At 46.0% G+C, this 129,406-nt stretch overlaps 2 protein-coding genes and 1 pseudogene across 14 annotated transcripts; all 3 read left to right on the top strand.

Moving 5' to 3' along the window:
- The first annotated feature begins 31,312 nt into the window (after nt 1-31,312).
- On the top strand, nt 31,313-32,424 carry LOC136159457 (neuroendocrine secretory protein 55). Its single transcript, XM_065921703.1, has one exon. It carries the CDS (start codon nt 31,699-31,701, stop codon nt 32,422-32,424), a length of 726 nt encoding a protein of 241 aa, XP_065777775.1. The 5' UTR covers nt 31,313-31,698.
- On the top strand, nt 32,336-98,476 carry GNAS (GNAS complex locus). Of its 13 annotated transcripts, none has more exons than XM_065921699.1 (13): nt 32,336-32,466; nt 83,991-84,063; nt 87,024-87,068; nt 91,317-91,371; nt 91,458-91,577; nt 93,340-93,437; nt 96,516-96,570; nt 96,702-96,775; nt 96,903-96,961; nt 97,070-97,190; nt 97,346-97,476; nt 97,692-97,759; nt 97,982-98,476. In XM_065921699.1, the coding sequence occupies exons 1-13, from the start codon at nt 32,424-32,426 to the stop codon at nt 98,126-98,128; spliced, it is 1,089 nt and encodes a 362-aa protein (XP_065777771.1). In that variant the 5' UTR covers nt 32,336-32,423; the 3' UTR covers nt 98,129-98,476. The 13 variants fall into 13 exon arrangements, with proteins under 13 accessions (XP_065777771.1, XP_065777770.1, XP_065777773.1 ...); XM_065921698.1 differs by having other exon boundaries at nt 91,314-91,371; XM_065921690.1 differs by lacking the exon at nt 32,336-32,466 and adding an exon at nt 44,685-46,653.
- Nucleotides 46,727-77,536, top strand: LOC136159000 (uncharacterized; annotated as a pseudogene).
- Nucleotides 98,477-129,406: the final 30,930 nt, after the last annotated feature.

Below are 129,406 nucleotides of genomic sequence, written 5' to 3'. Positions count from 1 at the left end.
CAGTCTGTGGGGTCACGAAGAGTCGGACACAACTGAAGTGAGTGAGCACACAGACACACACACACCATGAGCCAGTACTGATGCATTATTATTAACTGAACTCCACCCATTATTCTGATCTCACTGGTTTTTCACTCATTCCCCTTTGCTGCTCCAGAATCTCCTGGGGGACCCTACATGACACTCAGCTGTCACGTCTCCTTAGGTTCCTCGTGACTGAGACAATGTCTCGCATTTTCCTAGTTCTTTTTTTTTTTATTTTTTATTTTATTAGTTGGAGGCCAATTACTTCACAACATTTCAGTGGGTTTTGTCATACATTGACACGAATCAGCCATATTTTTCCTAGTTCTTGATGACCTTTTTCAGGGGTGCTGGTAGGTGTTTTGTAGGGTACCCCTGACATTTGGGACACGGGTTTGGGGGAGGACTTCTCATCATATCCCTTCAGTTCCACGCTCTCAATGTGACCCTGCTACTGATGAGCGGACTCGGCTTGGATAGTGACGGTCCTCCCCATCCTTTCTACAACGGACTCTGGGAGCAAGTCCCCTCATCCTGCCCAGACTCCAGGGCTGGGGAGTTGAAGGGGCACCTGCATGAATTCTCTGGAGTTACTAACATCCGTGTGGCCTTATAGATGTTGGTTTTATACACTGGGTTATGGCTCAATACTACTTGGCTAGTCATATGGTCCTAGTCTGGGTTTCATACTTGTCCTGCAGTCCTGGTCCCAGCCCAGGAATAAGCTCTTTTTTGGAAGGAGCCTGGTTTCTTTTACTGGAAAATGGTATTAGAAACGAAAATCTGAGCGTAGGGTATGGTTGTTGCTACTTGGTGTCATTACTTCTCAGAGTCCTGGATAGAGCTAGGAAACCTGTGTTTGTACACTAGCTTGTGTTGACACACCAGCCTCTGCAGACACACTGCTCTGGGACCATCTCTTCATCCATCAGTCTCTACATTCAGCTGCTGCTGCTGCTGCTAAGTCACTTCCGTCGTATCCGACTCTGTGCGACCCCTTAGATGGCAGTCCACCAGGCTCCCCAGTCCTTGGGATTCTCCAGGCAAGAACACTGGAGTGGGTTGCCATTTCCTTCCCCAATGCATGAAAGTGAAAAGTGAAAGTGAAGTCGCTCAGTCGTATCTGACTCTTAGCAACCCCATGGACTGCAGCCCACCAGGGTCCTCCGTCCATGAGATTTTCCAGGCAAGAGGACTGGAGTGGGGTGCCATTGCCTTCTCTAAAGGCATTACATTCAGCTAAACATCCTCAAACCATCAGGACCCTTGGGGGCATTTTTTCCAACTTTTTATTTTGTATTAGGGTTAATTAGCCAATTAAGACTGTTGTGATAGTTTCAGGTGGACAGCGAAGGGATTCAGCCACACATATACATGTACCCATGCTCACCCAAATTCCCCTCTCATCCAGGCTGCCAAAGAACATTGAGCAGAGTTCTCTGTGCTGTACCATAGGTCCTTGTTCATTATCCATTTTAAACATAGCAGAGTATACATGTCCATCTCAGACTCCATAACTATTCCTTTCCCCAGGCAACCATAAGTTCGTTCTCTATGTCTGTGAGTCTCTTCTTGTTTTTTAAGTACATTCATTTGTATCATTCTTTTTAGATTCTACATATAAGGGATGTCATACAATATTTCTCCTCCTCTGTCCGACTTACTTCACTCGGTATGACAGTCTCTGGGTCCATCTATGTTGCTGCAAATGGCATTATTTCATTCTTTTTAATGCCTGAGTAATATTTCACTGTATATATGCAGCACATCTTTTTTATCCATTCCTGTCAATAGACATTTAGGTTGCTTCAGTGTCTTGGCTATTGTAAACAGTGCTGCAATGAACAATGAGGTGCATGTGTCCTTTCAGATCATGTTTTTATCTGGACATATGACAAGAAATGGGATTGGAGGATCATTCGGTGGCTCTATTTTTAGTCTTTTAAGGAACTTCCATACGATTCTCCATAGTGGCTGCACCAATTTACATTTCCACCAACAATGGTTTGAAGGGCATTTTCTTTACAGCTTAGCTGCCCTGAGGCATTAGAGGCTAGGTCAGGTTAGAAGCAACCTAAATGTCTATTGACAGGAATGGATAAAGAACATGTGGTGCATATATACAGTGAAATATTACTCAGGCATTAAAAAGAATGAAATAATGCCATTTACAGCAACATAGATGAACCCAGAGAGTGTCATACCGAGTGAAGTAAGTCAGACAGAGAAGGAGAAATATTGTATGACATCCCTTATATGTAGAATCTAAAAAGAATGATACAAATGAATGTACCTACAAAACAAGAAGAGACTCACAGACATAGAGAACGAACTTACAGTTGCCAGATCAGGTTTAAACAGCTGATGTACTAAAAAAATTTTTTCTCTGCCAAGCAGGACACGGTAAAATTTGTTCAAGCTGCTTGTGCACCAGAAGTTCTCAGCCAGGCATGAATATCCCCCAGGAGGACATGGGGCAGTATCTGGAGACATTTTTGTGATAGCTGGTGAGAGTGGCATCCCAGGAATGCAGGTTGGGAATGCTGCTTAACATCCCACCGTGCTCAGCCCCCACCATAGAGGATGATCCAGCCCCAAGTCTCCATACTGTGGAAGGTGGAGAAGCCTCAGGGCGCGAAGAGTCAAGTGGGGAGGAACACTTGGGGGGCCCCCATTTAAAGTCATAATCTGTTTTCTGTCTTCTCATGAAATAATACTTAAATTTGTAGAAGTGATGCATTATATTTTCTCATCTAGTATACTTCTTTTATTTTTATATTTTAATTTTTTAAAATTCAACTACAGTTAATTTATTACATTAGTTTCAAGTTTACAACTTCACATTATATTTCATTATAGGTTATTACAGGACATTGAATATACTACCCTGTGCTACACAGTAAATCCTTATTGTTTAGTTATATATGGTGGTGTGTATATGTTTATTCCAAACTCCTAATTTATCCCTCTCCCATTCCCCCTCCCATAAGTCCATTTTCTATGTCTATAGGTATGTTTCTGATTTGTGAATAAGTTGATTGTATTGTTTTTTTAAGATTCCACATATACATAATACATAATATTTGTCTTTAACTTACTTCACTAGGTCCATCTGTGTTGCTGCAACTAGCAAGAACTCATTCTTTTTTACAGCTGAGTAATAGCCAACATCCTCTTTATCTGTTCATCTGTTGATGGACACTTGGGTTGTTTCCATGTCTTGGTTATTGTAAACAGTGTGAAGAGCTGAGTCATTGGAAAAGACCCTGATGCTGGGGAAGATTGAAGGCGGGAGGGGAAGGGGACAATAGAGGACGAGATGGTTGGATGCTATCACCGACTCAATGGACATGAGTTTGAGTAAACTCCAGGAGTTGGTGATGGATAGGCAAGCCTGGCATGCTGCAGTCCATGGGGTCACAAAGAATTGGACATGACTGAGCGACTGAACTGATGAACATTGGAGTGCCTATATCTTTTCAAACTCATGTTTTCTTCTTTGGGGTATATACCCAGGAGTGGGACGGAGAAGGCAATGGCAACCCACTCCAGTACTCTTGCCTGGAAAATCCCATGGATGGAGGAGCCTGGTAGGCTGCAGTCCATGGGGTCTCTAAGAGTCAGACACGACTGAGCGACTTCACTTTCACTTTTCATTTTCATGCATTGGAGAAGGAAATGGCAACCCACTCCAATGTTCTTGCCTGGAGAATCCCAGGGACGGGGGAGCCTGGTGGGCTGCCATCTGTGGGGTCGCACAGAGTCAGACATGACTGAAGCGACTTAGCAGCAGCAGCAGCAGCAGGAGTGGGAATGCTGGATCATATGGTAGCTCTATTTTTAGTTTCTTAAGGAAATTCCATACTATTTTCTGTAGTGGCTGTACCAATTTACATACCCACCAACACTGTAGGAGAGTTCCCTTTTCTCCACACTGTCCAGCATTTATTGTTCATAGACTTTTTGATGATGGCCCTTCTGACCGGTGTGAGGTGATAACCTCATTGTAATTGTGATTTGCATTCTCCAGTAATTAGCAATGTGGAGCATCTTTTCATGTGCCTATTGACCATCTGTATGAACTATGTGGTCCATACAAACCACATTTGGAAGAAATGTCAAGTTCGGTCTTATGCCCATCTTTCGATTGGGTTGTTTGTTTTTTATGATTTTTTTAAACTTAAAAAAATTTTTAATATGTATATGTATGAATCACTTTGCTGTACACTTGAAACTAGCCCAACATTGTAAATAACTTATACACATACATTTCTCAGATTCTTTTCCCTTGTATGTTATTACAAGATACCAAGTGTAGTAGGCCCTTGCTCTTTACCTACTTTTATATAGTAGCATGTCTGTGTTAATTCCAAAGTCCTATCTATCTCCCACCCCATCCCATCCCCTTTGGTAATCATAAGTTTGTTTTCTATGTCTCTGAGTCTATTTCTGTTCTGTTAATAATTTCATTTCAATCATTTTTTTATATTCCACATATGATATGATAGTAATAGTTGTCTTTCTGACTTTCTTCACTTAATATAATAATCTCTAGGTCCATCCACGTTACTGAAAATGGCATTATTTCAATTTTTATGGCTCGAAAATATTCCATTGTATATATATGTACCACATCTTCTTTCTTCTTTCATCTGTCAATGGACATTTAGGTTGCTTCCATGTCTTAACTATTGTAAATTATGCTGCTATTGGTAAAGAATTTGCTTGTAATGCAGAAGACCTGGGTTCGATCCCTGAATCCAGAAGATCCCCTGGAGAAGGGAATGGCTACCCACTCCAGTATTCTTGCCTGGAGAATTCCATATTCAGAAGAGCCTGGCAGATTACAGTCCATGGGGGTGACAAAGAGTCACACATGACTGAGTGAATGGCACTTTCACTTCCATGAACATTGAAGTGCATCTTTGGTTTTGCTTTTTTTAAACAATTATTTTATATTATAGTATAATTGGTTCACAAAGTTGTTTTAGTTTCAGGAGTACAGGCTTCCCAGGTGGCACTCGTGATAAAGAACCTGATTGTCAATGCAGCAGACTCAAGAGCCATGGGTTCGATCCCTGGGTTGGGAAGATCCCCTGGAGAAGGAAATGGCAACCCACTCCAGTATTCTTGCCTGGAGAATCCCATGGATTACAGGAGCCTGGCGGGCTACAGTCCATGAGGTTGCAAGAGTTGCGTGACTGAGCACATACAAACTGTACAGCAAAGTGATTCAGTTATACATATACATATATCCATTTTTTTCAGAGTCTTTTCCCATATAGGTTATTTCAGAGTATTGAGTAGAGTCCCCTGGGCTATACAATAGGTCCTTATTGATTATCTATTTACATGTCATAGTGCATATATGTTAATCCCAGGGGTTCCCTGGTGGTTCCGTGGTAAAGAATCTGCCTGCGAATACAGTGCATGGGGTTACAAAGGAGTCTGACGTGACTTGGCAACTAAACAACAAATATGCTAATCCCAACCTCCTCATTTGTCCCCCCAAAAAAATATCTATCCCCTTTGGTAGCCATAAATTTCTTTTCTAAGTCTGTGAGTCTTTTTCTGGTTTGTAAATAAATCCATTTGTATCATTTCTTTTTAGATTCCGATGTAAGTGATATCATTTGTCTTCCTCTGACTTCACTTAGAATGGTCATCTCTAGGTCCATCCACGTTGCTGTAAATGGTATTATTTCATTCCTTTTTATGACTAATACCCCATTGTGTACATGTACCCCATCTTCCTTATCTATTCATCTGTTAGTGGACATTTAGGTTACTCCCATGTCTTGGCTATTGTAAATAATACTGCTAGTTGTTCTCCAGGGATATGCCCAAGAGTGGGATTGTAGGATCATAGGGTGGTTCTATTTTTAGTTTCTTAAGGAACTTCCATACTGTTCTCCACAGTGGCTGCACCAGTTTACATTCCCACCAACAGTATAGAAGGGTTCTTTTTTCTCCAAACCCTCTCCAGCACTTTTTATTTGTACTTTTTAATAATGGGCATTCTGACCAGTGTGCAGGGATACCTCACTGTAGTTTTGTTTTGTTCATTTATTTATTTGCGCCGGGTCTTAGTTGCAGCACGCAGGACCTACTTCCCTGACCCAGGTCAAATCTGGGCCCTCTGCACTGGAGCACTGAGTCTTAACTGTTAGACCACTAAGGAAGTACCTTCACTGTAGTTTTGATTTCCATGCCTCTAATAATTAGTGATGCTGAGCATCTTTTCATGTGCCTATTGGCCATCTGCATGTCTTCTTTGGAGAAATGTCTATTTAGGTCTTCTGCCCATTTTTTGATTGGTCTGTCTTTATGAACTTCTTTCGTTTTTTAAAACATTAAAAAAAATTTTATTCACATAGATACATGAATCACTTTGCTGTATACTTGAAAATTATACCACATTGTAAATTAATTATACATATATATTCTTTTTCAGATTCTTTTCCATTATAGGTTAATACAAGATATTGAATATAGTTCCCTGTGCTATACAGTAAATCCTTATTGTTTATCTATTTTTTTCTTTAACTAAGATAGCAAAGAGAGATGATTTATTATATACATGTAATATATATACATTCAACCACAACTGAGAAGAGAACTAGTCAAGAACGAGACTGTCACAGGTCCAGGGCAAAGCCAGGTGGATCTCTCAGAGGTGGTTGAGGTGATCAGAATGGCCATAAATGTTCCAGACCCATTGAGACAAGTTCTAGATAGTAGGCATGCAGTCCAACAGTTTGTACCGTGTCTCTTGCCTCTGACTTCCCTTGTTTCCGCTTCTGAGACTTCCATGGGTGTATCAGTTTACTTGGACCTCTGCCTCATCTTTCTTCTTTTGCACTCAGCCTGCACATCCTCTTCTTCCTCCACTTCGCTCTCTTGGTGTGGAGGTTTCTCAGAAGATGATGCTAAGGCCGAGAGCTCTCTGTTTTATATATAGTGCTGTGTAGCTGTTCATCCTAAACTCATAATTTATCTCTCTCCCCCTTTTCACCCATAAAGTCATTTTCTATGTCTGTAGGTGAGTTTCTGATTTGTAAATAAGTTGATTATATTACTTTTTTAGATTCCATATATATGTGATACCTAATATTTTTCTTTCTCTAACTTCTTTCAGTCCACCCATGTTGCAGCTAGTGGCAAGAATTCATTCAGTTTTATGACTAATATTCCATTACCTACATATACACATATATATGTATATATACCATGTCTTCTTTATCCATTCATCTGGTGATGGCCACTTAGGTTGCTTCCTTTTCTTGGCTATTGTAAACAATGCTGCTGCGAACAGTGGGGTGCATGTATCTCTTCAAACTAGTGTTTTCTCCTTTTGGATATATACCCATGAGGGGGAATGCTGGATTATACAGTAGCTCCATTTTTAGTTTCTTAAGCAAACTCCATACAGTTTTCCAGAGCGGCTACACCAATTTACATTCCTACCAACAGTGTAGAGGCTTCTCTTTTCTCCACACTCTCCAGCATTTATTGTTCGTAGACTTTTTGATGATGGCCTTTCTGACCAGTGTGAGGTGATACCTCATTGTAGTTTTGATTTGCATTTCTCTAATAATTAACAATGTGAAGCATCTTTTCATGTTTTAGGCCTTCTGCCCATTTTTTTCATTGGCTTGTTTTTTATATTTTAAAAAACAAAAAAAATTTTTAATTCATATATATATAAATCACTTTGCTATATACTTGAACCTAGCACTATATTGTAAATCAATTATACATATACATTTTTTCAGACTCTTTTCCCTTATAGGTTATTATAAGATATTGAATATAGTTCCCTATGGTCCACAGTGGGTTCTTGCTGTTTACCTATTTTTATATAGTAGTGTGTGTAGTCAAAGCTATGGTTTTCCAGTATTCATGTATGGATGTGAGAGTTGGACTATAAAGAAGGCTGACCACCAAAGAATCGATGCTTTTGAATTGTGGTCCTGGAGAAGACTCCTGAGAGTTCCTTGGCCAGAAACAAGATCAAACCAGTCAATCCTAAAGGAAATCAACCCTGAATATTCATTGAAAGGATTGACGCTGAAACTGAAGCTCCAATACTTTTGCTACCTGATGCAAAGAGTCAAGTCACTGGAAAAGACCCTAATGCTGGGAAAGATTGAAGGCAGGAGGAGAAGGGGATGACAGAGGATGAGATGGTTGGATGGCATCACTGATTTCGATGGACATGAGTTTGAGCAAGCTCCGGGTGATGTTGAAGGACAGAGAAGCCTGGCATGCTGCTGTCCATGGGTTTGAAAAGAGTGGGACATGACTGAGCAACTGAACAACAAAAGTGTGCATATGTTAATTCTAAACTCCTGTTTACCAGCCACCCCCAGCCCCGCTGTCCCCTTTGGTAACTGTCAGTTTGTTTTCTATGTCTGTGAGTCTATTTCTGCTCTGTAAATAATTTCATTTCAATCATTTTTTTAGATTCCATGTATGATATCATATGATAGTCGTCTTTCTGACTTTTTTCATTTAATATGATAATCTTTAGGTCCATCCATGTTACTGCAAGTAACATTATTTCATTTTTTATGGTTTAAAAGTGTTTCATTATATATATATATATATATATATATATATATATAACATTTCTTCTATATCCATTCATCTGTCAGTGGACATTTAGGTTGCTTCCATGTCTTAGCTATTGTAAATTATGCTGTTATGAACATTGGAGTGCATGGGTTTTTTGTTTTCTGGTTTTTTTTTTACTTAAAAAAATTTATATTGTAGTATAGTTTATTTTGGAATTCCCTGGTGGCTTAGATGCTAAAGAATCAGCCTGCCATGCAGGAGACCCAGATTCGATCCCTGGACCAGAAAGATCCTCTGGAGGAGGGCATGGCAACCCACTCAGTATGCGTGCCTGGAGAATCCCATGGACAGAGGAGCCTGGCAGGCTACAGTCCATGGGGTTGCAAAGAGTCAGACATGACTGAGCGACTAACACTTTCACTTTCATAGTTTATTTTGGAGCAGGAAATGGTAACCCACTCCACGATTCTTGCCTGGGAAATCCCATGGAGAGAGGAGCCTGAAAGGCTACAGTTCCTGGGGTTACAGAAGAGTTGGACATGACTGAGCAACTGAACCACAACAACATAGTTGATTTACAGTGTTGTTTTAGTTTCAGGTGTACAACAGAGTGATTCAGTTATACATATACCCATTCTCTTTCAGATTCTTTTCTTACATAGGTTATTTCAGAGTAGAGCTCCCTGTGCTATACCATAGGTCCTGGTTGATTATCTGTTTTATATACACCTGCATGCTAAGTTACTTCGGTCATGTCTGACATTTGTGACCCCATGGACTGTATAGCCCGCCAAGCTCCTCTGTCCATGGGATTCTCCAGGCAAGAATACTGGAGTGGGTCGCCATGCCTTCCTTTAGGAGATCTTCTCGACCTAGTGATCAAACCTAGGTCCATCCATGTTGCTGTAAATGGTATTATTTAATTCCTTTCTATGGCTAATGCTCCATCGTACACATGTACATCTTCCTTATCTGTTCATCCTGTTAGTGGTCATTTAGGATACTCCCGTGTCTTGGCTATTGTAAGTAGTGCTGCTACAAACATTGGGGTGCATGTATCCTTTTGGATCATGTTTTTCTCTGGATATACACTCAGGTGTGGGACTGCAGGGTCATATGCGCATATGTGTTAGTTGCTCAGTTGTGTCTGACTCTTTGGACTGTATCCCACCAGTCTCCTTTCCATGGAATTCTCCAGGCAAGAATACTGGAGTGGGTAGCCTTTCCCTTGGTAACTCTTCTTTTAGTTTTTTAAAGGAACCTCCATACTGTTCTCCATAGTGGCTGCATCAGTTTATATTCCCCCCAACAGTGTAGGAGGGTTCCCTTTTCTCTACACTCTCCAGCATTTATTCTTTTTAGACTTTTTGATGATGGCCATTCTAATCAGTGTGAGGTGATAACTTCATTGTAGTTTTGATTTGCATTTCTCCAATAATTAGCAATGTGGAGCATCTTTTCAGGTGCCTCTTGGCTATGTGTATGGACTATGTGGTCTATATAGACCATATTTGGAAGAATTAAGTCTTTTGCCCATTTTTTGATTGGGTTGTTTTTTGGTGATATTTTTTAAAATTTTTTAAATGTGTTAATTTGTGTATGTATGAATCACTTTGCTGTACACTTGAAACTAGCACTACATTGTAAATTAATTATACATTTTTCAGATTCTTTTCCCTTATAGGTTATTACAAGATATTGAATATAGTTCCCTGTGCTCCAGAGTGCTTGCTGTTTACCTATTTTTATATACTAGTGTGTATATTCCATGTATATTTATTCCAATTTATTTGGAATATAAATATTCCAAACTATTTATCCCCTGCCCCCTGTCCCACTATCCCCTTTGGTAACCCTAAGTTTGTTTTCTATGGTTTTCTATGTCTGGGAATTTGTTTCTGTTCTGTAAATAATTTTATTTCAGTCTTTCTTTTTTTACATCTCACATATGATATCATGTGATAGTTGTCTTTCTCTTTCTTCAGTTAATATGACAATCTCTAAGTCCATCTACGCTGCTGCAGATGGCATTTCATCTTTATGGTTCAAAAATATTCCATTATATACGTGTACCACATCTTCTTTATCCATTCATCTGTCAGTGGACATTTAGGTTGCTTCCATGTCTTAGTCATTGTAAATTGTGCTGCTGTGAACATTAGAGTGCATTATTTTGCTTTTCTAAAAACATTTTATATTATATTGCAGTATAGTTGATTTAAAATGTTGTTTTAGTTTCATGGGTACAGCAAAGTGATTCAGTTATACATATATCCTTTTTTCAGATTCTTTTCTCATATAGGTTATTTCATAGTGTTGAGTAGAGTTCCCTGTGCTATACAGTAGGTCCTCATTGATTATGTTTTATATATGCATGCGTGCTAAGTCACTTCAGTCATGTCCAACTCTTTGCGACCCCGTGAACTATAGCCCACCAGGCTCCTGTCCCTGGGATTCTCCAGGCAATACTGGAGTGGGTAGCCATGCCTTCCTCCTGGAGATCTTCTCAACCCAGTGATCGAACCTACAGCTCCTGCATTGCAGGTGGATTCTTTACCAATAGTGTATATATTAATCCCAACCTCCTTTTGTCCCTTCCCCCACCCATCCCCTTTGGTAACCATAAATTTTTTTTCTACATCTTTGAGTCTGTTTCTGGTTTGTAAATAACTCGATTTGTATCATTTTTTTTTAGATTCCACATATAAGTGATAACATTTGTCTTTTTCTGACTTCACTTAATATGATCATCGCTAGGTCCATCCATGTTGCTGTAAATGGTATGATTTCATTCCTTTTTATGGCTAATACTCCATTATACACATGTACCACATCTTCCTCATCTGTTCATCTGTTAGTGGACATTTAGGGTACTCCCATGTCTTGGCTATTGTAAGTGGTGCTGCTACGAACATTGGGGTGTGTGTATCCTCTTGGATCATGTTTTCCTCTGGATTCACGCTCACGTGTGGGACCGCAGGGTCACATGGTAGCTCTATTTCTGGTTTTCTAAGGAACTTCCATTCTATTCTCCATAGTGGCTGCACCAATTTACATTCCCACCAACAGAACATTCCCCTTTCCTCGACACTCTCCAGCATTCATTGTTTGTAGACTTCGATGGTGGCCATTTTGACCCGTGCGAGGTGATAACCTCATTGTAGTTGTGATTTGCATTTCTCCAATAATTAGCGATGTGGAGCATTTTTTCATGTGCCTATTGACCATCTGCATGGAATAAGTGCTCCGTACAGACATTTGGAAGAAATGTTGACTTAGGGCTTTTGCCCGTTTTTTGATTGGGTTGTTTGTTTTTATGATATTGAGTTGCCTGAGCTGTATATTTGGAATTTAAGCTCTTGTCAGTTGCCTCATTGGCAAATATTTGGTCTTGGACTGTAGGTTGTCCTTTCATTTTGTTTCTGCATACCTTGTCTTCTTGTTTCTCTTAGGCTGCTTCACTTTTCTGCAGAATTTATCAGTTTCTACTGAGGCTTACCTTCAGTCTTACTCTTGGCCTTCCCCAGAACCCCTGGCCTCCCTGTCCTGTCCACCCAAGGCCCTTTCTGCCTTGCACCCTGCTGTGGGGGCACCTGAGCCTGGTTGGTGTTAACTCCTGGAGCAGAAGAGGGACAGCCATCTCCCAGGCAAACCCCCAACATGAGGTGACTGGAGGCCTGGCACTGTTCTGCAGTTCCCCCTCAGCTCCCCTTCCCAGCCTGTGGAGCCAGGCCACACCCAGCAAGGTTTGTGAATGGGTACCAGGGCCCCAGGAATTGTACATCAACTCCAATTGCTGCTATGATTGGGTGAGGGGGGAGCGGTCAGTTTCTCAGAGGAATTAATCTGCTATACTGGAAACAGGGTGTCCTCCTCTTGCCTCTGTTCAGATCGCTACATCCTGGGCCACCTGTCGCCCCCACCCCTCCTGCCCCTGCCTAGAGCATCCCATCAACTGTCGGGAGGCCACTCTGCACTTGACATGGTCTTCAACTTCACTGCCTTTTGCACATCCTCGAGGGTCTGAGTCTGTGCATCCATTTGTCTGCCCACCCATCCCCTCATCCAACCATCGCCTCAATGCCTGCTCTGGGCTAAGTGTGCTCTTGGGTGTAGTTAGGCTTCACGAGTTAGGAGCACCTGCGGGAGGGCAGACAAGGATGTGTGTGCACACGGGCTCGGAGGGCTGCCATGTGTGGAGCTACGCTCCATGCAGAACAAACAAAGAGAAAGAGACCCATCTACTTGTTCTAAACAGGTTTATTAGGCACCTACTGAGTGCCACGTGTGGAGAAAGAAGCTGGAGGACCATGCAGTCGGCACAGCGGCTCTGGCCATCCCCTGGGTGCTCATCCAGAAGAACTAGAAGCCATGGGCAGCAAACAGGCTTCATCAGAGAGACCAGACAAAAGGGCTGTGATGTCCAAGGAGGGCTGGACGGTCAGAGAGGCTTCCCTAGGGTGGGGAGGGCTGGCCAGGCCAGGTGTGCAGCTGGGGTGAGGAAGAAAGACCCCAAAAGGGGGCACACAGGCAGGTGCAGATTGGCAGACAACTGTGGGCTAAAGAGTGTGAGGGCTGACAGGGAGCCCCGGGTGCTCAAGGCCGAGGCTGGGGTCGGGGGCCTGTGCTCCTGGGTTTTCATCTCGATGCTCACTGGCCGCCACAGGGCGGCTGACCCGATCGGGCCTCCATCAGGGAGGCAGGCAGACACGCGGCCAGGCCAGGCTGGCCTTCCCCTCATCCAACCCCCTCGTTCTAGCTCCTGAGTACACAGCCTGTGGGTGCTGCTCTCCCAGACCCTTCAGGAAAGCCTCCGCCCAACCCTCTGAACCAAACACAACAGGATTGGGGGGGGCCCTCCGGAAGGGCCCTTCATGGTCACTGTCCACAAGGCGGTGCCTGGCGCCCCCTCCCAGCCCCGCCCACCTGGGGCCCAGGGAGCACCCAGTGGACATGGAGCCCTCTCCCCACCCCAAGTTCTCACACGATCATAAACCAAAGAACCCCTGCCTCCCCTTCAAACATGCACATTGAAACGGGCCTCCCAACTGCCCGCTTCCCCTCCCAGCTCAAAGGCGGCACCATTAACTTTGAAGAAACAGCCTTTGAACGTGGGCTTGGCAGCAGGCTCAGGGCACCATGGGAAACAGAAGAACTTGACCACTGCTCTGCCGTGGCCTCAACATTTCACTTCCAAAGGCTTCTCTGGGAAGGTTCTGTCATTGCCTTGATCTGAAAGACGGTGGTGCTAACGATGTCGTCCTGCACAGGGGCCCCAGAGAGAGGGCCGTGACCATGCCCAACCCCCACCCAACCACCCAGGGCCATGGTGACGGACGGAGACCCTGCCCCGGACCCAACAAAAGCTGCAAACCAAAATGGGGCTGGCAGCTCACCCAGGCGCCAAGCAAAAGGCTTGTCCTTAGCGGCCACAGGAAGGCCTCTTCAGCCCGTGCTCCCGTGTCCTGTCCTGCGGGCTGGCCTCCACGACAGGTCCATGAGGCTGACCACGAGGACTCTCAGCTGATGGGATGGACACCCTGCTGGCAACAGTCTCTGGGGTCTAGAGAAGAGTTAGAAACCCTCGAATGCAGCCAGATGTGGACAAGGGGCCTGGGAGCAGCTAGGAGGAGAGTGATGCTGGCTGTTGGGGTGGGGGAGTGGTGGTGCTCTGCCTTCCACAAATCTGGCGCACCGGATGAGAGGGATGGAGGACAAGCCCGTGGCCACCTCAGCCGAGGTCACTGCATCCAGTGGGCTCGTTTACTATGCAGCAGTACAAAATGTTAGCTCTAGGGCTGTGCCGCTGTTCATTTTTTATTTTTAAACAGATGGTCTGGAGTTTCCTGCTTATCAACCGATACAGCTTGGCAATAAACTGGTACAGTAAATCCTCTTGTCTCTGGTGGCTATGGGTGGCAGGGAGGGGGGCACCATGAATTAATCAGGCCTCTTGAGAAGCCCAGTCGTGAGCCTAAGGTCAGCTGTGATGAGGTATTTCTAAAAGGCCCATCGCTGGGCCAGATAAGACCCCAGTCTAACTGATATCTGCAGACCCTGCAACACGGAGATCCTTAAGGATAGGTGTGTTCTATTGGAAGGTGAAGACCACACCTTACCTCCCAGCAAAGCTCTCCTTCAAGGGCAAGGTGAGATGCCCACCAAGAAGAGGCTGAAGCACTAAGATTTTGCAGCAAGGAGGGACATTAAGGAGGCTCAGTGGTACCACATAGAACAGTGTCAGGGCTTTGGGGGGGACACAACTGCTGATGGCTTCAAGGACACTGAAAGAAGAAAGGCTTAGGGGAGAGAGAGAAAAGGGGGCAAAGGGTTAACAGGATAAACCTTCCTCACACACCTAAACATGCCCACAACCCCCAAGGTCACACCCAGATGGATCTTCAACTTGGTGTCCTTCCATTAGCCAAAACAGCCCTCAGTGCAGGGGACATTTACGGGTGATCTTCAGGCTGTTGTCTGCTGATTTAGAGAAGTAGCCATGATTTTGATAACAGGCCCCTTCTCAGGTGAACGCGAGCAGGCTGTAATGAAATGGGCCGAATGGAGCTCTCCCAGGCCTCCAACATGATCTCAGACAGATCACCTGTGTGAAGTTAACTCCTGCGGGCCTTAGCCCTTCTACTTGGCCAGAGGAAGGAGTCGGAGTCGCGAGGCCCTGCTGATGCTGGAGAAGGCAAGGCCTCCTTCACGATGGGAGGAAAAAAGTTGGTGGAACCCGTGATGCCTCACCCAACCACCATGCAAGACAAGGAAACCCACATGGGTCACACCACCTACCTGAGACCACAGGGCCACAGGTCCAGAGCAGGTCCAAGAAGTGTCCAGGGTGGGGGGTGGGCAGGCATAGGAACCTACCCTGGAGAGTCTCCTAAGAAAGGGGCACCACCTGTTGGTGGGGGCCTGGGGCACTTTGTGCCAAGGCTCCAGTCCCGGCAAGGTCAATCACCCAGAGAGCAGTACTATGGGTGAGGCTCCAGCGAGATCATGGAGGTGTCCAGGAGCCCCCATCATAGCAGACACATTGCAACAGGCACCCACCTGCCCCAGCTGACCCCCAGGTACCTGCTGTTCCCATCGGGACTAGAGATGTGGCTCTCGTACTGATCTCTCTCTACGATCACTTTCCTCCCTGGTCAGAAAACCCGGGAAAACCTGTATCACCCTGTCTGGAAGGTGAGGATGAGCGGCCTCCTCAAAGGGGGCCAGAGGAGGGGAGGCACTGCTGGGGTCTGTAAGGTCAGCGGGGACCCCCTCCCCACCCCGTGGGCTCCCGGCCCCAAGGAACCAGCTCTGAGGACAGACTGAGCCCCAAGAGCAGAGGAAGGGCCCAGAAGCAGCAGAGACCCTGTACTACACAGTTCATAGAAGGTCTCAGAGGGAAAGCCTCCCAGATACTGGCCTCTGGAAGCCACCCTCGCTCCAGCCTGACCCACCACCTGAGTTCGAATCTGGGCTCCCCCACTTTCCAGCTGTGTGGCCTCAGGCAAGTCATTTGACCTCTGTGCCTCAGCTTCCCTGTGAGATTACTGTCAAGATTGAGTGAGTGAATGGATTCTGGAAGACAGCAGGCACCACTTCTTGTGTGTGCTCACTTGTGTCCAACTCTGTGACCCCCATGGACTGGAGCCTGCCAGGCTCCTCTGTCCATGGGATTTTTCAGGTAAGAATACTGGAGTGGGTAGCCATTTGCTCCTCCAGGCAATCTTCCCAACTCAGGGGTTGAACTTGCGTCTCCTGCATTGCAGGTAGATTCTTATACCCACTGAGCCATCAGGGAAAAGACTCATCAAATAAAGAGGAACAAACAAGGCAGGAGGAGAGCTTCTCTAGGCCAAGCTCCTCAAGGAAAGAGGACCTCCCAAGCCCCCAGGAAGGTGGCCCTGATGGCCTAGCAGTAGTCACAGCCTCCGCGGCTCCTCCCAGGAGCCTGGACAAACAACAGTGAAGTCGGAACCACAGTGCACCAGGAGGAAATTCTGTACAGGAATTGGAATTACTTGAGGGCTGTCCACAGCCAAGGCCCCGAAAGTCCCAAGAGACCCCCCCCAGCGCAGCCCCCTCCTCCTCTCCCTCCCCTGAGTCTTGAGCCACACCCAGGCTTCAGCCTTGCCCCAGCCTCCTTGGTGCCTTCCTAACCACGGCTGAGAGGCCCAGAGTTGCACAGATGTTGGGCTAGCTGTGGTCACTACCCTGACCTTGTGGAGTCTGTTCAGACTGCTAAGCGGCCACCGGAGAAAACCAGGCCAGCTCGCTGGCCCCATGGGCTCGGCGAAGGCCCAGGGAGGGCTCACAGCCCCCTTCCTCCACTGCCTCCTCGCCAGACCAGGCCACCCCAGGCAGGTCCATAAGCCCAGGTCTCCCGGCCCAATGTCAAGGCAAAGTCAAGAAGGCCCTGGGCAGCTGCTCAGAGGCTAATTCTGATGGCCCTCATTCCTCCTGAGATAATAATAGCTCCACTTTACTGCAGGAGGCAAGTGCAGATGCCTACAGAGGCCAGGCCTGCTCAGCCTTGACTGACGGGGCCAGGTGGTGGCGGGTCTGTGGCTCGCCGACAGGGGGCAGCCGCCCCTCAACTTCGGGGCCTGTGGACAGCAGGCCCTAGACACCCAAAGGCTCCCTTAAGCACAGAAAAGTCAAATCTCCAAAGCTTTTGGGAAAATCTATGATCGAAATGTTCGCGGCTAACAGAACTCAGACTTCAAAAAAATCTGTGGGGATGAAACACATCCTGCGTGGGTTCAGGCCTGTGGGCAGCGTCTAGCTCCCCTCTGGGGTGGCGGGCGTGCACAGATGAATTTCTGCTGTTAACAGTGGTGGCACTTAGGGGCCTGTGCGGGAAGGGAGAAAGGTCCTAGGCAGAGGAACAGTTGCCTAGGGGTGCTGAGTGGGCACGAAGGTGGGTGCTCAGTCTGTTCTACAACCAAAACCAGGGCCTGAACCAAAGGTGTACCCCCTCCCCTCTGAGCTGGGGGTTGGGTCCTGCTGACCTCCCACCTCCAGACCGGTCCCTCGCCAGCGGGTCCCCTGTCCCCAGCACCCGCTCAGAGTCCTCACCTGCCCCCCCCCTCTGCTTGCCAAGGCCTTTAGCTCACTCACATGACCTTCCCGCTACCTCTTCACATGCTGGGCTGCTTCCCAGACCTAATCCCGCCTCGCTCTCCTGACCATATCTGGCCATGGCGAGGCAGCGGCCTCCAAACCCCCCTGCCCCTCTACCCTGCCACGACTGGGCTTCCATGTGTCCTGGGACATTAAAAATATCTGTGCAGCCTTGGCACATAAAAGCCCAGTGCCCCCAGCTGTTGGAATACAGGGCCTCACTGGCCGGCACATGCCACCGCTTCCAATAAACGTGTCAGCTGACCTGGAACGCGGCGGCCAAGCCCTCCACCTCATCTCAGAGCTCTTAACTTGGCTCCTGTGTCAAGGGTATTGTCAGCCCAGCCCATTCCCGACCCTACAAGGAGAAGACAGGCGCGGGCTGGGGCCTCTGCGCCATCTGTGTGTCCAGGACACAGAGCACATGCCCGGAGCGTGGTGCGGTATCCACCACAGCTGTCCCTCTGCCTGGCTGCCGACCCCGACGGGCCCCACAGCCCTGGGATTAATAGAGCACAAGGGGGCCCGGCAGCTGGCGGGGGCAAAATCTTTCCACACGGACGGTGACAACTGACATCACGCTGACTTGGGCCCCATAGGCTCCATGTGTGCATTCTTTTGGAAAGACCACAGCTGCAACCTGCCTGCTCACTGGAAATGTGTCCACTTCACTGGGAAACTGAAGACATTTCTAATGAGCAACTAGGGGCCTTTAAGAGGGAACCCAGATGTCGGGTGGTGGCTTTGGGAGACTCGGACTCGCGGGAGTGAGGTCTGCTTCCCAGGCCAGGTCCCCTCGGTCTGTGCTGTGATTACACATCTTGTGGGGAAGAAGGGAAAGCAGGTTCATGACCTGACATGCTCGCCCCTGGGAAATGGAGGAAGAGGGTGGCCTCAACAGCCTCCAAGAGAACTCAGAAAGAGTAGGGGTGAAATGAGATGATTTCTGGAATTGAGATCCTTTAAAGTCCGCCCAGAGAAAAGGTAGAGGCAACCGAGGGAAGCAGGGCACCCGGGTTGATGGCCATGCAGACGTGCTGGGGCCCTGGCCCCCTCTCTGCCTCGGGGTGCTTGGCAACTTCCATAACAAGCTTAAAAATATACATCTCAAAAAAGCATTCAGCAGAAGTTTGCTGAGGGCCTAGTGTGCGCTGGTACTCTCTGGCAGAGAAGGGAGTGGGGCCTGGCAGGTGACGGAACATCGGGTCCCCTCCTCGCGTGCCCCAGATTGGTGTCAGATGTCCCATTCCACTGATGCATACCTTTTAAATTCAGTGTTTAAAAATACCACAATGAGCCTTGTAACCCTCCAGCCGACCCAAGAAAGCACAGGCGGTAACCTGATCGACTGGACCCCCTGCTCCCCTGCCCACCTTCTCATGGAGTCAGCGAAGACGTCACACGAGTTGATCTGGGCTGACCGTGTGCTGCTCATGAACAGCACTTGGCCTTCATCGTGCATAGACCGCTTGCTTTTGAACTTCACTATGTCTGAATACGGCCTTTCAGGCACAGGCTCTCTTTCCTGGTATTTTCTGGCAGTCAGTCAAAAACAGAGTGCGATGGAAGACCCCCTCCCCCACCAAACTCCTGAGTGAGGAGGGCAGCCGCAGCCCTCCTGGGCCAGGGGGCGCTGCCTATGAGGCAGCTCTGCTGAGGCCAAAGGCATGGGGTGAAGCCCCTCATTAAGCCTCGTTCTTGGCTGTGTCTGCAAACAGAACTGAAGTATGTGAACTGATGGCAAATGTCATGGTAAAAGCAGAGCAAGACAACTGCGTCTGTCGATGTATTATTAGAAGGCAAGTGTCGTTGAAAGCAGACCTGTCCCAGCCACTGGGTCCTGGTGAGACTCCACAGGGTGCTGCAGCATGGGAAGAGAACTCTTCTCCCCGCATGTCCACCAGGAGAGGCCTTCTCTGGTCTTGGGGTCAAATCTAAGCTGTCCTCTTTGATGGGGAGGGATACAGGGAGACCACCCGTCTTCACAACCCCTCTGGGTTCCACACGAGTATCTATCAGGGACAAGAGGGTGCTGGACTGGATGTGGGCAGTGTCTGGGCGGATTTCCAGGGACGAGGACCACCGCTATCTGTTTTAAGAGCTATGCATTGATCTTGGCATGTATTTAAGAAACACTCAGCCAGGAGCTAAGTGATGGTGGTATAACTGTGCTTTAAAACCAAACTCATTTATGTAAAAAAAGCAAGTGAACCTAAAGAAAACCATTCCGTGGCTAGAGTATGGCAATAGGGCAAAATCGTGCAGCTACAAGAGCAAAGAGTTTGAGCACAAATGATCTCGACACTTCTAAGAGACTGCAAAATCTTCTCTAATTTCTAAGCTGCTATTGAGCTCAGAAAGTTCTGACTACGTTCTCTGTCTAGAAGTGGCCACTGCACACAGTAGGCAGTCACCCTGGCTGGACTGAGCCTCCCTGGTCCAGGTCCTGTGCTTTGGAGCATCTCCACGGCTCTGCCAGCCCAGAGCTGCCCGCCCCCCAAAGCTGCTGCTGAAGGAAGCCCCCAATAAGGGCTCAGCTCTTGGTCAGGAACCCCAGGGAACCTCTCGGAAAGTTCCCATTTTTCTCTCCTGAGTTTGATCTTTGCCCTAAGTTTCCATAGTGACTTCAGAAAAAAACAGACAAACACATTACTCCATGCAGGCAGTTCACCCAACTCCACAAGTGCTCTCAACTGCAGACCCTCTCTCATCACACACAAGCCTATTTGAAAAATACTTTGAGATGGGAATGACTTCTTTTAAACATCATTAAAAATAATTATATTATTAATTGTATTACCTCCCTCACTTATGTATTTTAGTGCCACATTATTAATACTATTATTAAGGGAAAGCCAGGGTTTACCTATCATCTTAGCACCCTCCTCATTAGCACTGCCTTCCACACTCAAGTATGTCCTACTTGGATGACAGATGACACAGTCACCCTAGTTGTGCACCATGACGAACTTGTCTATGCCTGCAATGAGTGGCCGGGTAGGAGCAGGGGGAGGACAGAGATTCAAAAGGCCGAAGAGCATTCTTTAAATTGTGGCCATTCCAAATTTAAACTGTCCAGATCCAGGATTAGGAAAAGAGGTATACTTCTTGGGTTCAAAATGATCAGCTGCCCCATGGTAGCAGTATGAACAGTGCTATTTCTACAGGAGTTCAGTCACTTTCAAGAACTAAAAGTGGCCCTGACCCCAGCATACACGGCCTCTCTCTTTTTCAGATCTTTTATAGAGGTTTTCCCACCCTTTGTCTTCATGGCAGACTCTGAAATAAACTTCACTGAAGTTCAGTGTTTTTTCTTGACCCATTAGAGACAAGAATAATGAAGGCCAGGTCACGACCCCACAGACCCAGCCCCAAGCCCTCACTCCCACCCCGGGGCGGTCTGGGCTCTCCAAGACAGAAGAACAGGGTGGTGTGGAGAATGGAGTCATGTGTGCTGCTGGGGATCAAACTGGTGGCCTTGTATTGAAGGGCAGCTGAGCCAAGGCCCCGTGTCTACCTGTGACCCAGGTAGACAGCTAGATCTGCCTCAGCAGTCGCATTGCCTGAGATCAACCCTAGAGAAGCCCCTGTGAACACGTAGACAGAAGCAGGTGAAAGGACAGGGGTCTTCTAACAGGGACCAAGTGCATGGGGTGGGGGGGGAGAACTATCAGCATCTTCGATTCAGACAGAGATGGTGACTGACAATCTAAGAGCCAGGCAGCTTCTGTGAACCAGCCAAGGGTCTCCAAGATACCGGGCCAAGTGAAAAGCCACAAAGTGGCACAGACATTACTTCTATTGTTTTTTTTAAAGCAATTTTGCTGTGGAAACTGGCCAGTATGTGAAGTTGGTAACCTCAGGGGCATTTGAGAGGTAGGAGATGTCACAAGTTGAGGGTTATTAAGACAGACTTTGGCCTTTAGCTCTGGTTAGTATTTGAAACTTATGTAATGTACTAGTTCATATATTCCACATGTAATTAAACATCAAATTTTTTAAAGTAATGCCAGGGAGAAGCTGCTGCTATGTCACAGGTTTCATGGAGCAGACTTCTTGAGAAAACTGACTTGTCTTTCTTGTACCTAACTTCCATGTTTGGGGGACAAGCTTTTAGTAGTAACAGGTGCTTTTGGAGTTGGGTGAATTTTTGAACAACCGGCAGAAATAAGTGTCACCAAATCATCTTCGCTTTAACCTTGCCCAAGCCTTTCCTGGCTGCTGGGTGGACTCTGCCAGGTTTGATTACTAAGGGCAGGTATAGTTCTATTTCTAGCTTCCAAACCACTTCTGGTCAGTTCCAGCTCTGCTCTTTCTTTAACAAGGAGCCGGCAGAATGTCAGCTCTAAAGTGATCAAGAAAAGAATGTGAAGCTGGGAACTGACCATTTGGATGCTCACAAAAAGTAGATCTGATAACAAGATCTGACATCCGAGCCCTCAGCTCACGGTCCACGCCTCAGTGAAGATGCCTCAACTTGTCGGAATGAACAAGGCACTGAACCTGAATCACAAAAGTTCTCATCTAAGAGATGGCTTTGCCATTCCTAGCAGGTCCCACCTCTGAGCCTCAAGTTTCTCCACCTGTATAGCCAAGGAGCTAAGACTTCATCTCTTGAGGCACATGAAAAGATACCCAACATCACTAATTATTAGGAAAGTGCACAACAAAACTACAGTGAAGTATCACCTCACACCAGAGAGTCTACAAATAACCAATGCTGGAGAGGATGTGGAGGAAAGGGAACCCTCCCACTACACTGCTGGTGGGAATGTACCTTGGTGCAGCCACCATGGATAACAGTATGGAGTGTCCTCAAAACACTGAAAACAGAGTTACCATATGACCCAGCATCCCACTCCTGGCCACATATCAGGAAAAGACAAAAACTCTAATTCGGAAAGATACATATTCCACTATTTCCAATAGCCAAGACATGGAAGCAATCTAAGTTTCCTTCAAGAGATGAATGGATAAAGATATGGTACGTAAGAGGCCACCAAGACACAGACCCAACTTGACTGGCTGCCCCACCTTTCCATCAGGTTCTTCCTGCCTCCCTGGGAGGAGCCCCACTGCCGTCCTGCTTCTCGGCCTTTACCACCACCACCACCACCAACTGAGCTACTGTCAATTAAGCTATCAATTCAGCAGCTCAATACTCAATACCAGTTTGCTTGCTAATTCCTTTCCTCATTTGATCACCTTCACAACCCTGGAAGGTACTTTGGACCCTAGAAGGACCTTATTGTGCCACTGTGGAGGCAGAAGACGGGACAGGTAGTGCCACTGGTTAGCTATGAAGCAGGAGGCAAGATGTATCTGCAGCCCCAGCTGTTCCCAATCTGGCTCCTTGTCTCTCATCGTAGCCTTTCTGTTGAGTTCCTCTCACAGAATACCATCTTATTTCCTTTTATTTTTATTTTATTATTATTTTTGTACACTTTTGGTCATGCCACATGGCATGTGGGCTCTTAATCCCCTGAACAGGGATGCACTGGAAGCTCAGTCTTAACCGCTAGACCACCAGGGATATCCCACCTAAGTAGTTTCAGAGAAGAGACACTGAGAAAATCCCTTTAAACAAAGAAGCACAGTGAGGATGCCCCACTGCACCCATCTCCTCTAGAAGAGGAGCAATGACTCCTGTCTTTCACATAGTCTCAGGAACATGGCAACACAAAAAGGAAGGGTGAAGAAGCCAGGAAAAGAAGAAGGAAGAAATAAAAACACAAATCTAACGACATGACAAGACTTAACTAGAAGATAAAAGGATAAACCAAAACTTACTTTTAAATTAATAATTTTTAAAAAAGCCCAGAATTACCAAACAACACAGAACTGTGAAGTCCAAAAGAACATGAGTTGGAAGTTCCTGATTTTGACATTTCAGAAAATGCTAAAATGTTCAAATTAATATGGAATGCCAACCTAAGTTGTCAATGTGTTTTTTTTAATATGCTATCATTTAAAAAACTAAATAAAAACCAAATTTTAAATAAGCTTCTAAAAAGTCCTCTAATATCTTCCAATAAAAAGCCCTATCAATTGTCATCCAAAAAGAAATGACACTGAAATACCAAAAAGTAGGAAGCTTCTGTAGCCTCCATCTCAAAGACAGTCCCTTCTCGGAATACATTTAACCTGACGGAAACCCCACGACATCATCTTTATTTCTCTCCCTCCACTGCGCATTGGCATCTGGCAACCAGTGACTTAGTGGGACTCTCTCCTACCTATGGGATTCTCCTCTACAAACCTTCCCACAGCCACCTCTCAGCGTCCTGGAAGCCTCATAAACCAACCAATTCTAAAGGGAGCAAAACAAGAGAAAGATGCACAAAAATCAATACCATTTCTATAAACAATAATCAACAGCCTGAATATAACGATAAAGCAGATTCTGCTCACAATAGCAACAAACATCAAACACTTGGGAAATACTTGATACATATTCATGTATCAAACTCCACAAAGGATATATTAGAATTATATAAAGAAAACACAAATCCTTAACGTGAGAAATAGAAACTCAGACGAAGAAGAGACCAAACTTCTGGCTGCAGGCTTAACAACGCTATTTCCCAACTTAATTTATAGATTGACTCAAATTCCAGTCAAGGCATCACCAAGGTCATTACAGAATTTGGTAAGAATGATTCCTAAATTCTATAGAATAAATGGGCAAAACCATCAGAGGATTCTGAGAACACACAGAAGATTCTTGCCCCAGCAGATCTTAAACTATAGTATGAAATGATGATCCTTAAGGCTATAAACCAACTAAAACACTAGGAAAAGAGACCACAACTTAATACAGCAGAAAAAAATTCGCTACCAATAGAAAAATACACAGGCCCCACTACTGTCCCCATAGTCTGAAGACAGAGTGATAGTTTTCAAAACCTTCTTGTCTCAATTTGGAACAGGACATTTTAGAGTTTCTATGTATTCTTGCCTGGAGAATCCCATGGACAGATGAGCCTGGCAGGCTACAGTCCATGGGGTCGCAAGAGTCGGACACGACTTAGCGACTAAACCAAACCAAGCAATACCAGAAAATTTCAAAGTGACAAAGATGAAGATTTCTTGGCAATCTAAAAAAAAAACCTCTTGAATTCCTGTGTGTTTCCCTAGGGTCATCTCAAGCCCTACCTCCTCATTCCTAGGCTGTCCAAATCACAATTTGAAATTCATTAGATTCATCTTGTTCTCTAATTCTGAGTGTGAGGATGGGGTGGCTGAGGTGCTGGCAGCGGGCACCAGAGAATTTTCTGAGTTCTTTAGTCAGGGGCCCTGGCCCACCTGCCGAGCATCCAGCAGGGCCCACGCAGCCCTCGACTTCCCAACTACACAGATAGTTCCAGAAAGCAATCAGGAATTCTCCAAGTCCTCACTTGCCACAAACCAATCAGACTCAGCCATTTGGAAAACAAGTCTTGTTTTTCCTTCTCTCACCAGTGAAGAGCTGGGAGGGAAGTGTCGGCTCTTTCAGGAAGAAATTTCTAGACCAGCAAAGGGAAAACTTCCCAATTTACAATGACTTTTAGGCTTCCCCCTCAAAAAAAAAAAAAAGAAAAAAACTCAAACAAAAAACAGATGGAAGTGAGAGGGTCCAGAAGTCATCACCAGCCAAGAGTGAGTTTTCACTTCCGATCTAAGACGAGTGTTCTCTCATTCTTCTAGTTCTGTGACATTTTCATTCTCTCCAGCAGTTTGTGTCTAACTGTGGGCCTGCTGAGACCTGTATAATCCTGGCCCCGGAAGTGACCTTGTCCATCCTCTGGCCCAACATCTCAGGATGAGCATGCACGAGAGAAGAACGGGAGGTAGGCCTCTGCCAGAAGCAGGAAGCAGAGGTCGGACCCCAGCAGGCCGTGGACCTGCTCACAGGGAGCTGATCTGGAGCACCTCCCGCTCCTGCCTGGCTGACAGGTCCCACAGCCTACAGCCCCTCGCATCTGTGTGGGTAGGATGGCCCTCCCCTGACTGCCTTGGGGAAAAACAAAGCCAAGTGCAAATAACAAACAAATACCTTAGAATCCTTCTCAACTCAAGCACCACCACCATGAATGAGGCTGATTCCCTAGTTATCAGAACGGACTGATTACAGAGCCCAGCGTCATTTGCCTGAAGATAATTGCCTCAATTCTCCACTTCACTTTGCCCATATAGAAACAGTCCCAATCTACCCGAGCCTCAGTGACTAGGCGTGTAAAATTGGTCTAATCACATCTTGAACAACTCGGGCTCAAAGGACAGCTCCGAGCGCCAGCCTGAACCATGACACCAGCAGACTCTTTCCCTCCAGCCCGCCACTGCCTCACCCCACCCCCCAGCCAGGACCAAGTCTGGAGGGGTGAGTCAGATCCTCATCAGAGGAGAGAAAAACAACTTGGAGGCTCTCTTTAATGCCAGTGGCCGGGGGAAAAGGTGGGAGTCAGGGTGAGCTGAACAAAAAAGCAAAACAGCGTGCCGAGGACGCTCCTGACGGCTGAGTGTTCTCTGCCATCAGCAGCGCTTTCACCCACCGCCCACCATCTCCATGAGGGGCTGGCACGCAGGGCAGAGGGTGCAGCTCACACTGCATCACCTGGTCTGCGGGCAGCGCTGGCCATGGAAAAGCACCAGGCAGGCTGGGGCAGGGCAGATGACCGAGCCCAGCCCTCATTTCTCTAGGACAGAGCAGGCAGAGAGCCAGAGTCCAATGTGAACCTGGGACCACATCACATGAAAGCTGAGAGCCAGAGTCAAGGCAGACAAAGGGAGGCATCACGCCCCAGGAGGCCCTGGCCACCCAAGCTTACACCTTGTCTCAGGGAGGGGCCTTCCAGGCACTTCCTGTTGGATCAGGAGCCTGGAAATTGCTCTGCCCATGACAGGAGCAGGTGGGCAGGCAGGTGGATGTAGGGTTGTTGGAAGAACCTCGAGAGAGCACAAAGCCAAGGCGAAAGAAGGCCACTCGTGAGAGGACAACGCCAGCAGCGCTGCATGGGGACACAGAATAGAGAATCGTAATCCCAACAACAGAAGCCAGCCAGGTCAAAAAAATGATGATTTCCTCCTGTTCTCTGCTTCTGCTCTGGACGGGAGTGCTCCCAAAATCACAAAACCAGGGGCCCGGACCTGTGGCCCTTTCTACTGATGACAGCCAATCGATGCCAGCACCACTTGAGTAAGTGACATGGTGCCCAGAGAAGCGAGACAAACCCAGACCTCTGTAGGGGGCAGGCAAGAGGGCGGAAGCCAAATTTCCAGGGCTGGAGGGGTTGAGTCGTCTGGCTGATTGCCACAGTCAGGGGTGGGGAGCACTTCAAACTCCCTGAATTCATTTCTACCCAAAGGAAAGTTTGAAAAGCTCTCCATCTTCAAAAATAACCTTTTCGAATGATTGTCCAAAAAATATGTTCAAGAGTGATTGTACCCACTCGCCTGGAGGAGCAGAACCAATCTTTTATCTTCTGTCTCATCTTGGAAAATGAGCTGGTGTCGAGGGGACCTGTGACAATGGCCCGGCAAGCCTTCTGAGAATTCCTGTGAGTCATCTGTCTCCCCAGAGGGACCAGAGCAGGGCTTTGCACACAGTAGGCACGTGGCTTGAAAGCCTTCTAATGGGCTTCAAAACAAGAGAAAAGAAAAGAAAGCCTCAAAGTCGGACAAGGAAAGAGCCCACCTCCTGCAGAAACCCACCAGGTGGACACTCCCTGACATAACCACCTTCCGCCGGCTTCCCTCCCTGGTTTGCCCATCTGGGAAGGATTGAGGACTTGCCACCTGTTGGCAATCCACTCTCTAATGGGGGCATTTCCCACTGACGTGCATGTTGTCAAATGGCAGGGATGGTCCCCTCTCAATCACCTCCATCTCCCCACAAAGCCTGGAAGACTGTCCTGGTCACAGAAGTGACTCAATGTGCAATTGCTATACAGCTAGTTTCATTTTTAATTTCTGAGACAGCTCAGGGCAGGGAGGCAAAGAGGCCCAATATAATGAATGGACAGACGGCTGATTTCTCTGCCAGTGAGTTGTGGAGCAGAGAGCCACAGAGCCCCACCTTGGTTCCCAAAGGTACCCCCCACCACTGGCCGAGTCTCCCCGGTTAACACCTGTTTGCTTGTGTCCTGAAACTGCCACCCAGACATTCCTTCCTGCCATTAAGTCACTTGCACTTTCAAATGCCTCTGAAATAGAAGCCGAGCTGGAGGAACACGTCCATTGATAGAGCCCCCAGCTCCTCTCCCAGGGCCTCCAGGCCCCTTTCATGAAATCAGATTCTGACTTGAAAAGAACTCAGTGAGCATGGGGTTCTAACTCCACCCCGCTCAGGAGTCCTGGGGAAAACATCTCCAATATGTGGTCCTGTCCTTTGATTTAATGCTGCTCCTGACAAAGAGCCAACCACCTCCTGACAGCCATTCCATTTCACAGTCCTAACTGTTCGAATACTCTTCCTTGGGCTGAGCTGACATCTCAGCCTGTTGGAACTGTGTCCCATAGGTTCTAATTCTACCCTCCCAAGCCACATAAAAGACATCTTAGTGCCTCTTCCCCAGGATGATTCTGTAAAGGGCTGGAGACAATATTCTTCACGGTGAACTGGGAACTGTACTTCCCTAACCTATGGGTTCAGGGGCCACCCTCCGGCCGAGCCCTGCAGGTGATATACATCTGCACTTTATTTACCGCAAACAGACAGCCCCATGCTCCTCAGCCTGGTAACAACCCGAGGTCGTTCATCACCACTTGCTCCTTTTTGAAATTCACTCTGCAGCAAGCACTTTTAAAGTCATACACGTAATGCATTTTAAAGAGCGTTTTCTGCACGGAGCCATTTGCTTGGCCTCGGCACTAAGCGTGAGATGGAACAGTATTTTAGTGTGGTCCCCCTGCTCTTGGAGCCCGTGTCAAATGAATGCCAGAAATGTACCTGTAGCTATACATGACTGGGGCTCTAAAGGCGGTGCTTTGTTAAATGTTCGTTTGTTGATTAAAATGCATCTTGCAAAGAAAGTGCATTTCTAATGCAGACTGTAGTCCAAAACTACCTATTATGTAATGCACATTTTTTAATAATGCAGGCAATCTCGTGTATCTGTATTAGTGGATCAGCTCTGAGCTGCCATCTCCATTACAGGCAGAAAGCACTCCTTCTGCAAAATGAAGTACTTTCTTATGTCCACTAAAGAATCATAATCCCCCTCATTGCTGACAGCTGGCATTTGTCTCCATTGAAAGGGCATTCAGCAGCACCCACATCTGCCTGATTTTTTTCCAGTGTGCCCTGAGAACCACTCGAATGATGTCTTTATGTCCCACTCACTGTCAGGGGGTGCTGCACTGGTTGAAAGCAAGCAAGCAGACGGGTCAGTGTGAGCAGAACCTCTGGAAATGTCTCCGGGTGGGGCCGAGAGACCAGGATTTGAGATCTAGAGCTCCAAAGGACCCTGTCCCCTGTCCTGTAATAACATCCTTATGTGATTGGTGCCATCCAGACATCTGTGACAGTAAAACCCTTTCGGTCGCTCTGGACCAAGGAGGAGGAGAGCCCAACAAGAATGCAGACATGTGCCCTTTGACGAGGTTTGCAAATCGATTCCACTTTATTAGACCAATCAGTATTTTAATGCTACAAACGAACTCAATGAACTCAAGACACAAGACAGGCACTGCCGAGAAGCCAGGTCAGGAACATTCAAGACCATTCACAGCCAAGACGCAGATATAAAACCTCCACATGTCCAAAACAGTGGCTAGGATCTCACTAAAACAGTGGCTAGGATCTCACTAAGGTCTTAACTCTGGGCTTGACAGCTCTAAGGCGAACGTGGAAGGACAGGGGTGAGGGTGTGCCCCACCACGCTGAGGAACCGCTGTGGATGCAGGGCACTCTACTGTGGACTACCGCAGAAGGTAAAGCAGAATCACCTCACAGAGGAGGGACTACCCTGAGGGTCCCGTGGTTAAGAATCTGCCTGCCAATGTAGGGGATGCGGGTTCAGTCCCCGGTTCGGGAAGATCCCACGTGGCATGGAGGAACTAAGCCCATGTGCCACAACTACTGAACAATAGAAGCTACCCTGACAAGAAGCCCCTGCTTCCCACAACCAGAGAAAGTCCAAGTGCAGGAATAAAGACCCAGCAGAGCCATAAAGAAAGAAAGGAAAGAAAAAGAATCACCTCATGGACACTTCAAGTCTCCGCCACATTGACTCAAAGACAAGAAAAGCCACCTGTGCCACCTGGAAGCTTGTTGGTACTTGCACTGACTTGAGGAAGATGGTTTTGCTGAGTCGTACCGCTGGTGGACCTGTCACTAGGGCAAAAGGGATGCTCCGTATTTGAACAAGGTGGGCAGAAGCAGCAGTCAGGTTGCAACTGGAACCCCCGAGCTTCCAAAGTACCACCCTTTCCTGAGCAAGGACCACTCCAGGAGAACATGGAGCTCTTTTGATTTTCCAGGGCCAAGAGACGGTCTCATCTCCTTTGGGGTTCAACGATATGACCTAGGGGGTCTAGCTGTCCTCTAGCCTTAATACTCTGGTTGACCTAATAAATTTTCTCACATAGAATGCACACTGGATTAAACAATGCTGATGGGTAAGGAGTGGGTCCTGAGTGGTTTAATGCTCTAATTAACCTAAGGTTAGTCCTAAAGATTCTCTCCTTAATATAAGATTGCCTTTCCTTTCCTCTTCTTCCTACTCTACCACCCTCAGCACCTAGAACAGAGGTTGGCAAGAGCTAGGCATTCAATATTTGTTGAATGACCGCACTTTTTTGTTGAAAACGTGTGAAAAGAGCTGTGAACGGTACGCGGCGGTTTCCTTGATAGCCAGACGCCCTGCAGCGCCCTCCAGGGACGGCGAACTGGTTTGCACGTACTGAACAACAGCACAGATCTTCCCTGAGGGATGTTCTGGGCAAAGAGACACTTTAAGCTCGCGACCTCATCTAGAGTTCAGGGTGGCCCACCAATGGGTTTGGGGAAGTGTAAAGCATCACCTCGTCTGTCTGTGAGCGTCCCTCTTAGAAAAGAGGCTTATCTAACCATTCCGTAATTAATTAGTCGCTTCAGATCGCATTGGGGAGGGGACTGGAAACGTCTAATTACAGTCTCTAGACCAGATCTGTCAAAGTTGTCTCACGATTAATGATTGCCTGAGATTACCCTTTCCAACTATAATATTAAGCCCTTGGAAAATGCCCTGGATTGGATAGTTAATAGTGTCGTACAAACGCTCACTCCTCCAGAATACCTGCAAATTTTTTAGCTGCTTCAGGCTTTGTTGAATTTATCAATAACCCGAGAGAAGTTGGGGAGGGGTCCGGACCCCATGGAGAACCCATGCCCGGCTGCGCAAACACTCTAACCTGTGGCTCGCTGGCTGGCTGGCTCGCTCGCTCCTGGCACCCGCCTGGTCCCCCAGCCGCTCGCGACGTCCAAAACCTTTCAAACAAGGTTCCCTCCTGCCACCTGCCGGTCCACTAGGGTCTGAGCCTCGGCTCCGCGCCACCGCGCAGCGCGAGAGGAGCCGCCCCCGCCTCCCTACTGCACATGCCCGGCAGAAGTCCGGGCGCGCAACTTTGCAGAACCTCTCAGTCCCGTCTGTCTTCGCCTCAGTCTCCTCTTTCCTCTCCCAGGCGAGAGGACCAGCGGAGGCACCTCTCCGGAGTCTTAGGCTGCAGAGTCTAAGACTTAGAGAGAGGGGCCCCAGAGGAGACGGACTTTGCCACTCTTTTTTCCCATCCCTTCTTTCTGCCCAGAGAGGCAAGCAGAGGCGCGGAGCTTTAGAAAGTTGAGTGGTCAGGAAGGTAGGTGCTTCCCTTTTTCCCCTCGAGTCGAGGTGGGGCTGGGACCACTGGACCCAGCTTCTTCCCTCTCGAGGAGCACCTTTTTCGGCTCTAGCGGCCGATGCGCTTCGGAGCTGCTCTCTGCAGAGCCAGAGGGTGGGTCGGATTCGCCGAGTGTGCGTGAGGATGGATCGTAGATCCCGACTTCAGCCAGGGCGCCGAGTTCGCCACAATTACAACGATCTGTGCCCACCCATAGGCCGCCGGGCAGCCACCGCGCTCCTCTGGCTCTCCTGCTCCATCGCGCTCCTCCGCGCCCTTGCCACCTCCAGCACCCGCGCCCAGCAGCGCGCGGCTGCCCAGCGCCGGAGCTTCCTAAACGCCCACCACCGCACTCCCGCCCAGGTATTTCCCGAGCCCCCTGAATCTGACCACGAGGACATAGACCTCGAGCCCTCCCTCCCCGAGTGCCCAGAGTACCAGGAAGAAGAGTTCGACTACGAATCCGAGACCGAGTCCGAGTCTGTAATCGAGTCCGAGACCGAATTCGAGACCGAGTCTGACACCGCCCCCACCACTGAGCCGGAGACCGAGCCCGAGGACGAGCCGGGCCCCGTGGTGCCCAGGCGCCCCACCTTCCACCAATCTCTCACCGAGCGCCTCAGCGCCCTGAGGCTGCGGAGCCCCGACGCCTCCCCGGCTCGTGCGCCGCCCAGCACTCAGGAGTCTGAGAGCCCCCGACAGGGGGAGGAGCCCGAGGACAACGATCCGAGGGACCCCGAAGAGTCTGAGGAGCCAAAGGAGGAGGAGAAGCAGCAGCAGCGCCGCTGCAAGCCGAAGAAGCCCACCCGCCGCGACCCATCCCCGGAGTCCCCTTCCAAAAGGGGGCCCATCCCCATCCGGCGTCACTAATGGAAGACGCGCCCCAGATTCTCCTTGTGTTCTTTGACCCAGGTTAGTTGCCCACCGCTAAACTGGGGAGTCTGGGGTCGGTGCAGGACCGGCGGGAGGAACGCAGGGAGGAGAGGCAGGTTAGAGGGAAAACGGGAAGAGAGCGGGTTCGGTGAGCCAGCCCGGGAGGGCCAGGGGCACAGGGTCCAACTGGGAAGGGCTCCCCAGATCTCCCCCAGGGTGCTGGTGGGCGCCCAGGTGGCCAAACGCTTGTTGGACAGTGGGGCGTCTTTGCGCCCCTCTGGAAACAGCCAAAGGTCTCCAAGCTGGTGTCCAGGATGCGCGACTGAATCCCGGGCGCACCACAGGTTCCAAGCTGCACACCCAGAAGGCACGGGTAAGTCACTTATTTTACGTGCTTTTTTCCCTCCTAGAGAAACTAGTCTCAAACCAGTTGGCCTTGGCGGGTGCCAAAAACGTGGTTCGGAAGTGCTCGCGCCAACTTTCGGAAAGCAGAGCCGCCGCGCTGTAGCGACACTGTTGCAATGTGCGAAAAGTAACCAGGCTGGGATTGGGTGAGAACTCCGGAGACTTGCCCGCTCCCAGAAAGTCTCGCGCGCGCGCGGCCCTTAAGGCACTTGGAGCCTGGAGCCCAGGACCCGTCGCTGCCAACTTGGAGCCGCGGGACCTCGGCGCCAGTGCCCCTCGCGGCTGTGCGCCAGTCCTGGCCGCCACTGCCCGTCCCCGGGCGCTCGCGGGGCCAGAGACCGCTGCAAGGAGCGTGCGCACCTGCCTGCGCGCCTCGTAGCCGACCTCCCCGAGCCAGCCGGCGGTTCCCCACGAATCACCTGTGCTTGGAGGGCAGGCAGAAGAGGTACGGGAGTTTCGGGAGGTGCCCGACGGACTACTAGGGTTGGGGGCGCAGACGTGGTCGTGTCGCGGCATCGCCAACCTTTTGGCGCAGCTGGTCTGATGGTGACGCTGGGTACATCTTGGCTGGAGAGGTCCCGGGCTTTTTGCGCAGCTGCCTGGGGATGTTAGATAGTAGCTAAAAGGTCAGCGAGGTGGTCGCGAGCGAAAAGGTAAAGAGGAACAAGAAACAGGCTGGAGACGGAGTCGCGCCTATCATCAGGGAACCCCACAACGCACCCCCAAAGAGCGCATAGCCAAAGAGCGCATTCCGACAGAGCGCAGCACCCGCCGAGCTGGGGAAAGGTGTAGGAGCCGCCGCAAGTCCCCGGGCGATTAGGTGAGAGAAGGAAGGGGCCTGAGGCTCCGGCAGCCTCGGGGAGGGGAGGGCAGGCGGCGCGCACCGGCCATTTTTGGCTCGGGTGGGGCTAAGTTTGGAATCTGTAACCTGAAGGCAAAGCTGGAGCACAGAAACAGCCGCAATCCGGTAACGCATCTTCGGTGCGTAAAGTGTGCCTCTCTCGCCAATCCTGGGGGGAAAGACTGGTTAGTGAAAATGTATTTACAAAACCTCCCCCGATTTGGAAATTGATCTTTTCTTGTTGCGCGGGCGTCTCGTTTGGTGCCGGTTTGAGCTATTCTGATGAGAAGGATTTGGGGGGAAAGTGAGGCATTTGGAGACTTGAAAAGGCGGGTCGGGTTCTTAGACTCCTAAAATAAGGTTTCGGTCTATATTCAGAACATATCTTAAGGGGTCTTCCTTCCAGGTCTCCGCCCGGGGGAAGGCATTGCGCCGCACCAAAACAGCTCTGGTGGGCTGCGGCGCTGACTAATGGCTCTCTGATGCTGTTCTGGTCTTAACTAGTAAATAGCGGCGAGGGGGCTACCCTGGGCAGCGGGGGAAGTGTCCAGAAGTCTGGAGGCTGCCAAGAACTTGGAGGCAGGTCCCGCGTGCCCTGTCTTTGGCTTGAACGCGTTAAACTGCATAAGTGAAATGGGGCTCCCCAAAGCTGACATTTCTACTTAGTGTGAAAACGGCGGCGCAGTGTTCCTCTCCGAAGCATTGAAAGTGCTGGCTTTTTCTCTGGTGATGTCTTGGCAGCCTGAGCTCCCCCAGTAAAAGGTCTCTGGTGAATAGGCGACTGCGGTCAGGATGCCGTGGCTTTTCAGTGTGGGGGCTGCCCTCCCAGGTTGGAGAGTCTAGGGGGACTGTTTTCCTGCAGAGCTGGGTTTTGCATTAGAGAAACTAGCATGTTGCTTTAGCATATACAAGTTGAAAAAGTCCTCAGTGCAACGCCCACACCTGTCACCCCAGTCTCGGGCTGTTTTTTAAACAGAAGCCTGCGCAGGAGAGGGTGGCTTTCTTAATTGTAGGCATTATACCAGGTTAGCTGGGGGTGGGGGGAGCAGGGTCCCCCCTTCCTGGAACACACCTCTTTCAGACACTCCTCCATGAGCTACCTGATTGAGAAAACCTGTTACCTCCCCCACTCAGTTCCCCTCCCCCACCCCCTCCCTCCTTCCATCCTGATTCCAGGGTGGAAGAGTCATTAGGAACAATCGGAACACCTGAGAAACTTACCAAAGCCCTGTGAGGAGGACCCCCACCCCACGGAGAGGGGCTTTTGCTATACACAGGATTCAAAAAGCCCTCTTTCTACCTAAGGCACTGGTGTTTAGCTGCCCTTCTCTCCCAGAAGCGTTTCTGGCAAGTTCTCCAAGCATTCCCCACTCTCTAGTCTCCCAACTAGTCCTTTGTCTTGCCCTGCTGCACCGAGGCATTAGCATTTGAATGGCCTTATTTGCCCTTGCAATTTAGGAAATTGGCTCCCAAAAAGCAGCCCTTAGAGTTGACCACAGGGGTGAATTACCAGCCAGTTGCACGGTTTCGACTGGAGAGGAAAAGAGGAAGAGGAGGGGAAAACTAGTCAAATAAAGCTGGTTAAATGGTCTGCTCCAATATTCAGGATTTTTTGTTTTGCTACATTAATCATTTGCTTAATAAAAATGTGCTTTTTCTTGGACAAAAGCGTTCTTTTAGCTGAACTGGAGTTGGGAAATTATGCATCAGTGGTGTCAACAATCTGATGTAGGTTTACTTCTAAGGTTTGGCAAACAAAACATTTCAGAATTCGGGAAATGGGAACTTTAAAGTTTGGAATTGTTTTAAGATAATGTCTATTTAACGCACTAGAAACTTTTCCCCTGGAACTGCTATCACCCCTTTACTCTTTAGCCTCAGTTTTAGCAGCTGTGATAGAAGGTTTAATGAGGAAGAAAGCTGAAACTTCAGTGTTGGTAAGAAATAAGTTTTTTAAAAAATGCATAGATTTTACTCAGTTTTTCTATATTATCACTGCGCTTCATGTAAAGGAGGCTACAGAGAGGAAACTGAGCAAAAATCTTGGTGGCTAGGAAAGTATGCCTCTTAACAGAAAGGTGACCAATTACAAACAAATCATTAGAATCAAATCAAGTTTCCAGAGTGATGTCATATGCCAACTCAAGGACTGCCCTTCCCTTAAAAATTGTCCAGCAAAGAGGCAATGAGATTCTCAAATTACATCTATAATCCTGTTTCAGAATGAGGGCTGGAATCCCTCATCCTGTTCTTTGGGTTTGCCATTAATGACGCTGTTTTCTAAATTCTGATGCCCCAGAGCTGGACAGCTGGGTCAAAGACCTCAGGCTCATCACCCAGCCCTGCCTGAGGTCAGGCCCAGCAGTGTCTGCCTCAGTTTCTTCATGTGGAACATGAAGGAGGTGAAGAGCAGGTCCTAGCATCCCTTTCTGCTCCCAGTACCTACAGGGTGACTAAGTAAAGCCCAGAGTTGCCCAATTTGACTCAGATCAATGATTTTAATGTTAAAGGCGCCTCCCCCACCAAAAAAAAAAAAAAAAAAAAGAAAGGTTGATAAAATAAAAACACCAGTTGTGAAGAAATCTTTCTGTTTTGTGTTTGTCTAATTTGATTTTCTCAAATCTGGTTTTGCGTTGGGGGCAAAAATGGTGTAGAAGCAAGTCAGAAAAAAAAAATTCATACATAGGATTTAGAGAACTGAGGCAGACAGGTTAGGGAATTCCTAATCCCACTACAACCTCTTACTAACAAGGATAGGGGGATGAACGGCCTTCTGAAGAGCAGCTGTCACACTTAAGAGTTACTGTTTGTTTTAGGTGTGCTGTTTTCTCATCTGCCCTCCTTCATCACAGGGTCAGAAGATAGGCTCTTCAGGGTGGGGGCAGGCAGCCTGGAGATGCCCGCCGTTTGGGGAGAGAGCAGACAAATGCTCCCACCGTCAAACTGACCACAAGTGCTGAGTATATGTTCTAGTAACACTTACAAGTGCCCTGATGAGGACTGACCCGAAAAATTGGCTCAGAGGCTGCAGCTAGTTAGGATAAACCAGTTTTCTTTCAACCTTTTTCCCCCTTCATTATCGCTTCCTCCCAGGAGCTTTTTCAGACATTTTTTTCTGAATTAGTCCTGACTCATGAAATGTGAATACCACAGATTCAGAGACACACCGTGTATCTGCCTCTCTACTGTGGGCTCTCGGAATAGCTAAGGTTTTTTTGCACTCCCCCCCCAAACCAATCTTACCTCTATTGCAAATGCATGAGATTTTTTAAGTGTTTAAGAAAAACTAATGTATGTCAAATTAAGTGATTTAACATCCCATTTTTGTTCTGTATTTTAACCTTTTGGGGGGGCTACATATTACAAGGCTATATATAAGATGAATTTTACAGGTTTGTTTTCTTTAAATCTTGTGTTTTTTCCCCCAAGATCCCCGATACTGGTGCTAGTGAATTCACATGGCAGAGAAGCCCGAGTAAGCAGCCTAGTGACTTAGTTCTCCCAAGGCCAAGAGTGTGCAGTGTGGGGCCACTGTCACCTGTTGACAGCGCTCAGCCAGTAAAGGCAGGACATGAGAGGAGCTGGCACTGTGGCACCCCCACCTCCCCATTCCAGAGCATGCAGTGCTGTAATTCAGTGGGAGATTTGAGGACTACAAAGGGAAAGTGTGGGGGAAATCACAGGAAAAAGGAAAGATGGAGGGAGATGAGACACCTGAGAAGAAAGGAGGCTGAGGTTTGGAGATGGGGGGCGGTCACAAAACCTGTGTTAGGGCTAGAAAGAACAGGCTGAAGCAAGAGATTTGGGGAGGAAAAGGTTTAGAGGAGCCTCCATGGCAGTCTTCAACATAAGTTTAGTATTAGGAAGAGCATTTTTCACAGCTGAGGGTGACAGTGGATTAGTCATCCTACAGTCACTGTCCCCCTGAGAGTCTCTTACAGGCCTGGCCCAGAAATTTCAATTTCATAGGTGCAGTCGAGCTGTCATATATGTATACCTCAATTGCTTCAATCAAATAGGAAGATTTACAACCTAGGAAACCTTGCTTTATATGGTTTAAATCCTAAGTCCTGGATTCTGGTTCAGGGAGAGTCCCCAAATCTCAAACTTGAGGGGTATGAGGATCACAGAGTCCAAGACTGCCCCCACCCACCCCCAAGCTGAAGACGACAAATTTTTCCTCCCCCAGGCGAGAGCCGGCTTCTGAGTGCCCTGGCTTATGTTGCTGTCTCAATTAGATTTCATTAGGAGACTTTGCTCTGGGTAATTGAGATTGTGCACAAAGGTGAAATATACCATTCCCCTTACAAAGTCAAGGGGAATAAGTCATGTAGCCAAGAAGCCCCTGGGGGCCTGGAATTTCCACCGAGAATTACCGAAATTTCAAATAGAGCTTCCACTAAAGCCAAATTTCTCTTCTGGGATTTCCTCCCACCATCTCTGCCCCCAACTTTTGCCCCCTCTTAGTCCTCTTCCCAGGGTGGTGGTGTTCCTCTAATCTGGAATAGCCACTTCCTCCCCTGGAATTCTCGGCTGCACCATCAGCCAGCCTAGAGGAGGAATCCACAGCTCCGTCCAGGTGGCTGTAGAGAATGTCTGGACCCACCCTACAAGTGCAAGGGGGTCAGGTGCCAGCCTCGTGTCTGGCTGCAGAATGGGGTGGCCATTCCAAGATGAGGGCCACCAAGGACAGCTAGTGAGCTGAAAGAAGGGACTAGCCGAACGAAGAGGTCTGGATTCTTGGTGGGAACCCTTGGCCCCTGGGGCTTTTTAATCTGAGATCAAGTCTTTTCACACCTATGGCTGCCACTGTCTGTAATGTCAGCTCTGTGCCTGCTACTAAGCCTCATCCATTGGAGGCATTTTCCCTGCACTTGGCATTTGCTGAAATAGCCTGGTCACGCAGACCCTTTTACAGACAGCAGTAGGCTGCTGCTGCCTCCACTGGCTGAGGCTGGCAGAGGAGATGCTGGAGGTAAAAGGATGGGCGCAGTGAGTCCTAATTGAACAGTAATTAATTGAACAGCATCAAAGTCTTATTGCTACTCAGTCAGCACTCAGAAAACATTTGTCACTGGGAGGCTGAGAAACGTAATCGTTGCCTGAATTCTCTTCCCTTTTTCCTCTCATTTCTGCTTTTGCCTTTTCCTCACAACTGGTGAAAAGATTCTCCTTTTCCTCACCTGACAGTAACCCACTGCCAGCTAATGACACATGGGGGCTGCAGAGAAGGCTCTGCAAACTGCCCCCCTGCCAACCATCCCCCCACCTTCCGGGAGGAAATGCAACCACCAGGGGAAAAGCGATCATTTTTGGTCCTAGTTTGTGCTCTCTTCTCTTTTGCCTACCTTCCCTCCCTCTCAAGGGACCCTCTTCCACTTTGCTTTCTCTTTATTGGATACAGGGATGAACTAAAACAGAAAGCTGATAGGCAGCTACTTACAGTCTGGATAGGCCATGTGCCTTTAGCAATGAGTAAGACCCTCCAGAGTACACTTGACAATCGTTCACTGATTATGACGTGTGCTGCCATGGAGGCATCAATAGAGCAGAAGACGGAGTTGGGGCGGGGGGGGGGGGGGGGTGGGGGGTGGGGGTGGGGTTGGCAGGGAGTCATGTGGGGCCGCCAAGGAAGGGGGCCACGTCCCTGCAGGTAACACTGGTGCTGTTTAGAGTCAACAGTGAAAAAATACTGTCTTTCCATTTGGGGTTATTTCTTTACAAAAAGCCAGCTGATCACTCCCTGTGGCACCTGGCCTGTCAGGTCTGAACAAACTGACTTCCTCAGAAGTGCAATGTTTAACTGAAACCTGCGTAGTATTTCCCATCTTTTCTCAATGCATGAAGTGTAGAAACCCTGTTCTTTTTAAGTAGTTGAGGATACACAATTTTCAAGAAACCTCCACCTGGCTTCTGACAGCCCAGCCTTTTCTCCTCGCAGGGTACCGTTTCACTGCAGACCCTCGCACAAGCCCTGCTGGGTGGGTGCCTCTGCAGCTTCACCCCAGCTCAGCCTTTCTCCAGGCACCCTGCCTACTCTCTGCCTTCCTCTTCTGGGCCACATGAACCCATTAACTAATGCTCCTTCCCACTTCGTGCTCATTTCTAGAAAATATTTACCTCTTCCCTGATAGAAATCCACCCAGAATTAGAAATCGATGTCTAAGGTAATACTTTGCGATGATAAATCATAATGGCAGATCTTAAAAACTGGACCCCCTTGGAGAAGGAAATGGCAACCCACTCCAGTATTCTTGCCTGGAAAAATCCATGGACAGAGGAGTCTGGCGGACTGAAGTCCATGGGATTACATGACTGAGCATGTGTGCACGAGGGTGGAGGGAGATGGGTTGGTAGCAATAAACTGGTAGAACTAAAAAATATAAAAAAATATAAAAACTGAGCCCTCTTGGCCACCTCCATCCAGGTCAAGGCCACGTTTCTGTCTTGGCCAACAAGATCACCAGCCCTGAATGGGCTCACCCGACAGTCCCACCAATCAGAGTGGCCCCCAGTTAGCCCCCCCAGCTGATCACCCCCAGCTCTTACCATACTGGTTTCTTGGGCCCCTGTGGCAAGGCTGCCTTTCAGGTTAGCCACGTCTTCCAACATCTGGCTACCCTTCTGCCAGTCTCTCAAGTTCCACTTCTGATTTGTGGTGAAGCTTCAGCTCTGATCCCCACTCATCCAAGAGATTTGGGGCTTTCAGATCCTGGTAGCCAGTCACTACAGTGAAATAAACAAAGAGAGGACAAAAGGGGGGACACTGGAGTTAAATGCTGCAATCTCTTTTTCCTGATCCTCATTTACCTTTAAATTAAGACAATTGCTACTTGAGTCTGAGGGTCCTTTCTCAGCCCATGGCAGGGGGGCGGTTTTGCCTCCCAGAGGAGGCTTGGCAACATTTAGAGACATTTTTAGTTGCTACAACAAAGGGGATGCTGCTGGTATCTAGTGGGTAGAGGCCAGGGATGCTCCTAGATGTCCTCCAGCGCCCAGGCCAGTCCCCACAGCACAGAGCTCCCTGGCCCCAGAAGGTAACCAGCGCAGAGGCAGAGAAACAACCATCTAGATGAGCGATGCAGACCAATTCTTAAATTCTTCCCTCTGCCGTGCTCCCACTCGGGAGCCCTTCCTAGGCCCACCACTCTTTCCTGTAATGTCCCCCCCTTTTTCTCTCCAGTGCTCCAAGTGTTTGAGAGCCTATCACCAAATTTATTTCTCCCCTTGAAGATTTTATCCGATCAAGTGATTTCATATCCTAATAAGGATTACTGTCACTTTGAACTTGGGGTCTTGTCTTGACTTTGGTCCCGTCCTCCTAAATAACAGGCTGAAAGAAATCTCTACCCAGACTGTACCTCCTTCCCCCCTCTGTCAGGTCCAAAACCAGACTGGCTAGGCACCATGCCAGCTTTTCTCCAGGTCCTCCCTGACTTCTCCATCCTAGGTGCCAGACTTGGGCTCCCCTGCCCCTTGCATGTTGCACCAGGGAGTTTCTGGAGGGTCCTCTGGGATCCCTCTGAGTCCCTCCCTCCAGCCTTCTTGCTTCCTTCACTGTGCCTGTTTTTCTGTTCCTAAAAGATCAGGACCAGCCAGGTCCTCCTGTGTTCTCTTCATCAGGGCCATCCTCCACACTGCCTCAATCCTGGCCTAAAACCAGGCTCAAATCCTCACTTGCAGGATTTTTTTTTTAAAAAGTTTAATATCTGTTCCATTTCCTATCAAAGAAGCCACCAAACTGCTTAACCTATTCCATGGCATCCTCAGAGAAACACTATCCAGTATTCCCTGCCTTTCTCTCCCACTCCTCCCCCCAGGCCCAGCCGTGTGCCATGTTTCTTACTATTCGATCTTTGTTCGTGGTAGGCCGACGTCTCCCATCCCCCCACTTTTGCTCACAGCCTAGACATCCATCCCTCCGTGGAGGCCCATCTGTAACTCCATTTTCTCCAACAAGGTCCCCCACCCTGCCCCAGTTGAGGGGTCTTTTCTTTAATTTTTATGTTGCTTAGCCTCTAGGAGGGAGGATGCTGTCGGTCCAATCTTCATCCCATCGGTGCGTGTGCTCTCCTGGCAAATAATCCAGGTGCTATACGCTCCTGGGGATGTAGAACAGACTCTCTGCACCCATTCCTTGTGAATGGTGCTGTGGAAAAGAGCCTCGGTGACGTGGGCTGCGCGCGAGGCCTGGCGAGTGTAAACCGTCCCTTTAGGGCCCCCATCGCGGCCTCCTTGAGGCTCCAAACCGCGACGCCTACTGACCTTCCACTTCGGCAGGGCTCAGCATCCCCGCGACCTCAACTCCTTATCCATCTGGGGCTGATCCTCTGCATCGGGGCAGTGAGCCCCCTCTCTCCTCAGGGTCTTGGCCCTCTACCTGCAGGCCCTTTCGCCTCCTCCTCGCCTCGCCCTGGCAGCGGATCCCTCTTAGGGGCTTACCCACCGCCATCGGCGAGAACGAGGACTGCTCCCTGAGAGACCCCACCTCCCCTTTCAGCCTCGGTGACCTGGGGCGTCAGAAAGTGACCCCACAGTGCCAGCCGGCCTCGTGGCGGCCCAGGCCTGACCGCCATACGCCCGCCCACCAACCGCTCCAAACCACCCCAGCGGCACAACCTCTTAGGGCGTTCCAACGCGGCGCCCCCTATTGGACCTCCCACTCATATCCGGTTTCCGGTCTGGCGCCCCCCGTTCATTCGCTAGGCAGCCTTGATTGGCGTGACCCCAGCCCAATGGCTGACCCAGCGCTGGGGTCGGAGGGGAGTGAGTTGACTGTAGCGACCCAGTTGGCACATTCCGTGGATGCCCAAAAGGTTGAGCCGTTACGCGTGGGGGTAGTTGTCCAAAGTTTGAACCAAAGTTCAGTGTTGGTACTTGGAAGTGTGTTGACCCGAAGAGCTGAGATGATACGCCCTTGGGGGGGTTCCAGACGATACCCTGGGTCCGACTTTGTCCGTTTTCCTCGGCGCAGCTCATCCGCATGAGTGGTGGTTTACGGGGGCAGTGATGCGCAATGGCTCTGACCCCCTCGTTCAAAGAGGGATGTGTTGGGTTTAACGAGGTGGGAGTGTGTATGCGTACGTGGTTCGCCTGGCTGCGGCTCGTAGATACAGCGATCCAGGAGATGCGATCTAAGTGATGCGCCCCACTTGCCGCAGCCCACCTTGCACGTACCCAGCCATCCCTCCCCACGCCCTAAGGCCAAGTGATCACCTTCTTCTTGCCCAGCTACCTTCCACCTGAAAGTGGCTCATGGGTCCATGTCACCCACTGGCGAGACAGATACGATGCCTGAGTCCCGGGTCTTACGTGAACCACACGCAGCAAATTTTTCCTGGGGCTCAAATCTCTCCGCAACCCCCGAAACCTTGATCTGTGTGCAATCACATGTCAAGCCCACCCAGGTGGTGTTGGCATTTATCCCTGCGAGCTCTGAGCCCACCACGCGCTACAGCGACTGCGATGCGAGCTCAAGCCGGGCGACTGCCGGTTTTGTGGCCGGACTCAGTGCCGCCTCAGCGGGCTCAGGCATTGGAAAAGTAAAGCAGCTGCTCTGGGGGACCCGTAGCGAGACGAGAAGAACTTGAAGGGGTCTGGAGAGGGGCTAGAGGAGCTGAATGACCAACCCCGCGGCCGGTGCCCAAAGCGGGCAATAGCGCACCGTGGTCGCAGCTGCCCGCACGGCACGGTGTGTATCTTTGGGATTCGGTGCGCACGGGGTTTTTCCGTCTCCGAGACCACCTGAAACCGGCCATAAATCTCAACTGAAATTCCATTTAGCCCTTTCCTAGAACAGCAGGAACTCTGGGGCCTTCAGTCTGTGGGGTCTCTGTGTGCGTCCCGCAACCCCCAGTTCCGTGTCGCGGCAGCTACCGCTTGGAGGGTCTTGGTAGTAGATACCCAAGACCCTCTTACCTCCCTTGTATTTGTCGTCGTCCCCATGAACGAGGAAGAACCCTGCCTGCGTCACCCTAGGCCACTGCAGAGACCCCAGAATGTGGTGGGGATGGGGGACACTGATGTGCTTTATAGGAGCCAGCCTCGGCAACCCGCAAACAAAAGCCGCAGAAGCGATGTAAAGTACCCCCAACACATTTTAAAAACAAATTGCGTGCTCACACTCCTCAGCCCCTTTCCCCTCACCACCTGTCTGCTCCGCCGGGGTGGGCTCACGACCACCTGTCGCATCCCTGCGCGCTCCTGCACCCCCTTCGCACGCGCCCGAAGCCTTGCGCTCCAGACTCGGGACTTAGGATCTGAGGCTGCTCAGGGCTGGGGGCTGCGGCTCAGGGGTTCAGGGGTAATTTGGGGTTACGAAACACTCCTGCAGTCCCCCCTCCCCCCGAGGAGAGTCTGTTGGGTCTGGGAGGGAGGGGTTCAGCTCCTGCGCTCCCGCAGCCCGGGGCCCACGTCTTGCGTCACGTGTCCTGCAACGCAGAAGAGCGCTCTCTCTGACCAGGGGAGAAGAGAGGAGAAACACTTCAAATCAGTCAGGGAGAGGACTGGAAGGAGCCAAAACATCCCTGCGAGGCCTGCGCGCATCAGCCCCCTTACCCAAAGTCTGGGGCTCCCGGAGCCTGGCGCCGGCTCCCGGAGCCATCTCTACACTGGACCTGCGTCCTCTGGTGGCAGAAAAAGAGCACTACGAGCGATTTTCGGACCGAATCGGCGCGCTCCTCTGATCCAAGCAGGCGGGGCTGGCCTGGGACTGAGCAAAAGAGAGAGGAGGGGACAAGTAAGGCCAAAGTGAGGGGGGGCCAGGGGCAGCCTGAGGGCATAAAAAGTGACCAGAAAGGAGCCAAGACTCAACAAGCAAAAGTAGACTTGTTTTTGCCATGGTCTGGGGTTCGAGGCCTTGAACCCCTGAACCCCTAGACCTCACTAGGGTTGGAAAGTGAGGTAGGAGAACTTTCCAGCTGGTACTTTGATTTATTTTTTTGAAAATAATTTTTTTCACCCTAGTTCGGTTGGGTGCTCCGTCTCACGGGGCCCCAAGTTTATTTTAAGAAGCCGCCACCGTGTTATGGGCGTGCGCAACTGCCTCGACGGCAATAATATGTCAGGACAACGCAATAACCCCCTTGAACTCGGGGAACAGCCCGAGCAACCACCTTTGGAGGCCCCAGGGGCAGCTGCCCCCAGTGCTGGGCCTGGCCCAGCCGAAGAGATGGAGACCCCACCGCCTCACAGCGAGCCCATCCCCATCGAGACTGAAGGCGAAGTCTGTGGACCCCCAGAGGTCTCCAGACCCAACTTCCAGGACCTCAGCCAGGCCATCAAGGAAGCCGGGGCCCATGGAGGCTACAGCCCACCTCCCGAGGAAGCCATGCCCTTCGAGGTCGAGCAGGCCAGCTTGGGAGGCTTCTGGCCTACCCTGGAGCATCCTGGAGACACCACTGGGACCAGTGCAGGCCTTGAGGCCTTCAGCCCACCGGTCATGGAGCCCGGAGCCTCCCATGAGGCCATTCCAAGCCTGGGAAGCTACAGCCCTCCACCAGAAGAAGCTATGCCTTTTGAGTTTGAGCAGCCTGACCAGGGAGACAACCAACCTCCCTTGCAGGTCTCAGACCTTGCTCCAGGAGGCCCAGGTTCGGTGGTCTTCAGGGCTCCTCCCGAGGAGCCCCGAGCCATCAGACCTGCAAACGCAGGCATCAGAGGAGGATGCAGCCCTCCCCACGAGGAGGATCTGCCATTCGAGTTTGATGGAGCAGCCTTGGGGGACGACAGCCCACCCCCTGGGCTCCCCCGAGCTATCCCACAGATCGACGGCGGTGGGGGCAGCCAGATCACGACAGTCGCGGTCTCGAGTGCGATCCTCCTCGCTCCCGCCGCGAACGAGCCCCCCCTCTGGGTCCCCGGCATCATCGGCAGCCCATCTCGAGAGGCTGTCAGACCTCCTCCACACTTCGCGGGAGACAGCCCCCCGATGGAGGTCTCCAGACCCCCGCGCGAGGTTGGCAGCGCCCCCGTTGGGGTCGATGACGCTCCCGGCGACATGGACAGCCCCCCAGTCGCGCTTGACGATCTGCGCATCGAGGTCTCCAGAGCTCCCGTTGAGAGAGAGCAAGCAGAGGGAGAGAGACCCCCAGCTGAGGGAGAAGCAGCCGAGATGGAGGGAGGCTCAGCCACCACTGCCGCGGAGGGAGGCAAGGTCCCCGATCCCGGGGACGGAGCCCCTGCCGCTGCCACCGAGGCAGCACTGGCCGCTCCAGCCGCCGAGGCAGCCTCGGCTGCTCCAGACCCCCCAGCCGCTGGAGCAGCCCCTGCCGCTCCTGCCGCCCCAGCCGCCCCAGCCGCTCCTGCCGCCCCAGCCGCTTCTGTCGCTGGGGCAGCCCCGGCCGCTCTTGTCACCAGGGGAGCCCCTGTTGGCCGAGCGGCTCCTGTCCCCCGGGCAGCCACTGTCCCCCGGGCAGCCACTGTCCCCCGGGCAGCCTCCGTCCCCCGGGCCACTCCTATCACCTGGGCAAACCCCGCCTCGGGAGCCCGACCCGAGATCAGTTTCCTTAGACCCCCAAGCCCAGAGATCCAGGCTGCCGATCCGCCTGTTCCGCAGCCTCCGCGCGCATCTGCCTGGCGGGGCAGGTCAGAGCCCAGCTGCTGTTACCTCTACGACGACCAGATATCGGTCAGCAGCGACAGCGGAGACGAATCCGACGATGGGACCTTCGGATGCCGCCGCTGGTTTTCGTCCAAGCGAAACCGCCGCCGCCGAAAGCCCCGGCGCAACTTGCTCCACAACTTCCTCGTCCGGGTCTTCCGAGGCTGCGTCTTTGGATCCGAGAGCCCCCAGTTCAGAGGCTCCTTCAGCCCCAAGGTCAAGAAGGTTGCCTTGGCAGAGAAGCGCAGACAAGACCGCAAGGAAAACGCGGGGAAGCGTGGCCAGAAGTGGTCCGAGAAGAGACACAGCCAGTTCACCAACAAGCAACTCCAGAACAAGAAGATGGACAACTCGCATACGCACCGCATGCTGTTTCTAGGTAATGCGGCGGACTTTGCCCGTGGGGAGCAGGGCCACCCAGGAACCCCGGGAGCGGGTGGCAGGGCTGCCCGATGGGCCTCCGGGCCTGGCGGCGGGAGAGGGGTATCTGGGCCGAGGCGGGAAGAACCTGCCAGAAAGTTCCAGCATGGGGCCCTAACTTTGCCCTGGGAGCGGGAGGGATCTTGGGTGGGCTTGGGTGGGGAAGTATGTGCCCTTTGGGGGATAAACATGGCGCGATACAACACTTGAGGGTCGTTTCCAGCTGGACAAACCAGCGCCAGCGATCGTAAGACCACGTCGCCGAGTCGTGGGGTGGGGGACGGCAAGAAAGGCGGGGGCTTCAGGTGAGCCAGGAACTGCGGGGCGGGGGGGTGGGGGTGGGGTGGGAGGGCGCTCGGGGGTCGCTCATGCTAGCTGGCTGGGGCCGTTGGTGGGTTGGGGGTTGATGGAGAACGTGCGTCCCTGCCTCGCCCGGCACGGCTTTCCCTTTTCGGACAGCTTGTTGTGGGTGTGCATCGGTGTCCACATTGTGTCCGCCTGTGCATGGTATCCTCAAGTGTTCTCCAGCCCCCATCCCTGGCACCCCCCCATATTACCCGCCGACTGTGTACTTGTACTGGGGAATGGGCTGTCTTGTGTTTTGCGCCATTGCGCGGGCAAAAACTTTCCGTGTACACATACTCCGGCGGTACCTGTGTGCTGGCGCTGGCGCTCTGCAGCGGGCGGCGAGAAACTGGCGGCGCGAGAAGCCTGAGAAAGTAGCGAGAGATGCCCTGGGGGATATGGGGCCGCTAGCTGAGCTGGGGGCGGGGGCCGCCTCCGGGCGGCCTCCATAACCTATTTTCTGTCTGTCTTTCTCTCTTTTTTCCCCTTTGCGCTAAGCGTTTCCTCACTTCTTATTCGTTCGCCAAACCCTCCCGCCTTTACGGTTGAAAAACCAGACACGCAGGTATCTGGGGCGTCCGGGACTGCGCGCAAAAATTTGGTATTCTGCACACATTCGGCTTACCTGGTGGGGGATGAAGGGAGGAGGGGCCAAAAAGTCCTAATTAACCTTCTGCAGTTCGGATCCCGAACCACACCGGGGCTGGTTCCAGGGGCTGGGCGTGGCTATGTTTAAAAACTATGAAATCATTATTTTTTTTAAATCTAGGGAAGAGCCTGAGGTAAGCCAATCCTTTACCCTTTTTCCGGATACAGTAGGAGGGGCTTGGTTCTAAGAGAGGGGTTAAGCGTTGGGAGTGGAATGCCCATCTTGTGTTTGAAATGCAATTCAAATAAAACTTTTTTAAAAATGCTTCCAGTGTATTTTAACTGTATGGATAAAATGTGAAAAAACTGTGAGAAATGTAAATGTTTACATGTGAATTTTTTTCAAGCAGCTTTAACTGGGGGCAGAGAGGCTCAAAGGTAAGACCCTCTGCATATGGGCTTGGGATACAAAAACATTGAAAGATCTGTTAATAATCCCATTGGGAGGATACCGATGATGGCCCTGGCCTCCCCCCCTCCTCCTCCCCTCACCTATGCCACCTTCTGGGGTCCCTCCCCTTTCCAACAGCCTACTCCTCCCCCCACAACAAGACCCTCTGCTGCATCTCCCCAGTCCTTCCCTGGCCCCGCCCAGGCCCCCTCCCTCCTGCACCCTCCCCTAGATTCTCCTTACCTCAAATCTGGGTCTTGATTCCTGTGCCACAGTTAACCAGAGCAGCAAATTAGCAAAGTGTGTGGCTTAAATGAAGATTTCAAAAGTGAAACTCCACAATCCTAATTTCTTTTTTTTTTTTTTGCTTATTCTTTAAACCCTCTCAGGGGATTTCAAGATTACAATTTTTCAGGCTGTGCTACATTTGCGAAATATTTTGTAATGTGCCATATAACTGTGTGCTATTGTGATGTGTGCTTTTCACGAGTCACAGTTTTAAATGTGATGGTCATTTTATTCATGCCCACCTAGGGAAATAAGGACAGCACCTCAAAAACATCCAGGAGGGGAGGTAGTGTTACACTTAAGATGCCCCAACTGCTCTAAAGGCCCGCAGCCTCAAATGACAATGTGTTCTTCTCCTGCGGACACCTGATTTTGCCACAACAGCTCCATTTCAACCTTCCAAACATAGCACTGGGTGGTACACCTGTGATGGGGCAGACAGGAGAGCCAAGGTACAGTGTGCATCTGACACCTAATTGGCAGTGTCCTTCACATGCTGCAGCCTCAGTTGCCTTATTTGTAAAAATCTTTCAAGCAAATCTTTACTAAATTCTCCTTTGCTCCATGCCCAGAATCCCCTATTCTAGGGCTTTAGGGTGGGGAGCACCATCCACTTAAATGAAGACTGGAGGCTTTTGCCATAGGTTATACAAACATCTACCCTGCAGCAAACAGTCCATGTCTGGGGCTGAGCCTTAAGAACATTAAAAGTTTCCCTTACTTACCCTTGTTTTGATGCAGTGGGGGAAATTCACCTTATAAAGAAGATTAGCTGGGGTCACCCTGCATCACCCTGGTCCTGCGCCCAGGTCAAGCATCTTTGCATGCAGTGTAGTCCAGTGAGCCTTGGACCCTGTCTATCAGGAAAACCTGAATTCAAAAAACCAGGTTGCCTGCTGTGTCAATGTGGCTCGTTGAGCCAGGCTGCAATCTGATAAGATTTCCTTTTTGTTTTGTTTTGTTTTTTACCAAAGTGACAAGAAAGGTACCCCACTGGATCTGAATGACTGATTGGGGAGGGGGAGAGTAGGCAGGGTGAAGACCCATGTACATCTAGGACAAACATTTTCACTTTTAAATCCTAACACATAAAACAAGACAGCCATACATGCCCACCCCTGAAAATGCAGACCAAATGACCATCTTTTGATAATTTGTGACATACAGATTCAACTGTTGCTTTAACAACACGTGTGCATTTCTGTGTATGTACCTTCTCCATTTTTATTGCCCAAACAGCTTAACCACATCACAGAGAATCTTAAAAAGATAGATAAATAGTTAGATCATCGATAACATGACTGAAGTTCTAGAATAGCTAAAAAAAAGTGAAGCCCATTTCTTACTCAAAACTATCCAATGATAGATTTATTTCCATGTTTCTGTTGCCTTTCTGAGTAATTTCAGTGGCTTAAACATGTTTTTTGGAAACCTAATTTGGGTGATTCCCTCATTTTCCTTTAAGAATTGAAGGGACTGCTAGGTTAGAATTTCTTAGTAGCTGCTACATTTATTAAAATTGTGCAGGAAAATGCTATATATAATAATGACTATTCTGCCATGACACTTTATTTATACAGTGAATCTCAATTAATTGTAAGATCATTTATGTCACCAAGTACAACAGTGAGGGCTTCATCTCATCCTGCTACAGTACCCCTTTCCTTTTTTCTTTTTCAGTTCAGCCCTTTTTTCCTTTTTTCAAAATGCTTCCACTGAGTCATTTGCTGCAGTGGGAAAGTCATGGCTTTATCAGGCCAAAAATCTCTTCCTTGCCTTTTAAAATCCAATTTCCTACAGATTTTCCTTCAAATAAAACTGTTTTTCTATATAGCTATGTTAATTTTTATCATTTGCCTACATTACAAATACCATGGAAAACTGGTATTAAGCAAAAAAAATTAATAAATAAGGTTTGTCATTTTTTTGTTTATTCCTCCCACCTCCTTACCTTCCCCACCCCCAGCTTGAAAGGAACAGCCTCACTGCCTTCAGAGTTATTAGTAACCTGTAATAGTAATAATTACAGGTGATGATAGCACATTCTTAGTGTATTTTTAAAAGCCTTTAATCCAGTCACATTTGTCCTTTGCAACAGCCTTGGGCAATAAAAATGTGATGGGACCCCATTACACAGGCAAATAAACCAAAAGCCTAGTGATTAAATGTCAGGTACTTTTGCTCAACTCTGCAAGGTAAGTGAGGGAGTCAGAAATTTCTAATTTCCTGCTTGTCCCCAAAATTCGGTGATAGGCTATAAGGCATCATTTTGTAAGTGTGCTGTGTGTTCCCTAATCCCTTGTCAGATGACAGGTGTCCGGCAGTCTTCTGCTTCCTGAATTATAGCCAGAACCAGACAGATCCCTGCTTATAAATGTCCACTGTGTGTCCATGAAACGTGAGCCTCCCCATTTCTGGAATACCTGTCACTGTTCTGGTGGTATTTTGTTTCCACATTTGTTGTAACCCATCTGCCAACACCACAGCCTTAGTTTGTTTGTTGGACTTCTTTTTTTAAAAGCAGGTTTTCCTTAAAGTCTTTTAAAAATCCCCCAGAAGTATTCATTAGTGAGGTCTAAAGTTTTTCTCTTTACTCTGGTTTCTACTAAAAAAAAAACACACACACACCAAAAAATACACCATCATCATCATTTAAAAATAGTTGCTTTTATACCTAGACCCCTCCATTTTTAGTGTTCCAGTGTAATAGACTTGTTTAGAATCTCCTGGCCTGGATCTAATGACCCTATTAAAATAACTCTTGCTCAATATTCTTCATAGTGATTATTTTTTAAAAAGTATTCCTTCCTTTTAGTCAGGGTTAATTCCTTCTTAGTGAGAGTCAGTGCATAATCTTAGAAATCAGCTTTGAATTTTATGGAGGAAGGTTGATATAAAGCAAAAAAGAAAAAAAAGAAATCTTTTTTTTTTTTTTTTAGAAATCTTTTTTAGAGAAGGTAACCTAATTGACTAGATTTGAAATTCTTCATATCAACCATGCATCTTTTTAGAGTCAATTTCCCTACCATATGAAATGTACTTCTCACCCCCAGCAGAACTGTGACCCTCCAAATCCCTCCCCATGAAGTGATTTTGGGGAGACGAATAGATTGCAAAGGCAAACTGTTCTCTACACTTCTTGGGTTCTTTAACCTGTGTCAGAGGTGGGGTTCATCCCAGCTCACCTTGTGCCTCTTGGAGTTCCTAATGGAATGTGAAATTAACATGCCCATTGTCCATTTCAAAATCTGATTCCACTGAAAGTGTAGGGATTTTCAAAATAGAAAGGGCAGGGCCAATTGATGTGACAGGGTCCCCACTAACAATGAAAAAAGTTAGTTAAGGAGGAAACTGCAGGCACGGGTCAGCCTAATTAACACTCTCCAGCCCTCGTGGCCCCCCAGGAAGAGGGACTCGGACTCTGGCCCTGTTAACACCAACCTCAACAGGTTTCATTGAATTACACTGAAAGGGTGTTTGTTCCATCAGATTCCTGTTCTGGCCCTTGGTCATGCGGGGCATAAGGTGGTGAAAGTCGGGCTGGGGTCTCTCTCTTTGGGATTCCTCTAAAGGGTCAACTAGTCCAAGTGGTCTTTATAAAACGGAGGAAGGCTAATGGGAAGCCCCAGATACAAACTGACCGTTGGCATAGGCCAAGGAGCCTCTAAAAAGGGAGGGGGGGGGGGTGTTTCCAGAAGAATCAGAGAAGGATGTGTCCTTTTCCTTCATTGTCTAAAATGGGCATCAGATACTAAAAACTGAGAGGAGCCTTTAACTAAGGCACGTATTAAGTGTCCGATAAATGGCAGCCGTTATTTTTAGGAGTCTACTTGTCTTCCTGGATTTTTCTCTCCTTGGTCCAAGTGAGGATTTTTATTTGCTTGTTTGTTTCCTATTTTCTTGGCATGTGGGATCTTAGTTCCCCTACCAGGGATTGAATCCACACCCCTTGCATTGGCAACGCAGAATCTTAACCACTGAACTACCAGGGAGGTCACCGGTTGTTTTCTTTGTTTACAGTATTCCCTGTGAGACTTACAAATTCTAAAAATCCTAGGCACCCATCCGTCTTTCCATCTCAACATTTCCGAATACACTCTTTATACAGGTTTTATAAACAAGAGTCAACCCAAGCAGTAGACCAACACATTGCCACATTTATGATGGTGTGGAGTCACTGGTAGGTGAGTGACAAGATGAGGTGGGAGCTTGTTTTTCACCAGTCCTGAAAAAGCGTTACCTACCCCCCTCTCGGATCCCTTGCTGCGCCCCCCCCCCCCACCGCCTGCCACCGCTTCCTCTTTATTAGCCCTTATCTATAAATCAAATTAATACTGTGGTTGAGCCCGGGGTCCTGAGCACTGATTGCTCTGTGCTTATTACACATGCCAAAAAAAAAAAAAAAGATTGTCTCTAGTTTTCCTTCCGACAGCCAGATGGAGAAGAAGGCCAGCTACTGGGAATGGAAGATGAGAAGACCCTCCAAGAATGAGGTAGGGAACAACACGTTTGACTTTTCCTGGTTGTTGATGACATGCTCAGTTGAGACATGAGACGCTCTGGTCTCTGACAGACAGCAAACCCTTGAGAGGTGCAGCCCCCTCCAATCAGAATTCCTAGAGTAGTTTCACCCAGGCAGCAACTGGGGGCTGTAACAGAGAAGGACAGTAGGTGATTGATCTCTGACAGAGCAGTGCATGTTGAGGGAACATGTGCTGCCATCCTGCCTTAGAGGAAGAATGCGCTGCAGGGTAATTTGTTAAACCTCAGGAGAATTCTCAAGCCTTTTGACTCGTGGAGTTCTGCCCACAGAACTTGAACATGAGATCTTACTGAACGTTTCTTAATGATTCAAATTGGGGCGAGGAGGGAGGTATAAAGGCATAAATTGTTATCGGATCCCAAATTCATTATGAGTCAGTCAATGTTTCTGAAGTTGTCACACACACTCAGTGTGTAGGACAGAGTGAGTACCTTCAACTTCGCTTAATGAATTGATAATGGGAAGGGAAATCTTGTACCCACTTTTGAAGGCGTGCCACAGACAAGCTTTCCCAACCTCCATATCAGCACACAGAGCCAGTTCTTCTAAGGGAAAAAGAACTCGATTTATCCAGCTCTCACCTCCCTCCTCCAATCAAAAGACCAGAGCACCTCACTTCTCTTTCCTCTGAGCTGTTTTGCCTTGCTGCAAACTGATTGCTAATTTGCAAATGACGGTGATGAGATATATATTTTTACAGGGAACCTTCATTCAGGTAAGGTTATAGCTGTGGGGTTTTTTAAAAGAAACAGTAATTCCTGTGATGAGGCACACAGACTAAAAGCAGACACTGTAAAACGTAGTCCATGGCCAAGAAAGGCTGCTTGCTAGGGCTCTGCTTAAGGGTACGGGAACCAGCTCCTGCATCTCAGCAAGTCTGCGTCCAGGCCCCACTGACCTGGGGGACCACGGGCCTGGGCCTCAGTCCCTTTAGCCATACAAGTAGCTAACTGGTCCATCTGAAAAAGAAAACAAACCACCCTGTTGAAATAGGCCGTGTCACTTATGAGGTACACGGCTACTGAAATTGCTGGGGCACGTGGACACTCCCTTTTAAGTAGATGCTGCTCATTTATCTGTGGTTCCTTAAGGTAGCTCCTAAGTTTTTTTTGCCTTTGTAGTTTCTGAAGTTATAGGAAGTGTCCGTGTTAATTCTCAATCACTGTTCTCTGGAGAGGTCCGGGAGGCCCACAGTCTACTTCATTAACTTACTCATAAAATCATATATGTCATTCAGGGGTCCTTCCACCCACTGCCCACCCCCAAATATGAATTATTTTTTTACTGACTGAATCTAGAAGGGCCAAGAGATGGTGAGAGTGAGTTGATATTTCAGGTGACCACTAGATGGTGAGGCGGTACAGGCAAAAGAAAGGTGTCACATCTGTACTGACAGTGAGAGGGGAAGGGGAGAGCCAGCCGAGACAGAGGCGGTCCCTCTCCCCTGCAGCCCTGCCCCAGGACCGAGCCCAGGTTTCCGTCAAAACCCCTGTGGTTGGTAAGGCCCTGGAGCTTTGGTCAAACCTAGTCTGTTATTCTTAAACTGTGACTTCTCCCTACTGTCTCTCTGCTGGGATTTTAGCATTCTCAGGGGGCTTTGTATAACAGAGGGGTCCTCCATAGGCAGACCACTGACATGTTGCCATGGAGACCAACCTGTGCAATGTAGGATGTGTGGGAGCATCTCTAACCTCTGCCTACTGGATGCCAGTAACACACACATACACACAATACACATACACAAAAATACATACACGTGTACACACACACACAGTACACATGCACACATACACATACAGACACACAAATGTACACACATACAAACATATACATAACAGGCATATACACACACACACAAACACATATACACAAACGTGCACACATACAAACATGCACACATACACTTGCATACATATACACAAAACACAAATATACACACACAATACACATGCACACAAGTGTACACAGATACATACATGCATACACACATATACACAAACATGCACACATACACATACATACATACATACATATACACATTTACAGACACAAACACACATACACAGACACATACACACATACACACCCCACCCACCACCACCACCACATACACACAGTTTGACTAGAACTGCCTCCAGTCATTGCCAAGTGTCCCCTGGAAAGACGGGAGCAGAAATCACCCCCAGCTGAGAACCACTGCCCTCACTGCAACATCAAATCCTAGGAAAGACCAGGCTCATACAGATCATAACCTGACCACCTTAGAAAGAAAACTATTATCATCAGAGAAAAAGTTGCTAACTTCAGTTATTAGTAACCACTCAGAAATGTTAATTCCAGCCTTGGTGATCCTACATTCTTGGGTAGAACTGATTTCCAAAAATCTCTGAGAAGAAGGTGACCTCCAGAGTTTCACTAGATGACCCTAAATGGAAGAGAAAAGGAAATTATTCCAGGGAAGGAAATAATGAATTGGTCTAAGATTGCTGATTACGCAAGTCAGTATGTAGCTAATCAATAGTAGATCAGGGCGTAAATAGGTTTTAATCCTGCAGTGATCTCTTCTACCACTTAGGGGTTCTTTAGGGGCTTCTGTCTGAAGCAGGCAGGGGAGGGGATTCTCCCTATCTGATGTGCATAAATTGATTCACTCTGCATCAGAGAGGAGTATGGTCAGGGTAGTAAGGACTGGTACTCAGATGGCTGCTGGTCACATAACAGCTCTAGGTGGCTGGCGCCCGACCTGTGTGTGTCCCACAAAAAAACACACAAACGGAGCCTGTGATTGCTAATGTGTGCATTGCAGCCATAGGGTGCAGACCCTGCTAGCTGGGTCATTGTAGTAGTCCTAGCCCCATGGGGAACCAGGCCACTGCATGGGGGTGACCCCTAACCGTTAGGACTTGAGATTTCAAGACAGGAAAAAAAAAAAAAGACAGGAAGTTATAGGGGTGGTAGGGGACAATGGAAGAAATGCCTCTGAATGACTGTTACTGATGAAGGTAAAATAAGATCTTTTAGAAATAAGACATGCTTGTGCCAACAGAAGTGAGAACCCAAGGACATTTCCTGTTCAAGAGTTGCACTTGGTTTTTGGTAAGATGGTGGATGCACCCACCCATCCATACCCCCAGTGCTAGGGCAGATTCTATAAACAATATCTTGGAATAGTCATAACAGGACTAAGCAATTTTTTAAATTTTTTACAGATTATTTTTTTACTCAAGTATAGTTGAGTAAGTCATTTTTTTTTTTAAATAGTGGTCTAGCACCTCCCAGCTTGCACCTAACCACCCAAGTAACCCTTACAGAAGGAGACTTTTTGCTTCTTTATTATATTTTGAGCCTAAAACACTTACATGTTTGCCCCCTTCTGGTCTTCCAAACAGCTATTACAGATTTATTTGAGATTTATTATTTTTTAAGAATTTTTTTTTTCATTTTCCTTAGCAAACTTGGAATTTGGGGCCCTTAAGTAAATTGCAAAGTCTAGAAGGAAAAAGAAAAAGCCTCCTCTCCATTCTACACACCTATGAGAACTTAGATTTTTGCTTTTACTATTAAGATTACTTTAGGATAAAGGGTGAAAACTGGTTGGTAGTTTAATAAAGTACCTACTGGGCATTTTTTTTTTAAATAGGTTCCAAGTTTAGTTAAGCAAAGTGCCCTCTAACTAAGATCTGCTTATTGCAGAATCCTCGAAACTACCCAAGGCATGTTTTTTTTTTTTTTTCCTGAATGTTGATTTTGACTTTTTGCCTGGGACCAAGTGCAACATCTTTCCAAGGAAATGCTTAGAAGGCTCCGGGCAGAACCCAAAACAAATGCCAGACGTTAGGGGAAAAATTTTTAAAGTTGGATTGTCATAAAACTAATAGCTGTTTATAATTCCACACTTAGGTGATTTCATTTCTTCCTTTTTAGCTGCTAAAAGGGAAGCATAGTAAGATCATTTTGTTTTGCAAACAAATGGCTGGTTTTAAGATGGACACTTGAGGGACGGTTCTCTTTTCCAGCTGGAGGGTTTCCTGATTTCAGAGGGCTCTCGGGATCTTTATCCTTGGGAGGTTTGGTCCGGGGTGGACTTGTGGTGTTCATCCTTTGCCATGCTCCCAAGTTACCCGGATTGCGGAGGGGGTGGGCAGAGAAGGCCTGACTTCTCTGGAGGGTCCCAGGATCATGGAAAGAGTGCACTGGGTGAACATGAGCAGGCTCTCATTTCCAGAACCTTGGTTGATTCCACTGCTCTATTCAAGGATTCCATGAATTTTCCAAGTGATAGCCAGGAAAGGCTGAAACTTGATTCTTAATGTACGGACAAGGCTTCTTATCCTGAAGACTCGGCCATGGTCAAGGGGGATGCTTAAACTTGGTGGGCGGTCCTAGAGAGCCAGGAGGTGTGGCTCTCAGTGTTCAGCTTTATGCAGAAAGAGGTAAAGACCCAAGGGACAAAGCCAAATCCCTTGCAGACGTCTTACCCTGAGATTTAAGTTGACAGGTGGCAGAGGTCTCGCTTTTTATTCTTTCTGACCCTAAAACCTTGATTCCCCAGAGATAGGGTCTGACTTTCCATATTAAGGCAGGCTCCAAGCTGGGCACTGACCTTGCATTCTGCCGGGAAGAAAGGATCAGGGGAAAGGCCACCAGGACTGCTTCATTGGAGAAGGGCGAGGGGAGGGGGGAGCTGTCCCATTCTCCCCAGAGTTCTGCCGAGCTCAAACGTGGAGTCAGAAATCAGCCGCTTAAGAGATTCCCTCATTTTTTCTTTGCTTTCTCGTTTTCTCTTCCTCTCTTTTGAGATTTTTAGAAAAAAAAAAAAGATTATTATTTTAGGGAGGTTTCTGAGCAAGAAATACCTTTATTTTTTATTTTTTAGGGAAAGGGACCAAAACACCAACCATTTAGGGTTGGGAAGTGGAGACAACAAAATAAAGCAAGGCTGTTCAGATCTGGCTGGCAGATGGCGCTCGGCTTTTACAATTGAGAGCCTGGCTTTCCAGAATTCACAGGGAGCTTGCGCCCAACAAGACAGAATTCCGCAGCCCCCTCCCCTAATCCTCTTTCCCAGGGTCATAGTCCCCGCCCCCCAAGGCCCAGGGATTCTTTTCTTTTTTTTTTTTTTTTAAGGTTTTCCAGTGGAACAATGGATCTCTAAGGACAGATATCCCTTTTAACTTGTGGTTCTGTTAGACCATGGCCCGTGCTGAAAAACACACTATCACGGTAACCTCTAAACTCCCAGCCCTTGTGCATGCCCTGGGTCTTCCAGAAACCAGTTCTGAGACCTTGGGCAAATTGCTTATCTTCTAGGTCCCAGTTTTTCTCATCTGAAAAGTGAGAGGGCTGTCCTTTTCACTTTAAACTTCTTTAATTCTCTTCTTAAAAGTTTTAATAGGACAGGTACGCCAAACAACCATCCTGTCCCACTACACTTACACACACACACACACACACACACAGAGTCTTTCTCTCTTTTCTCTTAAAGCATCCTTTCCAAAATAGCAGCTTATACAGGAAATGTTAGGCCTATCTTTTGCCCTTTGGTACCTAATTAATAATTTCTGGGTACCCGTCATTGGGAGAACCTCTTCAGGATGCACAAGAGGGTGGGATTCTTTCTCACCCCAATCAAGGGCTAGAAAAGAAATTCAGAGGTGGCAGAGGTCCTTTTGTCCAACAGAGAAACCCTGGAAGGTTTCCTGGAGGAGTTAGCATTTGAGACAATATGGGAAGATGCTGGGAGATGAGGGAGTAGACTTTGGGGTAGATACTCAGTGCTGTCTTATAGAGAAGATACTGGCTGAGGGTGAATCCTTACAGTTTTTTCCATTCATGAGAAAATGGTTGGGGATTTTGAGGGTCTCTGAGATTTTAGGGCTAATTTTTCTTTTCTCCCCTTTATGACCTTTCTCTACATCTCAGAGCTGCAAGCCTGTTGAGCTTTCAGGGCCCTTCTTACTAAGAAGAGTTTTCCCCAGCTGAGGACCTCCATCTCAGGCCCAACCCTGGGCTTAAAGGAAGGTCACGTCTGTCATGAGGAAGCCAAGTCCAGTGGAGGGACAGTGAGATCCGATGGTGTCCGGGGCCAAGTTCTTTGGTTCCAAAGAGAACAGGCACCCCTTCCATTTCTCTTCTCCCCTCCCTGCAGCAGCTGTAAAATCATGAGGTCATCTATTTGAGAAGGGCCATGTGAACTTCCTCCCATGCCAGGACCTACCAAATCCTGTCACAGGAGTTCATTCCTGTCCAACAAAACCTACCCTCCACACAGCATCCTTAAATATGCCCTCTCCCCCTCCTCTTTTATAGCTGAAAAAAAATCAATGAAACTGAATAAAACAGACTTTATGCCAACAGATTTCTCTTAAACTCCTAATTTCCTGGGGCTCCTTTAAAGTTTTTCTTAACTTTTTCCTCCCTGCACCTTCCAACCTATAGCCCTGAACCTTGGACAAGGCAGCTTAACAAAGCTCTCCCCTTCCCCCAGATGGGGGTTCCTCTGGATGTGGGGTCCCTGGGAAAGCAGGGCAGGTGGGCTGCCCTCTTAAAGACACCTTTTCCGGGCCAGTAGAATTCTCCCCCACCAGAGGTCAGCAGAGAGCTCTGAATGACTGGGATGCTCACAGGAAGTAGGATCACTTAGAATTTTCTAGATGAAATGTAGCAAGCCCTACGGAAAAAAGCCCCAGGTTTTGGGAGGTGGGTATCTCAGATTAGGGTCTCATCCTGTTCTGGGTCCCTGGGAGTTTAGTTTTAACACCAGTGCTGCCATTCTGTACTTTAGGGAGACAGGGAGCTTAGCTCCATTCATTTGGTGGGTTTCTCTACCAGTTTTCCCCCCTGGACAGTACACACATCTTTACCTTCTGGGGGGCCATGTCCTCTTAGAACCCAGTCTCCCACATCGGGCCAAGCTGCCCACTTTGGCTGCCCACGGGACTGGGAATCCACACCCCACACTTTCCCTGACCCCTTTCCCTTTTTCTTCCAGAAGTTGTACTTATTGTTAAAATGACATTATAATATTACAGGAAATCCACCCCCCGCCCTGCCCTTATCCTGTCAGGGTTTTATATCTCCTTATCTCCTCCTGTTCTCTACCCAGACATATGGATGTTTCTAAAGAGGGTACGGATCTCGGTGCACAAACAACTTCACCTTTAACTCACCCCCCCACCCAACACTCGCTGACTTCCTGAGCACGTTTCCCACATTCCCCATTGTGTCTTTTCAGGGTTCTTTTACTTGCTCAGCGCTTTCCCCTGGGGTGGGACAAGGGGGGAAGGAATCTGAATTCCTTTCTTTTCTGAACTTTTGTGAACTCAGAAGTGGAAAAACCAGCTCCCCTCTAAGCCAGTTCTTTCTTGAGGAAAGAGAGAGAAAGAAGGTACAAAAGGAAAGCAATATAGAGATGAGATTAAAAGTTTGAAAGAGGAGGGAAGAGGGGAGAGAGAAAGAAAAAATACCCTTGCTAAATGTAGCTCTAGACAGCAGCCATAGTCCCTGCCCTCTAGGAACTTACAGTCTGGGAGAAGGAGGAGGAGGGGGATCTGGTTACAAGGATTGGAAGCTGCACTAGGTAGAGGATGGAGCGCTGTCAGTTCAGGCTGAATGGCCAGCACAGCTGAGGGGCCAGGCTGCCCTTGACTGAAGGCCCGGGGTGCAGGCCCAGGAATCTGAAGGGGGGCGGGAGGACGACACAACACCTCGCTCCCTCCCCATTCCATCACCCTTCAGGACCCCACCCCAGTAGGACAGGGACTGGGGGCTGGTGCTAAATGCCAAGACCAAGGCCCCTACCTCCCTTCCCCGCCACCCCCTGAGCTGTGACCTCCACTCTTTCTACCACAGTTGGCCCCTTTTCACTTGCCAGAACATTATTCTCCTGACCCTAAAATGATTCCTCAATTTTTTTTTCCCCTTAATTAGTAATAAGCCCCCTTCTGGCACAGCCTGATTTTCTGAGTGTTTTCACAAGCCTTACCCCACTGGTTTGATTTTTAAGAAATTTGGCACCCGTTGGACCTTTTTGACCTTTAAAAAAAAAACAAAAAGCCAATTTTTATGAGTTCTTTGATTTGATAGTTACTCAAAACAAAGCAAAGTAAATCTTCAAGTTGAAAGTGAACACCCTGTATATTACGTATACCGCTCAGACGTTGAGGAAATCCTCAGAAGTTTATAGGTTAGTGTCCTCCAGAACTTGGCTCCTGCCAGACCCAGTATAGGCATTGTGTGCTTTTTTTTTCCTTCCTTCCTCCCTTCCTTCCTTTCTTCCTTCCCCACACTTTTGAAAAACAAGTTTTATTCTCCTGGGTATGTTCATTAGAGAGAGGGGACAATTCTGTTCCGTGAGGAAGGGGGAGGGGGCTTCTGCAAGAGGAGACAAGATTGATTGCTTTGAGCTGGGGGGGCCCTCAAGCATATCACACCCAGATGCAAATCTCTCAGGCTGTTTAAAAAAAAAAACACAAAAGCTGATTTTAGCTTCCTGGCATTAGTGGGGAAAATATTCCGTCAGCTGCCTCTGTGTCCTGTGCTTGATTCATTAGCTCAAGCCAAAAAAAAATAAAAATTTTGTCCTAATTTGTTGTAGTAGAACCCCATTCTCCCCAGGTTGGGCCTAAAGCAAAAAACAACAACAAAAATAGTAGTCCACAGAGGCAGAAGACTTTTGCTATGTTGAACAGGATTTGTTTGTTCTCAAGGTTTTAACTTCCCTCCACCAGGAAAAGTTCACCCCTTTCCCAAGCCCCCAAGTTAGAAACGTGTTACTAATTGATTGGAGCTAAATTTGCATTGCTTTGAAACCCAGCAGAATGGCCGATTAAGGGGCCAGAGGGGGGAAATGTAATTGCTAGCCTAATAGCCCAGAAAGCAGCCTCACCACCAGTATGCTTATCGAATGGGCCTTCTGTGACCTTTAAGAATCCTTGAGCCCGGGTCGGGGGAGGGGGGGTGCCCAGAGAGAAAAGAATCCTTGGGGGGAGAAGGGTCATCATGGCTGTTCTTCAAAAAAAAAAAGAAAAGCTTGTTGGGAAGTGTTTAATGGGAATTTAGCATAAAATGACACACCTAATTGAAGGAAATCGTGGTTCCAAGTGAAAACAGTTGTCACGAATTAATTTTTGACCATTGGCAGATCTGAGGTTTACCTCATATGTAGACTGTGTCCAACTTGGCAAAGGGCATGGAACACTGCCCAGTTCTCAGTGCAAATGCTCCCATTTTCTCTCACTGATAAGTCACTGCTGAATTGGGTTCAATGAGATGTCGAAATGGCTGTTTCCTTTTTGCCTTTCTAGTAGCATCTCTTAAGTTGCAGTAGCCACGCGCGTGTCTGCCAGGCCTCTCAGAAGCATGAAATCCTTGCTGGGTCGGTGAGTTTGCCCTCATTTGGGCATTTTTGTTTATCTATTCATTCATTCACTCAATATACACTTAAAATGTGCCCTTCCCCACGGGGAAGACAAAGGTATAAGGCGTTGCTGCTCTCTTTGGTCTTACAGTCAAAACAATCCCAGGAAGTTAACCGTGAACCATTGCTGCTGGGTGATTAAATAGGAAATAGACATGGCAGGTAAGAAAAGATAGAAAGGTTGTCAAAAAACACAGATGTCAGTGGCCTTCCAACCCTTCTCCAATCTAGTTGAGCAAAGCAAATCAATGGTCACATAAAATGATTGTTGAGTACTGATAATGAGACTGTAGAAAACCCAGAAGAATCAAAACAGATGTCCATGTGTAGATATTCAACAGGCATACGGTTCAGATTTCCACATCAGTCCAGGGCTGAAGAGTTATAGGTAAACAGCAGGGGTGGGACCTTCTCCAGGCCCAGTGTGGGTCTCAGAGAAGCTACCAAACCAGGCCTTTCTTCAGGAGGTGTTGCTGGGGGTTTGCTGGGCGAACTGAGGGATGGACTTGCTTTCAGAAGGGACTCCAGAGGCCTGACCCTGGGATGGTGAAGCTCCTTCTTCATCCAACTCCTTTAGCCAACTCCTTCTCTCTTCTCTGATTTGTCTGGAGCCTAAGCCTTTCAGGATCTTCTGGGACTGAAAATCCTCTTAGGGGATAGCCTTAAATTCTTCCACCTAAGCTTAGAATCTTCTGTTTATGTCTAGGATTTGCGTTCTAAGGGGTGGGGTGCAAAAGCATTCACAGTTTGCATCCAGAAATCCTGAGGTACTGTGAAGTGTTTTCATCTTAGCTTGGGTCCTCCATCTTAGCTTCTGGTCTGCTCTCCATTTTTGTTTTAGTCAATCCTCCATTTTAGATCTTCAACTGCCCTCCATTTTGGCTCCAGTCTGCCATCTTAGATCCTGGCCTGCCCTCCATCTTAGGTTCTGTCTTCCATTTTAGCTTCTGGGCTCTGGAACTCTTTTTCCTGTTTTCCTAATGGAAATAGAGATACTCACTATTCAGGTTAGTATAATTAACCCCCAGTCTTTGCGGAAAGAAAAGTGCAGAGTTAATTGCAGAATTTAATTTCCAGCTTTTGTCTCATAAACACTTTTCAGTCATCTCTTCAGAGCCTTGGAAGAGTTGTTTTATCTATAGGGCTCTTGTAATACTCAGCATAGGATATGTGGTTTTTATAAAATTACGTGTGTATATATACAGATAGGTAAATAGAGAATTCTTATTTTAGATATAAGAGGAGGAAAGTGCTTTTGTGAAGGCAATTGAACTGAAGGAACTCCCCAGACAACAGGGACTGGTTTTATTTCATGAGTCAAATTCAGATTTACAGAATTAATAAGTTTGGGCTTCTCCTTGTTTGTGACATTTTCATACTCTTCACCTGAGAGGCACACTTCGAAATCAATGTGAGTGAAAACCCATTTTCAGGGCATAATGTGAAGCTTGTTTACCAGCTCAGGGGGGGAAAAAATCAGTTTGCCAAGTCACTTTGAAAACGTCCTTTATTACAAGTGGCTGCCTCTGTAAATGAATTAGTTATGTGCAATTACTTCCCCACCGCAGCCTGATGCTCTCTTGAATCCGGACCACTCTGCTAGGATACCTTGAAAACGTTGTCCATCCTGAGAGAACTGATTGTTAAGAGATGGGGCCACCAAGGCGCCAAGAACTGCAGTGAGCAAATGGTCCCACTGCTGGGACTCGGGGCCCCAGCTGCAGAGTCCCCTTTCAAAGACATCTGGACATCTGAGACTGGGAAGACTGGATTTTGCTTCCTCCCTGCTCAGGGATGAGCCTGTGGCAAATTGAAGAAGGGGGCTTCTGGCCCCAGGTCTCCTTACCTCCCTGCAGGTGACTGTGTTCTGTTCAGTTAATCCCATTAGCTGGCAAAGGCTTATGGGGCTACCCTTAAGGGACATTTGCATTTTAATAAAGAGCTCTCTGAGGCCAGAGAGCTGAAAGAGTCACGTTTTTTATAGTGAAATAGAATTCTAACAAGAGGCAGTGGAGGAAGACTGGGGAGGGAACATTTGGGCTGTTGACACCTGAACCCCCACCCCCAGCTCTGTGCACCCCCAAGCAGTGAATTCAGCAAATTGGCTCCCTGCCCCCACTGCCCCGTGACCCCAGGGCTTGCTTCCCCCACCCCCACCGCCTCAGCTCTCCAGGTACAGCTCAGCGGCTGTAGGGGGGGCCTCATCCGAGTGGCAGAGTCAGGTCCACATCGAAGCTTCAGGTGCCTGACTCATTCCGGCTCAGGCCGGTAATAACAAGCCCCATGTTTTTCTCCAGCGTCCACTTCTCAGACACACAGAATAGTCAGGAAATAAAAGATTCGAGTACTATACAGCTGTCTGGCTTTCTCTTAAAAAGAAAAAAAAAGAGTCGGGGTGGGGAGGGAGAAAGGAGCAAGGAGGCAGGAGACTAGGCCAGCAAATAATGATGCCGCAAAAACAAGCTTATTGCTGGTGTGTTACATAAACAGCCCCACCATCCTTTGCTGCAGCCCAGGGAAGAAGCGGTGTCGTAGTGACACGGGCTGGTTTCACACCTGAGCTTGGAGTTACTCAGAGGTGCATTAGCAACTAATGATTCAATCGAGGGAGGCCTGGATTGCCATTTTGACTTGCCACATATTAGCATACCCTTCTAGAAACCCGGAACCTGCCAATTAAGCTCCCCAGTGAAACGCAGAAGGGGCCTTTCCAAGATGCCTGATATTTAGGAAAAGGAAATTAAGCTAATTGTGAAAGTGCCTGACATGTTTCCTTAACATCTAGGTAGTTGAAGGCTAGGATTGAATATTATGAATTCCTCACATGATACGTGTTTGAATATATGTCATGGCTTCCACACATGGTTTCCAAAGGTGCAGCTCAGAAGTACTCAGGGTCCTGGCTTCCTTTGCCTTCTTTTGTTTTCTTTTTAATCTCCTTTCTTTCCTTTTTCTTCCCCCCCTTAAATGTTACTGCATTGCTCACCTGAAATGTCCTTTTCAGAAAGTTCTCTGATAGCTCACAGGCTGGTGACGTCTTTACAAAATGAGAAGAGCTGAGATTGCCGGAGAGGGCCCCGGGCACTGCAGTGGCTGCGACAGGCAGGAGTGTCACCGGAGCTCTGTAGCCCTCGGCGGGCAGGAGGAGGGGGGCGCATTTCATTACGCGTGGAAGTCATAGCTTTATTTCAAACACAAACATGCAGGCCAGCGAGGATATTAAATATGCAGTCACACTTTCCCTCTGAGCGAGGAAGGCGCTCGGATTTTATCTTCCTTCCAAGCAGCTTCCTTCTGCCCCTTAGATAAGTCAACAGGGAGAATCGACCTCCAAGTGTGGCTAAATTACGACCCCCTGACAACGTCTGGGAGGGAGGGAGCCGGCATGATGGAGCCGAGGGCACCCTCGCTGCCGGGGAAGATGGCCTCACAGCACCTTGGCTGCTGCCGCAGAGAGGCCGGCTCCAAAAACATCGATTTTTCTCCCCACACTCCCAAGGTTAGGATTCTGCTTAGAACTCTCCGCTTCCTGCTAAAATTTCCATCACCAAAGGGCCTGATTTCAGGCAGAGAAAGGACCACTTTAGCAAATGAGAGGAGAGGAAAGCTAAGGGTCATTTCAACTGCGGCAAAAATCAGCCATGCCATTTTCCCTGACAGCACTTTAATTATGATGAAAGAACAAGATGGTTTTTGGTTGGTGTTTTTTTTTTTTTAAACCAAAAAGGCTTGTGCTGGGGGGAAGGGAGGGGTCTCTGAAAGAGAGATGAGGGGAGTGCCAAGCGGACTGTTACTACACAGTGATGGATACTCCGAAGGAGGGAGGGAAGCCCCCTGCCCATGGTCCCGGGTCCCTGCCCCAGTTGTGCTGGTCAGACCGGCTGTTTGTAGCCAGGGCTGAGCCTGGCCTGGGAAGAGCCCACAGGACAGGCCTTCGCCAGTGCCTCCTGAATGCCGGCTTCTCCCTTCCCCTCTGTGGAGTGAGCTGTGACTTTAACCTCGAGCTAGGGGAGTCTCCTAGTGTTCTGCTCCATTGGCTTTGAAAGCAGCTGAGGGGTTTTCAGTGGTCACACGTCTCGTTGTTGAAAATGGTGGGGTTTTGTTTTTTGTTGTTTTTTTTTCAAGTCAGGTTCTAGGGCCTGGGAGCTGCAGAGGCGGCCAGAGAGAACCCTGCAGGTCTGAGGGCTGAGGCCCGAGTTGTAGCAATGGGAAGAGAGGTGGAAAGCAGATGTTAATCAGTTTCTTTCAGCTCTGGCGAGAATCAGGGAAAAGGCCCATTTCCCCTTCCACCCACTCTGCCTTGACCTTCAACCTTGAGCTCTCAGGAACTCCTCCTCCTGCCCCCTAAACCCCCCAGCCCCTGAAGGTGGCCCTGGGATTCAGACTGGCAGTATTTAGAGAAAAAGAAAAGTGAATTCTAGACTCACTCTCAGCTGAAAAGAGCCTTAGCTCCTGGGCTTGGAAATGTGAGGAAGAGAGCAACATGGATCCAGGCTGCCCACGGGGCCCAGGAATGGAGGGAGGTGGTGGGGCATTATTTCAGCCCCCTCCTCCGTTTTAGAACCTTTTCATGCCATGCAGACACCAGGTACCGGCTGCCGGAGAGTCTCTAGGACAGAACTACACAAAGCAGGAGACGTGATGTGACCCTGACTTTGTGCCTCTGAATTACCCAATGTTTGTTACACAGGCAGGCAGAGCAAGCACCCTGCAGGCTGCGGTAAACACCTAGGGGCGTAGTTCCCCCAGCCCTTGGGGGTGGTGTTCTCTACGCCAGCAGGTTCTTCCAAACAGTCCATGACTTTTCCAGGGTCCCTTCTGCCCCTCACTGAATCATCAGGCTGGTACAGACCCTTCTGGTTGTGATGACAATTACCAGGCAGAGGGTAGTGAGACAGCAGGGACTTAGGGCTCTATGGCAGGAGAATAATGGGCATTTCCCAGTGAAGCCACTTTATTTCTTGCACTTCGCCGAGAGAATTCACAAGCCAAGTGCAACACCCACAGGATCTCACGGGAGGTGGCAGTGGTCTCAGGGTGCAGAGACGCCTCATTTTTCTAGAACAACTGCAGTGTCCCCATCTGAGCCCCGCCGAAAGGCAGATTCTTTATCTAGATGCTCGGCGACTCTGCCTGCTGCAGAGATGGAGGAACCGTGATCCTGCTGATTTCAATGGACCGGTTGAGAAAACACGACAGAAAAACAAATCTTTTTCTCAGTTTTCTCTTTTCTGCTTGGGAAACAATATTCAGGGCCGGCACTTGGGTCTGCATGGAGAAAGATAGAGGGGCAGCATCCTGACCTCCCGCTGTGTTGGGGGTCTGTAGGTATTTTAGAGGGATTTTAGTTTGGAGGGGGGAAAATAAAACAGACGAATAAGATACAGAGTCTACAGGGTCAGAGCAGACCATGTTAGGAGATTGTATCTTTTCAGTGTCAGAATAAGGATCATCTGAGAGGATGGGGGTCTCTCTCAGAAATAAATAGGCACTTTGGAAAAGGAAAATATCCTGTTCTTTGAGAAACGGGGGTGATCGGTTAATGTCAGGCGGCCATGATCATAATCCTGTCTGAAGAATTGGTCTCATTTTTCATGTCAGAATTAATATTGGTTGAGATTAGATGGTTTCTTAATTTAGACCATTTGCATTTTACAGAGTGCTTAAAAGGGGGGGGGGCACCAGAGAAAAATAAATAGGACCAATATAACCTTTTACAAAATCCATTCTTTCTGCCTCGTCTTCACTCTGGCAAACTTTGAGTCATTTAGCACAACCTGAAAACTCAGATTTTCCTTGCTCAAAAAATGTAATGCTTCCTACTATAGTATGTTTTTTCTTGTCGCCCACAAACTTCCTCTTCTGGTGACCCTTCTGACTTTTTGTGTTCTTGACACTGAAGCATCCAATCAATTTGGTCAAAAGTCCAGTTGTGAAAAAGCATCTGGATGTTTTGTCCCCAGACAGCCAGTTTGTGGAATATTTGAGGATCAGCTCATCTGACCCCCACCCCGGACATTCCCCCCGACAAGTAAACTTATTTTTAGGGATCAGAGGAGACAGACCTAGAAAGTCAGCCTGCTCTCTGAGGAATGAGGAACTAGAAGGGGCATGAATAAGACGTGAGACCCTCGTGCTTCCTCTGCAGTGGCCACCTGGAGTCTGCTACAGAGGGGCAGAGGGTCGCCGGTCTTTATAGGCAGGCACGCAGAGGGAAGTCTTTGTGATTAGGCTCTTGGCAGCACCATTGTCAGGGTCAAGATTTATCTGGTGCCTGCGGCCACCTTAGCACGAATAGGAGGCTTGAAGCCACCTGCCCTCATCTTGTCTTAGGTTACCACCAGCTCAGGGCAACTAGTGAAAAAATACAGACGAGGAGTCTTGCTTTCAAAGGAAAAAAAAAATGGTCATGATTCAGTTTCTTGAAAAAGTGCCCCCCCCATCCTTTATTCTCAGAGTCACTAAAACTAGGACTCAATCATCAATCTCTTCTCTTTCTTTCTCATTTGGCTGGCTAATTCAGACTCTTTGGGCTCCAGTTTCTTTCAATAGCCAGGCAGGTGGGGTCGGAAGGGGATGCTAGAGGGGGCAGAGGAAGGGGGAAGGGCTCCTTGGCACCCCTTCCTCCTGGACTTCAGTCTCAGGCAGAGTAGTTCTATTTGCAGACAGCTCAGCCAAAGCAAAGCATTGCTACTACCCCCAGATGCTGTTTCCAATCGATCTTACTCATTTTCCCTCTGGGGTGCAGGCAGGGCAGAACCCAAATCTGCTCAGGCTTCCCAAGCCACCCAGCCTTGATCTTTTATTTTTATGTTATAGTCACAGAACCTTGAAGATACTTTTTTAGCACTTTAACCACATACTGAGAATTTCAGGGGGAAAAGGTCAAGAATTGATGACTTTCATTTATTAAGAGTTCATTAAGCAGACCTCTGAATTCTAATAATGACAAATCAGTGTCACATTGCTAAGAGAAAAAGAGTGACAGCTGGGTGATTTCACAGAACTATCAGGTGTTGGGGGGAAGGTACAGCAAGGGTTCAATTACTATAAATTAGAGTGAGTTTGTTTGTTTCCCTGGGGTTTTCATGTTGTTAGTACCTTTTTTGGTGTGTTTGTAGTTTTACTGAAAACGCATGTATTTTTCTCTCAGTCTCTTCTACTTTGGCATCCATTTCAGAAACTAAATTTTTGTTATAGAGTTCTATTCTTTAGTTTTCTTCTTCTTTTTTACAAAGTTCCTTTCTCTGCCTTCTGTACCCTCAGTAAATCTAGAGGATATATAGTTACGCCAAGGTGAGGAATACGTATCTATTTAGCACATTTAAGAATATGCAAGGCAAATGAAATATAAAGTTATCTTATATCTGAGATGAAAACATTAAGTGTCCTTGGGGATCACCCTAGTTAGTTCACAATTTGGGGTTTTTTTTCTCTTTTGCATTCAACTAACTTGTGGCAGATCACTGAAATGTATTTAGGCTGATTACTGATTTTTACTCAAAACTATTTAAGAAATTGACTTTGAAGGCTGAGGAAGACTTTCCTTCCCCTGCTCTGGAGCGCCCCCCTGAGGCCTGGGTTAATAATAACACCATGATAGGAATTTGCGGCTAACTAGTTAGGTCTTTGTGCCTAGGCTCTTGAGTAAACTCAGAGAGTTGGTGATGGACAAGGAGGCCTGGCGTGCTGCAGTCCATGGGATCGCGAAGAGTCAGACACCACTGAGCGACTGAACAACTGAGTTAGGTCTTTCTAGACTTTAGGATGCTTTGAATGGTCATGAGTAAACAGAGCATCCATTTGGCTTGAAGATTAGATGTCTCTGCATCCCAACTAAGTTTTATATCAGCTTCCTCTGAAAGATTCTTTCACTAGCTTTTTGAAGCAGCTCCCAGGGATTCCAATTATGAAAGCATCCTGTACTCAGAAGGTAGAGGTTTGCCTTTTCAGAATAAGGGAGCAATAGCTTCAACCATCATCTTCATGAGAAGCATCCTTATTGGAACCAGGCCCCAAAGTGGGACATTTGTCAACTTCTGGAGGTGGTTCTCTGTTCATCAGCCACCTGGCACCATCTTGCCAAAAGACAGGGACCCCATGCCTTTGTGGCTGGTGGCATAGATGAAGGGAAGCTCCATCTGGGCTCCTTCTTGACTTACCTAGCCTTCTTGCCCTCTGCAAACCACTAGGACACCCTATAGGCGTTTTGCTCCGGCCAGACTTTTGACATTGCAGAGTTGCTCACTTCACACCAGGGCTCCCAAGGTTTGGTCTGGAGCCTTCACTGGCTTTCCTCAAAAATCAGCTGCCTTCATGAGTGACTACTGATGTCTAACCCTTGGTCAGATTAAGGGACCTAGTGAAACCTTTGCCCTGCCACCCCACTCTCAAGGTGTTCATGTCTTCTATCGATGAAGGGCTAGTTTTCTGTAGAGTTTTCATTTCTTGGTGTTAGGTCACTGCAACCCTGGGATAAAAATAGGTGTAGTTAGTATGTTACAGATTAGACTCCGAATTTCCAGCTTTGTGCCACTTCCTCTAGTAATACCAATTTTGGTGACACATTTCCTAGAATCCCAGGCTTGCTTCATTTGCTAAAATCCTCCAAGGACAGATCTGTTTGCTTGAAAACCTAGAAGGATTTCAAATCAGACTTCTCAGCTCCCACTTCCTCTTCCCCCTGTCTTCTGTCTGTCTAGATTTTCTTGTTTTCTATTCAGGGAGCAGGGGCCCCCATCCTCCCCCTCCCCAATCCAAGGCTGGCGGTTTTCGTTGACAGCTGAGCACACATGGTCTTCTATGGCAAAAGGCCCTTTCCTGGCTGGCTCCAGAGTTGCCACCAACAAGTCGAGGGGGAAAACTTGAGTTAGGCCTCACAATTTCAGCCAAGCTGGGCATACACCAAGTACACCTGTCACTTGAACCGGTGTCCAAAATGCAGCCCTAAGGGTCACAGCTGTGGCATTATTTCAGCATGAGCAATTCAGTATTTAATGTTCCTTAGAAAAACAAATCATTTCAAGCGGCTACTGTTCACCTATTAACCCTTAGAGGATTTCATAGAAGGAGCATGGGGATGCCATCCATAATTTTCTTGGCCAGCAACATGTGCTTCCCAATTCTGTCTTTTAAAAAGACCATTCCTTATATAATGGAGAACAGGGAGTTGCAAAAACAGCATCTTCTTGTTTTGTGGCAGGCGCAGCCTTCCAGGGTGAGAAGTTAGACTTTCTTTTTCTCTCATTTATATTTTTACCTGCATAATATATAGCTTTCTACACAGCGGCATTCCATTTCTTTCCTCTTTTTATGGTAGGTTATATTAGCCTGCTATCACTGTCAAGTCTTATTTTACAGTTAAGTGCTGGATGTGTGTGTGGGGGGGGGTAGGGGGGGCAGTTCATCATTAATCAGATCTTCAGATTTCATGTGAATAGCCCCCCAAAGCGACCCACGTTTTAAATGTATCCTCCATTCTGTCACCTGGGTCTTCATAAATGAATTGTCCATCTGCAGTTAATCCACACAGTGCAAATCGTTTTGAAGGCTGAGTGGTCCGCCTTCTGAAAGAAATTGGCTATATTTAGTTTTTTAAGCAAGCCTGCTTTGTGTTCTTTGTAAAGTCAGCGACATTCTTTCAATTTTTTCGGTGTAATTAGCACAAAAGGAGCCGTAATCTGAGAAGGTAGGAGAGACTTCAGCCACCAAGAAACAGGAATGTTCGAGAAAGCAGGCAGAGGCCGCCTTCCCAGTTCTGGGCGGCAGGCAGAGACCCTGGGACGTGGCTGTGGGCACAGCTGAGGTCTGTAGCTCATGAAAACATCTCCTTTCCATCTGATCGCAGACTGATTGCAAATGCCCGTTGTTTCAGCTGGCTAGTTCTCTCTTCCTCATAACTTCCAGAGGTCGGCAAAGACCTGAGGAAGCCGCTGTAGCATCTGGGCTTTGCTGAGTTGAGTAGCTCCTGGCTCATCAAGGCAGAGGGCTGTACACGGCACCCAGTCCTCCATGGACTGCCGACCGTGTCGAGGGCACATTCTCTGGGCAAGTCGTGAGTTTTGACCAAACAGAGGCCAAATGGAAATGGAGGTGGGAGGGGGCAAAGCCGGGGCTTCTCTGGGAACCGAGCATTTGTGCCCCTCAAAATAAAAACCCAGGGAAGGAGGTGGAGCTAAACTATAATTACACATTTTTGTATTTCATTTTCAACATGTATGGGCAGAGAAAGATGAAAATGTACCCAGTTTTAGATAAATGTGTGACTAATTATGTTCCATTAATTGCTTAATTCTGGGTTTACCAACAACAGATAGAAGTGGGTTTGGGGGGGTGGGGTCGAAGGCAAGTAACACCCACAGCGCCATCAGAATCTTATTTGTCCCAAACTGAGGCTAGTAACTAATTGCAGGCCTGTTTGAAAACAGTCATCTACACTTGGTTGGTAGGTAAATACAGTAAAAACTCCAAGATGGTAAAAGTTGTATTTAGCAATTATTTCCTTTATACACAAAACAGTACTTAATGAAAGAAAGTTTATTACCTGATTCATCCAGAGTATTTAACGCTCAAAACACTTAATTATATGGGGCTAAAATTGAAGAACTGAATGCAATGGGGAAAAAAAAACCCAAAATCTTTAAAATCAGAACAATTAAAGGATTTCTTTTATCTCCACATATCTTATTAGGACTTTAGGGCTCTCTTGATTGCGCCAGCTTGCTTTTTGTTTTTCCCTGTTGGTACTTGTTTAATAAGATGTTGAATCAAAATGTTATTTAAATAAGACATCTTGTGAACAAAGACACAAGTGAGCTGACCCTGTATCTTTGTTAACTAGTCCTCCCTGCATTATTTCCCATCCTGGACGAATTTCTATCCTAAAGGCCAAATTAAAAATTTGAAGCAACAGGCTTTCCCATTACCTAACAAAAGTAGTTTGGTTTAGAAAAATGAACTCTTCTGCTATAAAGTGGTAACAGTTTTACATACCTCATCCCTCAATTAGGACCTCCAGTAAATGGGTCCTTTGATCTGTGGTTGATGTCAGTAAGCCCGTCATCCAAGTTATCTATCTTGAATCTTTTCAGGGCTTTCATGTGTATCGTTATTAAGGTTTCCGCTTTTAAAAGGAACAGCGTAGACTCTATTGTGTCCCACTTTTACAGTGTTTGGTGACTTTGTTAAAAGTCCACTCCTGGGAATGTCATAAGAAAGGCACTAAGGGTCCTGGGAACTGGGCATCACAAAAACCAGGACATTCCTCTCTTTGATGACGTCTGTTCAGCAGAGTCAGGAAAGACCCATCACGGCACCAAAGACCCAGTTTCCCTCCTTTTGTGAACCGTGCTTTTCAGATGTTTCATTGGTATCCCAAAGCCACTGGCTCAAGAAATTGGGTCCAAACACATTGGCCAACATGCCTCCATATGTTGTTTGGGTTAGAGTATATTCTGAGTTAAAAATAAATTATTTTAGAATTAGTTAATAGGAATCAAATTGAGAAATGTCATGTGGCCCTGTAGTTAGTTCCTGGAGGTCATCAGCTTTTGAAAGGAAGTTTCACTCACTTGAACACCATGTTTAGTTTTGAATGCAAGTTTAGGGTAACTCTGTGGTTGTCACTGTTAACTAGTGAATGTGACAAGGAAAAAAATGCCCTAGGTAAGCAGTACATTAGATTTTTTAAGAACTTCATGGGACTAAGGAATAGAACCTTCTCATCAGGGATTAACTAGGAAGGCATTTTACAATACCTGCTTCATCATGTGTATAGTACAGGTCTCAAGGTCTCACATTCATTTGCAACAATTTCGGTCATTCTAGTTAAATAAAGTACAAAATGTGCTTTAAAGACATAAAGCACCATTGAGGTACTAAGCATTATTATTAAAAACTTACAGCTAAGGTTTCTGTTTCGCTGGAAACCTATTTGTTTGCTAGGCTATTAAAATAATATAATTTTATTTTCTCTGGAACCTCACAATGACCCATCTAACGAAAGGCCAAGAAGAACACATGCTTGTCCAGACACTTAATTACACCATTAAGTGTAAAAAACATTTTCAAGATTCTGAGCTATAGCGAGTATATTGCTTCTAACAGCAGGCGAGGCATTCTTTCTCAGACAGGAAGATGCAAAAGAGCCAAGGAACACATCCACCCATAAATATGAAGCTTACAAAACCACTAAAAAAAAAAAAAAACAAACCCCGACTTGCCAACCCATCCATTGTTGCAAAGTATGCTTTGCTGGAGGGAGCTGCGGATCCGTCAGCCCCGTGTATAGCATGGGACCCCCGTCTGTTTCACAAAGTCATGGCGGGAGGTGACCTAGTGTTCGGGTTACGGGTGTGTTGTTATCCCCACTTGCTGGCTTTGGCAGGGAGCAGGTCACCTGAACCAGTCACTTTACACCCGGGACATTCTGGCCCTTCGCCCCTCTTCAGAGCTTGAAATTTCCACGACTTCCATCTGTCCCTGAGCCAAACAAGAGGCCCCTTCCACTGGAAAACTCACCAGTCTGGGCTGTTCCAAGAATTATGCTAATGGATTGCTCACTCTCAGAGCATAAACCAGACCCTTAAAACAGTAACAACCTATTAAAATAAATCACTAACTCATATGAAAAGGTCACGCATGGTGGCCTCTGAACCTGAAAGCCCTTTTTAAAATTTTTTTTTAAATTAAAACTTTTAAGGCCCTGGGTAGGTCAACTGCTAGACTGAAAACTGTAGACAGTGTCAGCTCACCACGCCAATTAAGTAAAATCTCATCTTTCACTTTGTGTCGAGTGAAAACAGAAAGCCGAACAGACCACAAACGAGCTTGTGTTTCAGAGCTCTTAGTGGCCTTTGCTTACCTGTAAACCATTGATTCCACCTGCTGTCATATATTTACAAAGTAAATGCTTTATTTGTTCATCAGTGGTTAGTCATAATAAAATATAGGTGAAACCTACACTTAAAGAAAAAAAATTTTTTTTCCAAGAATGACCTGCCAGGTTAGAAGTTGAAATGGCTGAAGCCTGACCTTGCTTTATACATTCTAGGACAATAGTCTTGATTGTACTTGCCTGGAATATGTGTCAGCATATGACAAGGGACAGCTTCACTCCTTTCAAAGTTCAGGCTTCATATTTATCTAAAAGGGGGAGATGGTAACCCAACTCAGGGATTTCCAAATAAGGAGACTCTTCATTATATTCTTTGTAGTAATGTGTAGCTCCTGGCATAAGTATCAAGGTTGTATTGGTTACTATTTACCTTGTTCCTCTTAAATACAATGTATTTGCTCTTCGCCACATTAGAAGCAGGAAGGAAGATGTTTTGGAACAAATGGAGCTTAACAAAAATCTGGCCTGTTCCTCCTCCTCATAAGCCTTCACCAATTTTTAAAAATGACAGTCGATCAATTAATCAAATTCAAGCAAGAGGTTTTTATTTAATAGGTAAAGATACAAAACTCAATCTTTAGGTAGTTTCTAATCTAGCTGGCAAATGATTAAGTCATAGTTTCAGACAGCCTTACTGTGGAATTTATTTATGAGAACATTCCGGTCTATAGGGTGAATATTTTTATCCGGTTTTGTTTTGGTGGATAGCAGTTCCTTTGAGGTTTCTGGTGACAGAAGGTGTATTTTTGTGTGGAAAGAGAGGACATATCCAGAGCGTGATCAGAACCTGGCTGATTTGGGAATGGGGGTGGAAGGGCAAACACAGCAACTTTTCTGCAGAGTCCGAGAATGTCTGGACCCCGCTGTCAGGAGAGGTAGCAAATATAGACCATGCGAGTCTGGCCTGAAGATTTCGCTTCCTGTTCTTAATTCCGAGTGTTCTCTGCTGACTTTGAATTGCCCTCACCATCTCTCAGGTTCATGAAGTGAGGCCTTGTAGAAATGGGGAAGGGGGGGGGGGCGCAGAGGTGTACCTGATGGGGTCAACAACAAATAGGTGACACCTTCATCTGTCACACCTTTTCTTATTTTGAGTTGAGCAAACTGGGGGAAGGGGGGAATTTCAACAGTCCCGTTGAATGATTAACAGTGCCTTTCTATTTTCAAAGAAAAACTATAGGGACAATTTACTCAAGGCCTCTGACCCAACCAATCAATCACCCCACCCCCTAGGTATGTTAGCTGTGTTTCCATTTACAAATAGGCTGTTTTCTTTTTATCACTCCAACTTTTATCCAAAGTTTTAATGACTGTTTCAAAGTGAAAGAAACTTAAAGAACAGAGAGTAGCAGTCGTGACTACTTGTGAATTTGGGTTGACTGGCAGGTGGCCCGTCAACCACCAAAGGCAGTTGCCAAGGCCTTAGACTGATGTCCTGGCTACTCCTGACTCACCTGGGCACAGGTGGGCTGTTGGGACCAAATTTTTATTGAATGAATGAATGAATTGTACCCAAGCAGACACCCGCTTGACTTCAAACGACTCAACCAAGGTCCCAGGAAAAGCGAGCCGCCGAGGACTGACTCGGTGTCACTGCCCTTAACCCACTGTGCTCGGTCTGCCGTATCCTTAAATGGGACAGTGCTGTGGTGGGGTGGGGGAAACACTTGAAAGTTTTTAAACAATTCTCAAACAAATTCATGATCAATAAACTACTTTTCCATCTGTTCCAGAACACCCCCAGCCACCACAGCCCGCAGGCCCAGCCACGGATAACTGGGACACCCTGGCCCACCACCTCGCCAACTCGGGAGGACTCCAAGGGCGCCGACCCAGCGACCTGGCCACCAGCGCTTGGCTCTTGCGTCGCCGGCTTCCCCTGGCGATGATGTCCGACCCGCGCTCATATCACACCGCACATCGCCTATCGTGCGTCGCGATTAATTAGTGCCGACACCTACCTCCGCGGGCGCGCGCCGCTGGGAGGGAGGGCTGGGTGGCCGGCCCCGCGCACGCTAACCGGGAAGCGGGAGGTAAGGTGGCGCGTGGCCGGGCGAGCGCCGCCGTCGCACACTTTGCACGCCGCTCAGGGCTACACCACTCACCGAAAATTGGGAGGCAGGTCTGGGAGGCGGGGTCCGGCGCCCACCAACTTGGGCGCCCCCGAGCCCCCCAGCGCCGCATCCCCCACACACCGTGCCCACACCCGCGTAGCCCCCCGCACCCGCCCGCACCCTCGGGGTGCGTGGCAGCCCGTTTGGGCACGTCCTCGGCGGGCCGATTTTTCGGCTTCCCCTTCGGTTTATAGGGGCCGCCGCGGTGGGTCCGTCCTCTGAAGAGAGGCTGGGGCGTCATCGGGCTGCTTAGGAGCGCTGCTCTCCGGCGGCACGCTCAGTCGCGTCGGCACCGCGGAGCGGGCTGCGTCAGGTGGCCGGCCCGGCGTGCTGCTCGCTCGCTGGCTCTCCGGCTCCCGGCGGCGGCGCCGCGGCTGGAGCGAAGCCTCCCGGCGCGGGGTGGCGGCGGGCGGCCGGCAGGCAGGCAGGCAGGCACTGCCTTGCGTGTGAGTGCACCTCACTCACATGTAAGTCCGGGGGCACCGTGGCCTCCCGCGGAAGTGCGAGTCGCCCGGCGCGGGGCAACAGCCACCGGGGCCGGGACAGGGCAGGGGCGCCCCGGCGCTACCGCCCTGCCCGAGCCTTCGGGGCACCCCCCAATTCTCTTTCTTCTCTTCTCTTTTCTCCATTGGCGTGCCCAAGAGCCTAACCAAGGAGCGTCTGAGGGTAACAGCAAACTCGTGCCATCGCGCCTTCTGCACTTTTTCTTTTTGAGTTGTTTGACATTTCTTGGTGCTTTTTGATTTCTCGTATTGTTGGGTGCTTTTTGGTTTGTTCTCGCCCCCTTTTCATTTGCTCATCCGTTTTGGCGCTAACTCTTAGGCAGCCAGCCCAGCAGCCCGGACGAAGCCCGGCAGCCGCGCTCCGCGGCCCCCCGGGACAGAGCCGCGGGGATCGCAACAGACTCCCCCGACACGGGGCGCACGGGGTCCGGCCAGCCCGAGGCCGGGGGCAAACAGGGCGCCCGGGCCAGGCGAGAGCCAGGCACCCCGAGGTGGCCAAGCCATCATGCTGAAGATGGCCATGAAACTCAAAGCTCGAGCGTTGGAGAGCGAGAGGAAGACAGCGTTGGCTGCGGCCGAGGTGGCTGCCGAAGCTGCGGCGGTGGCTGCAGCGCTGGCCGAGCAGCGCGCGTCGCGGAAGAAAGGGGTCGCCGAGAAGCCCCCGAAGAAGTCGGAGCAAGAGGCATCCGGCGAGAAGTTGCTGACCGAAAAAGAGCGGCGGAAGATGGAGAAGAAGCTGCTGGAGCAGAGAAAAAAAGAGGAGAAGAAGAAGGAGAAGGAGAGGAAGAAGTTGGAGAAGATGCAGAAGAAGATGAAGAAGAAGGGGCTAGAAGCCCAGGAGGTGGCCCGAGGCCCGGAGGTCGCCGCCGCGGCCGGCGCCGCCGCCGCCGTCGAGGGCGCCGAGGAGGGCGCCGCCGGGGTCGGCGTGGGCGCCGGCGCCGGGGCCACGAGTAGGGTCTGGATTGAGTGGGACACGGACTCAAGTGACGAGGACGACGACTACGACGACGACGAGGTCGACGACGACTACGACGACTTGTTCGACGCCCTGCGAGGCTTCAGGAGCGCCATGTGGGGGTCTGGGCGGCTGGAGATGAGCGCGCTGAGCGCCCACCTGCCACTGCTGACCTTCCTGGTCTTCTCCGCGCGCAACCCCGCGTGGGTGCTGGACTTTCTAATGCACCCGAACCCGGACGAGGGCCGCGGCTGCGGCTTCTTTTTTGGGGCGACCTGCTGCTTTCGAATGTTCCTGGGCTGCGCCTTCTTCTCCTTCGTGGGCGGCCCGGCCAAGCGCAGAGGCCGAGGGCACTCCGGGGCCTCGAGTGCCTTCGGGTCCGGCCCTGGCGCCCGTCGCCGGGGGCGCGAGGAGCGGCTCATCTAAGTCAGACCCCCCGCCCCCGCCCCCAGACACCACCATCGCTGTGTAGTGTGGAGTTTTATTGAGTATTTGTGTATGTGTGTTTGGACACATTTTCCTTTTCGGTTGCTCTGTCCTTTGGTTCGTGCTCGCCTCGCTTTTTCCACACTTCCCTGCTCTCTAGCTCTCTCTATGTCTCTCACTTCTTTTCGAAAATTTTCCTAAGTCCGGGCTCTGGCTCGCACTCCCTCCTCTTCCGCCCACCCCGGCCCCTCGGCGGCGCCCGCGGGAGGGGAGGGGGGCGCTCGGCCTCGGGGGCCGCAGGGCGACGCGGCCCGGGGGGTGGAGCGTTGGCGTCGTGCGAGGGGTCGTCACCGGCTCGGAGACGCCCCCTCGCCCCCCAGAGGCCAGGCCCGCTTGGGGCCCAAGCCAGGGGGGGCGAGGGGGCGTCTCCCGGGCCTGTCCCGTCCCGGGCCGGACGCGGGCGGAGGGACCCCCCTCCCCGGGTATCCGGGGGGGCGCCTGCCTCCGCCAGCTCCCGCCCTCCCCGCCGCCGCGGCCGCTCCTCATCCCTCCTCCTCCTCCTTCCACCCCCCTCGCCGCCGCCGCCTCCGCCTCCCCCCGCCTCCCCCCGCCCGCCGCGGAGCTCTGGGTCGGGGCGGCGGCGGGGCTCCGGCCGAGGCAATAAAGAGCGGCGGCGGCGGCAGCGGCGGCAGCAGCGCTCGCAGCTCCGTCTCAGGTCCGCCTCGCTCCGCGGCGGCCATCAGACCCCTGGGCTCAAGCTCGAGGGGTTGGGAGTCGCGCGCTCTGCTCGAACACAGCGACACCGCCCTCCCCGCGCGCTCCTCCCCGAGGAGCCGAGTCCGCGCCCGGCCCGCCCGCCCGGTGCTGCCCCGGCCCTCTCGGCCCGCGTGAGGCCGCCCGCGCCCGGCCCCGCCGCCGCCGCCGCCGCCGCCGCCATGGGCTGTCTCGGAAACAGCAAAACTGAGGACCAGCGCAACGAGGAGAAGGCGCAGCGCGAGGCCAACAAGAAGATCGAGAAGCAGCTGCAGAAGGACAAGCAGGTCTACCGGGCCACGCACCGTCTGCTGCTGCTGGGTAAGGGCGGGGCGGGGGGCGCCGGCCCCGGCCCGGCCCCGGGGGGCCCCTCGGGGCGCCCCGCAGGCCGCGCGCGCCGAGCCCGCCCCTCGCCCCGGGCGCGCGCTCCCGAGCCCGCCGCCCGCCCGCGGGCTCAGCCTCTGGGGGGCGAGGCCGGAAGGGGGACCCCGGGGCGCCATTCGGCCGGGCGGGGGCCTGAAATAGGGCGGGGGGCCGTGGCGACGCGGGCGCGGGGCTCCCTGCCCTGGCCGCCCGCTCCCGGTCTCTCTCCCGTCTTCCCCGCGCCCTCCCCTCTCTCTCTTTCTCTTTCCGCGAGGCCTACACGGCGCCGGGGCTTCGGGTGCGTGTTGGGGAGGGGGAGGGGGAGTCCCACAGGACTCGGGAGACTGCGACAAAAAGAGGGTTTCGGGGACAGGAAATGGGGTGGCGGGCCACGGGAGGGGGACCCGCCTCCGTGGGGTGTGTAATTTGTCGGGAGAGGGACAGGGAGAAAGCCAGCCAGCCGGGTGGGGGGCACGCCGCGGTGGCGAAGGGGGCCTCGTCGAGGGGAGGTTCGGCGGGGGAAGTGGCCGCGGAGAGTTGGGGGGGGCGGGTGACATCAGCCCCTCGGAAGGGCTCCGGGTGGTAAAGGTGGTGCAGCGAGGGGGAGGGGGCGCGGGCGAGTCGTGGCGCCGGAGCCGAGGGGGGGCGGGGGGCGGGAGGAGGCTGCGCGGCGGCCGCTGGGCGCGACTTGGTGCGTTTGGGGCAGGACACCCTGTGTGCGCGGAGCAGACGTGTCCCGGGCCGGGTCGGGCCGTGGAAGGAAGCGAAGGAGAATCGAATAAAATAAGGCCGAAAAAAAAAAAAATGGAGTTAGTACGCTGAAGTGCCCAGTGAAGCCAAATGACACGTCATTTTACAGTATGACCTTTTTTTCCCCTTCCAGATATGCAGGCTTTTTGAAAAGCAAAGAAGAGAATTAATTGTAGCAGCTGCCGCCCACCCCCCCCAAACAGCAGCGCGCCCCCCCCCCCATAAACCATTAGCACACACACATTTTCCTGTTAGTCGGCCACATTGAGAGCGCTTTGTGAAAAAAGGAGAAAAAAAAAAAAAAGACATGCACAAATCAAAACTGGAAAATGACATTTGTCTGTAAATGGCTTCTTGGTCTGGAAATGGCGTGGTTTTTTTTTTTTTTTTTGTCCTTTTCAAGGTGGGGGGGAGGGAGGGAATCCAGCGCACTTGAAGGAAAAGACTTTTTTCCAGGTGGAAGGAGAGGAGAATACATTAATTAGTAGTTTGTCAAGGGACATTTGGTTGTTCGGTTTGGGGTTTTCTCTTTTGATTGCGGTTTTTCATCTTTGGCCAAAAAAAAAAAAAATAAAGGCATGGGGGGGGGGCTGTTAACTCTAAGGAGATGGCCTTTCCCCCATTTTTCTTAAAGGTGCTGATTTGGAAAAATAAATAAAAGAAGCATAAAAGAAATTGTTGAAATGACCAGAAGAATTACACAAGCATTAATTAGCATGGAAGTTTTCCACTTCCTTAGTAATTTGGCTATCTGAGTGAATTTGCTAGGTTAAGACCTAGTTCAGGGTCACATATCAACAAAAGAGCTTGATTATAAAGAATAAAATGTAAAGGGCTGTTTTTCCTTTGTGGTGGCGTCTCCTTTGCTTTTGGGGGACGGGTCATGTCTTTGTTCTCCTGGGTCCAGATTTATGTAAAGCAGAAAATTATTAAGTGAAAATAAGTCTCTTTGGTGTTTATGTATTTGCAATTACAGTAATTAAATGGTACATATGTTGAGCTGTTGTCAAAACTTCTAAAGGTGGAATTATGGTGTGTGAATATTAATTGCGTATAACTTGATTTCAAAGTATAAGCCTAGAAAAGTCTAGAATCTTTCCTAGGAACACTCTTGCTATCTGAATACTTATTTTAAATAAGTGATGCGAATGGTACCTTAAATTTCTAACACCTTTGCATAGTGATCATAGTCTCCCCTTAATTTGAGACTGTTAACTCTGAATGCACTGGGCATCACTAGGCTAACCTGCCCCAGGTGCCCTAGTCCTATTATCATAAAAAAACCTCTGGCCTGGGGCTTTGCAGCCCGGGTCAGTGCCACGCACTTTACGTCTTTAAATGGTGATTCTCACTAAGTGATGCCCCCTACCCAAAAAAGGAGGAAACATAATGATACCCAGGATCCTCTTTTTTTAATTTATGAAATAAAATTTCAATTACAGGTCCACAGAAGATCTTGCAGTAGTTTTTCAGTTTCTCGGATTTCCTCAATGTGGAAACTGAGGCACGGACCTCTGTGCATGTAAAAGAGGTGCTACGAATTTTAACACGAAACAAGAATATTGGAGATTCTGATTAATATTATGTATTCTCTTCAATAGTACCGTTAATATTTTAATTTGTGAGAGTTAGGCTCATTAAGATAGAATGTTTGCTTTGAAATCAATGTTTCTGTGGAAACTAATTTTAACTTTTTATAGATATTGATTACAGCCTTGTGAAAAGGCAAGAGAAGGAGGAATGCTTTGCTCTCTGGGCAGTAAAACAAAACAATAAAAAGTGAAGAGGGGCTAAAAAACCAAATAGGTTTGTGTGGGAGGCGGCAAAAATTGCCCACTCAGGATTACTTGTTGGAAAGTATCCATTTACAGAGGCCGAGAAACTAGCAATCCTCCTCCTAGCTTGGTGGAACTATGTTTTTTCCATAAAATACATGTTTTTACAAATTTAAGGTGATTTCAAATGGGGGGCATACGCCCGCCCTTTTTCTAGGCGTTAGTTGTGAAGGGCTTGGAATCATTGACAATTCAGTCGTTTTCAGGAATATTTTCCCTTATGATTAAAGTCTTGTCCTTTTTAACATATTATTAATAGGGTTGTTCTCAAGCACTATATTTAAATATTTTTCAAGAAGACAGCAAATCGATGGTCTTTCATCTCCCCCCCCACCCCCAAATGGTTGTTATATCCAGAGAGGGTTTAGCTTTAGAAAAATAAAGTTTGCAGTGAAAGGGGGGAGGGGTGTGGAGAAGTGGATCAAATGGAATATTGTGGGGCTAAGGGGGTGGTTTTTAAGTAGCCCAGGGGACAAGAACCCTGCAGACAAAACAGCTACTTTTGAGAAAATGTTGGAGAGCTGCTGCGTCAGTTTAGATCTGGGGGCACCATAGGGGTCTGGGCATTGTCTGTGAACCCTGGGGTATTTTAACCATGAAACAGCTGACAAACAATGAATTATGTGCCCATATACATTAAGGTGTATGTTTTTACCAGTGAACGCTCGTAGTTCAAAGATCCAGTTTCATAGTTATAACTGTAATTTTCTTACCTCCCCCCACCATGACAAAATTGCATCATTCTGTGCCCACCCCACAAATTTTAAAACAACTAAAAGAAAGAAAACACCTAAACAAACCAAAACCTTTAATTCTTGTTTGTTGTTCCGATGGTGAAATACTGCAGGTACACACAAAGTTGGATGTTTATTTCATTTTTTTTTTGCGTCGAAATGTCAAGGAAATGTGCACGTCTCTTATTTTGCTTCTGTTTTGCGTGTTCCTTCTATGAGGAAAACAGCAGTAGTGTCTCTCTCTCTCTCCCTCTCTCTCTCTCCCTCTCTCTCCTCCTTGCCCAGAGTGTGTAAAATGCCTCTTTCTTAACCTGAGACTTACTTTCATTTTCTAGGTGCTGGAGAATCTGGTAAAAGCACCATTGTGAAGCAAATGAGGATCCTGCATGTTAATGGGTTTAATGGAGAGTAAGTGTCAAATCTGTACCAAGGGCAAGGTCAGAGTACCACATTTTATACTAACCTTTAGGAAGTTTAGGTAGCTTTTAGGGACTGGGCAGCCAATGTCCGCTTAATTTTTTCAGCCCACATATCAGGAAAGAGCTCTTTCGGGGCTGTTTTCCTCCGTTTTTACTCTTTGGTGCAGCAACAAGCAGTAATAGTAATAAAGCCCCTGTGTTGGCCCCATGACAGGTCTGCGGTAGGTTTTGGTGCAGTGGGTCTCCAATGTGGCTGACAGCGGCCCTGGCCATCCGTTTGCCTGGCCACGCTGACCACTGCAGAGCTGGTCCCCACCCCCAGCACGTTGCAGCGCAATGCACCAGTGCAGGGTGTTTTAAACTATTAGGGAAACATTGTTTCAATAATATTCTCACATAAAACAAAGTGGGAAGAGTCAGCCCTTGTTAGTAATTCTTCATTCCCCCCCCCCCCGCCCCCCTTTGGAATTATCACGGGCAAATCATCATTTCCCTTTTTAAAAATCGATGATCTTGCCTAAATAAAACAAAAAGATATTTAAATAATGGAAAGGCTGGGAGTTAGGTACTTCCGGCCAGACCTAGGGGCACTTTTGCCTTTGAAAAGTCCTTCAAGGCATCTTGCTTTAGGACAATGTGACAATACCGCAGTGAGAATAAAGGTGAAAAGAGAGAGTGCATATATGAAGATGTAAACTATAGAGAAGAACGCAAATAAGGGGCATAGGTCTCCCCAGACCCACCTGTACTTCCACGAGGGCTGGCAAGGGTAGTTAACCTTATAGTCACTTGCAGGCACTGGTTTGCAGTTAACTAGTTGGTTAGCAGTCCTATTCCTTTTCTTAAACCTGGGCTCAATTTAAAATTGCATTCCCCTTAAGTTTCCAAAGGGGAGATTGAGTCAGAGGGGCATAGTTTTAATTCAGTTATGCACCAACCCCTCCCTCCAACAAACTAATAAAGACCAGTTACTGTCTCCTACTATGCACTTACACAGGAGAAAACAGGGATGAATTTTATCACCTATTAGAAATAAAAGAACTGCGGGAGGCAGCTCTTTATGGAAAATTCTAGAATTTCTCAGACCAAATAATCACGGAGGGGTAAGGTAGAGAAAAGGATGACATCATCCATACAAATGGACATTTAGTTTAGGATGCTTTTTAAGTTTAAAATTCAGAGGGATGAGCTCTTTTACCAGTTTTATGAATGGCTCTCCCGATGAGTTACCAGTATGCAAGTACATGTTGATTAAAGTCACGTTCACATGTCACAAACCAATTCTGAAGTTCTTAATTTGACACACCTTTCGGTAAAGCCCTGCCACCAGAGACTGCTGTCTGTCAATTAAAACAAAAAGCCTGAAATAGGCTTTTTGCTGTGATTTTGTAATTTAAAGAAAAACCTTGCATAATTTTCCCTCCAGCAACTTTCCGGGGAGCGCTGCTTCAGGAGGCTTGTTAAGCAAAAATAATTTGACCATGTACCCTCTAGATAAATATTTTGATTAAAACTGGATGTGGCCTGCATTTTTAAAAGGATGCAGCAGCCACTGTTTACCTTAGCTCAGGTCCAGTAGAAGATAGGACATCCTTGAAATAATTCACTTAAAGTTTTATTACTCTGTGGATTGCCCTAAAATTGTTTAATTTTTAGAGAAAAGTTTCTCCCCCCAAGTGAGCCTGTCTGTAATGCAGACGAGGCATTTAAACCAGCACTTCTCTTTTCTGAGTTTTTTTTTTTTTCCCGAAAGAGGAAGAGACATTCCCAGTTTGCCTGTTTGTAGAGGAAGCCATAGGTAATCTCAGAGGATGTTAAATTTAGCCTGTGAAAGTGACATACAGGGGAATTCTTTATGTGAGCCTAGAAACCTTATTTTTATCTCATACAAATGAGCCTCCTTTTTTCTTTTTCCTCGCTGCGGTATTGCAACAAAGGCAGTTTCCTTCTCCACTAGGAATTCCCTGCCAAGTGAGGACATCCGTCCACCCAAGGGGTTTCTGTGTGGTGGCTCAGGGTCTCTGCCTCCTTGCTCCGTAAACGTGCGCTTTGTCAGGGCTGGGCTGAGCTATTATATTTGCCTTAACTGTCCGCAGACTGCTGTGCCGAGTACCTCTGCATATTAATCTGACCTTCACAAACACAGAGGTCAAATGCGGATTTTCCTAACTCAACGCTAGCTAACTGTCTTCCTTACATTTGGGGGTGAGGGGAGCGCCATTAACACTGGATGAGCTAATAAGCTAATCAATTACAAAACCTGGTATACAGCTTAAGCCATCCTGCCCCTCCCACCTTTAAGAAGGAGTTCCTGCCAATCACGAAGATTGGGTTTGGGGAGGGAGGGGCTTGGTGGTAGTGGGTTTTATTTTTAATTGTTGGGGTTTTTTTTGTTTGTTTGTTTTTTTGCTGTGTGCCTCACAGTTCAGGCACACTTTTAATTGATGACAATTTGTGGGGAACAATTGTATAGAAATAAAAACATAGGTAGCTGCCCAAGTCCAAGAAGGGAGGGAATTAATAATGCACCAGGAAATCACGAGCCCAAAATCATGAACCTTTGTGTGTTCAGTACAACACGGCGAATGAGGTCTGGGACCATCAGGCGCCTTACGCGCTGCTATATTCTCCAAAGAACTGTGAGATAAATCACTGCGTTAGCTCCCTGATGCATGTACATTTAGTGAAAGCACAAGAAAATAATTATCCGTCCCTCCTGTACCTGACGGAAGTCTCCAGAGGGTTCTGCTAATGCTGCAGTGAAGGTGTGGAATTCTTCCCTCCATGGCCTGCAGTCTCAGTAGACATGCCAATTTAGCCATGAAGGCGACCTAAGAATTAACGGGAGGATGGCGGCCGTTTGTTTAGGAATGTAGGGAGGCTGTGTGGGGTTTTTGTGAAATTGCGGTGCCTTGCAGATTAGGTGAGCTTTCAATCTCTCTTTAAAAGGGGCGGCGAAGAGGACCCGCAGGCTGCAAGGAGCAACAGCGATGGGTAGGCACATTGAAAAACAGAAAAACTTTCACACACACACACACCTGATACACAAAGATCATACGGGGAAACAGGACACAGAGACCGGGAAGAAAACCAAAATCATTTAAGGGCCATCAGCCATCTTGGTATATACATTTGCAAACAACACAATTTCTTGTCATTTCAGAGCAAGTGAAGTGCAAAACAGGTTTTTTTGTGTTGGGTTTTTTTCTTTTTTTTGGCCATCTTTAAAGTATAATTAGATCCATCTGGGGGAAAGCTATAGACTTAAGCATTAAGATGGTCAGTTTAGGATTTCAAAAATTGATAGTTTCTATCCCCCACCCCCAGCTCTCCATTTGAATTGGCTACTTATTTTAAAAACTGGCTACTTGTTTTTAAAACTACTAAATTCTATCTACCCTGTGGCTGGTCTGATGTTAAAATTTCAGACCTCTTTAGGGAAAAAAAAAATCTTTTTACCTCTATGAAAATACATGGTGCCGCACCGTCCTTAATTGGGCGGGGGGAGATAAATGCTCGGCACCTTGAGGAGGAGGGAGGTCATTGTTGAGAATGATCTCGAAAAGTCTCTGGTCTTTTTAAAATTGCCATTTTATCGAGTGGACAGGAAATTAATGATGGCCTCCATCTTTTTCCACTCATTATCAAATTAATTTTTTTTTCCTTTACTTCCTGCATCCGCACTGCCCATCACACTCACACATACACGCATGCCAGGTAACTCTCCAAGCACTGCTCTGCGTATTCAGCATGCAGTGAGGGAGCAGCTCTTTGTCCTGAGAACATTCAGAGCCAACTGACCTAGCCTAGGGCACCTCAAAAATAGCTTGTGACTTGGGAGGGGAGGGGCAAAGGAGACTGGGGGGTCGGGACCAAGTAACTGACACATGTTTGTTCATCTGTTTTTTTTAGACTATATAACCCCTAGATGATGGCTTCAATTTCTCATCTTCCCGGCTATGTCCTATCACACTTTGCATGCTGGAATTGCCCGTCTTAGGAACTTCTAATAAGAATACTATTCTGTTGTGGGGGGTGGGGGGATGGGGCCCCAACACCTAACTGCTAAAGATAACTAAAAAAAAAAAAAAAAAAATTAAAAAAACAAACAAAAATCAACAAAAAAAGTAATCCCTAATTGACAAATATGTAGTGTATCAGCCACCCAAAGCATCTACATAAACAGTGATTGACAGCTTACTGTACCAAAAGTTGGCATTTGAGAGCTATGACCCCTCTCTATTGAACCACCTCCCTATTGAACCACCTCCTGTGTACTTCCTAGATGCTATGCTAGATCCCTGACTGAACCCTACTAATAACTACTAATGGCCTGCTCTTCTATCTGTGACTCTGTTCTACAAGTAAAACTTAAGTATTAACAAATGTGATAAATAAAAATTCTCTGCATGTCTCAGCAATCCCTGTATCTTGCGTCTGTCTTCTGTCTTCCTTCTTTTGTCTGTCTGCCCACCCCCCAAAAAAAGAAAAGCATAAAGATAAAAGGTATAGAAGTCAGTATACAACATAGCCTTCCCCTACTTGGCGGGGTGGGGGGGGGTGACCATCTCTTAAAATTTGAACCCAGCATATAAAGCAGCCCTGATCTTAGGCTTTATATATGTTGGGGGGAGGGGGTGTTACAAAATCCAAACAGTACTTCCAGCCCCCACTTTTCATCCATCAGAATTCTGTATGTAGTTGATATACATTTTGGCTTTCAGTACTTCAAAGACCTATGAAGAACTTTCTCTGAGAATGTCACAATCAATGTTAAATTCATTAAGCGATAGTAAAAATTATGATAGACCTGCCAACCCCCAGTATAATATCTCCATCTACATAGTAATTGCTTCAATGGAGGAATTTTTGTTTTAGTATTACACACCCGAATTAGATTTCAGATTTCTATTTTAGCTGTTTTATACTTGATATACTCCCACACCTATTCACATACGTAGATGAATACTGAACACGTTCTCAGAATATCCGTATTTAAGACTGGAAGTTTTCCAATTACCATACTACTACTTAGACCAAAATATCAAACTGAATGAAAGAACCAGGTTTCTGGAAATAACTTTTCTCTTGGTTTGGGCTCATTTGGGCATTAATACCCAGACATACATAATTTTAACTATTGTGGGACCTTAAAACCAAACCTTCAAGGCTCTCATTACTATGGAAATGGAGCTTCTTTCTAATGAATGGGAATGGGACTGTCCTGTGGGGTTTTAACTTTGAGGTCCTGTATGCAGGTTGGGGACAAACACACGTCCAACGTCTAAATACCTGATTTAGACCGTAGCGCCAAGTCGGGACACTATTAGTAATTTCAGAAACTCACAGAGGGGCTCAGAATGAGATCCCTTTAAATCTAAGCTGGTTGCATTAAGAGTCAGGGGTTTGGGGCACAAATCCCCCACTCCTGGTTGGCAGCACAGCTCTCCTGGAGTTTTCCCGCCTTGCAGCACTTTTATTAAAGAGCCATGAGGGGGTTCCTGGTACCATCTGTAGCCCTGCACCCACAAAGCAAACACCTCTAAAGCCCCTGATGAGGGCAGTCCCTCTAAACTAACTCCCCCCATTCAGATACGAGACGGGCAGTGTCTCAGTGGCCAATTGCACGCTGGGGCAGGGATGAAATGAGATCTTTCAGAAAAACGAGAGCCCACCGCTCAAACGAATATGCGAAAGGCTTATTTTGCAAGGAAAGGCCAGGTTCTCCGGGGGGCGGGACTTTGCAGGCGATCACATAGCCACACCCCCGGCCCAGGAGCCGCCTCTGCCTCGCACGTCACACTGACCTCCCGGCTCGGCTGCTCTTGCTGTTAACAGCCCCTCCCCGCGTGTCCTCTCCGCTGACGTCCTATCGTGTCCTGACCCCTGGGGGGCTACGTGCTTAATAATTTCTACCTCCATCCCAGTACCCTAGGTGAATTAACCCCGTGAATACATCAACAACTGGATTCCAGAGATTTCTTTTAAAAATCCCCAGCAAGAAAAAGATAAGCCCTGTCCCCTTCTGCCTCTGTCACTGGGACCCTCCGTCCCGTCCCCTCCCCTGAGGACAGCACTGTGACATCTTTGTGACACCACTGTCACCTCCCAGGACCTCATACACAGTAGGTGTGTCATGCATGTGGTCCAACCCCCTAGCCCACAGGTGACCCACTCTGGGCAATACTGAGGCAAGATTTATACTCTGAGCAAGAGGTCCCTAACCCCTGAAAACACAACCCCAAAGAACCTTTCTTGGCTGTGTTTGATGATGGACAGTGTCTGAAGACATGGGGACAAGCACAACATCGGGGTTCCCCAGAGTCAAAGGGCCTTTACCTGTGGCCCCAGGGATCCTGAAAGTAGCTGGTTCCACACAGACCACACCTGCCCTCCCAGGTGTGCAAGTTAAAATCAGATTAAAAAGTGAAGCCACTAACATCTACTTAACTATGGGACATAGGCCACACTGCCTCCCTCCCCTTCCCCCCACAAGTCCCAGATCTTAGACTTCCAGGGAGGGGTGGCAGAATTCCATTTTACCCTATTCACATCAAGGGATCAATGTATATTAACATCATCAACTAGAAATATTGTCCACTGCTGCTGGCCGCATAGAGGGACACACAATGCTTACAATAAATAAAAACAGGGCCCTTAAGTCTATAATTAACACTACTACCTACATTTCATTCACTGCTGGTCCCTACACTAATCCAGTGACTGACAAAGCCCCAAGGCACACCATGGCCTTTCCCCACCTCCCTAACCCTACAATAACACTTCCCCACCCCCACCAAAAGCTTCAGGACAGGGATGCCTGGCCTGCTGCAGTCCGTGGGTTGCAAAGAGTCAGACACACCTGAGCAACTGAACCCCCAATAGGGATGCTAATAAAGGCCAGTAGGAATCTTTTAGGAAGTGCCAGTATGCAGTGGGGGCCACAAGAAGGTAGAAGCCCCTCTGAATAGTAAATAACCAGTCCACACTTATGGTACAGTAGCTACAATCCTTATCGAGATGCTTGGGGTTCTGCCCCATTTGGGCGTGTCCTCAAGACACAATGGGTGGTTATCATTTGAAACCACCATTATTCAGGAACCTCCAACCTCAGCACAGATCTGAACCCCCCACTCCTTTGAGAACAGAATACTATTTTAGTTGGAAAGTCGTGATTGAAACGACACTGTGAGTCAACGTGATGCAATATGATTTTTTTTTTCCTTTTCAATCCCACTGTAGTGAGAAGGCCACCAAAGTGCAGGACATCAAAAACAACCTGAAAGAGGCCATTGAAGTACGTGCCTAGTCCTTTTCTGTCATTTCTTTTAGCCTCCCTTTCAGACAGTGCTCTCCCCCTGACCTTTGCTCCATCATTTTCAGACCATCGTGGCCGCCATGAGCAACCTGGTGCCCCCCGTGGAGCTGGCCAACCCAGAGAACCAGTTCAGAGTGGATTACATTCTGAGCGTGATGAACGTGCCGGACTTTGATTTCCCTCCCGTAAGCCAAGCCTGCACCCCCTCCCCACACCACCAGGGACTCCCCCCCCACTCTTCCACAAAACCCAGTTTGCACATTGCCAGCAAAACCCAGTTCTCTGACACTGTTAGGAAACAGTTAACCCGTTAAGAATCTTTTAATGACAGCGACAACTAGTAATAATCTTTAGGGCTTTTTTCAACACGATTGAGCAAAGTTCTGTCACCCCTTGTCAGTCTTGACTCACTCCTCTCCACAAGTAAACATCCCAGTTCAGTACTACTGTTCCCACTGCATTGGACGGTAAATTTTCACAGAAGAAAAAAGTCATGAGTTGTGGCAGCCTTAATTATTCCCTTATACACATCTTGTGACGAAGTACTGTATGCTGAGTATGGCACAGAAATGCTAATCGTCTAGCTGACTGAAACTATTCTGCGATAGCAAGAAATGAAGTGCCAGCTCTGAATTTTATAAATGGGAGATATTCTCATTTTAGACAATTTGCCATTTAGCTGTTACTAAATTTTTTTCTAAAATCAGTCCTTGCCTTGGGGCAAATGAAGTCTTTTCTCATTATTATTAATAAAAAAAATTACAAAAGGCCCTCACCTAAATGTCATAACACAGGGATTGTCTTCTCTGTTCCCTGGCTGGCGTGCAGGACACTTTTTGCACAGATTTGTCCCCTCCATAAAGAACTATTTTTAGGGAACAGAGAACTGCCCATGCCCTAAGCATATATGTTTTGACCCTTAGTGGAGGAAGAATAGTTTATAAGAGGGGAACAGGAAACAAGATGGAAAGATGGGCCAGTTTATAAGGTCCAGAAGGAAAAGACTTGTCTACGGCAAAAACAATGACTTGTTGCCTTTTGTCAGGATTTCGTGGGAATTTGTGTTTGTATATTTTAAATGGGTTTGGCTGCAAACATCTCCTATCCAGGAAGCAGTATTAATAAGTATGGCTAGGTGAATTCTCTTAAATAAGAAAAAATAGAAGAAGAGTCAAGCAGTAAACACAGCATACATAATGCCCAACACAGACTCTTCTGTGATTCTATAGCTCTAATAGGAGAAAAAAGGCAGCCCATTTAAAATGCACCAGGATGGTGACTCTTAAGAGTCCTCCCATTGAGCTTTTGACCCTTTTCTTGCTGCATTCACATTGCAGAAAAACCTTTTCTTCCCTTGTAAGGGAAGATTGCCCCAATATAATTAATTTAAAAAAAAAAATTTTTTTTCATCAGATGACATATGAACTGTGACCTATTGCAGTTTAAAACCAGGCAGAGGTCATTTGCTCCTTTGATTGATAGGCATTGACTGACAAGGTCAGATTTGCCAACGACTCCCAATCATATTTCTTGCTAAAATTCACACTTCCCTGGAAGGAAAACTTCGGTCTCACCGCATCTTCATAAATGAGATGTCTCATCTCCATGACATCAAATCATTTATTGGCAAAGTCCTAAGTAGCTTGTATTCCTCCTAGGTAAGCAATTGTGTGAAGAAAGAAACTTACTCACTCGTTTAGTTTGGCCCTTCATCCCACTCCCAAAAAGCATAGGATGAAAACTACCCAAGACCAGTAATCCACAATAAGAGACCAGCTGGTCCCAATTTCCAAATACGTGTAGCACGTCGAAGTTCTTTATGAACACTCACTCCTTAGTTTGCCTCAAAACGGAATAATCGCACCCAGGGTTGGTGGCAGGGTGGAGTCGGGTCTCACTTGCTGGGAGCAGCCCCGGGTCTGAACATTCCCTCTCTGTTCACTCCAGGAATTCTACGAGCATGCCAAGGCGCTCTGGGAGGATGAAGGGGTGCGCGCCTGCTATGAGCGCTCCAACGAGTACCAGCTGATTGACTGCGCCCAGTAGTAAGTACACTGTCTCCGCATCAGTGCGCACGAGCGCGCGCGCACACACACGCGCACACACACACACAACATCCTAAAAACCACAACTTGCACTGTTCAAGTTACTTTTCAGAGAAGCCAGCCAGTTATTCCCACCTGCAGCTTGAAAGTTCTAGTCCAATTCACTGGTTTTATAAAGCCCTTAATTGCACTTTTTAGTGCAGTGACATTATTTTTAAACAAACAGGTAATGCCTGGTAGAGCAAAATGATAATTACCTGCAGTACAGTGATGTTCATAATTCATTACCTTGAAGTAATTAATTGAATTGACCTCAAAGCATGTGGGGGGGGGACATTTTTCACACTTTGGATAAGGTAGAACTATCATATTTTATTGCTGTAATTTAAAAACATGACAAAGAGGAACAGTGTGGCAAAAACAGGCCTCCCCCCTCCTTCGTGGCCATTCCCTTGCTTTGCTCTTTCTACTATCAGGTAAGTGACTGTGGTAGCTGCCAGAGTCCAATATGTCTAGTTCATCTAGAGTTGGGTATTGTATTGAATTCCATTTCCTATCCTTATTGATTCATTCACACCGGGCTTAATTCAAGGATGCCCCCCCCATGGGGTCTCTTCCAGTGATGGGATAAACACAGCTGGAAAGTTGCCTTTTAAATAGTTTACGACCTTCCTTATCCCATACATAATATAGCAAATATGTGATGTTCAGAGCCATAAAAGATATTTTAAAGGTATCGTTTGATTGCTGATGTTGCACAAATGTACTCAGCAGTCTCAGTTATATATTCTCAAGTTGGATTGTCTTTTATGACTAGGGGAAGGGCAAGAGATATTTGTGATGTTTCAGCCTCTCTTATGTAAGTAACTGAAACACACACAATTTTGCTATTGAAAATATTAAGTAACCAGGAACATGGTACCCGGCTGGCTCACAAAAAGCTAAAATTGCATTACTTAGGAGCCCCACGCCTGAGGAACTTATGAAAACCACTTGAATAAACAGGAGGGAGGAAGAGGTGACAGTGCTCCAACTGCAAACACAAAGCAAGTGCCCCAGATTCCTACTATCTACATATCACAAGAGCTTATGTTAGGGGCTGTGAAGCCTATCAATTTCTCTCTCCCTGGCCCTGCTTTCCCATTGGAATTGCATTTGATTATTTTCAGTTGTCACACATATAGCTATTTTGTGATTTCATATACAAGCAAATCTGTATATTTTTTCAACGAGTAAGAAAAAAAGTCCATCTTGCCAGTCTCTGTGACATTCCTCCCCCCAACCCCCACCCCCTCTTCAACAAAGTCTCTGATTTTCTCAAAAGTTTGAGCTTAAAGCTGGAAGTGCTAATTATAGTAATGCAAAACAAATGGAAATCCTGGAATTGTTTGCCTTTTGTAGTTTGGATCCAAGTCAGAAGTACAGGTACAAGATTAGAAGGATTTAACCATCCTGGTTTGGAGTGCTCTGGGAGGGGGGAGGGTGTAACAACTTCATTAATTAACAGTTTAGCCAGCTTTTTTTTTTAAATCTCACACCATTTAAAAGTTGTTTTTTTTTTAAAGCAACACTCAATTACTCCTGCAACTTTATCTGAAAAAGGCAACATTTGCAGTTTATGGAAAGTTTTAAGGAAACTCTAAGAAAAAGAGAACACAGCTCAAGTTTTATAAAATGTCTTCCCCAGACCAATGATTAAAAAGCAGCTCTGCCCCTGCAGTGACCAGTGTGTTTCTGGTTTCACTGCCTTTATGTTAAAAAGTTGATCTACTGCTACCTTGCCCATTTCTTAAGGTGCCTGTTTTTATTTGTTGAGCAGGGGTTTGGCTGGCCCCACTCCAGATGTCTCTCTCACAAGATTTGGTGCTGATGATCTATTTTTAGAACTGTGGTTCTGTTGCCATGGCAACATGCTGGAGGCCAGGGCGGCTGGGGAGCTATTTCTGGACTGGTACTGTAATGTAAGACTGATTGGGCAAGTTAGTATATCCTCTAAGCCAGACTAACTTTAAACTGGTAAAAAGGAAGGAGGAAAGAAGAAAAAAAAAAAAGGTACAGAATTTCTTTAAATAGACTTTTCTTTCTTTGTGATTTTCTTCCTCTGATTAGCCCACTTTAAAATAATTCCAGACCCCTCCCCCCAAGGGGGGGAAAAAAAGCTGGTTTTAACATTAACACAGTAATTCGTGTTTTAAAAGTTATTTTTCCTAACAGTGTTATCTAGTCTGGCAACACAAGCAAGGTACTTTTTGCTTTGGGGACAGTGTATAGCTGTGGAGAGGGAGGTAGAAAACACTGCTTTTCCCGATAAAGCTCTCTCATCATTAAGGATGGCCCCTAAGACCTCCACCCCTCCACTGTGCAGTGCTCCCAGCCTGAATAAGGGCCCCTAAGCTGGGTGGCTGTGAGGGTTTTTGAAAACACTAAAGTTTAATATCTGGACTGTGCTATTTCATAGACCAAGTAGAACGGAAGGGAACTTTGTGTCTGTTTCCTGTTCACTGTGGTAAGGGCCCAGCCCCTTCTTACAAGTAGAAGGAAGGGATACCCTTTCTGAGTAACTCAAACAATCTCATTTTCATTAGTCCCTTGAGAGGGAAAAAAATCCTTGCTGCTTTTAAATGTGCCAATTTTTTTTTTTTTTTTTCATTTTTTAAAACACTGCATGACAGGAAGGGTACAATTTTCAGACTACTTGCCATTTTAATCAAAGCCAAACAATTTGACTTTAACTCAGTCATTATCAAATGGCACAAAATCAATCAGCTGATTGATTTGCACAGAACTAGCCTTTTAAAATTAAAACAAGGCCAGGAGAGCCGACTCTGAGTTCCTGATTCCTAGACCTACTACTGCTCAGCCAAATACATTTATCTTATATTAACTTTGCTCTAACCTCTCTAAAGCATAAGCTTTGAAGCATAAGCTTCATGAACACACACAAAATTCCCACTGACTTAACGCCATGGAACTGTGGGGTGATCATTTCCATTAGCTGGTCTTTGCAGAGAGGCAGGAATAGTGGGTGGACGAAGTGGCATGAGCATGTGGTCACCCTGGTGCCTCTTTTTCTCCCAGCTTCCTGGACAAGATTGATGTCATCAAGCAGGATGACTACGTGCCCAGCGACCAGGTACGCACACCTTTTCACACGCAGAGGACTCGGAGCCCTCTGTCCCCACTAACTGGCAACTCCAGGTTGGCAGTTATTAACGGGTTTTAGTTGGTGTCACTGAGACCCCTTGACCTGAGATTCTGTTTTAGGATCTGCTTCGCTGCCGTGTCCTGACTTCTGGAATCTTTGAGACCAAGTTCCAGGTGGACAAAGTCAACTTCCAGTAAGTAAATGGTTCCCTTTAAAAAAAAAAAAAAAAAAGATATCTTTTTTTATCATTCCCTCTGGTAGGGAGAGCAGTGAACCATTGTTGGCCCTTGGAGTGACCAGGTATCATTTCTCTCCTGCAGCATGTTTGACGTGGGCGGCCAGCGCGATGAACGCCGCAAATGGATCCAATGCTTCAATGGTACGGAAGCCATGTTCTTCTCTGCTCTTTAAGGACATTGTGCTTTTCTAATTGTTAAGGGTCACTTTCTCTGATGACATGCCTTATGTGTGCTTTCTTGTGTTGAAGATGTGACTGCCATCATCTTCGTGGTTGCCAGCAGCAGCTACAACATGGTCATTCGGGAGGACAACCAGACCAACCGCCTGCAGGAGGCTCTGAACCTCTTCAAGAGCATCTGGAACAACAGGTTTGTGCAGTGACGGCCCCCTCCCATCTCCTCCCTACTGATGTCAAGGTCAATAGAAGAGAATCTTGTACAAGTTCTTGTGCAAGCATCTCAAACCACTTGCAAAAAGAATACTCTCTTTTCCTGGGCAATAAACCCGCTTCCCTCTTTCTTAGATGGCTGCGCACCATCTCTGTGATTCTGTTCCTCAACAAGCAAGATCTGCTGGCTGAGAAAGTCCTTGCTGGAAAATCGAAGATTGAGGACTACTTTCCAGAGTTTGCTCGCTACACTACTCCTGAGGATGGTATGTATGGCCTTCTGCAGTTGATTAGTACCCATTGGTCCCATAGGGTCTTGCATATGTTAAAGATTTCTGTTCTTGATTTTAAAAATGAATGATCTCTAAGAATGGAACTCCACTTCCCCAGCCGCCACCACCTTACTATAAAGGGCCTGTAGGGGGAGCAAAAGAATCTCATTCTAATTACTTAAGTAACAAAATATTTATATTCTTTGCAGCGACTCCCGAGCCCGGAGAGGACCCACGCGTGACCCGGGCCAAGTACTTCATTCGAGATGAATTTCTGGTGAGTAGAGACTGTTTACTTAATTCTAAATCTGAGGATCAAACCATCCAGTTCCTCCATGTTATTTCACTGATAGCCAGCGTGACTCTTAGACTTTGTGCACTTCAGCTGGGGATTGTTTCAACATAATGTCAATAACTGGTGGGCAGAACGTGGTAGATGACATCTGCTGGTGAGTTACTGGCGAGGTGGCACTAACCACCATTCCTTGTGTCCCCACAGAGAATCAGCACTGCTAGTGGAGATGGGCGCCACTACTGCTACCCTCACTTCACCTGCGCTGTGGACACCGAGAACATCCGCCGTGTGTTCAACGACTGCCGTGACATCATCCAGCGCATGCACCTCCGTCAGTATGAGCTGCTCTAAGAAGGGAACCTCAAAATTTAGTTAAGGCCTTAAGCACAATTAATTAAAAGCAAGATATAATTGTACACGCAGTTGATCACCCACCATAGGGCATGATTAACAAAGCAACCTTTCCTTTCCCTCAAGTGATTTTGCGAAACCCCCTTTACCCTACAGCTTGCTTATATACTCTAAATTTAGAAAGCTTAAGGCGGCCTATAGTTTAAGATTAAGAAAAAAAGGCCACAAATGTTCCCTTCTCTCTTTAAGTAACTAATAGCAGCAAACAGAAATAAATGAAGCAAATGAAATAAATATCGTGTTGTGCAGCATTAAAAAAAAGCAAAATAAAAATTAAATGTAAGCAAAGATGTGACTCCTGTGAATTATTTGCAGTTTCGAGCAAACACGCACTGTTCAGGGTTTGGACTACATTAAAAACTGGGAGGCCCCCATGTTTAGGTGACAAGGCTCCAAGGTTGTAAGTGGGTGTAAAATCTTGCCACACTTTTTGTTGACCTAATCTTGGGTTTCTGAAAACAATTTTCAGACAATACCAAATGTCCACCCTGTCCTCCTCCCAAACCCATTCCCAGAAGAAAACCACTAAGGTCCATCAAAAAATTCTATACTTTGATCATTGCTGCCCTATCCAAGTATTCTACCAACTTATACCTTTATATACTATCTCATGGTGTGCCTACTTACCTACTCTCCCCAAAATAGGTGTCTGCTTTTCAGCTCTCTGTCCATCCAACATCTCAATTGGGTGGGAGGAATTTAGTAATGCAGTTTCAAATCAAGTGGATTTACTCAAGAAATAGTGTACAATGTATATTAAATCATCACACAGTACACACTAAATATATTAAAATTTGTCAATTATAACTCAGTAAAAATGGTGGGGGAGGGTGGGAGGTAGGGGGTCAAGAGGAATAAAACTGGTACAAAGCTATCAAATAGTTACAAAAACATGGTATAGTGATTTGGGGAAAAATTAGGCTGGATCCCTATCTCATTCCATATATAAATGAACTCAATGTGCAGCAAACATGTATGTTTAAATACAGAAAGTTACTTTAAAAATGGCTATCTTTACAATTAAAATCTTGGTTTATAGAGGCCTCTCTAAGCATGACCTAAGATTAAAAAAATTTAAATGGGGGGAAGACTGTAAAAAAATTAAAATCAAATATGAATGGGGGCAGGGGTGGTAACTTGGTAAAAATATGTAAGAAAGGATTCATTTCCCTAATAGGCAAAGAGCTCTTAAGCATTAATAAGTAAGCCCATCACAAAAATGGGCAAGATACATGAACAAGCAATTTTACTTTTTAAGAAGGTACAAATAACTAATTACTTCATCTCATACACAGATGAACTCAGTGGGTCAAACACATGTTTAAATATAGAAATGTACTTTAAAAATAGTGATTTTTACAATTAAAATCTTAGTTTATAGAAGACTTCTCTAAGCATGACCTAAGGTTAAAAAATATATAAAGCAGGAGTGGGGAGATGGGAGAGGACTGTACATAAAATATGAATCAGGGTGGGGGTAGGGGTGGAAACTGGGTAACAATATGTAAGAATTAATTATCCTAATTAGCAAAGAGCTCTTAAGAATTAATAAGCAAGACATCACAAAAATGGGCAAGATACATGAACAAGCAATTTTACTTTTAAAAAAGCTGCAAATAACTATCTCTACCTCAACCCACACACAAATGAACTCAGTGTTGGTCAAACACATATGTTTAAATACAAACATGTATGTTTAAAAGGGCGATTTTTACAATTGAAATCTTAAGGAAGGCCCCTCTAAGCACGACCTCAGATTAAAAAAATATAAAGTGGGGGTGGGGAGGTGGGGTGGGAGACAGCTACACAAAGCTTAAAGTCAAATAATGGGGTTGGGGTGGACTCTGGGTAAAAATACATAAGAAAGGATTAATTTCCCTAATAAGCAAAAAACTCTTATTTAACAAACCATCACAAAAATGGGCAAGATACATGAACAAGCAATTTTACTTTTTAAAAAAGTACAAATAACTAATTATCTCTACATCATCCCATACACAAATGAACTCAGTGTTGGGCAAACACATATGTTTAAACACAAACAGGTACTTTTAAAATGGTGATTTTTACAACTGAAATCTTAGTTTATAGAAGGCCCATCTAAGCATGACCTAAGATTAAAAAAATGTATAGTGGGAGTGGGGGGTGGAGTAGGAGAGGGCTGTATAAAATGTAAGATCAAATATGAATGGGGGTGGGGGTGGAACTGGGTAAAAATATGTAAGAAAGGATTAATTTGCCTAATAAGCAAAGAACCTCTAAGAATTAATAAGCAAGCCATCACAAAAATGGGCAAGGTATATGAACAAGCAATTTTACTTTTAAAAAAGCTGCAAATAACTATCTCTACCTCAACCCACACACAAATGAGCTCAGTGTTGGTCAAATACATGTTTAAATACAAACATGTATGTTTAAAATGGCGATTTTTACAATTAAAATCTTAAGGAAGGCCCCTCTAAGCACGACCTCAGATTAAAAAAATATAAAGTGGGGGTGGGGAGGTGGGGTGGGAGACCGCTACACAAAACTTAAAATCAAATAAGAATGGGGTTGGGGTGGACTCTGGGTAAAAATACATAAGAAAGGATTAATTTCCCTAATAAGCAAAAAGCTCTTATTTAATAAGCCATCACAAAAATGGGCAAGATACATGAACAAGCAATTTTACTTTTTAAAAAAAGTACAAATAACTAATTATCTCTACATCATCCCATACACAAATGAACTCAGTGTTGGGCAAACACATATGTTTAAACACAAACAGGTACTTTTAAAATGGTGATTTTTACAACTGAAATCTTAGTTTATAGAAGGCCCATCTAAGCATGACCTAAGATTAAAAAAATGTATAGTGGGAGTGGGGGATGGAGTAGGAGAGGGCTGTATAAAATGTAAGATCAAATATGAATGGGGGTGGGGGTGGAACTGGGTAAAAATATGTAAGAAAGGATTAATTTGCCTAATAAGCAAAGAACCTCTAAGAATTAATAAGCAAGCCATCACAAAAATGGGCAAGGTATATGAACAAGCAATTTTACTTTTTAAAAAGGTACAAATAACTATCCCTACCCTCATTCCATATACAAATGGACTCAATGTGGATCAAAAACATATATTTAAATATAAAAATATATCTTTTAAATGGCTACCTTAAAAATAAAATATTGGTTTATAGAAGGTATAAGCATGACATAAGATTTAAAAACCATAAAGGGGGGGTTGGCCAAGGAGAGTACAAAACTTAAATGTGAATGGGGGCGGGGGTGAAGACTGGGTAAAAATCTATAACAACAGGTTAATTTCCCTCATAAGCAAAGAGTTAAGAATAAACAAGCCCATCACAAAAATGAGCAAGGTGCAAGAACAAGCAATTTCACTTTCTAAAAAGGTACAACTAACTAACATTAGGGAAACCATGCAGCTTCACTCATCATGAAGTGAAATACAAATAAAAATCTTACACCATTGCTGGGAGAGGGAATGGGCACCAGCACTCATAGGTCCCACACCAAACTCACTGAATCCTTGATGGGTTAAGGTTTGGACCTGAGATCCTCTTGGGCTCCCTTATAGTCCTTCATCCCCAGGCTCATCCCTTAATCTCATGGTCACCCATGGTGTGGCTTCCCAGAAGGTTGGGAGGGAGAGACCAGCTCAACCCCAGCATCAACCATTGCACCCTCTGAAACAGGCCAAATGGGACATCAGTTAAATTGACCCTGTACATCAGGCCCAAACCCTATTTCCTGTTCTATTTTCCAGGTCAAATTAATCCCAGCCAATTACTCCTCAAGCTCAGTACGGCAGAGGTGAGCAAAGAGTGTGCCACCGAGGGCAAGAAAAGTAGCAAACATCCCCTATCCATTAACCTTCCCAAAGTTCCTATGTAACATTCATTCCACATAAAAATTGTGTGCTTACTAGCGAGATTTCATCAAAAATGACATTCAAAAGCCGCCCAAATGAACATACAATCGACATGAGTGCTTGCTATGCAAATACATCCAAAGACCCCTTATATTCACATAATCCTCCAAAGTACCCCCAAATAAACACTAAACCCTTGGCAACAACTACAGGACCAGCCCACCATAAAAACACCCATCCAGGTAAAGTGCTGGCAGAGAATAGCTCCCAAACCCCTCTTCCAAGATGGCCGCCCGGAGGCCCCACCCACCCAGGGATTCTAGAACCTTCTCTGAATAATCCACTTTCAGTTGCCATAGCGGTGGCCACATATCCATCACAGTTAGGAAACAAACTCTCAGGCTATAGAACATGTATACGTGAAAAATGCAATCCCAGAACCCCAGGCCCTTGCTGATCAAAACTGGCAGAGATTGTGATGATGTCCAGAAGGAAGGTAATAAGAATCACAGTTATCCAGCATCTACCAGGCACCCATCAGCGCCTAACCAAGCAAGGTCCGCTGTTTCCGCCGTTTTTACCAATGACTAAACACGGCCTAGAGAGGCCAAAGGAACTTGCCCCAAGAAAGGTTAGTAAGCAGGGAAGATGGGCTTCAAACTCAGGTAGCCAAAGCCCACTGTTTGGCTGCTATCATGTCCTATAGTTGTAGACAATACGGAAAAAGAGAGAGGGTCTCCTGCTAGTCTTTCCAGGAGGTCAGTTGTGGGGAGACCATGACCCAGGACCCCAAGGGGAAATCCTGCATGGCTCCATTGGATTCCATAGCCGGTGGTGATGGGGGTAGAGAGATTCGTGAGTAGGCAGCAGAGTGGAAGGGAGGAGTGTCCTGCGCCCTCAGAGTGACACTGGACACAGGCCCCAACCCAGGGATTGAACCTGCATCTCCTATGTCTCCTGCATTGCAGGCAGATTCTTTACCACTAATAATAAATCACTAAGTGGCCTGATGAAGCTTTAGTTTGAAGAAGGTCTAGAATTTTTACCCATCTTCACTTTCAAAATAATCCCCAAAGAAATGGCCACCTCAGCACAGCCCTTCTATGTCAAATGGTATTCTCTTATCATAATGGTTTCTTGGACATTTTTTGGTCTTTTTACTCAACAAATAGAGAGTAGAGAATCTATGCCAGCCACTGGGAGTTCAGCTCTCATGGGGTTTACGTCTCTCAGGGGAGACATGCATTTACCAAATAAATAATTGAATTACAGATGATGACAAGGCCTCTGGGCTAGTAAACAGGTTGGGGGCAATGGGGAATGGGAACTATTGGAGGGATTCCACTTGAGATAGAATAGCCAGGGAGGGCTTTTTGGAGGAAGAGGCTTTTCTTACTGGAATACAGAGGATAAGAAGGAGCTGGTCATTTAAGTATGAGTTACCAGTAGCAAACATCACTCTTCTTTATCGATATTAATTATTAAAATATTATTGTTAGCATTTATGGAGCACTTTACTGGCACTTTATGTGCCAGACAGTGTCCTAGGCCCTTTATAGAGGCTATTCCACTTAATCATTTTGAAACCCTAGGAGGATGTACCCTATCATCCATGTAAGATGTGCCCAATCTGTTACCCCACTGTACAAAAATAAAAAAGGTAAAATATATCTAAGACATTGTGAATAATTTATGCAGACTATGCTTTTAACACTGGTTACACTATAAAGGTCATGAAATATTCACTTAATTAGTGTAACTGCTACTCAGGTTGCTAATAGAGAGTTGGGGAATTTAGTGTCTCTACGATAATTTTTCTATGTATTAACATTTATATACTATGAACAAAACAATTGTCTGATTTTGCCTGTCTTGTTCTCTGTATCAGTTAGGAATGTATTCAGCTACACATAACGGAACCTGACTTGGAGTGGAACAAACAGAGGCTTACATCTCTCACCAAGAATTCTGGAGGTAGGTGTTTCCTGGTTTTATCTCGGCAGCTCATCAAATGGCAGAGCCAATGCCTCCACAGTTCTCTTGGCTTCTCTCTCCTGGTTGCAAAATGGTATATCTTAGCCTAAAGCAGAAAGGAGAACAGGACGCCCCAATCAGCTCTTTCATCTGGAATGCACATGCTTTGTAGATGCCCTTCATTCTCTCTACCATATGAAATATACAGAGATACCAGGATAGCAAGATAGTTACATGGCTAAATAAATAGCTAGCTAGCTAGCCAGCCAGCCAGAAAAGTATCTGTTCAATAACACTATTGCACATTCATGTGCGTGCGGGCGCGCGCATGCGCGCGCGCACACACACACACGCACACACACACACACGGATTTGTAATCTTTTGTTGCACGGACCTTAATGGAACATTTCCACCCAGAACATGTTGTTTTTAAAGATTAGGGAATACAACAGGTAAAACATTCAAATCATAAAGGACTAATTGCATAATTATATGTAAATCAGTTTGAAAGCTTGGATGAAATAGATAATTTTCCAGAAAAATACTGGTTAATCAAAATTGACTGGAGATCAAAAAAAAAAAAAAAAAATACTAAGCAGACCATATAATATAGAAAAAAAAAAGTACAGAGCCTAGAGAACACCATGACCAAAGAGCTTCAGGCTCTTATGGGAAGCTAGAGAGTACAAGAAAACATGAGGGTGGTTTCTGGGGCTGCAGGGTCTGTTTCTTGATCTAAATGCTGATTAAGCAAGCATATTCTATTTGAGAAAATTCACAGATCTACCTGTGATTCATTTGATTTTTTTTTCAGTAATGTATACATAGAAAAAGAATCTAGGATGAAAGGGAAGAAAGAATTTTTTATATATAGTGAAGAAATGGGAAAAGGCAGACCCAGGTAGTTATATATGGAAATTCTGCTAAACCTCTGAAGTTCCAATAATTCTAATGCTACTTAAATTATTCAAGCATATAACCAAAGGAAAATTTCAAAATTACTTTTATAAACTAAAACACTGATTCTGAAACATGCCAAAGATTGCATCCCAAAATAAAATTACAGATCAATCTCATTTATGAATATCAATCATAAAGCTTTAAAATATAAGCAAGCAGAATCCAATATTAGATTAAAAAAATAAAGCATCATGCCTAGGTGAGATTTATTCTTTGAATTCAAGGTTGGTTCAATATTAGCAAAACAGTAATATTTGCCAGAATTTAATACCTATTTGTATTTTTTAATAATCCAAGAAAATAGTGATTAATGGATGCCCCCTTAATATGATGAATTTATGTAACATATACATAACATTAATTATATTATATAAATGCTATATATAAATTATTATATATGATACATCTATAAAATATATTTTTCTCCAATACTCAACATTTTACCTGATGAAGAATATCTAAAGCTTTTCTACCAATGTCAGCAATAAGAATAAAAAAAGACAAGGTTGCCATACTATATCATTTTATTAAGCATATAAGCCAATTCTATTAGACAAAAGAAAACAATTAGCGGTCTGAGAATTGGAAAGAAATAAAACTATTCTTTATCACAAATGATATAATTAAATAACTTAACTCCCCCCAAAAGTTCACAGAAAAACAATTACTAAAAATTGAGAATTTAGCAAAGAACAGAGTTCTAAGATGAACATGCAAAAATCAATAGCCTTTCAAGTTTGATTTTCCTTCTGAATGATCTACCCAACAGCTGACGAACAACATAACAAACACATAGACACTAAGACTTAACAGATATATACTGTTGAATAAATATTATTCTCAAATGCACATGAAATATTCTCCAGGATAAATCATGTGTTAAGTCACAAAACATATTGCAATGAATTTAACAATAAAATCATTCTAAGTATCTTTTCCATCTAAAATGGAATGAAACTAGAAATCAAAACAGTAAGAAAATAAGAAAATTCACAAATATGTGGACACTACAAACATTCTTGAATGATGATTGAGTCAAAGAGAAAATTAAAAGGAAATTTTAAAACTATGTTGGGATAAACAAAAATGAAAATATAACATGCCATAACTTATGGGATGCAGTAAAAGCAGCACTAAGAGGAGTATTTATAATGATGGGATCCAACATTCAAAAAGAGGAGAGACCTCAAATAAACAACGTAACTTTACATCTCAAAGAACTAGAGAAAGAACAAGCTCAGCTGAAAGCTAGCAAAAGAAAAGAAACAATAAAGATTAGCGCAGAAGTAACTCAAATAGAGGGCACAAATCAAATAGAAAATAGAAAAACGGGGGGAGGGGGGGGACTAGGAATTGGTTTTTTGAAAATATAAACAAAACCAACAAACCCTTAGTGAGACTAACAGAAAAAAAGAAGACTCAAAATTTAAAAATCAGAAATGAAAGAGGAGCCATTACAATAGATGCCTCAGCTATTAAAAATAAAAAGATAATAAGGGATTATTATGAACAATTATATACCAATAAACTGGATAACTTAGATGAAATATATAAATTCCTAGAAACATACAACCCGCCAAAACTAAATCAAGAAGAAACAGAAGAAATTCTGAACAGACTAACAACAAATAAAGCAGATTGAATTAGTAATCAAATCCTTCCCAACAAAGAAAAGCCCAGGGCTAGATGGTGTCATGGATGAATTCTACTAAACATTCATAGAGGAATTCATACCAATTCTCAAACTCTTCCAAAATAACAGAAGAAGCGGGAACACTTCCAAACTCATTTTATGAGGCCAGCATCTGATACCCTGATACCAAACCCAGATAAAGACACCGTAAGAGGGAATTCCCTCATGCCCCAGGGTAGGACTCTGCTTTCACTGCTAGGGCCTGGGTTCAATCCATAGTCAAGAGAACTAAGATCCTATAAGCCACATGGCATAGCCAAAGCTATAGACCAACATCCCTGATGAACATAGATGCAAAAATCCTCAAAACACTAACGAACCAAACTTAATAATGCATTAAAAAGATCATCTACCATGAACCAGTGGGATTTATCCCTGGGATATAAAGATAGTTCAGCATGAAGATTAAAAATCACATGATCATCTCAATCAATGCAGAAAAACATTTGACAGATGTCAACATCCATTCATGATTAAAAACTCTCAACAGGGGCTTGCCCGGTGGCTCAGTGCTTAAGAGTCTGCCTGCCAATGCTGGAGATGTCCGGGAAGATCCCACATACTTCACAGCAACTAGGCCTGTGTGCCGCAACTACTGAGAATGTGCTCTAGAGCCCAGGAACCACAGCCACTGAGGCCCGCCTGCCCCACAGCTCGTGCTCTGCAACAAGAGACACCACTGCACTAAGAAAGCCTGGCTACTGCAATGACCAGTAGCCCCTGCTCATTGCAACCAGAGAAAAGCCCGGGCAGTAAGCAAGACCCAGGACAGCCATAAATAAATAAATAAATAAATTTTTAAAAATCTCTCAACAAAATCAGTGTAGAAGGAACTTTCCTCAGTACAATGAGGCCACCAAGGAAAACACAGCCCATACCGTAATAAATGGGGAAAAACTGAAAGCTTTTCCTCTAAGATTCAGTATAAAACAGAGATGCCCACTCTCATCTGCCTTGTTCAGCATAGTATTAGAAGTTGTAGCCAGAGTATTAGACAGGAAAAGGAAATGAAAGTCATCCAGTTTGGAAGGGAGGAAGCAAAATTAATTGTGTTTGCAGATGACATGACAGTATATGTAGAAAATTCTCAAAACTCAACAAAAACCAAAAAAACTGTTAGAACTAGTACGAATTCAGTAAAGTTGCAGGATGAAAAACATATAGAAAATGGGTCTCAATTCTATATAAGCAACACATTATCCTACAAGGAAATAGAGAAAACAATTCCATCACAATAGCAAGAAGGAGAAAACAACTTAGAAATAAACCAAAGAGTTGAAAGACTGGTACACTAAAAATTATAAACCACTGATGAAGGAAATTAAAGAAAACATAGGTGAGTGGAAAGACATCCTATTTTCATGGATTAGAAGAATATTATTAAAATGTCCATTGTACCCAAAATGGGTCTACAGATTCAGCACATTCACTATCAAAACCCCAAAGGTATTCTTTACAGAGACAGAAAAAAAAAAAAAATCCTAAAATTAACATGAAACAAAAGACCCCCAAATAGCAAAAACGATTTGAATAAGATCAACAAAGTGGGGGTAATACATTTTCTTTTTAAAAATACACTACAGGGACCTCCCTGGTGGTCTGTGTGGTAAGACTGTGTGCTCCTAAGGCAGGGGGCCTAAGTTTGATCCCAGTCAAGGAACTAAATCCCACAAGCTGCAACAAGAGGATCGAAGATCCTGCATGCTGCAACTGAGGCCTTGCACAGCCAAATAAACAAATATTCTAAAAAACACATTACAAAGCTACAGTAATACAAATAGTAATATATATGTAATAGATAATTATATAATGTATAATTATTTGATATACATAATTATTATATAATGTATATCACTATTATATATTTATATACTATATAATATATGCCCATAAACTGTTTGTTTTACATTATATGTATTTCATATCTATGGTTATGTTTCTATGAGTTTCACTCTGTTAGATCAATCCCACACATAAGGGAGATCACCCAGTACTTGTCTTTTTGTGTCTAGCTTATTTCACTTAGCATAATGTCATCCAGGTTCATTCACATTATCATAAACAACAGGAGTTACTCCTTTTCTTAAAGCTGAATAATATTCCATTGTATATACACTCTTTTTTTTTAATCCATCTGTAAATAGATCAATGTAGATTATGTCCATATCTTAGCTATGGTGACTAATGCGGCAGTGAATGGGGGAGGGTTATCTCAAGAAATTGTATTTCTTTTGGTGAGTACCCAGAAGTAGGACTACTGGATCATATGGTAGCTCTATTTTTAATTTTTTGAAGAACCTCCATACTGTTTTCCATAATGGCCACCCCAGTTTACATCCAATGAATAGTGTGTAAGTGTTCCCTGTTCTCCTCCCACATCCTCACCAACATTTACATTTTACCTTTTTGATAACAGTCACTCTGACAGGGGTGAGGCAGTATCTCATGGTAGTTTTGATTTGCATTTCCTACATGATTAGTGATAATGAATGTGTTTTCATATACTGATGGCCATATGTATGTCTACTTTTGAGAAATATCTATTCATGTCTTTTCCTATTTTATATTCAGGTTATTAGATTCTTTTTTTTTTTTGAGTATTATGAGTTCCTTACCAATTTTGGATATTAACCATTTATGCACATCTATTCTTCTATTCCCTACATGGTCTTCTCCCTCTGTTGAGTGTTTCTGTGCTCAACCTTTTTGGTTTAATGCAGTCTCACTCACCTGTTTTTGCTTTTGTTGCCTGTGTTTTCAGTATCCAAAGACTCACCACCCTGACCATTATAAAAAACTTTTTTCCTATGTTTTCCTGTATTAGTGTTATGGCTTCAGGTCTTATATTTAAGTCTTTAATGTATTTTAAGTTGACTTTTTTTTTTTTTTTTACCGTTTTTTAAATTGAAGTTAATTTGCAATGTTGTGTTAGTTTCAGGTGTACAGCAGTCTATGGAAAAATAGATAAAAGAAAATAGTGTATATGCAATGGAATATTATCCAACCTTTAAAAAAAGAAGTAAATCCTGTCATTTATGACAATATGAATGAACCTAGGTGACATTATGCCAAGTGAAATAAGCTAGACACAAAAGGACAAGTACTGGGTGATCTTCCTTATGTGTGGGATCTAACAGAGTGAAACTCCCAGAAGCAGAGAGTTAGGATTGGTGGTTGGCCAGGGGTTGGGGTTATGCAGGGGAGGGGAGGGATAGTTTAGGAGGTAAAGTTTCAGCTATGCAAATGAATAAGTTTGGGGATCTGATATACACAATATGACTATAGTTAATACTGCATTGTGCTTTAAATTTGCTAGGAGAGTGGCCCCTAAGTGTTCTCACTACAAAGAAAGAGCAGAAAAGAAAATCATAACCATGTGAGATGATGACTGTGTTAATAAACTTGATTATGGTGATAGTTTCACAATGTATCCATATACCAAAACATCAAATTGTACAAGCTAAATACATACATTTTCCATAGTCCATGGAATTCTCCAGGCCAGAATACTGGAGTGGGTGTCTGTTGTAGAATCTTACCAACCCAGGGATTGAACCCAGGTCTCCTGCATTACAGGCGGATTCTTTGCTGACTGAGCCCCCAGGGAAGCCCAAGAATACTGGAGTGGGTGGCCTATCACTTCTCCAGGGGATCTTCCCAACCCAGGAATTGAACCAGGGTCTCTTGTATTGTAGGCAGATTCTTTACCAGCTGAGCTACCAGGGAAGTCCTTCCATTATCTATTATACCTCAATAAAGATGGGTAAAATCAATTAGCGTGTGAAAGGTAAAATAAGAGAATTTTTAGGAGAAAACATGGGAATCTACTGCTTGGATAGGACTCACATGTTGTATTTCATTTATATGACTTTTTTTATTTTATATTGGACCATAGGGCTTCCCTTGTGGTTCAAATGGTAAATAGCCCGCTTGCAATGCAGGAGACCTGGTTTCGATCCCTGGATTGGGGAGATCCCCTGGAGGAGGGCAGAGTAATCCACTCCAGTATTCTGGGAGAATCCCATGGACAGAGAAGCCTGGTGGGCTACAGTCTGTGGGGCTGGATAGGGTCGGACATGGCTGAGCAACTAACACACACATACACATAGCCGATTAACAAAATGGTGATGTTCAGGTGGACAGCAAAGGGACTCAGCCACATACATACATGTATCCATTCTCCCTCATATATAACTATGAGATTTTGCCTAATTCATAGGTTTCTCCCTCTCTTCCTTTTTGTTTTTTAAACAACTCTTATTACAATTTATTTAGTTGTTGAAGGAAAAGTGTTATTTGTCCTCTAGAGCGTTCCCTAATTTAGATTTTGCCACCCTGCAGTTCAGACCTATTTGGAATTCTTATTTGAACAAAACAACAATTATGAAAAAAGTAAAAATAGAAATATAAAAAGTAATGAAATTACCAGGGAAATTTGAACACGTGGATGTTTGACAATATTTTAAAAATTAGTGTTAACTTTTTAGTATGTGACAAGGGAGTTATGGTTTTATTTTTAAAGGAGCTGTAATATTTTAGATGTACACACTGAAACAAAATAATTTGATGCTCCAAAAGAATCTAATGGGGTGTGGGGGTGGGAGTTGTAGCAGCAGGTGTCTGGTAATTCCTTAACAACAGGCTCTTCCAGCACAGAAATGGGAGCAGGGGAGAAGGCCTGATTTGTAGCATTTGCCAATTTCCATGATGTAAATACTCCCACCATGGTTGGCTGCAAACTCCCAGCAGTGTGTCATTGAACACAGAATTGGGAAGAGAATCTTGGGTCTTGGAACAGAACATGGAACTGGGTCTTGGCAGGCAGAACAAGTCAGTTCCAGGACATCACTGGTGTTGGACAGAGGCCAAACAAGATTAGCTTTGAGTCCATCCTGGTTGAACCTGAAAGATGAGTCCTGGAGGGTTCATTAATTATTCTAAGTTTTAAAATTGAGACATAATTGACATACAATATTATATCTGCTTCAGGTGTGCAACATAATGATTTGACTTATTTATTAAAATGATCACTACAATAAATTTAACATCCATCCATCACCACAGAGTTAAAAATTTTTTGTGATGAGAACTTTCAAGATCTCTCAGCAACTTTTAAATAGACAATAATCTTATTAACAATAATCATCATGTTGTACATGACACCCCCATCTAATTCTGTATGTGCTCATTTTGTATCAATATTTTAAAAACAAGAAAAAAGAAAAATCCTAAATATCAAGATTAAACTTTATTTTTTTTAAACTTCCAGGGTAATGAGTGGTCATTGCAAATAATTATAAACAAGAATTAGGACTTCCCTGGTGGTCCAGTGGTTAAAAATCTGCCTGCCAGTGCAAGGGACATGGATTTGATCCCTGGTCCACAAAGGTCCAACATGCTGTGGAGCAACTAAACCCATGAGCCACAACAACTGAGCCTGCATGCTCTAGATAGAGCCCATAGTCAGGAGCAAGAGAAGCCACTGCAATGAGAAGCCCATGCATTGCAGCTAGAGAGTAGCACCCATCCTCCACCGCTTGAGAGCACCACCTCACAGCAAGGAAGACTCAGTGCAGCCAAAAATAAATAAGTTTATGGAAAAAAAATAAGAATTACATGTAATCACATCAGTGGTCCATGAGAGACTTGCCAAAGTAAATTAAGAGCCAAGGTGTTCCTCAGTGCCCACTACCTGGTTGACCTTGTCTAGTGCTTTACAAGGAATAACCCAAGGGGCTATTATCATCCATGTTTCACAAACAAGGAACCTGACAACCAGAAGCCAAACAACTTCCTTGGTCTACAATCACGCAGCCATAAGGGACAGTGCTGGGATTCAAATCCAGGTAATCAGGCTCCAGAGCCTGTGGTTTTAAACTCTGACCTAAGACACTTGATTCAACACCCAAATTTGTTGGATTGGAAATAAATCAGTGATGTTGCTGAAAGACAGTCAATTATGTGTTGTGCAGTACTCAGTCGCATCCAACTCTATGTGACCCCATGGACTGTAGCCCACCAGGCTCCTCTGTCCATGGAACTCTCCAGGCAAGAATACTGGAGTGGGGTTGCCATTTCCTTCTCCGGGGGAATCTCCCCGACCTAGGGATTGAACCCAAGTCTCTTGCCTCTCCTGCATTAGCAGGTGGAGTCTTTACCACTGCTCCACCTGGGAAGTCAATGTGTCGTCCAGAAAATCCTTTCCCCATCACTGATTCACCCTGTGCACCTGTGCTGGACCAAATGATGAGCAAGGAGCTCAAGCTGCTGAGCACAACCCCAAGGAAGTCTGGGTGCCCTCCATGTGTTTAGAGTACACATTTTGAGACACAAATGTGGTTTTGTGATTAGGGACTTTGAGTCTTGCTATGTAGGTGGTCTCCAGCCTTGCAGCCCAGATTCCTTCCTCTCTACAGGGAGAAATACAAACTGAGAGCCCCAATTCTGGCTGGGAGGTCAGACTTGGGAGCAGGTTTAGGAAGAGAGTGAAAGAAAGAAATACTCCCATTTAAGAATCTGGAATCAATGGCCTTGACCATACAGCCCAGAAGAGCACCTGTCATCCCAAGTCATGAAGAGTTTGAAAACAAAACACCTAGAGAAATAGGGGGGCCTTTCCATCAATTGTATCTTGAAATTAATGAGATCATCACAGTGGCTCTTTCAATAATAAGGTGAATGTAAGACCTCCCTGACCCTACCTACCAAAATCTTTCTCATGGCTCTCAATATTCTAATACCTTAGGTTCTTTAAGTTTGATGAACCCTTTAATGTAGTTTCATTCGGGTGATCTGATGATGCATTTTCCCCTTAATTTCAAGCCAAAAAAATTTTTTTAGTACCAAATTGCAAATAGACTGGCCACTAAAAAACTGTAGTTTAGAAAAATAGAAGCTCCTAAAGAAAAAAATGGTAAAAAGGTGAGGGGGAAATCAAACTGGTGCAGTAAGTTTTAAGGAGAAATTCAAGTTTTCTCTCCTCAAAAAAAAAAAAAAAAAGAAGAAGAAGAATTATTGTCACTGAAGTAGCTGGAATAATTCTTATTTGTCTCTAGGAACCAGAATTCAATAAATATATATTGCAGAAATGAATACATATTGCAAAAGAGAAGGGACCTTTCTTTAATTAGTAACTGGAAAATCTAAAAACCAGGAGATAATCCAGGTTAAATTCAAAATGACAGTACATGATAACAAAGCCTTAAACCTTTACCCAAAAAATTGTAACTCATCACACAATCCATTGACAAGTCACCCCATAATGAATTCCATAATTGCTTCTCTCTGCAACCATAAACATCTCCATTTTCTTCATATAGAGGTTCAAATATTCTTATAATAGTTTCAGCAATAAATTGAAGTTGTAGTAGCTTCCCCTTTGCCTTATGGCTCTTACTTTTATTAAGTAGTCGTAATAATAGTAGTAGAGACACAATGAGGTCCCTGGTGTGTGCCTGTGATGAGTTCAGCCGATCAAGGTTCAACCCTTGATGAAATCCATCGTGTCTTCAAAGTAAAACTGTTCTTTCTATATAAAAGAGGATTTATTTTACACCTACATACTGAACAGAAAAATTAAACTTATGTCACTCCCCCACCCCCCCCAATTAGGAGTTTTAAATTCAGACACGGAATTAATTCATCCTCACATATGACCATGAAAAGAGCTTTTCCAGGCTTGATTCAGTGAATCTGCTGCAACTCAAACCTTTACTGTAAGATTTTAAATTCAGGTGAGTTTCAAGAGTCAGTTTCTGTCCTTATCCTCAAAATTAGCAGTTCTGACAGTTTTCCTCTGCATTCCATTGTGACTTTAGGTTCATCCAAGCTGATTCCACCAGTTGGTACCATCTGAGGAATCTTATTACCCTGGGCTTGCTTCTGCCTGGTTTAGTTCTTCCCCCAAATGATACTGATCCTTTGTCTCCTGACCCTGATGCTTGATGCAGCTCTTTGCAAATTAAGAAATAAATTGAATCGTGGTAAACAGGATCCAGACCACAGAAAGTGGGGTTTAGGGACAGAAGGCAAAGGATGAGCATCACATATCAGTCAGTATGTTTCTCGAGTTAATAGAACAAAGGAGAAGACCCTTCAGTAACTCAGTGGGAATTGAAAAGGCTTTTGAGGGCATTAGGTCTCTTCCTGGTTCGTTGTTTGTTTGTTTGTTTGTTTTTAAAGGCCTTGGCAGAATAGTAATAAAAGGACACTTCCTTAACATCACCGGTAGTGAGAATGGATCCAACAGCCAGCAATACTCAACATTTTTGAAGTCAGGAACAACAAATTTCTGTTCTCATCACTGTTATTTAATTTTGTTCTGAAAAACCGCACTTCTAGAGCAACTGGACAAAATAATAATAACAAATGGAGTTAAATACACGAGAAAGTAGAAGGTAACATTCTCATTATGTGTGGATGATATGATTGTATGACTTTGGAAGAAAATCCCAAAGAAAGCTTGCTAAGTGTACTACAGTATGAAATTAACTCAAACACTGGGCACTGTGTTTTAATACTCACCTACTACATACCAGTAAAAGATAACATCTATGAAGTAGTTACCCTGGGCCAGGCACTGTTTAATTCTTTGCTACTCATAAACTATACAGCTATAGCAATAAAATTTTATACTTACTGAGTGTTTATTGTGGGCTAGGCCTTGTCAAAATACTTCAATACTTTTGACAATTGTAAGAGGCTTTAAATCCTGTTTGTGTCATATGACATTATAGATTAAAAATGTGTTGTTACTACACATATTTATATAGCATAGCTTATAATTACACATATATGTGAATTTACATATTATCTATTAAATTATATATAATTTGTTGTGCTATGCATTATAAATTTTATTTTATTACCGATTAGTCATGGTTATATTTTTATATTACTACATACTTATATAACATTTCACATGCTATAATTACATATATATAAAGTAATATATTACCAATTATATAATTTATTATGCTATACTATATTTTGTTAAATAGATTAATATCTACTAATGTGTTTTATTTAGGGCTTCCCATGTGCCAAAGCAGGAGATGCAAGAGACTCTGGTTTGATCCCTGCATTGGGAAGATCCCCTGGAGAAGGGCATGGCAACCGGCTCTAGTATTCTTGCCTGGAAAATTCCACGGATGGATGAGCCTGGCAGGCTACAGTCTGTGGGGCCACAAAGAGTCAGATATGCCTGAACACACACAACAATATGCTACATTACTACATAGTTACATATCTCATATCATAGTTACATGTGTATAATGGATACAATAGTACACATTAAGTTATATACAACGAAACTACATTATACTACACTATGTTTTTAATCCCTCCATCTATGGAGGAGGAAACTGAGGTACAGGAAGGCATCCTTCATTTGAGGTCATGAGGCTCCTGGAACTCTGCTCTGGCTCCAGAATCGCTCCTTTTTTATTTTTGGCAGTGCTGGGGGCCACAGGGCATGCAGGATCTTAGTTCCCACACTGGAGATCGAACTGGTGCCCTCTGCCGTGGCAGCGCTAGTCCTAACCACAGGACCACAGGGAAGCCCCCAGCACCCCTGCTCCTAACCTCTGCGCTCCCTGCCCTCTCTGGCACCGCTGAGCTCTCCACTGACCGTGGGGATCTCTGCCTGCTCTGTGCCTGGAAAGAGACAGGCACGGACAGACGCTCTTGCATCTCCTGCATTGGCAGGTGGATTCTTTACCACTAGCTCCACCGGGGAAGTCCTAACGCTTCTGCCAAGGGTCAAAAGCTCAGTGAGCATGTCGTGTGTGATTTTAAAATTCCAAATGGCCCCATTCTCCCAGCTACATGGCACTGAAGGTGGGAGGAACACGGAGAAAGGCAGGGTGCATGCAGGACACAGAAAGGGAGGCAAGGCCCCTGGATTTCTTCCTTCAGGACTGTGAGGAAAGGACCACATGGAAACAACCACTGGTGACAGATGCTGCAGAGGAAGCATGTGGGGGGCGACCGCGGAGCGGCAGCTGGACCACTTTGGAGCTGAAATGGTAACCAGGAATGGTGGGAGGAGCCAGGTGGCCGAGCTGGGTTCTCACCAGCCTCCCAGGCCCATGCCTCTGTGCTTGGCCTGGATTCCCCTCAGCCACCACTCCGTTTCCTACCCTCCCACATACACGCCTTGATTACTTCCAGGGAGTCTATATTTCTTGGTGGCACTAGTGGTAAAGAACCCGCCTGCCAGTGCAGGAGATTTAAGAGACACGGGTTCGATCCCTGGGTTGGGAAGATCCCCTGGAGAAGGGCATGGCAACCCACTCCAGTATTCTTGCCTGGAAAATTCCATGGACAGGGGAGCCTGGCGGGCTACAGTCCTTGGGGTTGCAAGGAGTCGGACACGACTGAGCAACTGAGCCCACACACACATATTTCTTGCAATAATTGGTGTGTTGGTCGCTCAGTCATGTCCGACTCTTTGTGATCCCACGGACATAGAAGTCCATGGAATTCTCCAGACAAGAATCCTGGAGTGGGGTGCCATTCCCTTCTCCAAGGGATCTTCCCGGACCAGGGTCTCCTGCATTGCAGGCAGATTGTTTACTGTCAATAATTAGACCCACCCTAAAAACCACCTGATGGTTGGGTACAGAGTAAATGCACTCAGTTTATAGCACATGTATCAACACCAACACTAACCTCTTACACAGTAAAACCGGGAAAAGATATAAACCACAACAACAAAAAAAGTTATAAAATATTTAAGAACAAATGTAACAAGCACAGGTTTTTATTAGATGAAAACTGTACCTTTACTGAAATACAGAAAGGAAAACTGGACTAGATGGAAAAAAAACACACCCCTCCTTGTGCTTGGCTAGGAGGACTGCACATTGAAAGAGGACAATTCTCTCTAAACCAACCTCTAAATGTAACACAACCTCAGAGTACACTTTTTTTTTTTTGTCACTCCATGTGGCTTGTGGGATCTTGGTTCCCCAACCAGGAATCCAACCCATGGCCCCTGCCATGGAAGGGCAGAGTCCTAACCACCGGACCTCTAGGAAATTTCCTACCCTGATTTTTTTTTTCCCCCACAAAATTTTTTGAAAGCAGCAAAATTATGCTATGTAGTTCACCCTGGAGATTATATCATACAAAAGAAAAGCAGATAAAATTCTGAAAATTAAGGTTATGGACAGGAGACTTGCCGACTAGATATAAAAATATTCTAAATATTCCAACCATGTTATAAAGAGACAGAGCATTAGAACAGAACACAAGTCCAGAGAAGAGACTCAAGTATTTGGAAATCTAATGTATGATCCAAGTGGCATTTGAATGCATTGGTCAAGATTCATTGGTTACACGTAACAGAAACTCACTATGAAATAGCTGAAGCAAAGTGAGGATTGGATGGAGATTCGTAACGTTCCAGGAAGATCAAGGGTGGATATCTGCATCTTGGATTTATCCTCCCAGATTTTTTTCCCCTCATATGGTGAAAACCCTGTCCCTTGCCCCAGTTCTTCCAATCTCACCATCAAAACTTGACTGAGAAACAAGAACCAAGCAACAGACCAAGCAGCATATCTTCACCCACGCTTCCCTTTGTACGTAAAGCGTGCATGTGTGCGGTGTTGGGGGAGCATGTGTATCTGTTTGCGTATGTTTAAGCTTTGCCCACCCCAGCAGGATGCATAGTAAACAGGCAATATTGGATGCCTCCAGGGAGCAGGTACAAGGTGAGAATCTTTTCCCTTTACTGGACTTCAGGAAAAGCGTTAAAGATAGTCCCCAGGTCACAGCCCAGCCATCTCTGCTCTGTGCGGGCACATCTTGTTTTATTGATCTGCTTATTCCCCTTTACCTGCAATTTCCCTTTCCACCATTGCCAGCAATTCCAGGATGTTAGATATCTAACCCTTTGGTGTGTGTGTGTGTGCTTGGGGAAAATGTGAAAATTGTCTGGGGAAACATTTTCAAAAAAATGATGCAAGTTTATATATTAAAACAGTGCAATCACAGCAAGAGGCATATCAGATGTCATTTACTTGGACCCATTCTGCATTTTCTGCACCTTCACCGAATGAAACTATTCTAAATGACTGGGTGTGGCTTTGAAGTCACTTATCTTGAATTTGCATGTGAATATTGAACATGCTTTTTAATAGATATATCTGCAATATTTTGAAGAGAACACAGACATTTGCTCAGTATTTGCATTTGTCCAATGAGTTTGTAACTTCAGTTTTTCAATTTATTTTTAATTGGAGGATAATTGGTTTACAATATTATATTGGTTTCTGCCATTTATCAATATGAATGAAACATAGGTGTACATATGTACCCTCTCTCTTGAGTCTCCCTCCCACCCCATCCCATCCTTCTAGGTTATCCCAGAGCACCAGATTTGAGCTTCCTGCATCATGCAGTAATTTCCAGTGGTTATCTAATTTCACATATGGTAATGTATGTGTTTCAGTGCCACTCTCTCAATTCATCCCACCCTCTCCTTCCCGATGAGTTTGTAACTTTGGATTTGACAAATGTGATAGCTCTAAGAATAAGTGGAAAACATGTAGGCCAACATCAAACAAGTTGCTGTTTTTAGGATTAAACATGCTAGTTACTATGCTAGTTATGGTATCTCATTAGTCACCCCAAAATTAAGACAGTGTATGCCAACATGTATTCTGATCAACCAGCAACAACAAACCTGGATTCAGATTAACCACCAAACTAAACACAAACATTACAGACTTCACCCACCACTCATTATTCCTTCAAATTTCACTTTTAACCTTCTGTTCTTGTTTTTTTATTCTCCTTCAGGGATCACAGTTCACTGTGCATCAGTTTCCAATAATCCCAATGGGCTCTGTTTGCCTATCTTCATTCATTAAAAAAAAAAAAAAAAGGTTTGGCTAGATTGGGTGCTCCCCAGGTGGCACTCGTGGTAGAGAACGCTCCTGCCAATGCAGGAGAGAGTAGGCAGAACTTCCTGATCCCTGGGCCGGGAAGAATCCCTGAAGGAGGGCATGGCAACCCACTCCAGTATTCTTGCCTGGAGAATTCCGGGGATAGAGCCGCCTGGCAGGTTATGGTCCATAGAGTCCCAAAGAGTCAGATATGACTGAAGCAACTTAGCATGCATGCATGTTGGATAGATCAAATATTTTTTGGATTTTTTTTGAGGAATAGTTGATTTACAACATTGTGTTACTTTTGGGTGTGCAGAACGGTGATTCAGTTATACACATCTGAACCTAAAGAATAATATATATTATTTATATTTATATATGTGGTTAGATTCTTTTCCCTTATAGGTTATTACAAAATATTGAGTATTGCTCCCTTCAGTCACTTGATTTTACTCATTGTAGGAACAGGATGGTTGCTCTGCTGAGAAGCAGCAGCTTCAGTTCCGTTCAGTCACTCCGTCGTGTCCAACTCTTTGCAACTCCATGGACTGCAGCACGCCAGGCCTCTCTGTCCATCACCAACTCCCTGAATTTACTCAAACTCATGTTTATCCTCTGTTGTCCCCTTCTCCTCCCGCCTCCAATCTTTCCCAGCATCAGGATCTTTTCCAATGAGTCAGTTCTTCGCATCAGGTGGCCAAAGTATTAGAGTTTCAGCTTCAGCATCAGTCCTTCCAATGAATATTCAGGACTGATTTCCTTTAGGATGGACTGGTTGGATCTCCTTGCAGTCCAAGGGACTCTCAAGAGTCTTCTCCAACATCACAGTTCAAAAGTATCAATTCTTCAGCACTCAGCTTTCTTTATAGTCCAACTCTCATATCCATACATGACTACTGGAAAAACCACAGACCTTTGTAGGCAAAGTAATGTCTCTGCTTTTTAATATGCTGTCTAGGTTGGTCATAACTTTTCTTTCAAGAAGAAAGTGTCTTTTAATTTCATGACTACAGTCACCATCTGCAGTGATTTTGGAGCCCCTCAAAATAAAATCTGTCACTGTTTCCATTGTTTCCCCATCTATTTGCCATGAAGTGATAGGACCAGATGCCATGATCCTAGTTTTCTGAATGTTGAGCTTTAAGCCAACTTTTTCACTCTCCTCTTTCACTTTCATCAAAAGGCTCTTTAGTTCTTCACTTTCTGCCATAAGGGTCATGTCATCTGCATATTTGAGGTTTTGATATTTCTCCCACCAACCTTGATTCCAAGCTGTGCTTCATCCAGCCCAGCGTTTCTCATGGTGTACTCTGCATATAAGTTAAATAAGCAGGGTGACAGTATACAGCCTTGACATAGTCCTTTCCCAATTTGGAATCAGTCTATTGTTCCATGTCCAGTTCTAACTGTTGCTTCCTGACCTTCATACAGATTTCTCAAGAGGCAGGTCAGGTGGTCTGGTATTCCCATCTCTTGAAGAATTTTCTACAGTTTGTTGTGATCCACACAGTCAAAGGCTTTGGCATAGTCAATAAAGCAGAGATAGATGTTTTTCTGGAACTCTTGCTTTTTCGATGATCCAATGGATGTTGGCAACTTGATCTCTGGTTCCTCTGTCTTTTCTAAATCCAACTTGAACATCTGGAAGTTCATGGTTCATGTACTGTTGAAGCCTTGGCTTGCAGAATTTTGAGTATTACCTTACTAGCGTGTGAGAAGAGTGCAATTGTGCAGTAGTTTGAGCATTCTTTGGCATTGCCTTTCTTTGGGATTGGAATGAAAACTGACCTTTTCCAGTCCTGTGGCCACTGCTGAATTTTCCAAATTTGCTGGCATATTGAATGCATATGTGCTGGCATATTGCTCCCTTCAGTCATTCGATTTTACTCATTGTAGAAACAGGATGGTTGCTCTGCTGAGAAGCAGCAGCTATAGTATCCAAATTCCATTTTTCATATTTCCAGGAATCTTCAACAGAACTTTCACATCAGACCAAGAATAATTTATCAAATATCTTTCCATCAAGAGCTTATCAGAACTGCCCTCTCTGACCTTTCCTTTATCCTGAGCTGCCCTTGACATATTGACACAAGGATGTGATGATGATTCCTGCTTCTGACCCCACTAAGCAACAGGGGGTATGTTATTTTTAATTTATATAAATGGTGTTATGGTACAGATCTCCTTCAGTTTTTTCTCTCATCCAGCACTTTTAAAAAAGTATTTTACTGAAGTAATAGTTGATTTACAATGTTGTTAATTTCTGCTGTATAGGAAAGTGATTTAGTCATACCTATATATATATTCTTTTATACTCTTTCCCATTATGGCTTATCATAGGATATTGAAAATAGTTCCTTGTGCTATATAGTAGAACCTCGTTTTTTATCCATTCTATGTATGCTAGTTTGCATCTGCTAATCCCAAACTCCCAACCCATTCCTCTGCCAACCACTTCCCCTTGGCAAGCACAAGTCTGTTCTAAGTCTGTTTCTGTTTCATAGGTAGGTTCATTTATGTCAGATTTTAGATTCTACATGTAAGTGACATCATATGGTATTTGTCTCTTTCTGACTTTATTTAGTATGATAATCTCTAGGTCCATCCATGTTGCAGCAGGTGGTATTTCATTCTTTTTACTGTGTGAGGAACACTCTTGTGTGCTTTATCCATTCATCTTGTCGAAGGACATTTAAGCTGTTTCCATGTCTTGACTGTATAGTGAAGGACAGGGAAGCCTGGCATGCTGCAGTTCATGGGCATGCAAAGAGTTGGACACAACTTAGTGACTGAACAGCTCTTTTTAAGATCTATCCCCGATGCTGTGTATGTGCCTGGTCCACAGCTTCCATTGTGTACCTGTGGCCACTGCATCAGTCAGTTAGAGTAGATTACACTACAGTAACAAATACTCCCCAGATTACAGGCATATCTTGTTTAATTGCACTTTGCTTAATTGTATTTACAGATACTGCATTTTTTTTATAAACAAATTGAAGGTTTGTAGCAACCCTGTCTTGTCAGATGGTGTTAATGCCTTTTAGCAATAAAGTATTTTCAAATTAAGGTATGTACATTGTTTTTAAAAACACAATGATATTACACATTTAATAGACTACGGTATAAACATATTTTTATATGCGCCCTGAAACCAAAAAAAATTATGTGATTTGCTTTATTGCTGTGGCTTAGAACTGAAACTGCAGCATCTGAGGTATGTCTGTGTAATAGTTTAAAACCACAAAGGCTTATTTCTCATAGATGCTGCACGTCCACTGTAGATAAAACACCAACCCTTGACTTCCATTTGCAGGTGATACACAACCACTCTGCCCACATTCTCATGGCCTTTTACTTTTATTTCACATGGTCCCACCTACCTCACATGGCAGGGAAGTTCAGTCCCACCACGTGGTCATGGAAAGAGAAAGCTGGAATATTTGTGGACAGGCTTAATGACCACCAGGGACACTCGGACTGCCTTCAACTCCCTGATTCCCCAAACAATGGTGTGATAAACACACTTGTATATGTTCCATACAGGCCCATGGCCACGGTTTTAGACATACACCCAGGTGTGGGATTGCTGGGCAGTACAGCACATATTTCATTTCCCTCAGGAGTACCAGGTGATTCTCCAGATGGCTGCTGCAGTCTGAACTACAAGCAGGTACAAAAGTGTGTCTGTCCCCACATCCCTCTGATGTGGTGGAAATAACCACCTTTCAAAATTTTGCCAGTCAAATAGAGATAAAGTGATAGCTACTATTGTTCTTAATGTAGTCTCTGGTTCTAATGAGTTGAAGCATCTTTTCATATACTTATCAGCCTTTTAGATGTCTTCTTCTATAAAGTGCTTGTTCATACCTTTTTCTTAATTTTTTTTCTATTAGGGTTACTATAGTTCTATTGTTGATTTTCAAGAGTTTTTGGTAGAAATTTTTTACTGTATGGCCTATAATATCTTCTGGATTTAATATGGATATACTTCTGTCCCCCCAGAAAATTAGATGTTATTTTAATGGCTCACATAGCATCTCCCAACACTTTGCAGGTAAAAAATTAAAGGTAGGTAGAGCAGGCTTGAATCAGAGTCTGAGCCAATTGAAGCCATACCTGAGCCAATTGAAGGTGGCTGAGAAGGTGGGACTTATACAGTGACAACTTCTATTTAAATCACAAAGCTGAACAGAAGAAAAAATTTTCCCCAGAATAAAGGGGAGGATTGAAGGGGAGTGGAAAGGATGGATGCTCTTCTTTTGGACAAAGTAACAGATGACCCCTGGATTGGCATTTGATAAAAAAAATAAGTCCATGCATCTATCAGGATTCTTTTGATTGCAAATGCCAGAAACTAAATTTTAAAAAAGGAACGTACTGGTTCAAGTAACTCAAAAGTCCGATGGATAGGATAGCTAGATCCAGGTGTTCCAATAATACCTTCAGGTCTCCATCTTTGATTCCATCTCTCTGATAAGCTGTCTCCAAGGTAGACTGTCTCCAACAACCAGACACACATAGGACCTTAACAACAGCAGCATAAAGAAAGTGGTTTTTTCTTAATCTCTGTGGTAGAAAAACATCATAGGGAGGACTTCTGATTGGTCCAACCTACAAGACACACCCTTTTCTAAACCAATCACTGTGGCCAGATGGAGTTGCCTGATTGGTCAGACATGGGATCAAGGATAGATGATGGATAAGCCACTTCAGATACAATGAGAGGGTGCCCCATAGAAAAGAGGGAGAGAGTTCTTGCCAGAAGGAGAAAGACGGATGGACAAGCAGAACCCAGAAGTGCCAGATCCAGGCCAGATTTCTACCTCATTCCTTACATCAATATGCATTCCATATGGACAAGGACCGGGGGGAATGGGAAGAAACCGCAGGAGTGAAATTACAATACTGGTGACTGAAAGAATTAGGGACTCAGCAAATGCCCTTCCAATTAAGACACTAAAATCAGACACTATGATGACAAAGACTGATGCCTTCTAAACTTCCATAGCACAAACACAAACCAATCAATCAGACTCTCCATAGGCAAGATCAAGAGACTAGTGACAAACTGGGAGGAAAACATTTGTAACCCACACGGCAAAGTATTGTGATCCCACATGTGCCTAAGAGTGCTTAGAGATTCAGACAAGGTGGACATCCACATGGAAAGCTGAGAAAATGACATGAATTAATTCAGAAAGTGACAGTGCAAGTGCAGTGCCTGTCTGAAAGGTGGGAGGGAAAAAGAGGAAAGTTTTTAAAAATTGCCAACTCTGGGTAGAAATATGAATGTGCTCAGACTTCTCCCTCAGGGCCACCCTCCAAAAGCAGATGGATTCCTGGTGTGGAATGACCAAGGGGGTGGACAGAGCTTGGAGGTGTGGGCTGGGGTGTTGACACATGCATGTCCAGTCCCTTCAGGGTGGGACCTGAAGGATGAAAGAGAAGGTGCAGACCCAGGTACCTCTGTTTGTATGCTTGCATCAGGTCCCTTGGATGCTCAAGTGGTGGATCATTCAGAGCTTTTGAGAGCCAGGTTAGAATTAGGGACATTATCCTAAGAGCAACAGGAAGCCCCCCTGAAGGATTCTTGGTAAAGAGAATGGCAGGAATAAATTCAGGTTTTTAGAAGATTCTTCTGGCTTCAAGGGGGTGAATGGGTGTCACATTAGAAAGGAAGAAGAGGGAAGGTTTGAGAGAGTGCTGTTGTAATTCAAAACAGAGATGATGGCAATTTACATTGGAAAAATGGGAAAGTGAGGAGGAGACACAAACATGGTCATGGATGCTATATGGGGTTGGAGAGAGCAAGGGATCAGGGGTCACTTTTTAGGCTTCTGGCACCTCTTACTGGTGGGCAGTGGTGCAGTCTGCTGGGACAGGGAGCTGGACAAAGATTCAGCTTTGGTGGGAGGTGGGGAGGGAGCGGGGAGAGGAGACCACAGATACATCCAGTTCATTGCCTTTGAGACATCTGAGCAGGGCTACCAAGCAGGCAATTGGATGACTAGGTCCAGAGCTCTGGGGACAGGCTGGGTTGAGGAGACATGTGGCGTCAAGACTAGATTTTACATCATCCAAGGTGCCACCTACTGGAAGCTTTACCATGATTTCAGATACCACTAAGAAAGAAGAAAAAGCACTGATATTCAGCTATACTATGCCCCAGACTGAATAGTTCTGATTTCAGATAAAATGTAAAAAAAAAAAAAAAAAAATGCATCTGAGAATTTATTAAATTGATTGTTAGGGTGTAAGTTTGGCTTCTTCTGAGGAACTGAACATGGTACAATCGAAGGTCCCTTCTGTGATGTGGAGAAGCTGGAAAAGGTATTACAGCCTTGCTGCATGAGGGGTCCCAGGGCCCTTTTGTGTGTCTCTCCTTTCACATTATGGCGCACCCATCTCCAGAGCTGTTTTCAACTTGCAAAACTAACACTCGGTCCCCATTAAACACTAACACTCCACTGTCCCGGCTCCCTAGCTCCTGGCAACCACCATTTGATTTTCTGTCCCTATGCATTTAATAACCTCTGGTTCTCTTTAGTACACTCATCCTTGGAACCCAGTTGCTCTGCTGGGAGGAAGCCTGAAGGAGTTCATGAAGAGACCACTTGGATCCCAGCTGACAGCAATCACGCCCCTCCTCACGTGAGTAAACAAGCTGAGGCCAGCCCCCATTTCAGACCACCGGCCAAAGCTCAGACACCGGAGCAGAAACAAGCTAGCCCCCCACTACACTTGGTCTGAATTCCTGACCCAAAGAAACTATGAGAATAATCCACATCACTAAGTTTGGGGGCCATTTGTTACGTAGCCACAGTAACTAAGACAGTAGATAATTCTTACAAAGAGTTTCTCTGTGAAGGAGAGAAGGAAACTGGGGGAAGGGGGTGACCCAAGGGAGGTAAGTCAAGGACAGCTGGTCTGTATTTTGCTTCTTTAAGATGGAAGCAATCTGAGTACATTTTACAACTGAGGGGAAAGAAATACCCATGTGAGGAGACTTGAGTGACTTCCCTGGTGGTCAGTGACTTAAGACTTCATACTCTGAATGCAGGGGGGCTCAGGTTCAATTCCTGGTGAGGGAACTAGATCCCACAGACCTCAATGAAGATTGAAGATCCTACATGCTGTTACTAAGACCCAGCACAGCCAAACAAATATCTTTTAAAAAGGAGACTTGAATATTCAAATGAAATAGGACGAGTCCATGGGTAAGTTTTTCAGTGGATTGGGTTTGATCCCTGTCAGGGAACTAGATCCCGCATGTCACAACTAAAGATCTCATATGGCAACCTAGATGCCCATCAGCAGATGAATGGATAAGAAAGCTGTGGTACATATACACAATGGAATATTACTCAGCCATTAAAAAGAATTCATTTGAATCAGTTCTAATGAGGTGGATTAAACTGGAGCCCATTATACAGAGTGAAGTAAGCCAGAAAGATAAACACCAATACAGTATACTAATGCATATATATGGAATTTAGAAAGATGGTAATGATAACCCTATATGTAAGACAGAAAAAGAGACACAGATGTATAGAACAGACTTTTGGACTCTATGGGAGAAGGCAAGGGTGGGATGATCTGAGAGAACAGCATCGAAACATGTATATTATCAAGTGTGAAACAGATCGCCAGTCCAGATTGGATGCATGAGACAAGTGTTCAGGGCTGGTGCACTGGGGTGACCCAGAGGGATGGGATGGGGAGGGAGGTGGGAGGGGGGGTCAGGATGGGGAACACATGTAAATCCATGGCTGATTCATGTCAATGTATGGCAAAAACCACTACAATATTGTAAAGTAATTAGCATCCAACTAATAAAAATAATTGGGGGGAAAAAGTTTAAATAAATAAATAAATAAATAAAGATCTCATATGCTTCAATGGAGACCCATCACAGACACATAAATAAAATACATTTTATTTAAAGGAGACTTGAATATTCAGATGCAAGAGGCTGCGTCCATAAGGTAAGGTTCCTGATGCAGTAGAGTGGAGGCGGTTCTAAACACAGGTGGAGGGCTGGCCCACCTGTGAGGAGGGACCCCTTCCTAGTTATCAGGTGTAGGAAGGGCGTGCTGTAGGAGAGGACCAGGTGCTCACAAGGCTATAATGTGTGTATACACACTTATATAAGCTTATATACACTTATACACACTTATATAAGCTGTAATGTGGAGAATGAGATGGGGTGCTTGTGGGATAGCCGCTCTATTCTCTGTGAGGACGTGAGTGGGGAGGGTGAAGTCAGAGGTTTGGGGAGAAAAAAGAAAGTTGGAAACATCTCTGCAAAGAAGGGGAGAACATGTTGAGGACAGGTGCAGGTCCTCACCTGCAGGACAGGTGAGGACAGGTGGCTGACTTGATGCTGGTGATGAGGAATCTCTAGGAAATCAGGTGACCCTGGTATGTGCTTTTTTCCTGTATAGGAATTATCTACCCAGGTGCAGGCAAGGTAGAGTCACCCAGGGCTGGGGTTCTGAAAGCACATGTGATAACAGGGCAGTGGAATCAAGGCTTTAGCAAAAGAATGATTGTACATGATGGAGCATGAAAATTAGGCTGGAGAAGGACAGAAATTATGGTGGGTTGGGGCAACTGAGGCATTCTGACTCAGCATTCCCACTTCCACAAATGTATGTGGAAAAGAACATTGAGCCCGGGTGTCCAGCAGTTAAGACTCTCAGGGCTTTCACTGCTGTGGGCCTGGGATCTAACCCAGCTTGGGGAACAGAGATCCCATAAGATGCCCATGGTCAGTCACTTCAGTGGTATTCAACTTTTTGAAACCAGATGGACTATACTCCACCAGGCTCCTCTGTCCATGAGATTTCCCAGGCAAGAATACTGGAGTGGGTTGCCATTTCCTACTCACAAGATGCACAGTGCCCTGCCTTCCCCCCAAAAAAGAGAGAGAGTACTGTGAAAAAAGAGAAAATGTGGCCCACTTCTGGTTTCCGAGTCCCTGTGTAAGGAACTTAGAAACAGTCACTCCATCCTAACAAGTAAAAAGCTGGGCAGATTATTAAAAACAGAAACCGAAAAAATCCACGATTCTTCCTGGATCTCTAAGATGGAAGAGGACACAGAACAGACTGCTGCCTTGAGACTGGAGAGACCAAGAAGCAAAGGCAGGAATCGCTACTTACCAGGGTGGGACTCACAGGTCAAGGCCCTGGGGACCAACGTCAGGCAGGAAAAGGTGAACTGTTAATTGAAAGACTGCTGGAGGCTCAGAGTGGATAACTCTGAGCTTACAAACCTAAGATCACAGGGGTAGAGGGACCCTCAAATACATGAGATTCACCAGCAGAAGCTCAGCAGTGGTAGGGGACCCCCAAATATCATGAGGTTTATCAGCATTAGCTCTGCGAGGTTCCCCTAGCATTAACAAGTATCTGAGAAGAAGCCCTCAGGCTACCAGCATGGAGCTGGGGAAAGGACCATTTTGAATACTCAGAACAATTTGTTCTTCTTAACAAGGCCTGCCCCTCAGGGGAAGCAAGTAACCAGCAACTGGGGAAGGGCAAGACCCAACTGTAGAGTCCTTTGGAGTCATTTGGTTCGGCCTAAGTGTACGGAGATCAGACCAGTCCATCCTAAAGGAAATCAGTCCTGAGTATTCATTGGAAGGAATGGTGCTGAAGCTGAAACTCCAATACTTTGGCTACCTGATTCGAAGAACTGACTCATTTCAGAAGACCCTGACATTGGTAAAGATTGAAGGCAGGAGAAGGGGATGACAGAGGATGAGATGGTTGGATGGCATCACTGACTCAATGGACTTGAGTTTGAGCGAGCTCCGGGAG

This window comes from Muntiacus reevesi, chromosome 2 (genome assembly GCF_963930625.1).
Source record: "Muntiacus reevesi chromosome 2, mMunRee1.1, whole genome shotgun sequence".
Lineage (NCBI taxonomy): Eukaryota > Metazoa > Chordata > Mammalia > Artiodactyla > Cervidae > Muntiacus > Muntiacus reevesi.
Note: the sequence above shows the minus strand (reverse complement) of the source record. Positions and strands in the feature narration are given on the sequence as shown.

Coding starts and splice junctions, on each gene's coding strand:
- LOC136159457 (XM_065921703.1), top strand. CDS start 31,699: ATGGATCGTAGATCCCGACTTCAGCCAGGGCGCCGAGTTCGCCACAAT.
- GNAS (XM_065921689.1), top strand. CDS start 44,700: ATGGGCGTGCGCAACTGCCTCGACGGCAATAATATGTCAGGACAACGC. Junction 84,064..87,023: donor GTTAATGGGTTTAATGGAGA/GTAAGTGTCAAA, acceptor TCTCTTTAAAAG/GGGCGGCGAAGAGGACCCGC. Junction 96,962..97,069: donor ATGGATCCAATGCTTCAATG/GTACGGAAGCCA, acceptor CTTGTGTTGAAG/ATGTGACTGCCATCATCTTC.